This window comes from Sminthopsis crassicaudata, chromosome 3, assembly GCF_048593235.1.
Source record: "Sminthopsis crassicaudata isolate SCR6 chromosome 3, ASM4859323v1, whole genome shotgun sequence".
In the NCBI taxonomy this organism is placed as follows: Eukaryota; Metazoa; Chordata; class Mammalia; order Dasyuromorphia; family Dasyuridae; genus Sminthopsis; species Sminthopsis crassicaudata.
Window position 1 is genome coordinate 410,107,815 of NC_133619.1, and position 144,179 is coordinate 410,251,993.

Consider the following 144,179-nt stretch of genomic DNA (forward strand, 5'->3'; position numbering starts at 1 on the left):
TTCTCTCTATTTCTCTCCAGATCCTTCTCTTTATGCTGTGCCTAGCCCACTCAGCACTTGCTTAGGTGGATCCACAGAAGGGGACAGACACCTGGAGTGAGTGCTGTGTCCTAAGAAAAGATCTAGCAAGAGGACACTCCCCTCACTTTCTCAAGGAAACACCTGTAAGATACAACCTCCTGAGGCCAAGCTCCTTTTTACCTCCTGGGTCCACCGTACCAGCTGACCTGACATACATGGCAATTTTCAGAAGGAAAGTCCCTAACACATCCCCCTTTCTGTTTAGCGGGGACCACTCATAAAACCAGCTTTGATATTAAAAATAGCTTGCTTAATAAAATTACAAGATGTAAAATAACTGGCATAATAAAATTATAAAATATATTAAAATATATCTACATATAAAACATAGGCTTAAAGTAGGAAAAGTAACAATACAAAGATACAATAAAGGGGATGAGAAGGGAAGTATGTTCGATCAGGTGTTGGTACTAAAGCTATAGAAAAATTTCCCCAAGTTTTCTATAAGTGGCCACCTCAAGCAGTCAGACCCAGATTCATCTATAGCAAAGGGATGAAGGACTCATCTTCTGGAAGCTGACAAGGAGTGTATAGCTGGCCCTACCCAAAAGGGTCTGGACTGAGGAGGGGAGATGGGTGAGTTGTAGGCAGCTGCAGCAGCATCTGGTATTGCATGTCAAGATCAGGTCTAAGGTGATTTCACATTGACCAAGTGGTTGGTATTTCATGATTCCGAATCTGGAATAATCAACTTTCCTTGTTTTTCTTTCTGAAATCCAGTGGCCTTTCCCATCAGGACCTTCAAGAGATAAATAACCTGGTCCTCTCCAAAGTACTAAGGATGGACCTTGCCAATGTCCTTCCTTGTCCTTTCAAAGGACTTTTTGTGTGTGCTCTGGTGCTCGAAGCCCTGTTTTCATAGGATCTAGTTTTCTATCCTGTAACACTTTATCCATATGCACCCATATCCATCCATATCCTGGCTCTCTAACTTATATACTACAACTGTATTACCAGGCATGATCATGGACAAACTTATACCTTGACCTATTATGCATTCCTTCCTTCTCATCTCTCAACCAGGTTGTTGAACCTTGCCTTGCAGGGCCTAGCAAGCCTCACTTGTAACCTCTCCCTCAGAGATTACTGACTGCCAGCATGCCTAATCCCAGGCCTTCAGAGGTCTCTAGCCACTGCCTCATTAAGTAGTGGTTCTTGTTCAACAGAGCACCAGGACACAGGAGCTTATGAGCCAAAATTCTCATATCTTTTTATCATCTCCTCAAGGCTTAAGTCCTTATCTAAGGAGGACTTGGCTTTCTGGTAATGAATGTTAGCATGTTCTCTAGTTAATTTCCAGATAAGAAGACCAGCTACTTATCTTTTAACTACTAACCTCTCAACACAAAATCAAGGAAAGGTTATACTGCTGGAGGCTAGGAGAGCCAGAAGCATCTTAGCATATAGAGATTCAAACCTGTAAATGTTAAATGCTTCTTTCAATTCCTTAAATTTTTTCCACTCTAATGGAGCACACGTTCTTTCCTGGAGGCTATCAAATATGCCAAATTCTTGCTTCTTGGTCCCCTTCATTTGCTGCCTTCTATAACTTACATGCTAATTCTGTCTGTAAATCTATCTACTTCCTGCTTCTTTCCCTACTGCCTCTTTCTGTGACATCACATCTACTTTTGCCTTGCTTTATCAGTCTTGGGGTCTCATATCCCTTTCCATGATTGGACTAGACTAATATGAGCTCAGAATGTTCTGCCACAAATTGGACACAGATAGTCCCTATGAACATTTGGGGTACATTCGTTAACTGTGCATCTTGCATTTCTTCTGATTAATTCAATTATGCTTTGCTCATAGAGCACAGCACCTTTTCTGAGGAGAGCACATCATGCTGGGCAGTTCTGTGCCAGTGTCTCACACATCATACAATCAATTCTAAAGTTCTTAAGTAAAACTTTGAGAGTATCCTTGCATTCATTTATTACTACCTTGTGAGTGTTTGCCCAACAGAGTTGTGCTGACTGCAGTAACATTTGAATGCTGGTCGGTTTATCTTGAGAAAGGACTTCACTGTCTGGTAACTTATTTTTCCAGGTGATCTTTAGAATCTTCTTAAGACAATTTAAATGGAAACAATTAAGTTTCCTGACATGGTGATGCTAGACTATCCAGTTTTCTCAGGCATACTGCAATGAGGTAAGCAGCATGACTCTGGTGTAGACCTTCATTTTGGAAGTCAATCTAATACCACTTTTACCCAACACTTTCCTTCAGAGCCTCCCAAACATTGAACTAGTACTGGCAATGTGTATATAAACCTCAATATCAGTATGTACATCTTTGGAAAGTACACTGCCACTTTAAGTGAACTTATTCACGGCATTCAAAACTTCTCCATTTACTCTAACCAATGATTCCAGCAATGGATGGTGTGGTACTGACTGACTGATGGAATACCTGTGTTTTCTTAGTATTAATTGTTAGGCTAAAATTAGCACAAGCAGCAAAGAATCACTTGATAATTTGTTGCATCTCAGCTTCAGAGACTGCATAGAGTGCATAGTTATCTGCAAAAACAAAAAAACAAACAACCCCCCCAAAAAAAAACCCCATAAATAACAACAACAATTCCTTCCACTTTAGTTTTGTCTTATAACCATTTCAAGTTGAAGACTTTATCAACAATGTGGTACCTAACTTTCTTGCCATGCTTGTCCTCATTGAAGACATTTGACATCACGGCTGGAAACATAGTAATAAAAAGTTTTGGAGAAAATATACAGTTTTGTTTTACTCTACTGGTGACTGGGAAAGCTTATGAACATTGTTGGTTGTGCAAAGCCAAGGAAAGCACACCGTCCTGAAACTGACATAGAACAGGTAAGTCAATTACTCTTAAGATCATTAAGCTGTAAAGATCTGGCAAAAACTTGAATTACTACAAATTGAGCTCTGGCAATTTATTATGTTGGCTGTCACTCAAGGTGATGAAACTAATCAAGAATTAAAAACAATAGATGGGGAGGCATGGGGCTGCAGGCTGGTTCAATTGGATCAGCATGACATAGAAAGGAAGAGGGGGAAAATGACTGGAAGTAAGGAGACAAGATACGCTGGAGCAAATGAGAAATACTAATATGTGGAATGAGATACAGGAAATTAAAATGTAAAAAATTTAGGGTATATGAGACACTCAGTGTCTTGGGTGGGGTAGTCTCTTAGTGTACTATATCTTTTAGGCAGAGAAGCACATTAAGTGACAATAACCCCCTTGGTCAGGGCAGCTTAACTCTGGCCTATGTGCCTTTATATTTTTGGCTCCTTCAGGTAAAATCCTTATGCCATGAAGCTATTTCTCTGCTAAGCTGCTCCTCTTTTAGTTTTTTATATTCTGCAGCTAGACAAATCAATTCCTCTTTTACTCGGAAGCTCATAGGAATGACAAGGTTTTATGCTATTATAGTGGCAAGCAGATCCTTTTAGTCAAAATGCTGCAAAGCTCATCAAGGTAATCTTTTGGGCAAGATAAACAAGCTTAGTCAAATCTTCTCAATCACTTTTTAGTAGCCTCTTGTTATAAAATAACAAAACAGAATTCATCTTAAACTTCTTCAGGATTGCTCTCTAGATAGTACTGACAGGCCCACTTCATACAACAGAATTCTTCATTATATGATCAACACTAAACCAATCAAATCTATTCTCTCAAAGAAGTTGATGCAACAGTATATTTCTTAGAGTTTTAATCTATTATCAAGCTGGAGATGATGTTGCAGAACAATAGTTTAAACCTGCAGTAGTTTAATCAGCAGGCTTCTAATATTTTCTTTATTCAATCTGCCACAATTCTTCTCCTCCAAATATCAAGTTCTCAGCATGGCAACCTGCCTGTCAATTAAATTTCCTACTGGATCTTTGAATTCTTCTTTTTGTTGTCTTAACTCCTTTCCTACCATCTTATTAACTGCTTCTAATGACTCAAATTAGAGACTCCTGGTAGTCAGTCACATATTTATTTCCCTTATGAAGTAAAACTCATGGAATTCAACTTTCTGCTAGTTAAGAAATAAAGTCTCATTTAACCTTTCTACAATCTTCATTTATTTGATTTAAAACATTGTGAGTTCTAAACTTCTGAATTATTTTTAAAAGTCACATGCAAATGAGCTAAAGGACCACAATTTCCTCAGGTTCAGTCATTACTCTCAAGTAAATATTAGCAGTTCACTAATTTGAGGGACAATTTTTATCTGATCTTCTTAATGGACTGTTTCTTTTTCATATTTTAGTGAAGAAACTGCTTATTCAAAGGTGGGTTTTATCAATGTTTCATGCACAAAATTTCTTCTTCTCCCACTTCTAGCAACCAGAATACCCACATATGAACTTTACAATAATGTCTGATAATGAGTTACTCATCAAGGTAATTCTTTGGGTGAGATAGACAAACCCAGTCAACTCTGCACTCAACACATTTCTGTTTTGTTCAATCACTTCTAAGCAGCTTCTTGCTATCAAAAACCAGAATTCATCTTAAACCTCTTCAGACCTGATCTCTAGGTAGTACTGACAGGCCCACTTCACTCATGTATTTATTTGGAGAGTATTTATTTGATGTACACATGAAACATATTTCTCTATTTTAAACACCACCAAAATAATAATGTCATCAACAATTGGTATAAATTGAGGCATCTTTCAAGGAGATAGTTTAAACCTTTCATGATTATGGCATGTTTGAAACTCATCATTTATCCTAAAAAAAATACTTTTAATCATAGGATCTTAGCTTCAAAGCTAAGAAAGCCTTATAGGCTATGCATCCCTTATCTTCATGTTATAAATGAAGAAACTCAGGTTCAAAAAAGTTAAGTGACTAGCCCAGTGTGGTAAGAGACAAAGGCAATGTTTGAATAAAGATACTTATCCTTCAGGTCCATGGATTCAGTGTGTAGAAGAAATTCAGTTTATACAGCTCTACTTCAAAGTTTTAAACAACTCCTTCAAATCACAAAATCTTTCTTAAATAATAATATATCATGTGAACTCTCAAAATATAAAATTCTTGATTACAAGAATAAAAAATAGAGACTGAAGGATTTTAGTATGAATCTATACCAATGGACAAAGAAGATACTTATAAACACCCTGTTCTCCCTTAGGCAAGGTGCATGGAACAAAACAAACAGTCAAGGAGAAAGCTGTCAGTGAATATGTTAACAGACTTTCTGGCTTCCTGAAATCAAAGTTATATAGAAAGAGAACATTAAAGACATTAATACTTATGCAATGTTAGTCTTCACATACACTCTTGGAATATAAAATTCACCATGATAGAAATGGAAAGTAAACTATCATAAATAACAAAACATAGGGTCCATCATTCTAAGGCAGCTGTTGAAAGATTAACATTAAGTCTCCTCAAAAAGGAGGACAAAGATAGACGTCTCATAGGATATTTTAGGCCAAAATCCTATTGTAATACTTTCAGAGTGAACAGACATCATTTTACTAGAATTGGTAAAAGAGGGCAAGACCATGCCATTGGATTTGATGACTTTTTTATGCTTGAGTTGGAACTACAACTTATGGATTAGCTGAAATCCAAGAGTGGAATCAAAAGGCTCTCTGGAGATGACAACCCTATAAAGTCAGCTAATAATATGTTGACCAAATGGAAAAGTCACTTAGACCAGTTGAAATAGAAGAAGTTATGAGGGCAATTTAGGACCACATTATTGCCACCAGAATTTATGGAAGCATTATACCTCAGGAACTCAGACTTAGTGAGTGATCAATGCAAGTTATGAACCAAATCACATACATAAGTACAAACTGAAAAGATTTAGTATCTATTGATTACTTCAGAAGACATAATCTGATGTTTAGAATTACACATGCAAAGCTCTTTGTCTTTCGTGAAGTGATAGACAATTTACCATAGTACAAATACAAACCTCAGTGAATTCTGGAAAAAATTTAGTAAAACACTATCATAGAAATAGCATTTTGTCAGAAAGAAATACCCGCAATTACCAATCATGTTATGAATCCATACAAATGTAACATTTTAGATAGATTCACCTATCTCTACTACTAATAAACATCAAGATGCTTGGGGGGGAAAAGCTTTTGAAATATTGGGATCCAGCAGACTAAATAAAAAACATGTGGATACGTTCATCCTTATTTTCTTCTCTGCTACAAGAGTTATACTGAGCATGCTTTTAGTGATAACTTTCTATGTTAATGCATTTATTCAACTATGAAAATTTACCTGCCCAATCCCAAGATTATTTCTATTTAAACTATGTCAAACAAGATGAGAACAATGAGAAGGGTAATGATAAATTGCTATTTATGTAATATTTTAAAAAGCATTCGCTTCAACAATATCCCTATGAGATAGATGGTACAATTGATCATATCTCCCTTTCCTGGCAAGACAGAAAAAATAAGAGTTTAAATGACTTGCCCAAGTCACATGACTTAGTGGAGCATAGTTTCCTGACAATTTCTTTGTGACATATTTCCTCTTGAAATTGATTTATTTCTTGATTCACTGGGGACAACTGCCAAAGATTCTGCATCTTATTTTTTTTTAATTTTTTTAAATTTTAACTATTGCAGAATTATGGCATGATTTTTGTTTCTAGAAGTCATTCCTTTCTATGATGTGTTTTGAAATTCCTCAGTCATTTAGATCCTGAAAGCCTCACTTCAGCCCTAAAATTCACATATTGGCAATATTCTCTGCCTCATTAGCTTCTCTCTCTAGTTGAATGACTCCCTCTGAAACTTTGATTTAAGGAGGATACCCAGAATAACTTATTTTCATTTCTCTACAGGCTGTATACCAGACTTTCTCTTCCATACTCCTGGGCTTGTATTTTTGCCTCCTTTATCCCTTTTCAGTTTCTTTGAATAAAGTACAATCTACCTGAAGCTTTTTACCCCCAATGATTTCAATTGTGTCTGAGTGTATTTTCCTGGCAAATGTACTGGTTTGCCATTTCCTTCTTCAGCTCATTTTACAAGTGAGGAGCTGAGTGACCTGTCTAGAGCCAAACAGCTAGTGTCTGGAGTCAGATTTGAACTCATGTCTTCCTGCTTCCCGGCCCACCACTCTATCCATTGAACCATCTAACTACCCTATTTGAATCTAGGGACTATCTTTGTTTCTTACTTGTTTTTGTATTCCCAGTGCCTCACACAGGCCCTGGAACATAGTAATCATTTAATATATACTGTTGACTGACTAGATAAAATAATTTTCTTGTGTAGAAATGTATCTCTTAGATCTAAGAATAAAAAAAAAATCACTGCATATTATTTGATTGTTTGCTTTTGTCCCAATATAGGGCAGAATACTTATACATAATCACTATAATAACATTTTCTAAAGTGGAGAATCCTAAGTACCTTGAGATCAGTGACTATTGTATATCCTTATCCTCTTCCTTTCATCTTATTCTTCTTTCTCTTTTTCCTTTTTCCTTTGAATATAGCAGCATGTTCAGGGAACATGATGGACATTCAATAGGTGAAATTGTAGGGGTAAGAATGGTAGAACCATAGATTAGGCCTCAGCTCAAATCCTTACTGTCTTGGACCTTGAGCAAGTCACAACTTTTGTAAGTTTCAGTTTTCTCATATAAAAATGGGAGGATAATGAAATTTGTAGGGCTTAGATAAGAGTTTTATTGGGAGGATCAAATAAAATCATGCTATCTGAGTTCAGACCTTGAAAACAAGAATGAGTCATTCATGCTTATTAATCTTTGTACTTGGCCTATTTATGGGCATGCAAATTCATCATGAAATATAATCAATTAAAATGGGAAGGGATGTTGGAGCTCATTTAGTTTAATCCCCTCCTTTTCCAGATGAGGAAACTGAGGCCTAATATGATAATTGATTTGACCAGCTTCCCAAAAAAACAGAAACAGGCTTTGAATCTTTATAAACTAAATATAAATTAATCTGCCTTCCACTATACAATACTTCCAGAGGTTGTCTAGCCCAACATTTTAATTTTTCAGATGAGGAAACCCAGGTCATGAAATATTAAGTGACTTACCTAGGATTGTGTTGGTTAAAGTAGTGGAACCAGGATTTAAGCCCAGGTTCACTGACTCCAAATCCAGGATTCTTTGTACTATGCTATACTTTAAACTGAGTTGATCCTTCAACCAGAAAAGCAGAAAAGAGGATGAGAAGGTACTGAAAAAAGATTATCACTTATTTTCCTGGAACCAGTACTAGTGCCTTCTATTTAAAAAATCCTATAATGATGATTCAAATATATCTTGCAACATTCAAATTACAAGTTTGTGTTATGGATTGGAAGATTTATCATATTTATCATCTCATATTATCATCCTGACATTTCAATGGAAGCCTAAACTTCCCCAGGGCATGCAAGTAAAGGATCCTATATAATGTCCACAGGAATCAGTCATGCCATAGGAAGAGGGCAAATGTCATCAAGCCAATTTTACTGAAAAGACAAGTGATTTTTAAAAGACCTAGATTTTGTCTGAAAGATTTACGTTTCCCAAAGTATTCATACTTATGCCAGTATACCCAGTCTCAGACAAAGGATAAATACCAGTGTTAGAAATTCCAGGTGAAACAATGTATCTTTTGCTTTTGTGAAGAAAGAGAAAAATAAGGTCCATAATTCATTTTTGGGGGAATCTGTACATTTATGGAAATGAGAATTACACATTCAGGTAAAGAACAAACCTTATTATAGTGACAGGATTGCCATATGAAACACATTTTACATAGCAACAGAGTATATATTATTTTTTGACATGAGATATAAACTTGTAACCTCACGCATAAACACAGATTTCAGGGTTTGAAAAACTTCACTTTGATCGACTATATTATTTTTTCAGAAATGTATAAAATAGCTTTGAGGATTTTTTTGGAGGGGGGGAATATAGAGGGGTAATACAACCAAGAAGGAAATGAAATCCTTCTCATGTCAATGAAATGAACACAGTAAATGTCAGATAAAAATGGAGAAAAAAAGGAATGAATATGTATTTGATTGTGGAGGAGAAGAAATCCTGTACCATTTTCTTCTGACATTTCTTCTCCACTGACAAGCATTTTAAATCAATGGAGGTAATTCTTTCTTGGTCTGTTCCTGAAGATTTATATCTCATTGCTGCAAGTCACTTTTAAAAATCTATAGATGTATATGTATCAATATTTGTGCAAATACATTTTCTAAATCTGCTTCATGGTTTATTTATTAAAAATTGATTTGCAATGCAACCATTTAAAAATTGCCATGTATTCATTTATTGACTTGCTTTATTCATCAATTTCATGTAATCAATTATTGTATTAAAGAAGTTACTTTAAAAAATACTGTACATTAAATATTTAATAGAAGGTAGGTGATTAATGCATTTTCAAAGCATGTCAATAATGTCATTTTCAATAACTGCATTTAGAAAATAAAATACAATAAGGTAATCATAATGGATGACATTTGACATAGAATATTTGGCTTGTAATAAATAGTCATAAAATAACCCATATCTTATGCAACATTTTAATGCTGGTCCAATTATTCTAGACAATTCAGTGTAGTGTGGCACAGTGGTTTCAAATTCAAATAGCAATGGGCACCATTAATCCTTATAAAGAACCCTATAGTAACATATTGACTTATTTTTAAATGTGATATCCATGCTTTATCCATGATATATATGTATTTTTCTTATTTTCCAATTACAATTTATTCTAGGTTAAAAAAGCACGCAGGAATGTTGTGGGCTGCATGCTACCAACAAAGTACTTTGGACATCTAATTTAGCTGACAGAGTGCTTTGAATTATAGACAAGAAGACCAAGGTTTTAATTAGCTTTGTGATCTCAAACAAGCCACTCAAAAAAAACTGTTTCAATATCAGGCAACTCCCTAAGATAAGAAGTAAAAGTTGATTTTTGAGTGTGTTGGTAGAATGTATATACATAAAGCTCTGGCAAAGAGGACAGAGTACTGAACTTTAGATCCTACCTCTGACATTTAATAATTGTGGGTCCTCTATTTTTCAGTTTCCTCATCTGTAAAATGAAAAAGTTGGGTAAAATAACATAAAAGATCCCCTTTATCCCAAATCTATGATGATGGTGATGATATAGTACTTAATGTTTGTGAAATGCTTAAAAATATCTCATTTAAGGTTTATTACTCTGGGAAAGAGGTACAATTTTCATTGACCTTAGATTGATGAGGAAAGTGAGGTAAGAAGAAGTTAAATGACATAAATTGCCCATAATAATGCATCTAGTAGGTATCTGAAGTTGTATTTTAATTCAGATCTTCCTGATTTCAAAGCTATTGAGATACTTAGGTGACTGAGATGTTATGATCCCGTAACAAGGAATTTCCACAGTGATAAAAATTTCAATTTTTTAATATGATGCTTTCTTTACTTTTTAAAAATTTAATTTAATTTGTTTCTTTTAAATAAATATTTCTTTATAAATAGTGTTGGGACAGATCAGAACAAAAGGAGAAAAGCATTGGGAGAGGAAAAATAAACATAATAAAGAGGTGATCATAGCATGTGTTGATTTACATTCAATCATCATAGTTCTTTTTCTGGGTGCAAGTGGTTATTTCTATTCAAAGTTTATTGGTATTACCTTGAATCACTGAACCACTGAGAAGAAACAAATCTTTCACAATTGATCATTGCATATTCTTGCTGTTACTGTGTACAATGTGTTCCTGGTTTTGCTTGTTTTGCTCAGCATCAGTTCATGTAAATCTTACCTTGTATTTCTAAAATCAGTTTGTTCATTATTTTTTATAGAATAATAGCATTCCATTGTATTCATATACCATAACTTATTCAGTCATTCCTCAATTGATGGGCATCTACTCATTTTCCAGTTCTTTAGTTTTGGTTAGATTGTGAGATTTGCTACCTTTCTGTGTTTTGGCTCTTGCTGGTTTAGGTATCAGTGTCATATTTATGTCATAGAAAGAATTTGGCAATTTTCCTTCTTTACCTATTTTTCCAAATAGTTTACATAGTATTGGAATTAATTTTTCTTTAAATGTTTGGTAGGATTCACTTGAATCCATTTGGCCCTGGAGATGTTTTCTTTGGGCATTCATTAATGACTTATTCAATTTTCTTTTCTAAAATGGGACTATTTAAATATTTTATTTCCTCTTCTGTTAACCAGGGCAATTTATATTTTTGTAAATATTCATCCATTTTGGTTAGATTGTCAGACTTGCTGCCATAGAGCTGAGCAATTATTGCTTTAATGTCTTTTTCATTAGTGGTATGTTTATACTTTTCATTTTTGATGCTAGTAATTTGATTTTTTTTCTTTCCTTTTTCTAATCAAATTATTCAGTTGTTTATTTATTTTGTTGTTTTTATTCATAAAACTAATTCTTAGTTTTATTAATTAATTCTATAGTTTTATTAGGCTCAGTTTTATTAATCTCACTCTTTCAGTTTCAAAATTTCTAATTTGCTATTTAATTGGGTTTTTAATTTGGTCTTCTTCTAACTTTTTAAATTGCATGCCCAATTAATTGATCTCTTTCCTCTATTTTATTCATGTAACTATTTAGAGAGATGAAATTTTACCTAAGAACTGTGTTGGCTGCTTCCCATTGGTTTTAATATGTTATCTCATTGTCATTCATTTAGATGAGATTATGAAAGTTTCTGTGTTTTGCTATTTGATCCATTCATTCTTTAGAATTAGATTATTTAATTTCCAATTGGTTTTTAGTCTATATTTCAGCAGTCCTTCACTAAATATAATTTTTTTGTGGTGGTCTGAAAAGGAAGCATTTACTATTTTGGCCTTTCTACATTTGATTTAGAAATTTTTATGCCTTAATACATGGTCACTTTTTGTGTAGATGTCATTTATTGCCAAGAAAAAGGTGTATTCCTTTCTATCTTTGTTCACTTTCCAGCAGAGATCTATCATATCTAGGTATTCTAGGATTATATTAACCTCCCTAGTTTCTTTCTTGTTTACTTTTTTGATTAGATTTGCTTGATTCTTAGAGAGGAAGGTTGAGGTTCCCCACTAGTATAGCTTTGACATCTATTTCTTCCTGTAACTGGCTTAATATTTTCTCTAAGAATTTGGATGCTCTACCACTTGGCGCATGTACATTTAGTATAGAAACTACTTTATTGTTTATAATACCCTTTAATAAGCTTTATTTTCCTTTCATATCTTTTAATTAGATCTATTTTTACTTTTGTTTTTTGCTTCACCTGAAGCATAATAAATTCTGCTTCAGTCTTTTACCTTTACTCTGTATGTATCTCTCTGTTTCAAATGGGCCTCTTGTAAACAACATATTGTAGGATTCTGTTTTTTAATCCATTGTGCTATTTGTTTTCCATTTTATGAGTGTTCATCCCATTCACATTTACAGTTATGATTACCATTTCTGCATTTCCTTCCATCCTGTTTTCTGTATATACTTTTGTTCTCTCTTTTCACCCTGTCCTTCCTTAGTAATGTGTTGTTTTCAACCCTACCCTACCTCCCACAGACCCTATCTTCTATCATTCTTCCCCCTTCTCTTACCTCTTTCTTCTACTATTTCTGCTCTCCGTTTTATCTAGCCCTTCCCTTTTCTTTTTCTTTTCTTCTCCTACTTCTTTATAGAGTCAGATAAATTTCTAAATTCAAAATGATTTAGTTATTCCCCTTTTAAGTCAAAACAAATGAGGTTAACTTTCAGACAATGCTCATCACCCTTCTTTCTTTCCTTCTATTGCAATAAGTCTTTTGTGCCTCTTCATGTGATCTAATTTGTTTCATTCTATTTCCCCTTTCCTCTTCTCTCAGTACAGTTTTTTTCCTTACCCCTTAATGTTTTTTTTCTTTGATATCATCATGTTAGAGCCCATTAACAACCACACCCTCATCTCATTGCCCCCCTCTCACTGCCCCAATAACAGATACAGTTACAGATGTCATTTTCCCATCTAGGGATATGTACAGGTTAACCTTTAAATAATGTTTTTACCCTGTTTACCTTTATATGCTTCTCTTGAGGCATTTGTTTAAAGACAAAATTTTCTGTTTAGTTCTGGTTTTTCATTAGAAGTGATTGGAGGTCTATTACTTCATTAAAAGTCAATCTCTTCCCCTGAAAGGTGATAGTCAGTCTTGCTGGGTAGCTAATTCTTTATTGTAACCCTAGGTCCTTTGCCTTTAAGAATATGGTATTCCAGGCCCTACAATTCTTTATTGTAGATGCTACCAGATTTTGGGTAATCCTGACTGTTGCTCCTTAAACCTTGAATTGCTTTTGTCTGACAGTTTGTAGTAAATTTTTCTTGAGATTATAATTCTGCAGTTTTACAACAATGTTCCTTGGGAATTCCTTTATGAGATCTCTTTCTGGAGGTGATTGATGGATTCTTTCAATCATTATTTCCTCCTCTGTTTCTAGTATATGAGGGCAGTTTTCTTTAATGATTTCTTGAACAGTGCTATCCAGGCTCTATTTGGGGAGTGGGGGAGAGGGTCATCTGTTTTCCAGGTTGGTTGTTTTTTCCAATGAGATATTTTTTCTTCCATTTTTTCATTCTTTTTAGTTTGTTTGATTGATTCTCTCATAGAATCATTAGCTTCCATTTGTCCCATTCTAGTTTTTAATGTGTGATTTTCTCTTTGTATCTATTTTTTCATTTGATTAATTCTGCTTTTCAAGGTGGTGTTTTCTTCAGTGGATTTTTTTTTTTTGTATTTGGCCTATTGTATTTTTAATGAATTGATTTCTTCAGTGGATTTTTTATTTTTATTTTTATTTTTTGCATTTGGCCAATTTTTTTAAGGAATTGAAATTGTGGTAGTTAGTAACCGAGCTATTTTCCAAGATTTCTGTGGTGCTGGAGAATTAAAAAAAATCTATAAAAATAATGTGTGGATGCTATTATCAAGATCTGATAATTTTGGACAAAATTCAGCTGCTTCTGTTAGCAAGAATTCACCATTACTGTTTTTAATTCTTGTTACTAAATCTGGAAACTTCACAGTCTGCTTTATTAAGGAAACAATAACTCAGTCATCCTCAATGTTATCTTCAAACTTAATCACACCAACAATATGAGCACAAATGGTATCTTTACAAGGTTAGTATCTGAGATTAACAACCTGGTTTCACCCGATAAAGAAAACTAATAGAGGAGCATATTTATTGCAATATTTCTTCCTTCTCCTGCCCCCCACTTAATATTATTTTATTTTTTCCAATTACATGTAAAGATAGTTTTCAACATTTACTTTGATAAGATTTTCATTTTTATTTTTTTCTTCCTACCCTTCCCTCTCCTCAAGACAACCAATCTATCTGATACAGGTTTACATGTACAATTATATTAAACATATTTCTGTATGAATCATATCGTGAAAGACAAATCAAAAAAAAAAAAAAAAGGTAACACTATGAGAAAGAAAAAACAAACAAAAAATCCCATGAAAATAGTTGCTACAAAGCTCTGGAAGCCTTTTGTATTTTTTTTTTCTGATGGGGGGGGTTAATGGTTCTTCTGTTTTTAAAAAAGATTTTATTCCACTGCATTTTCCACAACTTCCAGTTTTCCTGTATTTTTGTTTTTGGAAAACCGTCTCAGGCAGTCTTAGATAGATGAGCTATCCAGGAACTGCTTTGGACGTTCTAGAAAGATATGATACCCCCCTCCCCACTGCCACTCTTTTCTAATGCCTGCTGTCACTTCTGAAGCTAGCAGGATAAGTGGCAAGAGAATAAACCTTCACTTTAAAGAAACAGCAATGTTTCCTATTTGTGACTTGTATGTACATTAATGTTCAGTTCAGCATCCAACTAAAAGACTTCCCCCTCCTCCCACCCAGTAACTATATGGGAAACACTCAAAGAATAATGTCTATACTCTGAATTAGGGTTAAGAACTCTTTTCATGAAAATCAGAACCAGTTTCTATAAATGGGCTCAGAAATCTTCATATGTTTCTGCAGCAGGCACAAGCAATTGTCCATGTTTCAGTGAATTTTTCTTCTCAGTGCCTTCTTTCAACTGGTCAGGTTTTCTGATATGCATATATCTGCCCAATATAGGGCATTTGATAGTTATTGTGGTTTTTTTAATTTCTCCATGCCTTTTTTTGTGAAACACCAAATGTAATTTTTATTCTAGACCTCATTCTTATCCATAAGAGAGTAAAGAGTTTATGAAATGGAAATGATGGGAATAAGTAATCACCATTCATTCCATTCACCATTCACCAAAGGCTAGGTATAGTCTTACTGATTTCAAACACATTTTGTTAGAGAGATTTTAAAAATAATTGTAGAAAGAATAAGTAATGTCCATTGGCTAAATATTTTGTAGGGAAAGTTGGTACAAGAAGATTGGAAAACATGCATATCAGTGTGGTCAAGTGAAAAGTTGAAATATAGGCATCTTCTCTGAAATTTACTATCTGTATAACTTTGGTAACTTTGGACAACTCTGATGGCGAGGGCTCTCTCCATCCAGGGAGAGGACTAGGAAGACTGAATATACATCATAACAAAGTATTTTCACCTGCCCCAGATAAACCATCTTTACTTTCCTTCAAAGAATTTCAAGACCAGATAAGCACTGTATGAATAAAAAAGCAACTGAATCTTTGAAACATATTCCTGCCATTTATTAATAACTGGAATGTCCTGTTCAACCCTCAAAACTCTTTCTCTCAGCCATAGCATAAAAACTAATAGTAAGAAGAAAAATTTACTGTTGAGAAAGCTTTTTGGATAATAGCATGAAAATGAGCACAAGTTTCTCATTTTATTTATAGGCTGATTGAAACTCATAGAAAGAAATGAATGTTCTGCTTCCTAACTAAATAGAAGCTACTAATAAAAATGATGATAAAAAAGTACAATGAAAAACCTGTATTTGATTTGCGTACTTTCCAATATATAGCCTAATTCACTATAGCCCAGAAAAGATACAAAGGCCACAAATAATGTTGTTAGAGAAAATCATTTGATTAACAGTCAAAAAAATGAGTATAAAAATGAGTGTAAAGCAAGGACATGTTCACATGCCAATTACTGTTTTCTAATCCTGGATATCGTTAGTGGGAAGAAATGATGAAAATCCTATTCTTAGATCTAATGATACCTTAGCAACTTGTTTTTCTATTATCACTGTGGAAAATACCTTTCTTCTAATAGCTGAATTCTGAATTGTATTCTTAGTTGTCTTGATTTGAAAGGAATAAATCCATCTGTTATTTATTTTATGCTTGTTTTTGTTCCTCATGTTTTATTTATGTTACTTTTTCATGTTGTTCTTTGAGGTACATTTCTTACCCTAAATTTTAGAATCATACATCCAAAGCCATAAGAGACTTCATAGGATATGTATAGTTAAAGCAGTTTATTTCACAGATGAGGAAACTAAGGTCCAGGCAAGCTGAGACTTGTCTGAATTCATATAGTATTACTCTATTTTCAGAGTCCATATTCTTTTCAATTAGCAAGTTATGTCTTTTGATTTATCCTTAAATTAAATAATTCCAGGTTGATCACATCTAACATAATTTATATTGCATCATTAATTTTAGTTCTTTCTCATTTTGCACAATTATAATTTAAGATTTTATTTGAAATGGCATACAACTTCATTTTGGGGGGACTTATACTTGAGAAAATGACAATATGTCTTAATGTTAGTATTACAGAACATCAGAATGAAATCCAAAGTCTAAATTCCAAGAAAGGGAAAAAAAGGGATGAAATATCTGGTTTTGAGTCCTTACTCTGCTATTTATCACCTAGTTAATATGAAGGAAATTACTTATTTGTTTCTCATTAATATTTTGTGTAAAATGAAGGGATTTGACTATCAAGCAAAGTAGAGAATATTAAAGTTATAAAGGACATCAGATACCATGTGTTTTATATAATACATGAAGAATTCTGTCTACAAGGAATCCAACAAGGCATCATCCATCCAGTTTTTGATGTCCTTCATTGATTCAGTACTACCTATTTGTCATTTGGCTAGATTCATTCAGTTAGCTTTTTTTTTTTTTTTTTTTTTTTTGACTAGGTGAAAGAGGAGATCCTTTGCCTTATTTGCTACCTAGTCTTAATCACTGAATGGAGGCTACAGTCAAACTGAGTCCTGCTGAAGACCTTAGCTTAAAAAGGCTGAGGTCTCCCACTGTATCCAGTAACATCTCCAGTCATCCTGATCTAGATCTAGCCACTGGAGCCAGATGGCTCTGCAAGTTTGGAAAATGAAGCAGATGATCTTGCATAGTCTTGCATAGTTCTTCTTCATGATTTAAATCCAATTCACTTGCATCTTATGGTATCACCTCCCTGACATCATAGTCCTCTTCTAGAATGAAGGACAAATAAGAACAACTAACTCCTGAGGAAAAAAAAAAGATTATATTTTAAATAGTTATAATTTTTAGAACACTTCTCACATTAAAGTGAAATATGCTATAATTTTCACCTTGTGTATGTATGAACTCTTGGGACCCAGTTGAAAAATTCATATCTGTCTGCAACTTGACAGCCATTCAAATATATGGTCTCTCTAACTCTTTCAGCATCTAGTAAAATCTTGACTTATTTACTTCACTATTTATTGATGAGTTTAATTGATTTCCCACTCTAAACATTTCTAGTTCCTTTATTATATTCCCTCCACTCATCTTTTTCCATCTAGTTAACAGCTTGACAGAGATAGACCTGGAGGGATTTTTTTTTAGAGATAGAGGCTTAGATGAATTTACAAAAATAGAAGAGTGCTAGACAAGACTAAGGAACCAATACTATTACATTTTGATCTGAATACTGGTCTCTAAGCTATAGTACATGTAACTTCACAAAGTGTGAGAAGCTTATAAAGGGGACATGGAAAGCAGTTGGTAAATAAACATATTACTTTATTGAATCAATATGATAATAATTAGGATTTCTATAGTGATATAAACTTTACAAAATACTTTACAAGTTAGCTTATTTGAAATTGAACTGTAACTGAATCAAAATTAGTCTTTTATTTTTCATATGGTGAAAAATTATTTATTCCATATTTGATGATTATTATGATAACAATAAGCAACATTTATAGACTAACTACTATGTGCCAGGAACTATGCTAAACACTTTACAAATATTTATTGAAATCCAAAGTATCCGGGGAGGGGGGGGAAGTTTTGGAACCTCTTATTCCCAAAGGAGTTTGGAATTCTGAGTGGAAATAAAGTGGTATGTTTACCATTTTAGATAGAAATATTTAAATATTCCTCTTAAAATACATATTTAAATATTAAATCAGTTAATTAAAAACAACTACCACCACCACAACAGTATTAAACACTTAATGTTTACCAGGATGTATGCTAAGCTATGGGATCATAAAGAAAAACAAAAATGGTCTGTTTTCGAAGGGCTCATATTTTTTTTAATGGGAGAGATCACTTGTAAATAAATAGGTATATCTAAGACATGTATAAATTAAATGGTAGAATAATCTCAGGGAAGAAAACATTAATAGTTGGGGAAGCATGGACTAGAAGAGGTCTCTTGCAAAAAATGAAATTTGAACTAAATCTTTAAGGAATTAATTGAAGCTAAGAGGTCGAGGTGACAAGGTAGAGCATTCCAGCCATAAGAAATAGGAAAATAACTGAGAGTCAGGAGTGGTGTGTCCCATGAGTACAGAGAGTAGGTCAATGTAGTTAGAGCATAGAGTCTGTGAGGAGGAGTAATTGTAAAAAGAATTGAAATGTGGGAAGAAACCAAGTTGTAAAAAGTTTTAACTATAAAAAGATTTTTACTATTGATCAGAGAAATGAAAATTAAGACAACTCTGAGATACCATGACACTCCTCTCAGATTGGCTAAGATGAGAAGAAAAGATAATGAAAAATGTTGGAAGGGATATGGGAAAAGTAGGACACTAATACATTGTTGTTGGAGTTGTGAACTAATCCAACCATTCTGGATAGCAATTTGAAACTGTACTCGAAGGACTATCAAACTGTGAAAACCTTTTAATCCAGCAGTGGCTCTACTGGTTCTGTATCCCAAAGAGATCATAAAAAAGGGAAAAGGACCCACCTATGCAAAAATGTTTGTGGCAGCCCTCTTTGTAGTGGCAAGTAACTGGAAACTGACTGGATGCCCATCAGTTGGGGAATAGCTGAATAAGTTATGGTGTATGAATGTTTTGGGATATTATTGTTCTATAAGAAACAATCAGCAGGATGACTTCAGAGAGGCCTGGTGAGACTTACATGAACTGATGCTAAGTGAAATTAGAAGAATTAGAAGAATTCATTTTACATAGCAATAGCAATACTATGTGATAATCAGTTCTGATGGATGTGGCTCTTTTCAACAATAAGGTGATTCAGGCCAATTCCAAAATACTTGTGATGGACAAAGCCAACTGGATCCAGAAAGAGGATTTCTTGTGGGGACTGAATATAGATCACAACATAGTATGTTCACATTTTTTGTTGTTGTTTGCTTGGTTTTTGTTTTCTTTCTCATTGTTTTCCCTTTTTGATCTCATTTTTCTTACGCAACATTATAAATGGGGACATCTGTCTAGAAGAATTGCACATGTTTAACATATATTGGATTATTTGCTATCTAGGGAAGATGGGCAGGGAAAGAAGGGAGAAAAATTTGGAACACAAGATTTTGCAAAAGTGAATGTTGAAAACTATTTTTATATATATTTTGAAAATAAAAAAGGTATTTACATTTTTAATAAATATAATTAAAATAAAACATAAATATATAAATAGTAGAGGATTTCTTATTTCAACCAAGAATAGCAAGCTACTGGATTTTAATGTGTATAAGGTTGATCTTTAGGAAAATCAGTTTGTCATCCGAGCACAGAATAATTTGGAGTGAGGGAATAATTGAGATGAGAGATAATTAATGGACTATTTCAGTAGTTCAGATGAAAAGTGATGATGGTCTGAACTACTTTTGTGGTTCTGTGAGTAATGAGAAAGAGAAGTGCACAAGATCTATCATAAATGTAGAAAGGGCCAGATTTGATAACAGATTGGAAATGTTGTGTGAATGAAAGTAAGAAGACAAAAATGACACAGTTTGCAGACCTGAGTTACTGCCAGATTGGTAGGGCCCTGGACATTATCAGGGGAATTTAGAAGAGGAGACGTTAACCTTTCATTCTGTACTTTAATCAGGAATTTTGTCTGGGCTAAAGTATATTATTCTAGCACCTGTTTCTGAAATCAAATTCATGTACTGAGATTCACAATGCTGTCAGGGTAGTGCCAAGAATGAATTTACCTGTGTACAGTTGAGTCCAAGACAGTAGAAATGTCCTTCAATCTCCTTAATATTACATATTATTGATATGTCTCTTAAATATTCACAAACATAATTTCACACTTTTATTTTCTTCATAACCTTGCCACAAAAGCTAACATTTAATCTTTAATATCTTAAAATTACACTAAAATTTTGGAATTTCCTATTTTGCTATTTAATAATATAACATTCCTTTTGCGCCACCCCTTTCCACTGTAAGCTTCCTAGTCAATCTCTTATAGCTGAAATGGGGCAGATGTTAGCTATATTCAATCCCTGGACCTCAGCCGACTCAACCCCAGCCCCAGAAGTAACCTCAGCTCCACCCCCATTCAGGAGTGGTACTATAGAGAGTATAATCAAGATAATTGAGGAGCAGAGTTTACTTGTAACCTGGGTACAGATTGCTAAACTCTTGGCTGCATTAAGATGCACATCCCCTTGGTTCTTAGAGGAAGAAAAGATAGATGTAGATAAATGGAAGCTAGTGGGATATAAAATGAAAGAATTTCAAGCAAAAAATGGGCCTCGTTCAATTTCTGCAGAAGTATTTTATATCTACAACATAGTTCAATTAGCCTTAAACTATCAAGCAAGTTGTAGGAGAAGGAAAAGTTTTAAAAATGAACAGAGGAGGAAGTGTGAGGAAAAAAGGAAAGATCAAGATCTTGCCCTAGAGCAAGAAGATTTAAATGAGGAATTATGGTATGATTCTCTTGAAGAAGCTTCAACTCTGCCTAGAGAACAGATTATTGACAGGCCCACATCAAGCCCACCTTCAGAGGTGGAGGAAGAAGGAGGGGAAGAGGCAGAAACACAAACAGAACTGCCTGTGAAGCAGCCTAAGCCTATGACAAGATTAGAAAAAGCATTGGTTAAAGCTAAGAGAGAAGGACAGGATATAAGTGATTTTATACATGCATATCCTGTGATTGAAAATATTCACTCTGTAGGTAAAAAAAGGAGAAGGTATGCACCTTTAGATTTGAATAAAATTAAGGATTTGAAAAAAGGTTGTACCCTTTATGGGGCTACATCAGCTTATGTCAAAATGTTACTAGATGGTTTGTCTTATGAAGTCCTAACACCAAATGATTGGAAATCCATAGCAAGGACATGTCTGGAACCTGGAGAAAATTTATTATGGCTTGCAGAATTTCATGAATTATGTAAAATTCAAGTCAGATGCAATTTGGAAATAGGAGTTAACACACAATTCACTTTTGAGCACTTAGCTGGTGAAGGTCAGTATGGAGAGAATTCGGAACAGATTAATTATACCATGACAATATATGAACAAATTGCTAAGGCTGCAATAAAAGCTTGGGGTGTCCTCCCTGGACAGAAAGATCGGGGAGAGGCTTTCACTAAAATACAGCAAGGTCCCAATGAACCTTTTGCAGATTTTGTGGGACGTTTGCAAACTGCTGTCAAAAGAACTATTGGAGAAAATGCAGCTACAGAAATAATGACCAAACATCTGGCTAAGGAAAATGCCAATGAGATTTGCAAAAGAATTATATGGGGATTAGACAAAGATGCTACTTTAGAGGAGATCATAAGACGCTGTGCTACAGTGGGAACAAATGCTTTTTACACCCGGACAATGATGAAAGTGGAAAGACAGGGCCCCTCCTGGCAAGGGCCTTCTAGAGAAACTCGGCGATGTTTTCAATGTGGAAAAATTGGGCATCTAAGAGCTCAGTGTAGATATGGAGATACAGTGAAAAGACAGGGTGAGAGAAGACCTAAAACCCCATGTCCAAAATGCAACAGAGGACTCTATTGGGCATCAGAGTGTAGAATAATTCAGGGAAATGGGATGAGGGGCCCAGGTCCAGGGCCCCAGGCAAAAAAGACTTGGGGCATGGTGGCAGCTGATGTTACACCCAAAGAACCTTTAGAAGGCCAGGACTCTGATTTAATCAACCAGCAGAAAAGCAATCACATGGCAGAAAGGGATTACCTGATAAGTGAGCCAAAAGGCAATCAGATTGCAAAAATGGATTACACTTGGGGAGAATACAGGCCTTTTAAATCAACAGGGCTGTGTCCAGTGCAAACAATTCCAATGTAATTGCCAGATGATGAGAAGAGATTTAGAAAGTGGTAAATAGAAGGTAATTAGATAGGTTGGCTGCCTGGGAGAGAGGGTTTGCTTGTATTTCTTCAGCAGGAGAAGGAATCAGATGGGTGCCAACGAGTCGTATTCGCCTTGTCCATCAGAGAGAGACAGAAAAAGAGAAAGACCTCAAAATAAAGGAGAAGATCTAAGAAACATCTGACACTGAAAGAGCATGGATAATAAGAAGACTGTTAAAGAACTTTAAAACCATCAGGAATCATTGGACTTCCTCACACAAGATGAGACTAATGGACAATGGACTTATGGACATTTATAAATTTTCAATTTATGATTATTTGATTATGTTATATACTTCTAGCATGTGTTATGTCACTATGTTACTATGTGCTTATGCAATTTATGTAATTATGTGTAATACTTCCCATATTGATGGATTTATGTTTCAAGGTCATGACTGTCCTATGTTCTAAATCAAAAGAAAGGGGGAGATGTTAGGATTATTAGGTGAGAATTCAGGTTGTCTGGACAGTGACAAGGTGAGAATTCAGGTTGTCTGGACAATTACAAGGTGAGAACTCAGGATGACTTGATAGAAGGAGCAAGCTCATTGGCTGAAGTGGTTCTTCCCAGAAGCCCTTGCATTATCCCACGCCCATTCTCTGGGAGGATAAAAGAGACAGCATTGGGCCCAGAGAGCAGATTGGCCTGGAGAAGGATAAGAGCTGGAGGAGATTCAAGAAGAAGACTCTGCATTGCATCAGGCTTGACGGGGCTCTCTGCAGGAAGGGAAGTCACTTCTCTGGACAAGAGTTAACAGCAACTGCCTGGAGACAACGGTTCATTACAGGAAGAAGAATCTGTCGGAGACATTTGAGTAGAAGACACAGCAGATCTCTTCCCAGAGAGTGATCCGGCAGCTTCTAGATTCAACAGCACGCTACATATGTCCTCAAATACTCATATGTTGAATGACAAAACTCATGGCAAATACATGGATAATTTTAGTTTTGAAATTATAATAATATTTTGTTATAACAGTTATGAAAAATTAAAATAATTTTATTTTGCTGGTTGAATTGTGAGTTTAATAGTGAGAAATTCATAGTTTAAAAATTAAGGCACAGATAGGAAGAGAAGTTTAATATTTCTAATAAGGAAATAACTCTCATAAGATGACTTCAAAATGTAAATAAAAAGAATACTAAGAAGAAAATGAACTCAAAGTAATTATAACAAGTAATATAACAAATTATTATAATAAATGTTTGTTCTGGATGATAAAGAAATTGTTAAACTTATACTCTTGTTTTTTATTGAGAGGCAAAGGAATATAGGACTTACTGTTAGATCCATTATCCAACAGCATTGTTGTGTCAGTTGCTTTTCAATTTAATGAGCAATTATTAAAGATATACTATATATTTGACATTGTTTTAGGCTTCATTTGTGGGACCTTGTAAAGGAGGCAATGAACTGGGGGAACATGACTATGATATAAAACTAATTGGAATAAATAAATCATCTAGTTTTTAATGTAAAAAGGTTAACAATTTTTAAAAAAATCTCCAAATTTCTTATAGAACCTAAGTAAGAAGTCAAATTGTTGTTTTTTCTCACTTGTTATTGTTCTGATAATGTGGAATGTAATGAAGTACATTAAAATTAATTTCTCTTGTAAAATGATCTTTCTATGATTTACACACTTAGGGCTTAAAGGAAAATGACTTTTGCTACAGTTGAGCTGAATCTAGAAGCAATCCCCATACTATTCTCGGCAGGCTGTTGATGAGAGTTTTCATTGGAACTGGCATTCACATAGGGAACCCAGCTGTTGGTTATAGGTAGATCATTTTAAAGTAGTTTTGAAATCTAAGGGATAATTGAAAGTTCCTGTAATTCAGGCTAAGATAATTTTCTGACTACTTTATCCAAGAAAATTATATATCTCTTTGATCCAGAATTATCAAATGTGATTCAATTTTTATTTGTGATGAATTTTGTCAAGATATTTAGGGAATGAATGGACATTCTGAATTTGTTTATTGAAATTATTATTCAATATATAGAAAAATGAAAAAGGAAGATTCTGATATTTTAGTAGATATTCCATTTACAGAGTTAATGGAATCTCATTTCCATTTTTTTTTTTTTTTTTTTTGAGCACTGTTGCATTTTAAACATTAGTGTTTCTGGGGAAATCCCTTTCTTTACAAAAATTTAAAAAATACAATGGACTTTCTTTACTTGATAAACAACTGAGTACACTCTTTAACAAATTTTCCAAGTAATGATTCCTTCCTTCTGTTGCTTGAAGAGTTTCCATGGATGAGAAATTTGTTACTCCTGAAGCAGCCTATTCCATGTTAGGATAGACCCAATTGTTAGACAATGAAGAAGGCATGCATTCAGACAGGCAAATAAGCAGACTGGGTAGGCAGGCATCCAGACCAGTTTTAAGTACCATGACAAGTACTATTAGGAAAATGTTTCTTGTGTTAAATCTAAATTTCACTCTTTGTAACTTCCATCAATTGTTTCCAAATCTGTCCTTGAAAAACTATCCTAATAATAACAAACCTTTTTCCATGTGATAGTCTTTTAAGTACCTGAAGACAACTATCATCTATCCCCTAAGTTTTCTCTATGTCAAACATTTTTAGTTCTTTTAACTATAATAATGAAAATTTCCCACCATCATTGCTACCCTTTTCTGTAGAACGTCTAGCTTATCTATATCTTTCCTAAAACCATGGCACCCAGAACTGAGCACATTATTTTAGGTGTTGTATGATTGACAAGGAAAGAGTACAGTGAAGTTATAGTTCTTTCTTATCCTGTCTTCCTTTCTACCATTTCATGAATAGCTCAACTCTATAGTATTATATTCTATTGCACTGGATTTAATTAGACATGGAATGAGATTTATCTCACATCCCTGCTCTTTAATTTACTAGCTGTGTGATTTTGAATGTCATATAAGATTTTTACATCTTGGTCTCCTCCCTTGAAAAATGAGAAAAGCAATAAGCTACCTACATGTTAAATGGCTTTACCATTACAAAGTGTTTACAATAATCAATAATCAATGAACAATTATATATCACATATACAATTTACAATAATCAATGATGGAAATACCATCAGGCCCATTTTTAGATGAGGAAGTTGAGGTTTGGAAAGGTTAAATAATTTTCTCCTTATCATATAATAATATCAGTCAAAATCTCTGATTAGATTATTTTAAAGCATTATATAGACAATATTAAGTAATAAATATTGAACCATTAATAAAGATTAAACTTGTCATAGGAAGCCTGCTGTTTTGCTACATCTAACAATTATGTAGGCTTCCCCTAAATAATTTAAATGAGTAGAAATATCAATTCTACCATTTTTTTTTGAATGGGCTTGAATTTTCTAGTCTATAAATGGATCTGTCAAAGAAGATAAGGGAAAGCACATACTCTGACTTCATCCCAATCCTACAATAATGTGAAGATTTCATTAAGTTCCCATGCTGCCATCCAATGTACTCCTGGTGAGCTCACATAGGATCTTCACAGTGCTCTGCAGCACAGAGACAGAATTTCTGGTGTCAGCAATGACAGAATGCCAGTCCAGCTGGGAAACCCTGTGGGTAATTTCATTTTCATTTGCCGGTGAAGCAGAAAAACCAAGATGTTGTATGTCAGGGTCCAATGAGGAATATTTCTTGGCAGCTTGAGTTTTAGCCACTGGTGAAGGGAGACTGTCTGAAGCTAGGCTGTCAAGGTACACACTAACATGGGTTCCACTACTCAAAGAGAAATCCTCATTTGCTTATTCTCAGAAATATAAAAGGGTTTAAACTTGAGCCAAAAACCCAGGGAATTCTAGTTCCTATGAAACCTGATGCAGTGATGGATAATCAAGGAATCTATTGATGGCCTGATAGATGGCCCTAGAATCAAAAAAGTAGAATGCTGAATTAATGACGTTTTCTATGAACATTTGTATATTATTAGGGCTTTATAATAAGGGGTAAAAAGGAATCAGAAAAACCAAAAGGCAAAAAACTGACAAAGAAGTAAAGTAGAGATTTTCATTTGAAAAGAAACAGCTAATGGTAACATGGCTAATCCAGTATCAGAATCTCCAAGATCAATCTCCTTTTAGTTTCCTGGGAATAATACAAATATTTCAACTCTGAAAGTTTTCTGTGACTGTTCTCCATGCCTGGAATGCTTTTCTTCTTCATCTCTTTCTGCTGACTTCACTTACTCCTTTAAATCTCAACTGAAATTTCATTTTTTATAGGAAGTCTTTCCCATCACCACTTCCCTTAACTCTGATGCCCTTCCTTTATTAATTACTTTCTATTTATCTTTCTTCCTACATATTTGTTTACATCTTGCCTTTTCTATTAGATTATAAGATTCTCCATAGCATAGCACAGTGCCTGAAATGTAATAAAGACTTATTGATTGATTGAAAGACTAATAAGCATGGGTAAGAACTGTTACAGTGTACAACTACATCCATATCCACACAACACAATGTACATATGAGCACACATACATATACATGTGTATTTTATGCACACAATTGTATATACATATATAAGCATTCATGAATGCATGTGTCTGCATAGATAACACTTGTGAAAACTATATGTATATACATATATATGTATATATATACACACACACACACACACACACATACACATATACATGTAGTTATATACAAGAGCATGTATACAGTCCATAAAATTCAGATAATGGGTGTGCTTGTGTCTCCCATGTCTCTCGATTCCAAAGTTCTTCAGAGAGACCTTCAGAATGTCCTTATATTTTGATTTCTGATCATCATATGAGCACTTCCCTTATATGAGTTCTTGGTAAAATTGTCTTTTAGGCGACTATACATTTGACATTCAAACAACATGGGCTGAGCATTGGAAATGCACTCATATTATAATCTCTATAATTCAGATATATCTTATGAAGAAAGCACCTCGTATTGCCCCCAAATGGTTCCTTTCTCTCTCTCTCTCTCCATTGGAACAGCATGATCTTCATTGCATCCAGAGATTCCTATTTTAGAATTACCGCTAAACATGGGTCTCAGAAATGCATCACAAATGGGTTGGACATAAAAACTGGGTGCAAGAGATGGGTAAAAGCCAGTCTTAAATAACAAGATAAATTCTGAATAAAGCTCAGAATGTAAAGTCAGCTTTATCCCATCTCCATAATGGATACTCTGAATGAGTTTGCTGATCTAGCAAATGAATCTGTTTGAGCAGAGTCAACAGTCCTTAAATCATATGTAAGGTCAATCTGAAGCACTGTGTCAATGATATTCATCTACATCTCTTGGCCCATCTGTTTTAGCAGCTAAATTAAGCAGTCATGTTTCCAAAAGTCCCCCAGCACACTGCATTAGATCCTATTTAACTTATACTTAAATATAATAATTTCATGTTCAAATGAAACATTGACCTTCCTTTGTAAGTTTTCCAGATTATATTCCATTGCACAATATCAGTAATTTGATGTCTTTTTATATTTATTATGTGTAAAAAATAATCTTCTCCTAAAGCTTCTTAAGTAATTCATTATAAAATGTAGGTCTTTTCTTGAAAAAAAAAAGGTTCCCATGGATAGTTTTTGTTTGTGTTTAAAAATAAATTCACTTCTTTTTATTAACAAAACTGTTCTTATTTAAGTTCTCATATTTTAGGAATTAAAAGAATTGAGGAAATGTTAAAATAGACACATAGCCTATGCCTCATTTAATCTTCATTCCACTGTTTTTCAAAAACCTGCTTAGGTTTGGACATACATCACTATTCCATTCCTGCCATGATATTAATATAGTTTTAATCACAGGAGCATACATTTAGAACGAGAAGGAACCTTACAGATTACTTAGCATGACACTTCTCAAATATTTTGCTCTTATGAGTACCTTTTGTTAAAAATATTGATGATCTCCTCTCAGGGTCTTTGTTTATTGGGTTATATATACCAATATTTAACATATTAGAAATTAAACATCTTAGCTTCATTGTTGGAGTTTTATTCATACTGAATAAGACCCCAACATTATTATTATAATAGTTTTGACATGATAGACCCCTTGAAAGTATTTCAGGCCTCTCTAGAGTTCTCTGGACAATACTTTGTGCACCACTGATTTAATTTATCCACATTTATTTTATAAAGAAATAAGAGGTTGAATGATTTGCTTAAGTTACATAAATAGCAGTTAGCAGAAGAGAGTTTTAAACTTATTTCAGATCTACTATGTTTATGACTGTATAAGACCACCTCTATACACTTATGTGTAACAATTCAAAATTATTTCTAAATATTTTACATTAAAATCAAACTTGTTAACTTTGTATAGATTTGTGTGGGAACAAATTATTCTACCCAAAGAAACTGAAACAGTACTTTTAGTAATTTTGAAGGACCAATCTAAGGATCACTGAATTTATTTTAATTTCTACTTCTGTTGAAAGTTATGACTTTGGACTTCCGGCCAAGATGGCGGCGTGGAGGCAGACAGCTGCTTGAGCTCCTCCTTTTCTCTCAGAACTTACTTCATGACAAGCCTCTGACTTAATGCTTGACCCAGAAAGAAATCCACAAAATATCACCAAGAGAAGACATCCTTGAAAGTCGCCAGAAAAGGTCTGTGTTTGCTCGGGGGAGGGTCAATCAGAGTGGGTGCAGACTGAGGGCAGGCAGCCAGAGCAAGACAGGCAGCTCACACAGCTCAGACCAGAGGGGGAGGGGTGTGATCTCTGCCTTTTCTGTGAAAGGGCTTTTTCCCCAGTGTGGATGCTCCGTCTTGGCAGCAAGCCAGGAGCAGTGAAGAGGGTGTAAACACCAGAGGTGAAGATTAAAACCCCAGAAAGCCAGCATCTCTCAGAGCCCGGCCACCCCCAACCCCAACCTGGACTGACTCGGTGCGTTCTCGGAGCCTCAGAGCGCAGACTCAGTACAGTCATTGCTGTTCTGTTAGTGGCTCTCTGCTGCCCTACCCCCAGTCTGTAGAGGAAGCCCATTAACACCATCCAGCCCCATCCCCTGCAAAACAGACCAATTGTTTCTCTTGTCAGTTTGTTTTCTTTGATTTCTACTCTGACAAAATGAACAAAAAATTCAAAAGGGCTCTAACCATTGACAGCTTCTGTGTGGAGAGAGAGCAGACTTCAAATGCTGAAGAGACTAGGAACAGAATGTCCCCAGATGTATCCCCTGGGAGGGATATAAGCTGCTCCTCAATACAAAAGAACCTCATAGAGGAAATCAAAAAGGCTCTCACAAGAGAGCTGGAAGAGAAATGGGAAAAGGAAAGGGAAGCTTGGCAAGAGAGCCTGGAGAAGTCGTCCCATGCATTCAAAGACAGAGTGGATAAAGAAATCAAATCATTGAGAAACAAGATTAGTGAGCTGGAAAAGGTAAACAACTCCAAGGAAAACAGGATTAGTGAGCTGGAAAAAGAAATCAGCTCTCTAAAAAATAAAATGGATAAAATGGAAAAAAATTCCATAGAAGATAAAAACTCAATTGGACAATTACAAAGAGATATTAAAAAAGTGAGTGAAGAAAATACATCATTGAAAATTAGACTCTAACAAGTAGAAATGAATGACTCGAGGAGAAACCAAGAGGTAGTCAAGCAAAACCAGAGAAATGAAACAATTGAAAAGAATGTCAAGTACCTTACCAGAAAGACAACAGACCTGGAAAACAGATCCAGGAGAGACAATCTGAGAATAATCGGACTCCCTGAAAAATGGGAGGAAAAAAAGAGCTTGGACACCATTTTTGAGGAAATTATCAAAGAGAAATGCCCAGACATTTTGGAAACAGAGGGTAAAATAGACATTGAAAAAATTCATCGATCACCTACTGAAAGGGACCCTAAAATCAAAACGCCAAGAAATATAGTGGCCAAGTTCAAGAACCATCAGACAAAGGAAAAGATATTGGAAGCTGCTAGAAAAAAACAATTCAGATATGGAGGATCCACAATAAGGATAACCCAGGATCTAGCAGCGTCCACATTAAAAGAACGCAGGGCCTGGAACATGATATTCCGAAAGGCTAAGGAACTTGGTATGCAGCCAAGAATAACTTACCCAGCAAGAATGAGCATCGTTTTCCAGGGAAGAAGATGGACATTTAACGAAATAAATGAATTCCATCTATTTTTGATGAAAAAACCAGACCTACATAAAAGGTTTGATCTTCAAATACAGAACTCAAGAGATTTCTAAAAAGGTAAAAAGAAATCTTGAGAACTATACTTCTGTCAAAAAAATATGTAAAGAACATATGTACAATTTGTCTTAGAAACTAGAGGTGGAAAGGAGATTATATCATAAAAAAGTGTAAAGTGGTGGTACTACATCTCATGGAGAGGCAAAGGTAACCTATTATATCTGACAGAAAGAAAGGAGGGAGAGGAACATAGTGTGTATCAATAGACATATTCAATTTATGGTGAAACTTCTTCCACTTCATTGAAAAGTGAGAGGGAAGGAGTAAGCTAAGGGGAAGGGAATACAGAAATTGTGAGGAAAAGGGGTAAATTTTTTTTTTTCCTTTTAAGATCTGTTAATTCCTAGGGTGCACATCACTTGAAAAATAGATAAACAAATTATAATATATGAATGCAAAAGAATATTATTGTGACAATTTATATAATAAAAACTATGATTTATATGGTGCTTTAAAGTATGTTAAATAATTTATATATTATATGGGTCTTCATAATCCTTCTGTGGGGTAAATGCTGTTATCCTCATTTTACAGACTAGGAAACAGATTTTTTTTTTCAGTTCACATAAATCCACTAAATGCCATCATCTTCAGATTGAAACAATTTTGAAATTCATTCCTCCACAATGTCTCTTCCACTCCAGGTCCTGGGATCCCTATCATCATCTAATTAGAGAGAACAGAAGGTGAGCACTGGAGAGCTCCCCAAAGATACTCCATTTAAGGAAGAGGCCTAGTAGAGCCACTTCATCATCTCTTACCCTAATGCAGGTTGTCATCATGCCCCCAAAATGGATATTTCCTCCTTCCTGCACCTCACTCCCATCTAAAAATATATTTTCTTCTCCCATTAGATTTTAATTTCCTTGAGGGCAATCGTCTTTTTCCTTTCTTGGTATCTCCAGTGCTTAATACCTAGCAAGCATGAATAATAAATGTTTATGTATTGATTAAATAAAATTAATAACTTTGTTTTGAATTAAAAACTTGCATAAAGTTTCAAAATGTGGAAGTAGAAAGTTATTAGAACCCTATTAGATTCTCACTGAGATTAGCAAAAATGACAATAGAGAGTAATGAATTACAACCTAAGAACTACAATGCTGGGCATAATATAAATAAGTATGAATTCTAGATTATCTTTGAATAGTTATTTTATATTTATGTAGAAAGGAGTTAAAGAGGATATGAAAAGGTACTTAGGAAATGATGTTTACAGGCCATTCAGGGTGAAGACAGACACAAAAATAGAATTGCAGAAGAGGATTTCACACCTATCCTCTATCCCTGCAACCCTCAGTTCCTCTTCCTCCTCTACACAACCCTTATACATGGGTGTTGGCCAGGATTCTTTCTCTTCTTTCTGGGAGAACTCATAGCTCCAATAATTATCTCTATATGGATGACATCCAAGCTCCCCAGAGCTTGCTACTGGATTTCTCCACAATGCTGAGCACATCAAACTCTAAATGGAAATCATTTTTCTAATCAAAATCATCCTATCTAATAACTTCCATTTTTCCTAATATAAGGATCACCATTTCTATCAAGCATCTTTTGACTTCTCTCTTCCTCACCCACATTACTAATGAATTCTCTTGTCCCATCACTTCTGTCTCCATAATATTTCTCATATCTGGCCTCTCCTCTCCACTCTTGTAGAAACTACCCTAGTCTAGTTCTCAGAATAAGCTCCCTCAGCTTTCATCCTCTTAAATGAAATCTCTTTGCTTCCTCCTATATAATGCCTATATTCCTCTAAATATGGTCCAAGCCCTATCTTCTGCATGAAGTCTTTACCGATTCCCCCTACTACTAATACTCTGTATTTAACTTCATTGTATATACTGGTGTTTATTCAGCTTCTGTGTATGATATATGTGTGTATGTGTGTGGGTATGTATACACACACACACACACACACACACACACACATATATACACACACACACTCTCACACACATGTGCATGTGTTTTTATTTTGTTCAGTCATTTCAGTTGTGAACATTTCTTCATGACTTCATTAGGGGTTTTTCTTGGCAAAGATACTTGAGTGGTTTGCCATTTCTTTCTCCAGCTCATTTTACAGAGGAGGAAACTAAGGTAAATAGGGTTAAGTGAGTTGCTCAGGCTCACACAGCTAGTGTCTGAGGCTAGATTTGAACCCAGGTTTTCCAGATTCCAGGCCCACCACTCTATTCTACATCTTACACACACACTTATGTATGTATATGTGTATGTGTATATATATACATTTGCATATATTTCTCTTTCTCAGAATATAATTTATTTGCAAGTAGGGATTTTTTAAAAAAATTTTTATCTCCAGTGCACAAGAGTGCCTGGTACAAAGTACCAGTACTAAGCAGATACTTAATAAAAATACTTTTTGATTGGATACTACCATTGTGCCCTGAAATGAGAATGTAAGGAATTCTATTGTTGCCTGAATGGGAAGAAGACTGCTCAGTTTCTACAGACCTAAAATAGCGAAATATTGAAGTTTGCATCAGACTTTATAATCATGCTGACTGCCTTTGATTTTGCCACATATATTTCCTATCTAAATCTCCATCCTCTGAAAGATGATAAAAGACAAGTGCTACCCCCAACCAAAAATTAAACTCGAAATACAAAAATTAAAAGGAGAAATCAATAAAATTGAAAGTAAAAAAACTATTGAATTAATAAATAAAACCAAGAGTTGGTTTTATGAAAAAGCCAATAAAATAGATAAACCTTTGGTAAATTTGATCAAAAAAAAGAAAGAGGAAAATCAAATTGATAGTCTTACAAATGAAAAGGGTGATCTTTCCACCAATGAAGAGGAAATTAGAGAAATAATAAGGAGTTACTTTGCCCAACTTTATGCCAATAAATTTGATAACTTAAGTGAAATGGATGACTTTCTCCAAAAATATAGGCTCCCTAGATTAACAGAGGAGGAGATAAATTGCTTAAATAGTCCCATTTCAGAAAAAGAAATAGAACAAGCTATTAATCAACTCCCCAGGAAAAAATCCCCAGGGCCAGATGGATTCACATGTGAATTCTACCAAACATTTAAAGAACAATTAGCCCCAATGTTATATAAATTATTTGAAAAAATAGGGGATGAAGGAGTCCTACCAAACTCCTTTTATGACACAGACATGGTACTGATACCTAAACCTGGTAGATCGAAAACTGAGAAAGAAAATTATAGACCAATCTCCTTAATGAATATTGATGCTAAAATCTTAAATAAGATATTAGCAAAAAGACTTCAGAAAATCATCTCCAAGATAATACACTATGATCAAGTAGGATTTATTCCAGGAATGCAGGGCTGGTTTAATATTAGGAAAACTATTAATATAATTGACCATATTAATAATCAAATTAATAAGAACCATATGATCATCTCAATAGATGCAGAAAAAGCATTTGACAAAATCCAACATCCATTCCTACTAAAAACTCTTGAGAGTATAGGAATAAATGGATTATTCCTTAGAATAATCAGGAGTATATATTTAAGACCGTCAGTAAGCATAATATGCAATAGCAATAAACTGCAACCTTTCCCAGTAAGATCAGGAGTGAAACAAGGTTGCCCACTATCACCATTACTATTCAATATAGTACTAGAAACGCTAGCCTCGGCAATAAGAGCCGAGAAAGAGATTCAAGGAATTAGAGTAGGAAATGAGGAAATTAAACTATCACTTTTTGCAGATGACATGATGGTATACTTAGAGAACCCCAAAGACTCTGCTAAAAAGCTACTAGAAATAATTCAAAATTTCAGCAAAGTGGCAGGATACAAAATAAATCCACATAAATCCTCGGCATTTTTATATATCACTAACAAAATGCAACAGCAAGAGATACAAAGAGAAATTCCATTCCAAACAAATGTTGAGAGTATAAAATATTTGGGAATCCATCTACCAAAGAAAAGTCAGGAATTATATGAGAAAAATTACAAAACACTTGCCACAAAAATAAAATCAGATTTAAATAATTGGAAAGACATTCAGTGCTCTTGGATAGGCCGAGCGAATATAATAAAGATGACAATACTCCCCAAACTAATCTATTTATTTAGTGCTATACCAATCAGACTCACAAGAAACTATTTTAATGACCTAGAAAAAATAACAACAAAATTCATATGGAAGAATAAAAGGTCAAGAATTGCAAGGGAACTAATGAAAAAAAACTCAGAGGAAGGTGGTCTAAGTGTACCTGATCTAAAGCTATATTATATAGCAGCAGTCACCAAAACCATTTGGTATTGGCTAAGAAATAGGCTGGTAGATCAGTGGAACAGATTAGATACAAAGGACAAAAAAGGGTACATCTATAGCAATCTAATCTTTGACAAACCCAAAGATTCCAACATTAGGGATAAAAATTCATTATTCGGAAAAAACTGTTGGGAAAACTGGAAATTAGTATGGCAGAAATTAGATATGGATCCACACTTAACACCATATACCAAGATAAGATCAAAATGGGTCCATGATTTAGGCATAAAGAGGGAGATAATAAATAGATTAGAGGAACAGAGGATAATCTACCTCTCAGACTTGTGGAGGAGGAAGGAATTTATGACCAGAGGAGAACTAGAGATCATTATTGATCACAAAATAGAAGATTTTGATTACATCAAACTAAAAAGTTTCTGTACAAATAATACTAATGCAAACAAGATTAGAAGGGAAGTAACAAATTGGGAAAATATTTTTAAAAACAAAGGTTCTGACAAAGGTCTCATTTCCAAAATATATAGAGAACTGACCATAATTTACAGGAAACACACCTGAAACAGGGTGAGACATTCAAACTAAAAGTAAAAGGGTGTAGCAGAATCTATTATGCTTCAGGCAAAACCAAAAAAGCAGGGGTAGCCATCCTCATCTCAGATCAAGCAAAAACAAAAATTGATCTAATTAAAAGAGATAAGGAAGGGCATTATATCCTGCTAAAGGGAAGCATCAATAGTGAAGCAGTATCAATATTAAACAGTATGCACCAAGTGGTGCAGCATCTAAATTCTTAAAAGAGAAATTAAGAGAGCTGCAAGAGGAAATAGATAGCAAAATTATAATAGCGGGAGATCTCAACCTTGCACTCTCAGAATTAGATAAATCAAACCACAAAATAAATAAGAAAGAAGTCAAAGAGGTAAATAGAATACTAGAAAAGTTTGATATGATAGATCTTTGGCGAAAGCTAAATGGAGACAGAAAGGAATATACTTTCTTCTCAGCAGTTCATGGAACCTATACAAAAATTGATCATATACTAGGGCATAAAAACCTCAAAATCAAATGCAGTAAGGCAGAAATAGTAAATGCATCCTTTTCAGACCATAATGCAATCAAAATAACATTTAATAAAAAGCCAGTGGAAAATAGACCAAAAAATAATTGGAAACTAAATAATCTTATACTAAAGAATGTTTGGGTAAAACAGCAAATCATAGACATAATTAATAACTTCACCCAAGAAAATGACAATAATGAGACATCATACCAAAATGTGTGGGATACAGCCAAAGCAGTAATAAGGGGAAGTTTTATATCTCTACAGGCCTACTTGCATAAAATAGAGAAAGAGAGGGCCAACGAATTGGGCTTACAACTAAAATTGCTAGAAAAGGAACAAATTAAAACCCCCCAGACAAACACAAAACTTGAAATTCAAAAAATAAAAGGTGAGATTAATAAAATTGAAAGTAAAAAAAACTATTGAATTAATTAATAAAACTAAGAGTTGGTTTTATGAAAAAACCAACAAAATAGACAAACCCTTAGTAAACCTGATTAAAAAAAGGAAAGAGAAAAAGCAAATTGATAGTCTTGAAAATGAAAAGGGTGAACTCACCACTAATGAAGAGGAAATTAGAACAATAGTTAGGAGCTACTTTGCTCAACTTTATGCCAATAAATTCGATAACTTAAATGAAATGGAAGAATACCTTCAAAAATATAGCTTGCCCAGATTAACAGAGGAAGAAGTAAGTAGTCTAAATAGTCCCATCTCAGAAAAAGAAATAGACCAAGCTATTAACCAACTTCCTAAGAAAAAGTCCCCAGGACCAGATAGATTTACAGGTGAATTCTACCAAACATTTAAAGAACAACTAACTCCAATGCTATGTAAACTATTTGAAAAAATAGGGATTGAAGGAGTCCTACCAAATTCCTTCTATGACACAGACATGGTACTGATACCTAAACCAGGTAGATCGAAAACTGAGAAAGAAAACTATAGACCAATTTCCTTAATGAATATTGATGCTAAAATCTTAAATAAGATATTAACAAATAGACTTCAGAAAATCATCCCCAGGATAATACACTATGACCAAGTGGGATTTATACCAGGAATGCAGGGCTGGTTTAATATTAGGAAAACTATTAGTATAATTGACCATATTAATAATCAAATTAATAAAAACCATATGATCATCTCAATAGATGCAGAAAAGGCATTTGATAAAATCCAACATCCATTCCTACTAAAAACGCTTGAGAGTATAGGAATAAATGGACTATTCCTTAAAATAATAAGGAGCATATATTTAAAACCTTCAGTAAACATCATATGTAATGGTGATAATCTAGAACCTTTCCCTGTAAGATCAGGAGTGAAACAAGGTTGCCCACTATCACCATTACTATTCAATATAGTACTAGAAACTCTAGCCTTGGCAATAAGAGCCGAGAAAGAGATCCAAGGAATTAGAGTAGGAAATGAAGAAATCAAATTGTCACTTTTCGCAGATGACATGATGGTATACTTAGAGAACCCCAAAGACTCTGCTAAAAAGCTATTAGAAATAATTCAGAATTTTAGCAAAGTCGCAGGATACAAAATAAATCCACATAAATCCTCAGGATTTTTATACATTACCAACACAATCCAACAGCAAGAGATACAAAGAGAAATTCCATTCAAAATAACAGTCGATAGTATAAAATATTTGGGAATATATCTACCAAAAGAGAGTCAGGGATTATATGAGCAAAATTACAAAACACTTGCCACAAAAATAAAGTCAGATTTAAATAACTGGAAAGACATTCAGTGTTCTTGGATAGGCCGAGCAAATATAATAAAGATGACAATACTCCCCAAACTAATCTATTTATTTAGTGCTATACCAATCAGACTCCCAAGAAACTATTTTAATGACCTAGAAAAAATAACAACAAAATTCATATGGAAGAATAAAAGGTCGAGAATTGCAAGGAAACTAATGAAAAAAAAGTCAGAGGAAGGTGGTCTAAGTGTACCTGATTTAAAGCTATATTATTAAGCAACAGTCACCAAAACCATTTGGTATTGGCTAAGAAATAGACTAGTTGATCAGTGGCATAGGTTAGGTTCACAGGGCAAGATAGTGAATAAAAATAGCAATCTAATCTTTGACAAACCCAAAGATCCCAAATTTTGGGATAAGAATTCATTATTTGACAAAAACTGCTGGGAAAACTGGAAATTAGTATGGCAGAAACTAGGCATGGACTCACATTTAACACCACATACTAAAATTAGATCAAAATGGGTCCAAGATTTAGGCATAAAGAACGAAATCATAAATAAATTGGAGGAACATGGGATGGTTTACCTCTCAGACTTGTGGAGGAGGAAGGAGTTTGTGTCCAAGGGAGAACTAGAGACCATTATTGATCACAAAATAGAAAATTTTGATTACACTAAATTAAAAAGTTTCTGCACAAACAAAACTAATGCAAACAAGATTAGAAGGGAAGTAACAAATTGGGAAAACATTTTTACAGTTAAAGGTTCTGATAAAGGCCTCATCTCCAAAATATACAGAGAATTGACTTTAATTTATAAGAAATCAAGCCATTCTCCAATTGATAAATGGTCAAAGGATATGAACAGACAATTTTCAGATGATGAAATTAAAACTATTTCCACTCATATGAAAGAGTGTTCCAAATCACTATTGATCAGAGAAATGCAAATTAAGGCAACTCTGAGGTATCATTACACACCTGTCAGATTGGCTAAGATGGCAGGAACAAATAACGATGAATGTTGGAGGGGCTGTGGGAAAACTGGGACACTGATGCATTGTTGGTGGAGTTGTGAAAGAATCCAACCATTCTGGAGAGCAATCTGGAATTATGCCCAAAAAGTTATCAAAATGTGCATACCCTTTGACCCAGCCATACTACTACTGGGCTTATACCCCAAGGAACTACTAAAGAAGGGAAAGGGACCTGTATGTGCCAAAATGTTTGTGGCAGCCCTTTTCATAGTGGCTAGAAGCTGGAAGATGAATGGATGTCCATCAATTGGAGAATGGTTGGGTAAACTATGGTATATGAATGTTATGGAATATTATTGCTCTGTAAGAAATGACCAGCAGGAGGAATACAGAGAGGCTTGGAGAGACTTACATCAACTGATGCTGAGTGAAACGAGCAGAACCAGAAGATCATTATACACTTCAACAATGATACTATATGAGGATGTATGCTGATGGAAGTGGATTTCTTCAACATAGAGAAGAGCTAATCCAATTCCAATTGATTAATGATGTACAGAACCAGCTACATCCAGAAAAGGAACACTGGGAAATGAATGTAAACTGTTATTTTTACCTTCTGAATCCAATTCTTCCTGTGCAACAAAAAATTCGGTTCTACACACATATATTGTATCTAGAATATACTGTAATATATTTAACATATATAAGACTGCTTGCCATCTGGGGGAGGCGGTTGGGGGAGGAAGGGAAAAAATCTGAATAGAAGTAAGTTCAAGGGATAATGTTATAAAAAATTACCCATGCATATGTACTGTCAAAAAAATGTTATAATTATAAAATAAAATAAAATAAAATAAAAAAAAAAGAAAGTTATGACTTTGGATAAGCTGAGAGGGAAAATGAACATCTAAGTTTAATTTAAGTGTGTTATCAAAGAATAGGGTTTCATATGATAGTATTGTTATTGTTGTTAAACTGTCATGTCTTATTTTTCATAACTTCTGTTGGAGTTTTCTCGTGATAAAAATCTATATTTCACATGATTTATTATTATGTTTTTAAATTTGAGCTTCTTAGATTTCCTCAAGTAATCAAAAAAGTTCATACTAGCAAGAGTGGTATTAGCTTTGCCTTTTTCTTGTTCACTTGTGTTCATGTTGTTATGGCTGTCAATTCAAACTTTCTTTTTATCCATTTGGCAAGTTTGTTTAATTAAGATTGGATGGTATAAATTGTAAATTGACCTTTTAAGATACATGAGAATATATCAAAAATGAATGAATGTGTAGGGGTGTTATTATCAAAGAGGCAGCTAACTGGCATAATAGATAGAGTACTAGTTCTGAAGTCAGGAGGAGCTGAATTCAAATTTAACTCAGATACTGACTATGTGACCCTGAGTCATTAAACCTTCTTTGCCTCAGTTTTCTTATTTCTAAAATGAGCTGGAGTAGAAAATAAAAAGCCATTTCAGTATCCTTCACAAGAAAACTCCAAAATCAATTTTTTCCAAAATCAAAATCAAAATTAATCTCTACTCTTAGAGAGTGCACATTTTAATTGGTGATATCTCACTTATCAATCAGTCAAGAAAGCAATCCACGTCTATTGTAAGTAAATTGTAAGCCATTCTGTAGAAATAACTGGGAATATAGAGACAAAATGAAAGATTTCTTGACATTGTTGAGGATACAATCCAGAGAGGAAAACATAAAGGATATATGTAGTTTTATGGAAAGTAAATTCAAAATAGTTTTCTGAGAGCAGTTACTAAGTAGTAATTGAGGTTGGAGTGTGCATTTACCATGAAAGAAGGTAAGGATAATAAGAGGTAGATGTGAAGAGTGAATGCATCTTATGCATGAGATATAACTTCAATCATTCATGTGGTTTATCCTGTCCTGCCTTGTTATTTAGTACTTTATATGAATATAATTTATTCCTAAATAAATTTCAAATTCTTTGAAGATACAGACAATGTTTTATTTCTGTAATAGTAGTAATAGTAATGATAAATATTTACATAAAACTTTCTATGTGCCAGACAAATATTTCAATTGGTCTTCACAGCAATCCTAGGAGGTGACTGCTTTTTTAAAATCTACATTCTATAGGTGAAGAAACTGAAACAGTCATTGTCAGTGACTTGCCCAGGGATAAGGTCTGAAGTCAAATTTGAACTCAGGTCTTCTTGATTCCATATCCTGCTCTATAAATTTTACCACTTCACTGGATATATCCTGATTATACACTGGCTGTATCCTTTATATGCCCTGCTTATTTTCAGCAATTGAATGGTGGACATTTTAGGATGGGTGACAGATGTGTTTACTTACCACAGAATTACAAAACTATAGTGTAATAAGTGATCTTTGGAAAACTGGCAAAGAGTTCTATATCAGCATCAGAGGAACACACCTCCAGAATAGCCCCATGACTTACAGATCTCTGGGGATAGAAAACATGCTATATCTCAATGGAGATCATGATGTCTGTGGAGGGCTTTCATATTTATGTGTGTATATATATTTTATATATATATATATATTTTTTTTTTTGCCTAGGCTACTATATATATATATATATGTATTTCCAGAGTCCATCTCTTTTCATAGCCTTACTTTCTGAAACTGAAAAATCTTTTGACATTTCACTTAAAATATCCTATTGATGGTGTGTTATGTCGAGGCTTTTCCTGTCTGACCCACTCATTCATTTATTAAGAATAATGAATGAGAAACATGAGTATTATTTTTGAAGAGAAAAAACATTTGACTTGAACCATATAGTTTTCTTATGAGTAGGATTTATATTTAGTCAAATCTATCTGAAATAAAATAACAATCTATAGTTTCTTCATACTTAATATAGCATGGATATTATGTGTAAAAATAGATTCTTGCAGACTAAGTACAAATTATGAGTTGCAAAATTGTGTAATAAAAATATTCTTCATTTGCATGTGCTAATTAATTACTACTTTATACCATCAACATTTGAGACTGGTGGCCTTATTAGCTAAAATGAATTTGCTTATAATCTGAAACTAAACACTGAACAAATTTAATGAAGGTCACAAATTTTTCTTTATGTTATTGAGGTTAATTATAAAATTAATTAGATCCATTTGTAACTTTGATAAGAATAATGTACACTCTTTTTGGCTTGACATATAATTTGGATTTGGAACTAAGGGTTTATTCGATAGTGTGGATGATATATTATAAACTGTTTCATAAGATGTCTTTTCTAAAAATATTTCTAAGATTATAAAGCCTTAAAAACATAATTGCATTTAACCTGCATGTAATTCTTTAATATCTATGTAGATTTTATCAGCATGTTCCTTTTTATTTTTACCTTGTTAAAATTAGATTTGTAGAAAATGTTATAGATTATATAGAAACAAAATAAAACCTGGAGAAACTGTTCCCTTTCATGCACATTTAATAGATTTATTGCATTCTATTAGTTATAGTTTTTCTATAGTTTTTTATGAATTGCTTCTGGAGGATAACTGATTTTTATCAATTATTAATTTTATGTTCTAACTTTATATAAAATATATTTTTGATTAAAATATTAAATCTGCTTTTAAAAGTAGTTCTGCTAAACCATCCATACTTTTGTAGTCAAATGCAGCATTTTTGAATTTTTGATGCTGCAAGCAAATTTTTATGGCTTTCATTTTTGCAAAATCTGTTTTTTTCTTCCCATGGACAAGAATATTTTAAAGAGAAAGTCATTAGTAAAAGATACTTTTAGTAATTTTTCTTCAATCTAAAGCACTATCATCAGAAACCTGAAGTTCTCATTTCTAAAAACAGATAATTGGACTAGATGACTTCTGACCTCACTTCACATACTAAAGCTATGATCTTATGATCATCCTGTATTACTATGAGAAATAGTATTTGAAAATAAGAGAAATTGAAAGAGAAAATTGAAACTTCTTGTAAACAGGAAAAAAAATATGTTCTTCGACTGTTTTTCTTTTAAGCTGACTTCTGGTCACTAAGAAATAGATTGACTCATTAAGCCCAGCAGAGCAAATAATAATTATACTGCAAATCCAGAGATACCAGGGCAATATAAAAAGTCATTTGAGAGCTACTATTTGAGAAGGTGAAAAAAAAGCCTCAAATTAATGTGGTAGTTATGCCTCTACTTTTTGAATAATAGCTATTATCAAATACTATTTATAGCCATTCACTAACACATAACATAAATTCTGAGGTATCTAGCTTCATGAAATAACTCTTTCAACCTTTAGATGAATAAACTTGTTTTATATTTTTCCATTGTCCCTTTCTTAATTCAAAAAAGAAATGTCTCTTATTTAACTCAGTGGTTTCCAAACGTTTTTATGGTGAAATCATGCTAAATTCATATTTAGTGCCACAGTCTATGTAGAATATTTACCCATGAAAACAATATAAAATAGTGATAACTATCTTATGCAAATTTTGTGTATATTACACATATATGTGTGAAACAAAAACTTGTAAATATATTTCTGTGTGTATGTAATAGCCTATTTTACTTGTGTATATAATATATTGACATGTACATATACTACATTTATGTTGTGTATGTGTATATCATACTTACATCTAAAATGTGGGAGTCTAGGAAGGAAGGGATTTTGGGGGGATGTACTTAGTGATACCTAGAATATATAGGGTAGTAGCATTAATGCCTTTTATTATTATTTATTTTTTTTTCCTGAGGCTGGGGTTAAGTGACTTGCTCAGGGTCACACAGTTAGGAGGTGTTAAGTGTCTGAGACCAGATTTGAACTCGGATCCTCCTGAATTCAAGGCTGGTGCTCTATCCACTGCACCACCTAGCTGCCCCCATTAATGCCTTTTAAAATATATATTTCAATTAGTTCCTTATATATACTCCACTTCTCCAATAAGAGAACAAAACCAAAATTTAAGCCAAACCAACTAGCATAACAAACATGGCTCCCAGAATACACAGAATTCAAAATCCTTCTCAGTTTTGACCCCTAAACTCCTTTTTCCCTTTATATCTCAAGGCAAGAAGGAGGTGAAGTTCATTATTTGTCCTCTGAAACAATGCTGAATAGATATTAAGTAAATATAATTACAACCCAAAGTTATCTCTGAAATGAGGAGGAAAGTAACAAAAATAAATTTGAAGTAGTTGTGTTTGTATATTTTCCTAAATTTCTTTTGCTTCAGGCTAGTTAGTAATTTATCTCTGTGTTTTCAGAATAGTTATTAGGGGATCTAGCTGCATGACTCTCATAACCATCAGTGTAAGCTATCTTGCATGGCTTTGACAATATAGTGGTTTAAAGGGAATTTTGAAAATTGCCTTGGGCTCTTTTGATACTTCATTTGCCAGAATATAAACTGGAGAGAAGAGTGGGTGGAATGGATTGGAGAGAGGAATTTAAAGGCCTATTGCTAGCTATGGGGAAAATCTACTTAGAAGTATTAAGAGTCTCAAGAATAGATACTTGGGATATTTGTTTAGTCTAAATTCTGCAGAATATGAGAAAGAAGAAAATTATGTTATATGAGAAAGCTACTTTACTTTAAATAAGACTTTTTGTCTGTTTTTGTGCAGTATATACAATTTTAAGAGCTTATCGCATTTCTTTGTTACTTTTCCCTGTTCTACCTTCACTATTAAGGATGAAGGAATCTCAAAGGGATTTAAATGCATTGAACATTTTATTAAATTGCATTGGATGATAATGAAATCTTTAGGCTGCCTGGCATTCTGATAATATCTATCAGTTCTGCCTGTCTTTTTAGCCCTTCTTTCAGTATTGTAGCTTTTTGCTTCATAGCCTATAATTTTACTTGCATTTATTTATATATCTTCATAAAGAGTGAATTAAATCCTCATGGATCCTGTGTTATTATGAAATTTGGACTGAAAGTAAAGTGGTTTGGATTCTAATTTTGGTTCTTCTCCTAACAATCTATGTAAGACTTTGTACCATTTCTGCATTTGATTTCTTAATTTGTAAAATGAACTGGGCTATAAAAGAGGATAATCCTCTAACAAATACTTGCTTCCATGGCCATGACCAAGGTCAATTTACTAAAACTATAAGTGCTGCAGGGAACTCTTTGTAATAGCATTGCAGATAAGTTACTGTCCTATATTGGCAGAGGGACTTCTCACACCAGAAGTTCCTCACATTGATGCATTGATCTAGAATTATTCTTCGTTATTAAAAACAAGCCAAAAAAACCTCTTCAGGATCTGATATTTTATTTTTTCTTAATTTCTGAGTTCACTAAACTAATTAGAATATTAAAATAGCAACACAATTTTCTATTCTTATTGAGTACCCTCTAATTGGTGCAAATCATTCCAATTTCTAAGTAGATCATTACTGCGAAGATGAAATATCCTTGGATATTAGGGGAGGATAGATAATTAATTCTATTTCTTAGTTTTATCTTTCTCTTTCTTTCTCTCTCTCTCTCTCTCTCTCTCTCTCTCTCTCTCTCTCTCTCTCTCTCTCTCTCTCTCTCTCCCTCTCCCTCTCCCTCTCTCTCTCTTTCTCTCTCCTTTTGTTTCTGTTGCTATTGGACATATGGATAAGCTGCACCATTCTCACACTAATTCTATCCAAATCACATATAGATTTGTGTTAATGGATTGTCCCCTGCTTTGTATTATAAGAATTCCTAAGAAGTCAGACAATCTAAAGTTTATTAATTATTTTGAAGAATTTTTATCTGTGGATGTTAGTAAATAAGAGAGTTGACTATGAAAAAAATTTTCCCCCCTTCTTTTATACAGCATGCAGTTTAGTGTTTTATTTCTATGCTGTCTATTGTAGAGATGTCAAGAAAAATATCCAGTTTTAAATCAAAACTGAAAACTTACTTGTTTTCCTATCACTTGCATTTGAAAGGTGGCATTAGAAAATACATAAACTAGTTCAAGTGATCTATTTTTCTGGTAAAGCAGCTTGCTGCACCCCAGGCCATACAGATTTGCCAACAGCTGTAAGGCATAATAATTGGTAGAAATTAAATATCTTCCAAATAAAGATTCCCCTTTCCTCCCAAAAGAGACCCATTAGTTAATTCACTTGCTTTTTCACTTCATGTTCTTGGGTTATCTTGACCCTTTGGAATCAGAGATATATCAATATGTTTTATTATATATTCTTATATATTCATTTTCACTATAATAACTTTTATTTCTCAAATAAATGCTTTGCATTCACCTCTTGCTCTTTCTTTTCCTCAAAATCAGTCATCACTAAAGCATTTTTTTTCCTTTTCAAACATTTTTCTTTGGGTCATAAAATATTTAGCTAGCACATTACACATCAGTAGCCAAACTATCATGCATTCTTCTCTGTTCTTCCTAAAATGCTTAGCAGCTATCAAGGTTCTGCTCTGTTTCTGTGTTCTATGGGAAGCCTTTCCTGACCTCTCAATTTTGTTCTCTTGTTCTCAAGTAATATTCCATTTAACAGATTCCAAGCATTTGAAGTACAGGAGACCATGGGCTAGGGGATAGAGAAAAAAAGAGAAGCACTATAGTCCCTACCTTTGAGAACATTATACTGGATTGAAGGAGAAAGGGACTGCAATTATACAGAGAAATGAATAAAGCAATACAGGATGTCCCAAAAGTTTTAGTCAACTTAAGGACCAAGTCTTTTGGGACACCATGTAGATGTAGAAGCATGATATATACATCTGTATATGTATATGAACACACAAATAGTATATGTACATGTGTATACATGAATACTACATAGACTTCCATGCACTTGAAATATATATATATATATATATATATATATATATATTTTTTTTTTTTTTTTGCTGAGGCAATTAGGATTAAGTGACTTGCCCAGGGTCACACAGCTAGTGTTCTATCCACTGCACCACTTAGCTGCCTCCATATGTAAAAATTTTTACACAAATTTACATATAAGTAGGTCTTAGACTATATTAAAAATAGAATTGTGTTTCTACATATATATCTATATAAATATACATATTAAAGTAAATATCTTATTTAAATTCACACATGTATATGGATCAATATATATGTCTATATTTCCAACCATATTTCTTTCTGACTGTTTCTTGATACACTCACACTTAAGCATATATAACAGTAATTTCAAAATAGTCTTTCATGAGTAAACATATCTATCTTAAGGTTTAAACAAAACATTCCACATAAAGTCATACTTGATTTAATCCTTGAAAAGAAATAGGTATTTCAGAAGGTTTAACTGAACAGAAAGAACATTTCAGGTACTTGGTACCAAGACATGGAGGTAGGAAGCAGGATGCTCCATGGAGCATCATAAATAGGCCAATTTGGCTGTAACATAATGTGTGAAATTATGTTAGAGTTGTTGATTCTTTGAATACCAGCAAGAGGAACTTATATTTATACTTGAAGCAAGAAGGAACATCTGAAACTTCTTACATAGCTGGATATCACTTAGTTAATTATGCAGAGAATGGATTAGAGAAGGAAGAGTCTCGTGAAAAGGAAAGCAAATGAGGAAATTAATTTAATAGTCTAGGTAGATGGGGAAGAGAACTAAAATCAAGGTAAAACCAGTATGAGTAAAAAGTAGGATAATCGTTGTGTAGACATAGAATCAATAAGGCTTGGCAACTGCCTGGATATGGCAATATGGGGAAAAAGGAAGAAAGGATTTAAAGATTCTTTAATTACTTAGCTAATTTAAATTTTTTCCTCCAGTTATACAAAAACAATTTTTACAAATTATTTTTCAAACTTTGGTTCCAGATTCTCTTCCTTTTCCCCTCCTCACCTCCATTGAGAGCACATATTTGAAGCTACGCAAAATATTTCCATAAAAGTTGTCACAAAACTGAACCAGCTACACTCAGCAAAAGAACTCTTGGAGATGACTATGAACCACTACATAGAATTTCCAATTCCTCTCTTTTTGTCCGCCTGCATTTTGGATTTCCTTCACAGGCTAATTGTACACTATTTCAAAGTCCAATTCTTTTGGTACAGTAAAACAACTGTTTGGACATGTATACATATATCGTATTTAATTTATACTTTAACATATTTAACATGTATTGTTCAACCTGACATCTTGGGGGGGAGGAGGGGAAAAATTAGAACAAAAGGTTTGGTAATTGTCAATGTTGTAAAATTACCCATGCATATATCTGGTAAATAAAAACTATTAAAAAAAAAAGATAAAGTTCTTTAGTAAAATTTTCTGTACAGCTTATTACTAGGCCTAAAAAAAACCTTACCTGAGGTTATCAAAAATGATCCATGGATTGGATGATCTTCTGATACATGAATTCATATATTCACAAGTATAACTGGATACACACACATACACATATATATATATATATACACATATATACATATATATATATATATACACATATATATATGTATATATATATATATATATTAATAAAATGGTATTCCTAGGGGAAAAAAAAAGTTGTTACAAATTTTCCCTCCCCCCAAAAAAAACCCCAAGAAAAAATAAAGTTTAAAAAAAAAAAAAGGTATGCTTCAATTTGTATTCAGAGATAGTCAGTCCTTTTTTTTGGGGGGGTACAGATACCATTTTTCATATAAGACCTTCAGAATGATCTTGGATCATTGAATTGCTGAGCATATCAAAAACATTCACAACTGATCATTCCACAACATTGCTAATATTTTGTACACAGCACATTTCAATTTACTCGAGTTCATTAAGAACTTCCCAGATTTTCTGAGTACATCCTACTCATTATTTATTATAGAATAATATCATACCAAGATAAACACATATCATAACTTATTCAGCATTTCTCATTTGATGGGCATCCCCTCAATTTTTAATTCTTTGCCCTGAGTTATTATAAATATTTTTTCATATATAGATCATTTCCTTTTTTTTTTCTTATTTTTTGAAAAAATTATTTATTGGCCTAAATATAAAATAAGGAAAAACAGAATAGAAAAAAGAAAGGCAGAAAAGTAAAATAAAAAAAAAATTAAAAAAAAAAAAACAAAGCAAAGCAAAATATTGTGATATACCTAATAGAACATCAGGGAGGATTCAAAATATAGAACAATAAATTTCCATTTCAAGTAAGTATATGTAATAATAGAATAAATTATATTCATGAATGTCCATCTTTTCTTTGCTTCCCTGTAGATTGGATTCTTTATCTGTTCGTTATTAATCTTGGGTGGGATAGTGCCTCTAGCTTCTCTTCATCTCTTCCCTCTGACCTGGAACCCCAAGCCAAAAGCTCCCCTCTCTTGCAAGTGCCTGCAGTCAGCAGTGTCCCTAGCCTTGGGTAGCCTATATATATGTAAATAATTCCTTGTTTCCCAGGGCCAAGTCTCAGCAGCACAGCTGGGCCTGGGTTCCTAGTCAGCAGAGATTAGTCAGTCTCCTTGAGCTTTCCCGGAGGTGTAAGTTTCTGTGGTTCCTGTGGAAGATTGGGCCAAACCCAGGTAAACCCCAAGTGTCCCCACTTGGTGTTTCTGTGAAGCTAGCCAGGAGGTGTTTGCACTTCACATTTAATCCCATTCCTGTCCTTTCTTTAGTCTTCTCTGGTTATCTCTGGAGGACTTCTGTTCTGCTCCAAGTCTTTGTTTTTTTTACCAATCTATGTTGACTCTGGAAGCAAATTTGTTCTGTTTGTGGGAGAAATCTGGAGAGTTGAAAATTTTCTGACCTACTCCATTATATTCCCATAATCTTCCCCTTCCTTTATTATTATTTTTTTTAAATCTCTTTTGGGTTACCTGCCTAGTTAGTGGTATTATTAGGTCAAAGGGCAAACATCATAGTTTGGCCATAGTTCCAAATTCCTCTGTGAAATGATTGAAAAAGTTCACAGTTCCACTAACAATGAATTAATTTCTCATTTTCCCCACATTCCTTCCAACATTTGTCATTTTTCTTTTCTGGCCCATTCGCCAACTAATAGAAAGGAGGAGGTACTTTGAGTTCAGAGGCTGATTTTTATTTTTAAATTATTTTTGATTTTTATATTCCTAGAATCTAGCAAAATTCCTTGTATGTAATACATACTTAAATATTTGTTGAATTGACAAGTGGAAGGTTACCACATAAAATTACTAAATTCCTATATTCTTCTTCCTCAGGAGATTCAATGTAAGTAATAATAGCCAACTCTAGTGCTTTAAAAGCATTAGAGTCCAAAGTATTACCTTAATGGATGATAAATACATAGATAGATGAGATACATAGATTTATTTTCCTCACAATGAACCTATGAGAGAAATGTGCTTATTTAACATAAGAGAACATAAGACCCATTTAACATAAGAGAAAACTGAGAATGACAGAGATTAAGTGACTTGTCAAAATTGCATGTCTAGAAAGTGTCTGTCATATATGAGTTGACTAATATTTTCTTTGATGCATTAGAAGATGGTAGCCTGAATTTCTTCATTTGCAGAATTAGAGAGTATGATAGATTATCTCAAGATATCTATAGCTCTAATATTATAAGAGTATAAAAATGTTCTTTTTTAAACCAGCATCTGTGACCCTCAAGTAGCACAAGAAGTGGTCGCAAAGTCTGCATTTGATTTTTGCTGAGTTCAAAAACAAAATGTGTTTTTTCTTGATGTACTTTTGAAACAATATTCTGTTATGAAAGGAAAATATTATTTTATATGAAAAGCCCATCTATGATAATTTGTATCTTTCTTTAAAATAGAGGCAGTCACAATTTAATATTATTTTACAAACACCATTTCTAACAGACATTAAAATATTCTTCCCCATACCCTCTTTTCCTTGACATATACCCATCTCTGTGACTTCACACAAGTACCTAAGGCACTGGAAGGTAATATCTTTTCTGATCCTATCATTTCACTTTTCAAACAAACAAACAAACAAACAAACAAAACCCTTTAGAATAAAATATATCCTAGTGAGCCTGATATATGAGATTCTCCAACATCTGGCTTGGGTGTTATCAATTTGAACTCAGAAGGAATGGGACAAAGACCTGTAAAATACAATAATTGTATGTTATTCCACCATTACCACTACATGAGGTATGGCCAGAATACACTTAGTTTGTCTCATTGGAGTTTCCATAGTGGTAAGGGTTCTACTTAGGACTTCCGATGTAAGCATATCTAAGACAATATAAAAGAATCCAGAGTGTATTATCAAGGATGCTTCTGTTGCTGAACCTCTGACATATTTTTTTTTGTTTGTTTGTTTGTCAAGACTCCAAGTAAGTTAAACAGTTCCTACTATATATAATTTTCCCAGAGACAATTTTAAGATAGGGGAATGCAGGCAAAGCCCCTAGAAAACTTACTCAGAATTAACAGATCCCTATAAATCTCCCATTAAAAAAAATTCTTAAGGGTATTTCTTCTCTTCCTTAGTCAAATCAAAGGCCAGTTTTGGAACACAAACCGGTTCTTATTGATTTTATTATTATTATTATTTTTACATTCTCAAAGTGGGAGATAAGAGCCTGTCTTTCTTTGGACAATAACTAGTATCTGTTTGTTTCCACTGATAACTTCTCTTTTTTCCTAGACTGTCAACAAGAATATAACATTGCTGTTAAAAAAAAAAAGAAAAGAAAAAAGAAAAAAAAAAGAAAATTACCTCATACACATTCGTTCATTCTAATCAATATGTAGGATGAATCAAATTCTAAAATGTTACTCTACTCAAACCCTTGATCATAAAGCCAAATTAGAGTGGAGTGAAAAAGCAATTTAATAAATTTCTAAGACTCTTGTGAATTCTTTAATGATGAGCATGACATTTCACAGACACTGATGCTTCCTAGTCCTTTATCTATCATACTTAGATTAGTTTCCAGAGAGAATGAATAAAAATGTTTCATGTAAAGATAAAATAAGACTTTTAAAACTAAAAAAGATTACTTTTGCCTAAGCATGTCCTAGAAACTCTACTTATATTAGGAAAATACATGAAATTATATAAGTCAAAAATATCAACAATTTTAGACTGGAGGATGAGATGAATACCTAAATCCAAATGGAGGAAAATTAAAATTCATTTTATTAGAAATCAAATTTAATTTTTATATATTTATCTGTAAGATGTCAATGAAACACCTTTTAATCGCATTTGGCATTGTATGAGGCAACAGGATACATGTATAAAAAGTGATATATTTTGAGAAAAAAAGGAACTTATATTCCAATAAGGGAGGCTAATACACATATAAGCACATACAGTATCAATATAAAGGGAATAAATGCAATCATATATAAAATAATTAGATTCAAGGTAATTTGAAATGGACAGTCCTAGCAATTGGGCCTATTAGAAAAGGCTTCATTCATAAAATAGTACTAGAGCTTCATCTTAAAGGAGGTGAAGGACCTTGAAGCATGAAGGAAGGAATGTGCAAAATCTGGAGATGAGAAATGGAGTGTTAAGGGTAAAGAATAGAGACAATGCATTTGTCAGTGTAGATAATTTTAGTATAGGGAATGAGATAAAATGAGATTGGAAAGATGTGAAGGGCTTTATAGCTAAAGAGGAGTTTATATTTTATCTAAGATATAATAATAATAGAAGTTGAAGTAGGATCACTTTCTTTCATTGTCTTTTCTCTGCAGTATTTATCATAATAACTTGTGCTCACTAATGTCTTCATAAATGTTAGTGACATGACTCTAGTATACTGTATTCATACAAAATAATAAATATGATTTAATTGGTATTTTCTGACCCTAAATTTCATGCTTCTTTAGTTCAAATTGTATTTATTTCAAAATTAACACATATTCTTTTTTCATTCAAGTCCATTTGAGATTTATGACTGGCAATTTGATTCATTTTAGCAAAATTGTTGGTTTTGTCTGTTAGGGAGAAGGTAGGGCTAATATAGTCAGTTTATTGCTAGTTAAATGATGATTGAGATACATGTGAGACAAAGACTATCTAAAGTAAAAATCCTCCCAATAATTTAATTTTGTGGAAGGAAGATTGGCTGAAAATGGATAGATAGATAATTTTCCAGTTGGAATGATAAATGAAAACAACAAGTTGTATGCAGAAAGTGGTGAGGAAGCATAGTGGTGAAAGGATGTACTTCCTTAAATGGTCAGGATGAAAAATGTTCAGGTGCTGAAAAGAGGTAATAAAAATATAACAAAAATGAGAATCATTCTGTGGAAGAACATGTGAGTTGAAAAGGGGAACAATGGCATGTGAAAAGTAACTTAAAAAGAAAAGCCAAAAGTAGTCAACAAAAGGAATAAATTGATTTATAGGGCAACATTTATAACGGGACTAATTGTGGCTGTCTTGTTTATCTGGTAGTTGATGACTGAAGTATCTCAATAAAATAAAATAATTTCTTTCTGGGGCCAAGAACTTAATTTCTCAAAACTTCTGGTGATAGGACACTGATTAGGTAATACCAATCTAATAATGTGATATTAAGGGAGAAACCTCTTAATGTAAACTCAGAGAGTTGGAATATTTTTCTTCCAAGGCCACTGATGGGAGAAATAGGTATTGCTTAGAGACCTTATTATCAGTAGCAACTTCCACTAATTTGCATAATCAATAGTAATAAAATTCTGAGGCACTAAGATCTATAATTTTCCAAGAGATCTATAATACCATCCTCATAAGTTAAAGGGCAAATAGTATAATGTTGCTTAAAAATGATTATTTTAAGTATTTAAAGTTATTAAGAACTAATATTTCCTTAAGAATTATGATATGATTGGTTATCCATCATAGTCAATACAAGGCTACATTTGTCCTTGGTATCCTACAATTCCTTTCAATTTCTTTCTTGTTCTTATTGACACCTTTCTGTTGTCTAATGATCAGTATGTCATTCTGTTTAATAGCAAATACTTATATAGTACCTACCATATGCTAGGCAATGTGTTAAACCTTATGTAAATATTTCATTTGATCTTCATTGTGACTCTGGAAGGTATTTGTTATCATTATCCAATTTTACAGATGAGGAAAGTTAGGCAAGTAGAGGTTAATGACTTGTTGACTTGTCCAGATTTATATAGGTACTAAATATGTGATGCTGCCTTTGAATTCATATTTCTTCTCTCTCTGTCTCTGTCTCTCTCTGTCTCTCTGTCTCTCTCTCTGTCTCTGTCTGTTACTCTCTGTCTTTCTCTCTGCCTCTGTCTCTATGTCTCTCTGTTATTCTCTGTCTCTGTCTTTGTCTCTCTATGTTTCTCTGTCTTTCTGTCTTTCTGTCTCTTTCTGTCTCTCCTCGTTATAACTAGATGTCAACTCATTCCTGAAATGAATTTAATGCATTAGTCTTCAGGGATGTGCTGCAGAGACTTAGACACAGTTCTCCCCCTGATTCTACTACTTATTAGAAATGTAATTTTGGGAGTCACTTAACCTCTCTGATCGTTAATTTCCTCATCTGTAAGATGATCCCCAAAGTCTTTTCCATCTTTAATGTTATATGATTTTATTTTCATTTTAATAGGAATTTTTGTGAAGAAGAAATAGAAGAAATCAGTGGAGATTTACTGGATTTTAGACAACATAAATGAGTAGGGGAAATAAGAAATACTTTAAATAATAGATCCTAGATATAGTTATGTATTAATATGTCCAAATCATCTCAACATTGAAAAGAGCATGTCTATTTAAACTAATGATATTAACTTCAAATATGGAAATGTAGTATGTTAATTAAATATAATTTTCTATGTGTGATGTTCCTTAAAGTAGTATGTCATTAAATATTCTTAACTAAAATTTGCTCATATAACATTATGTTCCGGAATACAATTTTCTCTCTTTTTTCTTTCTTACCTTTCTCTATCCTTTTTTCTATATATGGATCTATTAAGTTCCTAAAGGAGAAGGCGACAGCAGAGTATGAGATTAAACAGATGTCATGAAAGCAATAGACATGAAATTGGACAGGCTTTGGGAGATAGTGAAATATAGAAGGGCAGGTGTGATGTGGTCCATAAAGTCACAAAGAATCAGACAATGACAGTTGCTAGGTATATATCAAAATGGAAAGGAAGAAAGGAAACTGGCCTTCTTGCCCTTAGGATCCTACATTTTCCTGTGTGGTGCAAATTATATTTAGTAAATTTAAAATATATATGCTAATAAGCAAACACAATTGTATAATATTATACCAAATAATTTAGAGAGATAAAGAATCCTAACAATTTAGGGGTAGAATCCAGAGAATTAAGTGGAAAAGGTAGCATTTGATCTGTACTTTTAAAGATGTTAGGAATTCTAATCAACAGAATAAATGGAATGTATTCCATTGTTGGGGAAACATCTGTGCAAAGGCACAAAAACAAAATTGGTAATTTTATGTTGGGGAAGAGCTACCAGGGTAAATTTACTAAAGAATATACAAAAGGAAATTATATTAAATAAACCTTTCCATTGATGTAGAATCAATAATATTAAGCAAGTAATAATATGAAGCAATTAAAGGAGATGGAAAAGGTAAGAGTAATAACATTTTTAATGGAGGACTAACAGGAACTTTCAACAGAAATAAATAAGAAGAAATTTTGGACAGATTTCTATTTTGGACAGATAATATTTGAGATGCCTAAGGAAGAGTCAGACAGAATTATCCATTAGGCAGTTGGTAATATGAGATTAGAATTAAGAAGAGATTAAGTTTATGTATTTTAAAATGGAAATACTATATAAAGAGATCATAATTGATAGGATGGGAACTGCTGAGTTTCCCTAGGAAGAAAATGTAGAGAATAAGGAGGGCCCAGGAGAAAGGCTTGGTGAAATATTCATGCTTAGTGAGTTGGAGGGGGCATGGAATTTCTAGCAAAGAAACCTGAAAGTTACTATTCATACAAGTGGAAGAACTAAGAGAAATTTATATACTGGAAATCAGAGGAGAAGACAGGGCTTAAAAAGAAGAAGATGGCAAAAACCCCCCCCACCAATAATATCACTACTATGGCCACCACCACTAGCACCAGCACCACCACCATCACCAAGAAAAATGCCAAGAACAACAATGGTCAAACATAATGAGAATTGAAGAAAGAGAAAATGATTACATCACTGGTAATTGTGTAGGTAGGAAATTTAGTACAGTAGTCAGACTCAAAAAGTCAGATTTCAAATAATGAAGATAATGGGATGTGGGTATAGATAGCACCTTCTAGGGATTCATTTATGAAAGTCAGAAGAGATATCTTAAAAGTCATAAAAGATATCTTAAGGATGACAGAGATGCCAACATATTTGTAGACAATGTGGAAGGAGCCAATAGATAAAATAATTTTGAAGAAAAAGACACTGAGGAGAAAAGGTCCTGAAGGAGATGAGAGATGATATGATATAGATTATGAATATAAGGGGTTGACCTTCACAAGAAGAATGTTCTCTTCCTGATCAGGAATAAAAGGAAAGAATAAGAGTGCAGGAAACAGTACAGATGGAATTTGAGAGAACTGAGGCCAAGAGGAATTTTATAATGGATAGATTCTATTTTTTTCTTTTAAAGGTTTGTTTTTATTTTGCCTTGATGTATTTTTTATCTCCTAAATTTTCATGGTATTAGGGAAAATAAAGAAACAAACGTCTAAAAACATGCATAGTTAGACAAAACAAATTCCTATTTTTACTACATATCTATATCTGGTCATTCAGTATCTTGTATTCAATGCCTCTCTATTAGCAGATAGATAGCAAGTTATGTCATTGATACTCTGGATTTATAGATGGTCACTGTATTGGTCAGTGTTCTGTTTCAAAGTTGTTTTTCTTCACATCTTATACAATATAGTAGAGAAAATTGTTTGATTCTTCCCTTTCTACTTACTCTGTATTAGTTTATCAGATCTTTTGAGATTTCTCTGAAAATATCTTTTTGAATATTTCCATTACATTAATTTACCATTTTGGTCCCTCTTTCCTTATCTGACATATATTTAAGTTGTAGTTATTTGATACTACAAAAAGAACTGCTATAAACATTTTTGTACATAAAAGTTCTTGCTCATTTTCTTTTATCTTATTGATGTACAGATCTAATAGTGATAAGACTGGGAAGAAACGATTGACTTTTGGAGCATAGTTACAAATCCCAATTCAAATCCCCATTTATAGCATCTTCATATGCTTTCTTTCCCCATAGGTCCTACAATATTTGCTGTAGGACAAATCTGAAAAGCATAAGGCAAAATTTTGCATACCTCTAATTATTATTGATTTGGTGCATTTAAAATGTGGCTGTTGATATATTGGGTTCCTTTATTTGAAAATTCCCTTTTCAAATATTTTGTCTATTAATTAGGGATTGGCTCATTCTTATCAATTCTTATCACTTCCTTAAATATCTTGGAAATGAAACTTTTGTTAAAAGACATGTTAAAATATTTTTTTCAGTTTGTTTATGTGTTTATTTTTTATCCATGAAGGAGGAGGTGAGAATTTCTGCTCAAAAAAAAAAAAAAAAAAAAAAAGAGCTAATCTAGAAAGTTTAAAGAGAGAGGAATAACCATTGTATGATATGTGATAGAGACAAAGAAGAATAAAAGGATTTCCATTTATCATAAAACACCCAATTAAAAGTTAAAAATTTAGATAGTGAACACAAATGAACTAATTGTGAGTCTTGATCTAGTGATGCTCAGCATCACATGAGAAGTACTGAAGTAAGTCAGTAACTAGGTTTCAGATTGAACAACAAATCATGATTGATAGAAATTATAAGCAAGGATTTCACGGGTAGATGATGGGATACTATTAAATGTATCATCCATAGGGTTAAGATTTTGAAGAGAAGGCAGTGAAACAAGATTGGGGTTGTTTCCTGGAAGAAAATAGATAAGGTGATGCATAAGGGGTCAGAGGGAGGACAAAAATTAGGCACAGGAGGATTGAAATAGCAGAGAAATTTGTGATTGGAGAAGTTCAGAATTTTAAATAATGGAAATGTTATCTATTATGGGCGACAATCAGGTCAAGAACATTACTGTTCTGTACCTGGTTTGAAGTGAAAATATAGGTAATAGGAGTTTAGAAACTTGAAGAACTTGTTTTCAGGGCGTCTATACAATGATATGTATTTACATAATGAAATAATGACTTTCATTTTTAAAATATTGAATTTGAGATGCTGACAAAACATCAAAATTGAGATGTCATGCAGATATGGTGTTATAGAATTTCTTTGTGCCTTCATTTTCCACTTATGTTTTTATTCTGGTCAAAATAATAATTGAGATGACAATTTTTTTAAGGAAATTGGACTGTACAAATGCTTTTCAAGCTGACATTTTTAAAAGTTGACTTAATTCTTCTGAATTACTAAGCAGTAAATAAACCTATACAGAACTAGATGACATCATAAAACAGTTCGGAAAGCTACTGACAATAGTGGATATGGATAATTCTATAAAATTGTTATGAATTGAAAATAGGATTAAAATTAAAGGGGATCAAATAATATTAGTGCTTTAAGCTCTTGCCTGTCAGAACCATGTACAAAAGGAAAGCATAGATTACTCCCTTAGAATGAACAAAGGGAAGGGAGGGAAATAGTCTCTGTTTCTTCTGGGGAAAAGACTTTTGCAGCTAATTAGCTGTGTTTACTAAGATCAGCCAAAGGGTGGATTTCAAAAAAAAACTGTGAGAAACAATTTCCAGGAGCTAGAAAAAGTGATTTCTAATATTACAGAAATAATTGTTTCTGTTCTCAGCCAACTAGTATGAAGTTTTGAGTGCCTTCAAACTTTTGTAGCATACCACAATTTTAATGTCAGTTTAATGAGCCAATAACTATTTTGGAAAGAAAAAGAAGGATTAGTTCAGTTATTATGGAATGTGTGTTATTAGTTAATTATGATGAGGCAATTATTGAAGAATGATCTGGGTAAAGAAGAATACATCCTTTATTTGATATTTGAAAAAGTGGACCTCTATTTTCAGATATTCAGAAAAGAATCCATTTGAAGGAAAACATATCTACTTAGATGCTTTAATTAACATGGAGCTAAATTCTTAATAAAAGAATCAGTGCACATGAAATGAAACTTTTGCACTAGGATTGAAAAAGGGAGAGTTAGGTGATATGGGAAGGAAATGAATTCTTGACTGAAATCTTCAAGTCATCGGAAAAGTGGTGAGTATATAGTCATCAGTGAGGCATTTTATTAAAGACTATTTACAACTGCCTGGTCTAGATCAGAGTAGAATGTGCTGCAGATAAGTTTTCCCTTGGTGGAAAATGGATAAGCAATTAGACTTAACAGCACAAGACAATTCTCTCTCTCTCTCTCTCTCTCTCTCTCTCTCTCTCTCTCTCTCTCTCTCTCTCTCTCTCTCTCTCTCTCTCTCTCTGCCTTTCTTTAGCTCTTTTAAACTAAATAGAGAGGTGAGGATCATACTGCTTGTGGCCACAGCGAAGTGGTAAAAGCCAAAACAATGTTACAAGTAGAGAGTGATAAAAAGGTTGTGAATTAGCAAATGTAGCAGTCACAATTAGTTATGTAACAGAGGGGTTTATGAGATTGGAAATCATCTGTGGTGGGTAGGTTTCATTTTCTGCCCTGCTACAATCTATTCTTGCCTCCCCTGGGATCCCCTTCTATTTTTTTTTTTTTTGTTCTGTCAATTTAAACTGTCATCTTTTGTAAGAACATATTAAGAATAAATTGATTTCCCTATTTTTCCACTCACCATTCCTGTGACTTTCCAGATCAAAACATCTTTCCTTAGCTATTACTACCCTAACTCTGTTGTCACCTTGTATTAAAATATAATTCACCAAGTCCAGGGAATATCCCAATTTTATTTTTATATTCTTTGTGATTAGGGCTTGATATATAATGGTTTTTTCATTCATTTAAAGTTTATTTGAAATGTCTACATTATTTCATTTATATTTAAAGTATATTATCTGAATTAGATATACGCCCTTTTAAATTAGTCCATCAGAATATTTATATTGGACAGGCCCTGTCAGATGGATAATGAACTAGCCTTAGAATTGAGGAGGAATAGATGTATCAGACTAAATTATATTAGTGGAACTGTACAAGATTTTTACTGATCCGAAGCTATTCTTTGTCACAAAAACCTATTTGTAAAAAAGCAGCATTCTACTGATGATGCTCTTTGTCTGTTAATCATAGAACTCTTTTAACCATAGTCTCAGAAGAATTCCAAGTTTTTTGTAAACTAAATGGTAATTAAAAAGAACCATGATGGATGAATGTAGGGTACATTAACATTGATCAGATGTATGAGAATTTTTAACAAAAGACATAATTAAGGATACTTTTGCCCCCCAAAAGAGGAAAGGAAGTGGAACAGTCAAATGAAGAGTGAAATATAATTAATTAACTACCCTGTAATTGTAAATCTCTCTCTCTTTTTCTCTCTGTCTCCCTGTCTCAGTTTCTGTCTTTTTTCCTCTGTTTTTCTCCCTTTTGTTCTTCTCTCTCCTTCTCTTTCACCCCTCTTCTTCTTGCTCTTCATCTTCCTCCTCCTTATCTTTTTCTTCTTCCCTTTCCTTCTCTTCTTCCTTCTCTTCCTTCTCCTTCATTTCTCTCTCTCTTTCTCTCTCTCTCTCTCTCTCTCTCTCTCTCTCTCTCTCTCTCTCTCTCTCTCTCTCTCTCTCTCTCTGTGTGTGTGTGTGTGTGTCTCCTCTCTTCCCTTCTATCTATAAATAACTAAAACTTATAAGAAGGTCTCAACATGGTACATAGAAACTTTAGATTCATGGGCAAAATGCAGAAAGACCAAATAAAATGATAAATGAAAAAGTCCCTTGGATTCACTAATTAATAAGATATGGAGGAGTTATCTACTACACTACTACATTTATTGAAGAAACATTCTGGCCAAAGAATTAAATGATGGATTCATTAAACTATTGAAGTGTGTTATAGTGGAATGCAGAAATATATGATGGACACTTCCAAATCAAGAATCAGTTTGCAATCTTAGCTTTGGTACTTTATTTCACTGCCACATAATTTTCAGCACTGGTATGGTGAAGAAAGTAAGCAATAATTCATAATATGACGTCAAAGATGAATTTTTTGCTAATCTGATGCTACTAACCTTTAAAATCTTGTGCATTATTATGACCTTGAAAGACATAAACACAATAATTTCCATATACAAAAGACAAAAAAAATAATACATATGAAATAATTATTTTTGTGGTTTTTAAAGATATATAAAATGAACTCAATGTAGTAATTATATATTGTCATACTTCTCTGAGACTCATTCTGAATTTACTTTAGCTCTTTACTTTACATCTTTATCTTTGTTTTGCTAATGATCTTTTCCTCTCTTCTCCTTTTTTCTTCCCATCAATATTACTATGACCTGTTCTCCTATGGTGGCAAGGGATTGGAAATTGAATGGATGCTTATCATTTAAGGAATGGCTAAATAAGTAAACTTTAAGGATATACTGATTCTCACTCTCACAATCTAGCTTCAACTCCACCTACATCTGAGCAAGCTGTTGATCCTCCCCCATTAACTTCACCTTTTGGGTGGAGGGAGGAGGAGGAGTGGAAGGGACAGTGATATCACCAGCACCTCCCCCCTACACCACCACAGTAATCACCTCCTCCTATGACTCAATTGCAAAAGGTACTACTTAAAGCCAAAGAGGAAAGTCAAAATACAGCTGAGAATAGAAATGTATCCTGTGATTGAAAAGCTTAACTTTTCAGGTCAAGAAAGGAGAAGATACACCATTTTTAATCTAGAAATCACCAAAGATCAGAAAAAGGTTTGCACTTTTTTATGGGACTACATCATCTTATGTTAAGCTTTATTACAGAATTTGGCTTATGAAATTTTAACCCCTAGTGACTGGAACTCCTCTAGCAAGGACATGCTTAGAACCTGGACAAAAATTGTTGTGGCTTTTTAAATATAGTGAGCTCTGTAGGATACAAGCCCAATGAAACAGACAAACTGGAGTTAATGCACCAATCACCTATGACCAACTAACAGGTGTAGGTTCTTATGCAGACACTTCAGCACAGATTAATTACTCCATCGTGGCATATGAGCAAATTGCTTCTGCTGCTATCAAAGCATGGGGTTGTATCCAAGGTAAATAGGACAGAGGAGAAGCTTTTACAAAAATAGCACAAGGTCCAAATGAACCATTTGCTAATTTTGTGGGATATCTGCAGATAGCAGTCATATGAATTATTGGTGAAAATGCACCAATAGAAATTACGATAAGGCAACTTGCTAAAGAAAATGCTAATGAGGTTTGTAAAAGAATTATACTAGGACTACACAATGATGTTCCTTTAGAGGAGATCATAAGATGTTGTGCCAGTGTGGGCACAATTACCTTTATAGGCAGGCTATGATGCAGACTTCCTAAGATCTGAACATGGGAAGCAGGGTCCCCTTTGGCAAGGGACTTCTAGAGAGACTCATCAACACTTTCAATGTGGCAAAGTAGGGCATCTGAAAGCTCAATGTTGGCATAGAGACAGAGTGAGAAAACAGGGTGGAAGAACAAGACCCCAAACCCCATGTCCAAAATGCAACAGAAGCTTCCATTGGGCATCAGAATGTAGACTGATTCAGGGAAACAGAATGAGGGGCCCGGCCTCAGGACCGAAAACAAAAAATACTTGGGGCATGATGGCAGCAGCTGATGCTATACTCAGAGAGCCTTTACAAGTTCAGTACTCAGACATGACCAATCAGCCAGGAAGCAATGGGAGAAAGGGATTAAAATTGGGAAGAATAGATTTTTATGCAGCTGGGACTACTGAGATATCCCTTGGAGAGGTCAAGGCACAGTAGACTTGACCATTTCACCTCCTGAGAGTGCTTACGAAACAGTGTCCATCCTTACACTGATGTGGGAAACTGGGGAATGTGTAGATAATATCTCAATCACTAATACAAGTACACAATGTGTGACTTATCAATCAGGAGAAGCAATAGCATCAAGTTTACTGAGATAGATTCCTAATAGGCAATCTGGTGATAGTTGCCCAGATTCTGACTCTAAGCAACAGAATCCAGGAATATTCAAGACTGTAGCAGTTACAGCTGACCAACCTATGGCATACCATTAGAAGGGTTGGTAGACACAGGTGCAGATCATACAGTCATTAGAGGTGCCATCTGACCCAGTCATTGGCCAAAGATTAAGGGAGACCTCTATGTCCAGTATAGGAGGATCAATAGCAGCTGAAGTCAGTGCTACTCTTTTGAGATGGACCTTTGAAGGTAAAACAGGAGTTTTTACTCCTTTTATAGCTGAAAAAATTCCCATCAATCTATGGGGAAGAGATATTTTACAACAATTAGGATTATAAATGAGTACTTTGATTTTTTAGACAGGGCTACTGTTGAAGGCCAGCCAACACTCTTACCTATTCCTATTCAATGGAAAACTGATACACCTATGTGGGTAGAACTGTGGCCCTTAGCTAGCGATAAAAGTCAGGCCTTATTAGATATAATACAGGAGCAACTTGACCAAGGACACTTACAACCTGCTCTAAGTACTTGGAATTCCCTTGTATTTTTTGTAAGAAAGAAATCTGGAAAATGAAGGATTTTGACTGATTTAAGAAAAGAAAATGAACAGATGGAAATTATGGGAACTCTTCAACCTCAACTTCTATCTCCTACTCAATAGCTTCTTTGGGCTATAGACATTAAGGATTGGTTCTATTCCATCCCTCTAGATAAGGAGGATATGAAAATATTTGCCTTCTCAGTGCCCAGCATTAACTTAGCTGAGCCTTATAAAAGATATGAAACAACAGTTTTGCCACAGAGAATGAAAAATATATTTTGCTGCTGCTCTTACTCCAGTTAAGAAAAGCATTACCAAAAGTTATGTTGTCACATTACATGGATGATATATTGGGATGTGTACCTGAGGAGCAAAGGTTAGAAGCATGTTTACAAATGACCATAGAAACACTAAGGAACTACAAATTGTATACAGCTCCAGAAAAAAATTCAAAGACATGCTTGCTCTCTTTCATTATTTAGGATATGAAGTATACTCTAAGGTGATTACAGTACAAAAATTTTCATTAAGAACAGAGAAGCTAAATACCTTAAATGACTTTCAGAAATTGATAGGAGATATCTAATGGATGCATCCAGTGGTAGGCTTGATTACCTATAAATTACAACCATTATTTGAGATTTTAAGGAGAGACACTACTTTAAACTCACTATGCCAGCTTACAAAAGAAGCTCAAGAGGCTCTGAGAGAAGTTGAACTGGCTTTTTCCAAAATGGTTAAAAGAGTCACTCAGAAACGCTTGGAAATATCAGTTTTTGCTACAAAAGAGGCACCCATATCAGCTTTTCATCAAAGAGACAGTGTGATAGAGTGGGTTAACCTCTCAGCACAACCAGAACAAAGCCTCACTCCTTATCCAGTGCTTGTGTCTAGAATTTTATTAAAGGCCATTAAGTGAGCAGAGCAATTATCTGTGATAAGACCTGACAAGATATACACCTTTTATACCAATGCACAAATTAATGTATGCTGTGAAACCATCTCAGAGTGGCAAGTTTTATTGGCCATGGCTCCAAATTTTACACACGGGTCTCCATTAAATATAACCTGACTATTACATAATTGGCAATGGATTCTTGAAGAAAAGGTTTTTCTAAAGTTCTTCTTAAAGGACCAACAATCTTTACAGATGCATCCAAACATAACATTTGTGCTGTATACTCTCTGTGACTTAACGATAGAGTAGTCAAAACTCCTTTTCAGTCCACTCAGGAGAATGCATTGTATGCAATCTTTCTAGCTCTTACTTATTAATCAGGAGATATTAATATAATATTTATTGGCCTATTCAGTAGGTGTGGTACAAAGAACTGCCACAGCCTAAATAAAATGTGTAGCCTCTAATATATATCAGCTCTTTAAGGAACTTCAAGAGCTAGTGAGAAAGCATCCAGGTAAGATTTATATCTTGCATGTTTACTCTCATAGTGGACTCCAAGGTCCTATTTTTGAAAGTAATTCAAAGACAGGTAGCCTTCTAACCATGTTGGCCAATACTCCTTTATTTTAAGAAGCCCAAGAATCTCATTCTAAATATCATCAGGCTGCTCCAGCTTTATGTTTACAATTTGGAATAACAAAGAGGAAGCTAGGAGCATAGTAAAAGCTTGTACAACTTGCCTTCCTTTCTCTCTCCTACACTCCTTCCAGGGAAAAACTCTCATGTTTTGAGACCCATTGAAATTTGGCAAATGGATGTGACCCATTATAAATATTTTAGTCATCTGTCTTTATCTATGTTGTAGTAAACACTTTTTCAGGATTTACTTTTGCAATACCAGCAGCAAAAGAGATAGTCCCAGTGGTCACTGAATTCCTTATACAAGCATTTGCAATTATGGGTGTACCACAAGCAGTAAAAACAGATAATTGACCTGCATATACTCTAAACATTTTGCATGCTTTTGTGCACAATATCAGATTTTACACACCACTGGTATATCTTCCAATCTTCAAGGACAGGCAATAGTAGAGAGGAGAAACAGAAACATTAAGACACTCCTCCAAAAACAAAAGAAAGGGGAAGCCTAGAGAACTAGGTAACCCTAGAGAACTTCTAAATTTAGCTCTCTATACAATTAACTTCTTGATTTTTGATAAAGATGCACTGGCTCTGGCAGACAAGTTTTATAACCCATCAGAACGGCAATGTAAACTGTGAGCAACTCCACTATCTTTAGTTAATCGCCAGATGATGTGGAGAGATCCAGAAAATGGTGAATGGAATGAAGGTAGTCTAGCTGTACCAGATCTAAAATTATATTATAAAGAAGCAGTTACCAAAATCATTTGGTATTGTCTAAGAAATAGACTAGTTGATCAGTGGAATATGTTAGGTTCAAAGGACAAAATAGTGAACAACTTTAAAAATCTAATGACAAACCAAAAGACCCCATCTTTTGGGATAAGAACTCAATGTTTGACAAAAATTGCTGGTAAAATTGGAAATTAGTATGGTAGAAACTAGGCATTGACCCACACTTAACACTGTACACCAAGATAAGGTCAAAATGGGTTCATGACGTAGGCATAAAGAATGAGGTTATAAGTAAATTAGAACATAGGATAGTTTACCTCTCAGACCTGTGGAAGAGGAAGGAATTTATGACTAAAGAAGAACAAGAGATCATTATTGATCACAAAAGAAAAAAATTTGATTAAATCAAATTAAAAAAATTTTGTCCAAACAAAACTTATGCAGACAAGATTAGAAGGGAAGCAATAAATTGGGAAAACATTTTACTGTCAAGAGTTCTGATAAAAGCCTCAAAATATATAGACAAAAGTATTTATTTCCTAGTTTTGTACTTCATTTTTAATCTTGTTTCTGTTGGTTTTGTTTGTGCACAACCTTTTTAAGTTAATATATATAATCAAAGTTTTCTATTTTGCCTTTCATAATGTTCTCTAGTTCTTTTTTAAACAACTGGTCATTAAGATGTGTATTAGCTTATTTAATTTAATTTAGCAAACTATTTAAAGTAATATTTTATATTGGAACCTGACACACAATCTCCTTTTCTGTTGGTTCATTCAATTTTAGGTTGATTTTCATTGTCATTCTTTTTTTCTCCTCCTCAGTAGTTTCTTTATTGCTGTCTTCATTATTAAGGCCTTCTTTTTATCTTATCACTATTTTCTGCATCAAGTTTACTTGTTTCTGAATTAGCAGGAGCATTTTCACCATCTTCAAATGTTTGGGGATAGTACTTCATTAAAAGGTGGTATGTAAAAGGTTAATGGAGTAATTTTTTGAGTTTTCCACATTGGATAAAGGGGTTTTAAAATTTCTTCTTCCTCTCCCTCTTCCTCGTCTCCATTTTTTCCAAGAATTTGCCTTTAGGTGAATGAATTCTCCTGTTCCCAACACCACCTTTCTCTATTACTTTCTTTTTTTTATTATTATTATAGCTTTTTATTTACAAGATATATGCATAGGTAATTTTTCAGCATTGACAATTGCAAAACCTTTTGTCCCAATGTTTCCCCTCCTTCCCCCAACCCCTTCCCCCAGATGGCAGATTGACCAACACATGATAAATATGTTAAAGTATAAGTTAAATACAATATATGTATACATGTACATACAGTTATTTTGCTGTACAAAAATAATCAGATTTTGAAATAGTGTACAATTAGCCTGTGAAGGGAATCAAAAATGCAGGTAGATAAAAATAGAGGGGTTGGGAATTCTGTGTAGTGGTTCATAGTCATCTCCCAGAGTTCTTTTGCTGGGTGTAGCTGGTTCAGTTCATTACTGCTCTATTGGAGATTTAGTTTATCTCATTGTTGGAAAGGACCATCTCCATCAGAATTGGTCATCATATAATATTGTTGTTGAAATATATAATGATCTTCTGGTCCTGCTCATTTCACTCAGTTCATATAAGTTTCTACAGGCCTTTCTGAAATCATCCTGTTGGTCATTTCTTACAGAACAATAATATTCCATAACATTCATATACCACAATTTATTTAGCCATTCTCCAATTGATGGGCATCTGTTAGAGTCAGCGACAGCTTTCAAGGGCAGAATATAAGAGGCACTTGAAGGCTTATTCTGCCTGAGCCTGATAACAAGGCATTGAAGGTATTAAGTAAACCTCATTAAGGAGGAAAAGCTGCCTTGCTCTTGCTGATCATGCACTCTCAGTCATGTGACCTGGGGATTAAAAAAGTGAATTACAGAAGGTGGGAGGAGGGAACTCGAAAGGAACTCCTGTGGAACTCCAGAAGGGAACTCTAGAGGGAAAGCTAGAGGGAACGTTGGGGAACACTATGTAAAGAGTTAGAATAAAGACCTGTTGCTGCATACTTGAGTGACTGGGGTGTTCTGTGGGGGAACCTCTAAAGAGGTAGCTCTCTGATTGAGATAATCAGAGCCATTGACATCCAAAGACCTGGGGAAGGTAAGACACTAGTTGACTGAGGTAAGCAGCTGGGAGTTAACGGGCATCCACTCAGTTTCCAGTTTCTGGCCACTACAAAGAGGGCTGCCACAAACATTCTTGCACATTCAGTTCCCTTTCCATTTTTAAAAAAACTCTTTGGGATATAAGACCAGTACTAACACTGCTGAATCAAAGGGTATGCACAGTTTGATAACTTTTTGAGCATAATTCCAAATTGTTCTCCAGAATGGAGGGATATATTCACTATTCCATCAGCAATGTGTCAGTGTCCCAGTTTTCTCACATCCCCCCCCAACATTCTGCATTAACTTTACCTGTCATTCTAGCCAATCTGACTGGTGTGTAGTGGTATCTCAGAATTCTCTTAATTTGCATTTCTCTCATTATTAATGACTTGGAGCATCTTTTCATATGGCTAGAAATAGTTTCAATTTCTTCATCTGACAATTGTCTGTTCATATCCTTTTATCTATGTATCATCCTTTATGGCCAAATCATATATGTATTTTGACTTTATTTTGGTATGGAGGGGGAAATGTAGGTCTATGCTAAGTTTCTGACATATTTCCTAGTATCCTCAGCAATATTTTCCAAATAGTGAGTTCTTATTCCAGAAGCTGGAGTTTGGGGGTTTCTGAGATAGTAAATTACTCTAAGCTTTGATTATTGTATTGTGTGTATCTAATCTTATCTACTGATCCATCACTTTATTTCTTAGCCAGTACCAAATTTTTTTTGATGATTGCTGCTTTATAATATTTTTTTTAGTTTTGGTACTGCTAAGCCACCATCCTTTCTAATTTTTCATTAATTACCTTGGTATTCTTGACTTTTTGTTCTTCCAGAAGAATTTTGTTAATTTTTTTTTTCTATTTCTATAAAATAATATTTTGTAACTTGGTAAATTGCCAATCATATGGTAATTTTGGTAATTTGGTCTACCAAAAGTAGACCAATTTAGGCAGAATTGTCATTTTTACTATATTAGCTTGATCAATTGATTTTTCTAGTTGTTTAGACCTGACTTTTTTGTGTAAGAAGTGTTTTGAAATTGTCTTCATATAGTTTTTGGGTTTTTCTTGGCAGGAAAACCCCAAGTATTTATTTTGTTTGTGGTTATTTTAAATGGAATTTCTCTTTCTGCAGGGCTTTGTCAAGAATATATAGAAATTCTGAGGACTTGTGTGGGTTTATTTTATATCCTGCAACTTTGCTAAAGTTGTTTATTGTTTCCAGTAGGTTTTTCGATGATTTCTAGGGTCTTCTAAGTATATCATCTGCAGAGAGTGAGAGTTGTATTTCCTCATTGACTATTCTAATTACTTTAATTTCTCTTTTTTTTCTAATTGCTAAAGCCAGCATTTCTAGTATAATGTTGAATAATAGTGGTGATAATGGTCATCCTTGTTTTACTTCCGATGTTATTGGGAATGTATCCAGCTTCTCTGCATTACAAATAATGCTTGCTGTAGGTTTTAGATAGATCTGTTTAATATATTAATGAAAACTTCCTTTATCCATTTGATCTCTTCTCTTTTCAGGGTGAATGGGTGCTGTGTTTTGTCAAAAGCTTTTTCTGCATTTTTTGAGATTTTCATATGATTTCTGTTGGTTTTGTTACTGATATGGTTGATTATGGTAATTGTTTTCCTGCCATTTAACTAGCTCTGTATTCCTAGTATAAATCCCAGTTGGTTATAGTGTGTTATCCTACTGAAAAGTTGCTGTACATTTTTGTATCAATATTCCTTAGGGAGATTGACATGTGATTTTCCTTCTTTGATTTGGCTTTTCCTAGTTTAGTAAGTACTATATTTGTGTCACAGAAGGAATGTTTACCTATTTTGCCAAATACTTTGCATAGTATTGAAATTAATTGTTCTTTAAATGTTTGGTAGCCTTCACTTGTGAACTGATTTGGTTCTGGATATTTTTTCTTAAGGAGTTCATTAATGATTTGTTCAATTTCTTTTTCTAAAATGGGACTATTTAAGGAATTTATTTCCTCTTCTGGTAATATGGATGATTTATATTTTTATAAATATTCATCCATTTCAGTTCGATTATGAGACTTGCAACCATACAGTAGGGCAAAATAATTCCTAGTTCTTGTTTTAATTTCTTTTTTATTAGTGGTAAGTTCACCCTTTTCATTTTTGATGCTGGTGATTTGGTTTTTTTATTTCTTTTTTTAATTTTTTTTTTCTAATCAAAATAACCAAAAGTTTAGCTAATTTTTTTTTTCATAAAATCAACTCTTAGTTTTATTTATTAGTTCAACAGTTTTCTTAGTCAATATTTTTATTTATCTGTTTTCTTTGAGTTTCGGAATTTCTAATTTGGTATTAATTGAGGTTTTAAATTTGTTCTTTTTCTAGCTTTTTTAGTTGTGTGCCCAATTTATTGATCTCTTTTTTCTCCATTTTATTTATGTAGCTATTTAGAGATATAAAATTTCCCTTAAGAATTGCTTTGACTGCATCCCATGGATTTTTTTATCTTATCTAATTATTGTCCTTCTCTTGGATGAAATAATGGATTGTTTCTGTGATTTGTTTTTTGACCCACTCAATTTTTAGAGTTTGATTATTTAATTTCCAATTTGATTTTAGTCTATTTTTCCCTGCCCCTTTATTGAATATAAGTTTTATTACATTGTGGTGTCTAAAGGAAATATTTATTATTTCTATCATTCTGCATCATGAATTTTTTTTGTGAATATGTTATGTATTGCTGAGGAAAAAAAAAATGCATTCCTTTTTGTCTCTATTCTATTTTTCCAGAAGTCTATTATAATTAGATTTCCTATGATCCTATTAAACTCTTTAGTTTATTTCTTATTTATTTTGTGTTTAGATTTGTCTCATTCTGAGAAGGGAAGGTTGAGTCTCCCACTAGTATAATTTTACTATTTATTTCTTTCAGTAAGTAATTTAAAATCTTCTCTAGGAATTTGTCTCTTCTACCATTTGGTGCATACACATTTAGTATCCTTGCTAATTCATTTTTATGATACCCTTTATCAAGATTTCAAGATATACTTTTCTTTCTTATCTCTTTTAATAAGTTCTATTTTCACTTTTTCTTTATCTGAAGTCAGAATTGTTATCTCTACTTTTTTTTAAACTTCAGCTGAAGCATAATAAATTTTGTTCCATTCATTTACATTTACTCTGTACATGTCTATATGTCAAATTTGTTTCTTGTAAAAAACATATTTTAGGATTTTGTTTTTTAATCCACTCTGCTATTCCTTTCTGTTTTGTGAGAGAGTTCATATTTTTCACATTCATATTATGATTATCAAGTCTTTATTTCCCTCCATCCTATTTTCTCCACTGAGTATACATTTTTCTCTCTATCCTGTACTCACTAATGTGTTTTTTTTTTAATTCACCTCACCTACTATCTTATCTCCTATCACCTTCCCCCTTCTTTTAGTAGTGTTTTTTTTAACCCACTCCACCCACTATCTTATCTTCTATCAATCCTTCCCCCATTTTCTTACTTTTTTTTCTCAGTGTTTCTGTTCTCCCTTCTATATTGTCCCTCCTTTTTCTTTTCCTCTTTCTTCCCCTACTTAATAGGGTTAGATAAATTTCTATACCTAATTGAATGATTAAGTTATTCCCTCTTAGAGCCAAAATTGATGAGATCAAATTTCAGACAGTGCTCCTCCTCTCCTTTCTTTCCCTCAGTTGAAATATGTATTTTGCACCTCTTCATGTGAACTAACTTTCCCACTATTCCTCTCCTTTACTCTTTTTTTCCAGTACAGACTTTGATTCACCCCTTAATGGCTTTTTCTTTGATGTCATCATATCATAATACATGTGATGCTGCCCTCTGTCTGCCCCAGTGACAAATATGGTTCTCAAGAGTTACAGATATAATTTTCCCATGTAGGCAGGCATATAGTTAAAAGTCTAAATCGTACACACACACACACACACACACACACACACACACACATATATATGTATATATATATATTTTTTTCCCCTGTTTACCTTTCCAGCTTCTTTTGAGTCCTATGATTGTAGATTAAAATTTTTGTTTAGTTCTGTTTTTTTTTTTTTTTTTCCCACTACAAATGATTGAAATTCTCTTATTTCATTGAAGCTCCATCTCCTACCCTGAAAGATGATTCTGAATCTTTCTGGGTAGTTAATTCTTGGTTGTAACCCTAGGTCCTATTGCCTCTTAGAATATGGTATTCCAGGGCATCCAATCCTTTATTGTAGATGCTGCCAGATTCTGGGAACTCCTGACTGTTGCTCCTTGATATTGGAGTTATTTTTGTCTTGCAACTTACCACAGTGCAACAGGAGATTGAGTTCCCCAGGAAGTATTCTCTGTGGATATTAGGACTGTCCTGTCGGTGGGATCTTGACCATATTGAGATAGCTTCGTAATGGGTGATGGCTCTCTCGCTGGTTGGCTGTGTGTGTGACCTCACAGGCCCTTTATAAGCCCACTGCTGATAGCAGTTTCTCTCTTTAACCTGGCTCTCTAGTTTGGGTGGCCAAGCCGAGATGGATAGCAGAAAGAGGTAAGGATTTTGGTAGTGAATACGTGGGTCTTCTGACCTGGTGTTCACTTGGGAACCAACAAATCAGGGCATCAGTCAGGGCATTATGTGAGTAAGTATAATAAAGGCTTTTAGGATTATTAAACTATAAATTCAAGAGATCGTGGCCAGAGATCTTTGAAGGCCTCAGAGGAGGCAAGCCGGGTAGAGTTGACACTGCAAAGATCAGTGGTCAAAGGTACTCTGTTGGGCCTAGGACAGACTGGTAATTGTAAGTGCCAGGAGGGCATGTTACAAATGGTGCCTGAACGTGGATGCATCAGGAATTATCAGATTTTGAAAATATTTAATATTCAGAATTAAGATTCTGAAAGATCCAGTAGAAACACTGGTTAGGAGGGAAGGCAGAGAGGCAATATGGACCCAGGTAACCCCGGGATCAGGCTCAAGGATACAACTGAACATAATGCTTACATAAATAGGTTAAAGAGCCAGATGGAAGATCTTTTAACAGAGATCACCACTGAAGAACAGCAGGAAGCTTGTATTCAAGCTCTGAGAAGGCTATCCCCACACCCACTAAATATAGTTAGGAGAGGGAGCAACCTAGAGCTAATGTGTTTATATGACAGTATAGAGTATAAAATGCAACAACTAGAAGTTGAGTTGAAAATAGAACGACAAACAATTAAAAAAGAGTTGCTAGAATTGCAGGTTAAACTACAGATTGAGATAGAGGAGGAAGAAAAAGCTAGGTTACTACACAAACCAGTGCCTGAAGCTAAGGAGGGAAGTAAAGGAACCACATGGACTTCAGTTGGAGAAATTATTCTTAGCGTTTTGTTGGTTTACCTTGTGCATTATTGTTTTAAGGAATTTATTGATTACTCTTCCATTGAGAAGAGGTTTAGTTCTTTTTATGTGCAAAGCTCAGGTTGGATTCTAAATCAGCCTTTGGGGAATTTTCCAGTTCCTCTTCCCTCAGTCCCACCTTCATGGGCCAACGGAGAAGAAGGAGGAGGAAAAGGAAGGTCAATAATATCATCAGCACTGCCCATTAATCCATTTAAAACTGCCCAAGGCAAAAAGGAATTGTGGTGTATTTAGTATAATCAGAAAAATTTTAAAAATACAGTTCAGTTAATTTCTAAGAAACCTTACAGGGATAAGACCTTGCAGTTAGAGAAAGTGGAGTTTTATACTTGTAAAACTGCTAGGATAGTCTTTGGAGAGTTGGAACTCCTCTTTTCTTACCTGGTGGATTTTCTAATTCCACAGGTGGGCTTGATTTCCTAACCCCCTACAAGTACTTATAAAACAGTGTTTATGTTTAGAATGGTTTGGAAAATTGCTGTTTTAATCACTAGAATAAATAGACAGTGTGTGATCTTTGACCCAGGAGGAAAAGTAATATCAGATGTATTGATTCACCCTCCTGAAGTACAATTCGGTATCAGAAACTCAAACTTTGATTTTAGGCAAAATAATTCAGGGATATAGCCAAGTGTTCTTTTTTCATTAACTGTATGAGTGGCAGACCACTGAAAAGGTATCAGCTCTTTTAAGAACTTTGAGAGCGAGTGAGAAAGCACTCAGATAAATATACCCTACATGACCATTTTCAGAGTGGACCTTCAAATCATTTACAATCAGGCTGCTAGAATCTTATATTTGCAAATTGTGATAACTAAAGAGGAAGCTAAGAGCATGGCAGAAGGCTACACAGCTTATCTTTCTTTCACTTGCCTATACTCCCTATAGGACAAAACCCTTATGGTTTGAAATTTAATGTTTTAAGACCAATGGGCATTATGGCTTCATTCCAATCTGGAGAAGCAGCTAGACATATAATCAACCATTTTTCCATTGTAGAAATTTCACATGCATTTAAGACAGTTTATGGATTGGCTTACAAATATTTTGCCTTTAGGTGTTTTTGCATTGAATTTGACTTTGCCCATTCCATTGGCATTTCTTATAATCCTATTAGTAAAGTCATTACTGCACCGACTATATCCCCAAGATTTTCTCTTCTAAACAAGAGAAGGGAATTTTGGGATATGCACAAGATGTGGCAATATATATATATATATATATATATATATATATATATATATATATATATATGTGATTGCTTGCAATTTTTAAATTTTGATTTTACATTTTTAAACACTTTTGATTTTACAACTTTAAAGTATTTTGATTTTACATTACTAAGTTATTTTGATTTTATATTTTTAAGTTATTTCAGTTTTACACTTTTAATTATTTTGGTTTATATTTTTAAATTCTTTGCATTTTACCTTAGCATATGCACTTTGGGCATACACAGATAGTGCAGCTAAGTGATTGACTGACTAACTTTGTCTGACTTTTGTTCATCTTTTGACAACAACTTTGTTTCCACTGTGATGTGGAAAGGCTGGATGGCATTTGGAAAGGCCCAAGTTGGCCCCGGGTACATTCTTTCCTAGGTGCAGATCCAGCAGCAGAGTTCATCCCACCAGAGACATTTGTAACCTGGATCCAAGAGAAGGACCAGACAACAGCCCAGAGGCACCTGCCAGATATCAGCAGCCCTCCAGACGCTAATGGCAGCAATGTCCCTCCTGACCGTGACACCAGAGACAGCAGACACAGTTCCAGTGTTGCAGCTGAAATGGACTGTTTTGGGTGATATGCAATATAAAGACTGTAAATGACAATGGGCCTGCTTGCTTCTCCCGTGGCTACTTGCCATATGGTGGCCTGGGGAGAGGCTTTGCCCTCTACTTTCTATTGAAGGACTATGCTTTTAAATCAGTGGGTGAAAAAACCAACACCCCCACCTGCCATTGTTATTGAGACAATGTTATGAACATGACTTTGCTTATGTGCACCTGTGAAACTAGAATTGCTCTAGGATTGTTTTTTTTTTTTTTTTTTAATTTTTTTTATTATATATATATATTTTTTTATAATATTATCCCTTGTATTCATTTTTCCAAATTACCCCCCCTCCCTCTATTCCCTCCCCCCGATGACAGGCAATTCCATACATTTTACATGTGTTACAATATAGTCTAGGTACAATACATGTGTGTGAATATCATTTTCTTGTTGCACAATAAACACTAGAATCCGAAGGTACATGCAACCTGGGCAGACAGATATTTGCTCTAGGATTGTAAAAAGTGTAATAGAGAATTGTGATAAGCTAGAATTGTTGTAGGATTGTGAAAAGTGCAATAGAGAATTGTGACAACCTACCTCACTGATATTTGTTAACTAGAAGTGTGATGATGTTTTACCTTGTTGACCTCCCACCTCTGTGTTGACATCCTACCTCATTGGCATCCAACCTCTTTGGCTTATTATCTCCTTGAGTATGACTTTAATGAATGGGTTGAACACTTGGCCACTGTTGAGCCTGGTTCTCATTGTCATACTTCTGTTTACTGATCTGCTGCTTTGTAGCTCCTTGGGCATAACACTGTCATCTCATGGATCAAGTGAACTATAGCTGGTGCTAAAAGTTTAGCTTAATGAGATGTGTGGTTCCTGCAAAACAAGAGAAGGAAATTGTAAGGGCCCTTTAAATGGGTGACACAGTGCAATAGGAGATTGAGTGTCCCAGAAATATTCTCTATGGATATAGTACTGCCCTGTGGGTGCGATCTTGGCCATATTGAGATAGCTTCATAATGGGTGACGGCTCTCGCTGGTTGGCTGTGTGTGTGACCTCACAGGCCCTTTATAAGCCCACTGCAGACAGCAGTCGCTCTCTTTAACCTGGCTCCCTAGCCTGGGTGGCCAAGCCGATATGGATAGCCGAAAGAGTAAGGATTTTGGTAGTGAACACGTGGGTCTTCAGACCAGGTGTTTACTAGGGAGCCCACAAGTCAGGGCATCAAGTCAGGGTATTATGTGAGTAGGTATAATAAAGTCTTTTAAGATTAAACGTGGCTGTTCTTGAGAGCGCTACTAGTTATTAAACTACAGATTCAAGAAATCATGGCTAGAGACCTTTGAAGGCCTCAGAGGAAGCGAGCCAGGTAGAATTGACACTCCAAAGGTCAGTGCTCAAAGGTACTCTGTTGGGCCTAGGATAGACTAGTAATTGTAACTGCCAGGAGGGCATGTTACAATGCACAGCTTAAATAAATAGTATTTTGAATGTAGTGTTTTAATTTTTTAAAATTCCAATAGTCACAAAATTTATTATCTATTTGAGAAATGACATGTTTGTCTGGAGTCCTGAAAGTAGATGGGAATGATCTGGGGCATTTTAAAACTCAATAATATTAGGTCTATATCTCAGCAGGCTATCTAGCACAGATGGTTTTCATGGTAATCTTCATTTTCTTTAGGAGTCTAATTATAACCACGTTGATCTGGGGCCACTGAAGTCACTGGCTACTAGCAGGAAATTTGTATCTGATTATATGTCAGGCTGGCACAATGGTATTAGTAGTCACAATGGTTCAATATAATGAAAAGTGTTGAATATATCATATGAGCGTTAGAATATAAACTCTTTGAGGGAAAGGACCTTTGTTTTGTTTTTGAACCTCAAGCACCCGGCACAATATTTTGCAAATTAATATTCACTTAATAAATATTTACTGAACAAATTAATAGGTCCTGACACCTTCTGACATAATGGAAAAATTAAGTTTTATTATTACAAAAGTGGCATCTTAAAAATACACAATATATGAATTTGGTTATGCTAAAAACAAATATTTTTCATAATCTGATTTTATAGAGTAAAATTATCATTTACTGTAATTGCCTTTTAAGATAAGTTTTAATTTTATCCCTTACTATCAGAATCACAAAAGCAGTGAATTTGTATTTTATTTTCAGCTTTAAAACATATCATTCCAGGTTTGACATTTTTTCTTATACTGAATTTTGCAATGTTTATTACAGATTAGTAATGATATTATCTTTTATTTTTCATCTTGAAGGTTATAAAAAAGGCATTGATTTTTCTGAAAGAAAAATAAAAGATCATCAACTCATGGTGTAATAGGTTTAAACCTGCAAGGTACCTTAGAAGTCATCTAGTCTGATCCTCTCTTTTGAAAGGTGAGAAAACTGAGGTCTCTAGAAAGTGGTCAGTACTTTTTGATCACACATGGAATAAGTTGAAGAGCTGGTATTAGAAGTCAGATCTTTCGGTTCTGATTCTTACATTCTTTTGTATTACTGTCATGGTTAAACTGGATATATTTGCTGTATTAGAAATAGAAGTCATAAGAAGAATAGTTTTGAATGGTTATCTGTGTTTAGCATTTCCTCCTAATTGTGTTTCCATGTTTGAGTGGACATTAACAACCTTGATATTCAAAGGGTGTTGTAGTGAGTAAGATATTTATAAGTCAGATTAATCTTTGATTGAGCAGAACAATGACCTTTGAGTTTGCAGACAACATCTGGAGGAAACAGCTGGATAACTGATCAAGTGTTTCTTCAAGAGAAAGTGTAATATGGTGTTCCTGTGGTCCTGTTTAGAGATTTTCAATTCTCACATCATGTGGCACACAGTGGTGCTATTAATTAGAAGCTAGTGGAAACTGAAGTCAATTCCTGTGTCAAGCACAATATTATTACATAGAGGAGATTAGAAAGTCATGTAACTTTTCCAAATTGAAACATGTAATTTAATAGCCAGGATAATAGACTCCCTAGTATAAAGTCAATATTTTCCAATTTCTAGACATGTATTACCTTGTTTTTTTTTTTTTGTTTTTTGTTTTTTTTTTTGCTTAAATGTGCAACACTAATGAGTTTTTCTTTTAAACATTAAAAAATAATAGCATTGTGCTATTGTTCTTGTTCAGTTCTTATTCAGTTCTAAAATCCTTCACTCCTAGCTTAAGTTCAGTTTACCTCTTTAAGTTTATTTTTATTAAGGCCTCATTTTCCTTCCTTTTTTAAATTTTAAGGTATATTCTTATATGAAAACAATTGGGCACTATCATATTAATTTTTATATATTATATTTCTTTCCAATAATACTGTAAATTTTTCAGAGGTATAAGCCATATCTTAAACTCTTGTATATCATATAATATCTAGTATAGTAGAGAAAACATGATAGGTATTCAGTAATTTTTTGTGGTTATTTACTTTCAAATCTTTAAAAAATTAGATCAAAATATCTGGGTTAGGAATTTCTTGAGAGAAGGTTACTAATGTGAAGGTTAAACTATAGCTTAACTACATTCTGTAATATGACTATAGAATTTGGGACCTGGAGAAGCGTTTCATGTGATCAATATATTTTACTTAAATTTTAAAAGATCTGGAATTTCACTAACTTGGAAAGTTTTTTTTTTTCTTTTTCTTTATGTCAGAACTCCTGCTAACACAGTTCCTATGTGGCTTTCCATAATTAAATAAGTGGGATAGCATTTGAACCCAGATCTTCCAGATTCTGAGGCCTGTGCTCTTATTATTTATGTCACCTAGCTGTACACACTGGAAGTTCTAAGTGAATGTTCATTTGAATTGAATTGAGTTGCACAAATTGATACTGAATTCCTATGAAATCTTTGTATATGTTGTTAGATCATATTATTAACTATGCAACATTCACTAATGCTAAAATTTCTTAGCTGGAAAAGTGCAAAAAATATGGTAAGGCATAATAAAGTTCCCCTCAGAAAAGGATGCTAAGTCACATAAAGTCCTTCAGAGACACTCATGATGCTCAGTTCAGTTTAGATACCAATAAGGCAAGGGATTGTAAGCTTTATATGAAATATTTTGACATCTTTTGACAATAGTTGACATCCAAGTGTTAACTTTCTAATTTTATTTACTCTATCATTCATTCATTCAGCAAGATTTTATTTAATAACTGCCATGAGTAGAGAATAAGGACTTAAATATTTGAATTAATGCTTTTAATATCCTGGATATATGGAAAGCTTTTGAAAAAAATTATATACATACTTTATGTGTGTATATGCATATGTGATGTGTAGATACATAAACACAATATATTTGTGTATATACATAATAGACACTCATATGTATATTTAATGGTTTTACAAGAAACCATTAAAATTACAATAAATTATCATTGATAATTATCATTGATAGACTTGTTTTAACATAGAAGCTACAGTAATATCTCCTCTTTTCAAATGTGTAAGATCTTTTTTTAAATTAATATTAAAGATTTTTATTTTCTTTTTTTCCTCAAATTCCTCTTTTTTATTATAGCTTTTTATTTACAAGACATATGTATGAGTAATTTTTCAGCACTGACCCTTGCAAAACCTTCTGTTTCAACTTTTCCCCTCCTTCCCCCACCCCCTCCTCTATATGGCAGGTAGATCAATACATGTTAAATATGTTGAAGTATATGCTTATATGCTAAATGCAATACATATATATACATATTTATACAGTTATCTTGCTGCACAAGAAAAATCGGATTTAAAAATAAGGTAAAAATAACCTGAGAAGAAAAACAATAATGTAAGCAGACAAAGACAGAAGGAATGAAAATGCTATGTTGTGGCCCATACTCATTTCCCAGAGTTCTATTGCTGGGTGTAGAACCAGAAGAATGAATGGTTCTATTCATTATTGAATAATTATAACTGATTTGGTTCATCTCATTGTTGAAGAGAGCCATATCTATGAGAATTGATCATCATATAGTCTTGTTATTACCGTGTATAATGATCTCCTGGTTCTGATCATTTCATTCAGCATCAGTTCATGTAAGTCTCTCCAGGCCTTTCTGAAATCATACTGTTATTCATTTCTTACAGAACAATAATATTCCATAATATTCATATACCACAATTTATTTATTCATTATCCAATTGATGAGCATCCATTCAATTTCTATTTAAATATTTTTATTTTCAAAACATATGCATATATAGTTTTCAACATTCACCCCTGTAAAACCTTGTGTTCCCAATATTTTCCCTCCTTTCTCCCCACAACCTCCAGATGGCAAGAAATCCGATATATGTCAAACATGTACAATTCCTCTATATGTATTTTCATAATTATCAGTTTGCACAAGAAAAAAAAAACATATCAAAAAGGAAAAAAAAATTAGAAAGAAAATAAAATGTAAGCACGCAACACAAAAAGAGTGAAAATGCTGTGTTGTGATCCACATTTAGTCCCCACAGTCCTTTCTTTGGATGGAGATGGCTCTCTTCATCACCATTGGTACTGGCCAGAAAAATCTCATTGTTAAAAAGAGTCATATGATGAGAATTGATCCCATTGACGTGTACAATGATCTACTGGTTCTAGTTACTTCACTTGCCAGCAATTCATGTAAGTCACTCTCGGCCTCTCTGAAATCATCCTGTCAATGATTTTTTATATAATAATAATATTCTCTAACTTTTATAGGCCATAATTTATTCAAACATTCTTCAACTGAGGCTTCCATTCAGTTTCCAGTTCCTTGACACTATAAAAAGGGCTGCCACAAACATTTTTGCACATGTGGGTCCCATTCTCTTCTTTAAGATCTCTTTGGCAATTAAGCCCAGCAGAAACACTACTGAATCAAAGAGTATGCACAGTTTGATACTACTTTTGACATTGTTCCAAATTGCTCTTCAGAATAGTTGCATCAGTTCATAACTCCACCAACAATATATTAGAGTCCCAATTTTTCCACATTTCCTCCAAAATTTATCATTGTGTTTTCCTGTCATCTTAGCCAGTCTGAGAGGTGTGTAGTAGTAACTCAGAGTTGTCTTAATTTGCATTTCTCTTATAAATAGTGCCAAATTTATAAAATCTTGGGAAAAATATATCCAGTATAATTTTTTAAATGTAGGAATTAATAATCTAAAGGAGGTAATGAACTAGACATCCTAAATGCATAACTAGGCATATGCTAAATATTATGCAATTAAGTCATTATAAAAGCATGAATACTATTTTTGGGACTTTAGAGAAGAGATAAATCATTTCTAGCTTAGGACCATGTAATTCTTAAAAGTGAACAATTTGTTAAAACTTGATTTAAAGTTATATGCAACTTTCCCCCTTATTTCCTGATCAAAAGAAATACTTTTTCGAAAAGAGGAATTGCCATTTAAAGTTCTGAATTTAAATTCTAAGACTGTGATAATACAGTTTAACACAATGAAAAATAGTTGAAATTTCACATTTATAATAAAAGAAATTGGAATTAAGCTCATTCACTCCCATTCAGGAGATAGGTTTGGATTCTGGACATAGATGCTATTCCAGCATATGAATTTTTGCTTTGTGAATTCTTTGTGACTTTCAGTATCATCAATCATGTTCCATTGTAATCTGCACTGCATAGAAGACTATTTTATGATGAGCATTATCGTTGTAGTATAGTAAAGAGCATTGTTAATGAAGCATAGAAAAAGAATAAATTCAGCTAATGGGTATATGTGTCAAGTTTCAATTAGGATATGTTGAAACCTAAAAAGAAGAGATGAGCATACAAATTTAAACCTTTGACCTTCAGTGTAAAGAACAAAGCTTGAGAGGAAAATGAACTTTTTTGAATGAAGAATCTAAGTTCATTGCACTAATAGCTATGATCGAAATCAGTGCTATGACTTATAGTGATTCACATTTCTTGATACTGCTTCACAGTTTTAAAAATGTGAACCTGAAGGAATTTTCTTGTTTAAAAATATTAAGTTATGTGACATAGTGGTTAGAGGGATGCTCTTTCAGGAGGAAGGACTATATTCCTATCTATTTTTCACAAAAACTGGGTGAATGATCCTAGATAAGTCATTAACATTTTGATGTCCCAGGCAATTTTCTAAGGCTATAGACAACTACCTTACTTTCCTAGAGATTCCTCACCCAGAAGTTCTCTTTTTCAATGAATTCTCAGACCCAGACCCTGTCCCTCTCCCTATCAAATATAACAAATGGAAAAGAGCATTAGAATATTGCCATTCAAGGATAGTAAATATATATATATATATATATATATATATATACATATATACATATACATATACATCCTCCTATTTACCACAGATTTTTCATCTGTTAAATGAGCTGGAGAAGGAAATGTCTATTATGTTTTGCCAAGAAAACCACAAATGTAGTCACAAGGAGTCAGACATTACTGAAACAACTGTATAAACATAGAACCAACAACATGTTCAAGACATTCTGATAGACTCTGAGGGTACAAAGACAAAAATGAAAAATAATTCATATACTCAATGGGCTGATGTTCTACTGCAGAATGCAACATCTAAACAGATAACTAAATTCAAGATAATTTAAGAGGGGAAAAAACACAAAATAAGCCGACAAAAGAAAGTAAGTAAACTAACAAGGAGGGAGATCAGAGAAAACTTCTAGGAGAAGGTGACATAAAAGATGAGGCCTGAATTAAACTGATTCCAAGTGGTAAAGGTAAAAGAATATATTTCAGTTACTGGAGGTGCACAGCCTATAGGTAGTTCAGAATAAACGAATAAGCATTTTTTCATATTTGAAAGGAAGTAATGGGGAATGTTCAGAAGGACAGCCTGAGTATGACCAATGTGGGTAATTCTCAAATAGTGTTCTATGGAAGAATTCAACAGTCAAAGTTGACTGAAGGGGGTGGAGGCAAAAAAGTTGTCCAGGGAATGATAAGTTTAAACTATCCATTTATTCCTATATGTATTGTGCAGAGACCTAATTCATTTCTTTAACTTTGCTACTATCTCTCTGTCTCTATTTCTCTTTCTCTCTGAGAGATCCTAAAATGAAGACTTCAGGGAGCATTGTAGCCAAATTCCAGAGATATCAGGATGGGATGAGAGAGTGGGGAATGTGGACAGCCAAAAAGAAACAATTAAATCACAAGGAAACATTATGAATTACACAGGACTTAGCAACATTTGCATTATAGGATTGGAGGTCTTGGAGTGTGATATTCTGGAAGGCAAGGGAACTTGGATTGCAAACAAGAATCAACTGCCTAGCAAATTTGAGCATAATTTTTCAGAAAAAAAATGGACATTCAATGATATAGGGTATTAGAGGCAAATAGAACATTTCATTTTTATATGCAAGACTCAGGAGAAGCATGAAGTAGTAAATAAGACAGAAAATGATGGGAACAGCTAGATAGCACAGTGGATAGAGCACTGCTCCTGAAGCCAGGAGAACCTGAGTTCAAATCCGGTTTCAGACACTTTATACTTTCTAGCTGCATGATCCTAGACAAGTCACTTAACCCCAATTGTCTCAGCAAGAAAATAAAAAAGAAATAAAGAAATAAAAAGAAAAGAATGGAAATGATATCAATGGCAAAATGCTATTCAATATGGTGAAATTGTTTAAATTCTAGCATGGGAAAGTGATACTTCTAACTCTTAAGAACAAGTTAAAAGGAGTTATACTTAGAGAATGTGAGTATAAGATGACATTATTGCGATTGAAAAAAAAATTAAGGGATGATAAAAAGAGAATTTTACTGGGAAAAGAGGAAAGAAGAAATCTGACTAGAGTAAATTATATCACATGAAGAAGCATGAAAGACCATTCACAGTAGAAGGAAGGAAGGCAGAAAGTGAGCTTTGTTTGGAAATTACTTTTGCCAGTTTTGGATCAAAGAGATCAAAGATCACATACACATTCATTTGGGTATGAAAATCTATCTTGCCCTATAGGAAAGTAGGAGGGGAAAGAGGACTGAAAAAAAGACAGGGGCTGATAAAAGAGAGGACAAATGTAAGAGGGACAAAGGAAAAAGAGAGGGAGAGGACTAAGGGTGACTAGATGGAGACAGGCTGATTTAATCAGAAGCAAAATACTGATGAGTATAGATAGGGTAAGCAGGGAAAGCAAAATATTTTTTTCAAAAAGTAAGGGAATGTGAGGTGGAGTGAAAATGCTGAAGAAGACCCACATTTTTTTCCCATCTCTTCCCACTATCCTCAGACTAATTAGCAAATCCAGCCTCTGAATTACTTCTGGACTAGCAGAACCCACAAATATTGGAAGTGTTACAAATTACCAGCAGAAGATAATTTCGAAAATCTCCAGAAAAGGTCTGTTTCAGTTGGGGATGGAGGAAGGTGGGCCAAGTGCAAACAGGTGAATCATAGACACTGAGCACAGACTGTACTAGGGTGGGAGAATCTAGGGGAAGGAATCTACAGCAGTGTAGGCTGCTCTGCCCTGGCTGCAAGCCAGTGGATCAGCAGAGAAGTTATAAAATATCTAACACAAACACAAAAGATAAATACTGAACCCTTAAAACACCAGAATTTTACTTAACCTGGTCACCCCCGCCCAGCACTAGAAGTCAGTCAGCACTGATTCAGTGCTGCTGCTGCTTGTAGAGGAAGCTTGGACAATCTCCCTAGACATTATCTTACTGGAAATTATCAAAGAGAACTGTCCTGATGTTTTAGAATCAGAAGTTAAAATAGCCATTGAAAGAATTCACCAATCATCTCCTGAAAGAGACCCCAAAATGAAAACTCTAAGAAATATTGTGGCTATCAGATCAAGGAAAAAATATTACAAGCAACCAGAAAGAAACATTTGAAATACTGGGTAGACACAATAAGAATTACCAAAAAACTAGCAGCTACTACCTTAAAGTATGGAAGGACCTGGAATCTGATCATCTAAAAGGCAAAGGAACTTGGAATTCAGCCAAGAATAATCTACTCCTTCTAAACCAAGCTTTTTCCTTCAAGGAAGAAGATGGACATTAAGTGAAACAAGTGCATTTAATTTATTTCTAATGAAAGAACCAGAGCTGAGCAAAAGCTTTGACCTCTAAAAACAGAACACAAAAGAAGCATAAATAGGTAAAAAGAAAAAAATGCAATTATAATTTGCTTTTATTATGATTATATGAAAAATAAATTAGAGGTGGAAAGGGGATCATACTGGAAAAAGAGGAAAAAGGAGGTAAGTAAGGGAAAGTACATCTCACAAAGAGGCAAAGAAAACATTATAGTTGAGGGAAAGAAGAGAGGGAGATGAACATTGTGTTCATCTTAGACTCATCAGATTGGGCTCTAAGAGAGGCTATCAAACATTTGGTATCACAGAGAAACTTGTCTCATTGGGAAATGGGAGGGAAAGAGGGAAAAGAAAGAGAGAGACTAATAGAAAGGAAAACAGAAGTATTAGGGAAAAGTGTAAAAAAAGGTGGAGGGACTCTAAAGGGGGAGGACTATTTGAGGGAGGTGCTCATCAAAGACAAAATACTGGGGAGAAAGGAAGGGGGAAAGGAATGAGAAAAGCAAAACTTAGGATACATAAGATGGCAGGAAATATAAAATTAGTTCTTTTAACTGTGAAAATGAATGGGATGAACTTCCCATAAAATGGAAGCAGATAGCAGACTGGATTAAAAGCCCAAATCCTACAATATATTGTTTACAAGAAACACATTTAAAGCACAATGATCCATACAGAATCTATTATACTTCAGGTGAAGTTAAAAAGCAAGAGCAGTCATCCTGATCTCAGATCAAGCAAAAGCAAAAACTGATGTAATTAAAAGAGATAAGGAAGGAAACTATATCTTGCTAAAGGGAATCATTGATAATGAAGAAAAATCAATATTAAACATATGTACATCAAGTGGTATAGCATCTAAATTCCAAAGGGAGAAGTTAAGAGAGTTGCAAGAAAAGATAGATAGCAAAACTATAATAGAGGGAGATCTCAACTTTGCTCTCTCAGAACTAGATAAATCAAACCACAAAATACATAAGAAAGAAGTTAAGGAGGTATATAGAATGCTAGAAAAGTTAGGAGTGATAATTAGGAGAAAATTGAATGGAGACAGAAAGGAGTACACTTTTTTCTTGGGAGTTCATGGAACCTATAAAAAATTGACCATATATAAGGGCATAAAAACCTCAAAATCAAATGCAGAAAGATAGATATAGTAAATTTTTTCAGATTATGATGTAATGAAAATTATATTCAATAAAAGGCTGGGGGAAAATAGACCAAAAATCAATTAGAAACTAAATAATCTAATCCTAAAGAATGAATGGATAAAACAGCAAATCATAGACACAATCAATATCAAGCAAGCGATTGATGGTAATGAAGAATTTATGGGATGCAGCCAAAATGATAAGGGGAAATTTTATATCTCTAGATGCTTACTTGAATAAAATAGAGAAAGAGAAGTGTTAGGTTCTTACTAAGTGCTAATGAGATAATGAGATATTAGGTTTTTACTAAGTGCTAAGTCGGTACTTGACAATTCTCTAGTTCTGGCCTTTCCTGGGGAAGAGCTTGCATGCTTAGGAGGAGCAAGCTCATTGGTTGAAGTAATTCTTCCTAGAAGCCCTTGCATTATCCCATGCCCATTCTCTGGGAGGATAAAGAGGGCAGCACTCCAGAGATAGTCAGTCTCTGCTCTAGACAGACTTGAGGCAGCTCTCTGCAGGAAGGGAAGTCGACTCTCTCTACAGGAAGAAGAATCTGTCCAAGAGATGTGAGATGACACAGGCCGCCTCTCACCCAGAGCACAGCACATGTTCGTGGGGCGCCTGGTGCCAAATGATTCGTAGACGACCTGCTTAGGTTAGTTTTACCCTACTGATGAGGGGTTGTTGCCATAGTAATCCTGCTCAGTATGAGAGGAACCGCAGGTTCAGACATTTGGTGTATGTGCTTGGCTGAGGAGCCAATGCAGTGAAGCTACCATCTGTGGGATTATGACTGAACGCCTCTAAGTCAGAATCCCCCTTAAGCATGACAATAGTTGTCACCATAGTAATACTGCTCAGTACGAGAGGAACCGCAGGTTCAAACAGTAGTTGTAGTACAAAGATTTGCCACAGCCCAAATAAAATTTGCAGCCTCTAATATTTATCAGCTCTTTAAGGAACTTCAAGAGCAAGTGAGAAAACATCCAGGCAAGATTTATATCTTGCATGTCCACTCACATAGTGGACTTCCCGGTCCTATTTTTGATGGAAATTCAAAGGCAGATAGCCTTTTAACCATGTTAGCCAGTAGTCCTTTATTTCAGGAAGCACAAGAATCTCATTCTAAATAGCATCAGGCTGCTTGAGCTTTACATTTACAATTTGGAATCACAAGAGAGGAAGCTAGGAGCATAGTAAAAAGCTGTACAGCTTGTCTTCCTTTCCACACTCCTACACTCCCTGCAGGGAAGAATCCTCGTGGTTTGAGACCCAATGAAATCTGGAAAATGTATGTGACCCACTATAAATCTTTTGGTCATCTGTCTTTCATCCACGTGGTAGTAGATACCTTTTCAGGATTCATTTTTGCAGTTCCAACAGCAAAAGAGACAGCCCGAGTAGTCATTGAATTCCTTATCCAAGCATTTGCAATTATGGGTGTGCCACAAGAAATAAAAACAGATAATGGACCTGCATATAGTTCTAAACATTTTGCGCACTTCTGTGCACAGTATAAGATATTACACATTACTGGAATACCTTTTAATCCGCAAGGTCAGGAAATAATAGAAAGAAGAAACAGAGACATTAAGACACTCCTCCAAAAACAAAAGAAAGGGGGAGCCACAGGTAGCCCTAGGGAACTTCTAAATTTAGTCCTCTATACCATTAATTTTCTAATTTTTGACAAAGATGCATTGGCTCCGGCAGACAGGCTTTATAACCCACCAGAAGGGCAGTGTCCAATGTGAGCAGCTCCATTGTCCTTAGATAATCGCCAGGCGATGTGGAGAGACCCAGAAAGTGGTGAATGGAAGGGACCAGATAGCTTAACTGCCTGGGGGAGAGGGTTTGCTTGTATTTCTTCAGATGGAAAAGGAATCAGATGGGTGCCAACGAGTATACACCTTGTCCATTGGAGAGAGACAGAAAAAGAGAAAGACCTCAAAATAAAGGAGAAAATCTAAGAAACATCTGACACTGAAAGAGCATGGCTAATAAGACGACTGTTAAAGAACTTTAAAAACCAGCAGGAATCATTGGACTTCCTAACACAAGATGAGACTAATGGACAATGGACTTATGGACATTTATAAATTCTCAATTTATAATTATTTGATCATGTTATTTGTTACATACTTCTAGCATGTATTATGATACTATGTTACTATGTGTTTATGTAATCTATGTAATTATGTGTAATGCCTCCCATATTGATGGATTTATGTTTCAAGGTCACGACCTTGACCTTGTTCTAAATCAAAAGAATGGGGGAGATGTTAGGTTCTTGCTAAGTGCTAATGAGATAATGAGATATTAAGTTTTTACTAAGTGCTAAATTGGTATTTGACAATTCTCTAGTTTTGGCCTTTCCTGGGGAAGAGCTTGCATGCTTAGGAGGAGCAAGCTCATTGGTTGAAGTAATTCTTCCCAGAAGCCCTTGCATTATCCCACACCCATTCTCTGGGAGGATAAAGAGGGCAGCACTTCAGAGATAGTCAGTCTCTGCTCTAGACAGACTTGAGGCAGCTCTCTGCAGGAAGGGAAGTCCGCTCTCTCTACAGGAAGAAGAATCTGTCTGAGAGATTTGAGTTGACACAGCAGTTCTCCTTCCAGAGAGCAATTGGCAGCTTCTGGAGACAACAGCACGTTATAGAGAAGATAAATGAATTGGGCTTCAACTAAAAAAGCTTAAAAAACAAACCAAAACATAAACAAATAAAACAAATACCAAACTTGAAATTCTAAAAATAAAAGGAGAGATTAATAAAATTAAAAATAAAACACTATTGAATTAATAAATAAAACTAAGAAAAAAAACCCAACAAAATCGATAAACCTAATGAATATAGAGACAAAGTATTAAATAAAATATCAGCAAAAAGATTTAAAAAGTCATTCCCAGGATAATATATCATGACCAAATAGGATTTATACCAGGAATGCAGTGCTGATTCAATATTATGAAAACTATTAGCCTAATTTAATAGATTATCTCAATAAATGCATTAAAAATTGATAAAATCCAACACCTATTCCTATTAAAAACACTAGAGAGTATAGGAATAAATGGACTTTTCCTTAAAATAATCAGTAGCATCTATTTAAAACCATCTGCAAGCATCATATATAATGGGGGTAAACTAGCACCATTCCCAAAAAGATCAAGAGTGAAGCATAACTACAAAACAGTTTCCACACAAAATGTCAGATCTCAACAATTAAAAAAAATATCAAATGCTTTTGGGTAGATTGAACGAATATAATAAAAATGACAATATAATAAAAATTGCCAAAATTAATCTATTTATTTAATGTTATACCAAACTCCCAAGAAATTATTTTACAAACCTAGAAAAAATAATAACAGGAAATATATACATATATATAAACAAATATAACAAATAACAAAGAAGAACAAAAAGTCAGGAATTTCAAGGGAATTAATGAAAAAAGTATAAATGAAGGTGGATTAGCTGTGCCAGATCTAAAACTATATTATAAAGCTACTGTCATCAAAACCATTTGTTACTGGCTAAGAAAGAGAGTAGCTGATCAGTGGAATAGGTTAGGTTCACAGTACAAAATACTCAATTACTATAGTAATGTATTGTTCAACAAACCCAAAGACCCCAGCTTTTGGGATAAGAATTTATTATTTGGCAAAAACTGCTGGTAAAATTGGAAAATAGTATGACAGAAAGCAGGCATTTACTCACACCTAACACCATATGCCAAAATAAGATCCAAATGGGTTCCTGCTCTAAACATAAAGAATAATGTCATAAACAAATTAAAAGAACTTAGGATAGTTTTCCTCTCAGTTTTGTGAAGGAGCAAAATATTTTTGGCCAAAGAAGTACTGGAAATCATTACAGATTATGGAATGGATAATTTTGGTTATATTAAGTTAAAACATTTTTGTACAAAATAAACTAATGCAGACAAGATTAGAAGGGAAACAATGAAATGGGAAATTTTATTTTTTTATAGTCAAGGTTTTTGATAAAGGTCTCATTTATAAAATATATAGAATATTGACCCATATCTATAAGAATTCAAGCCATTCTCCAACTGATAAATGGTCAAAGGATATAAACAGACAGTTTTTAGATGAAGAAATTCAAACCATCTCCAGTGTTCTAAAAAGGTGATCTTAATCATTATTGATTAGAGAAATACAAATTAAGCCAACTCTGAGATACCACTACCACACTTTTCAAATTGGCTAAGATGACAGGAAAAGATAATGATAAATGTTGCAAGAGATGTGAGAAAAATGGGATATTAATACATTGTTGGTGGAATTGAGAACGGATCCAACCATCCTGGAGACAATGTGGAACTATGCCCAAAGAATTATGAAACTGTGCATACCCTTTGATCCAGCAGAGTTTCTACTGGGCTTATATCCCAAAGAGATCTTAAAGAAGGAAAAGGGACCCATATGTGCAAAAATGTTTGTAGCAGCTCTTTTTGTAGTGGCAAGAAGCTGGAAACTGAGTGGATGCCTATCAATTGGGGAATGGTTGAATAAGTTATGGTATATGAATTCTATGGAATATTATTGTTCCATAAGAAATGATCAGCAGGATGATTTCAGAGATGCCTGGAGTGACTTGCATTAAATGACACTATGTGAAATGAGCAGAACCAGGAAATCATTGTACACAGCAATAGTAATATTATACAATTATCAATTTTGACGGAGGTGGATACTTCAAAAATGAGATGATCGAGACCAGTTCCAATGGTCTTTTAATCAAAAGAGCCATCTACACCCAGAGAGAGGACTGTGGGAATTGAGTGTGGTTCAGAACATAGCATTTTCACTCTTTTTGTTATTTGTTTTTATTTTATTTTTTCATCATTTTGTTTCTGGTTTGATTTTATTTTTCTTGTACAGCAAGATAATTGTGTAAATATGTATGCATATATTGTATTTAACATATATTTATACCATGTTTAACATGTATTGGACTACTTGCCATCTAGATCATGGAGATGAATATAAGGTTTTGCAAGGGCTAATCTTGCAGAAGTATCTATGTAAATATTTTGAAAAACAGTTAATTAAAAAATTTAAGAAAGCAAAAACTAAAATAAAATTTTAAAAAAGGAAGGGAATGTGATGGAGGGAAATACACAGTAATTATAACTATGATTATGAATGGAATGAACTCTCCATTAAAATAAAAGTGAATAGCAGGGTGGGTTAAACCTCAAAATCTTACAACATGTTGTTTATAAGAAATACATTTGAAGTTGAGAGACAACACAGAAGAAAGGTAAAATCCTGGAACAGAATATATTTTTGTTTCAGTTTTAAATAAAACAAAATAAAATAAAAAATCTGGGGGAGTGATCCTGAACTCAGACAAAGAAAAAGTAAAAATGCATCTAATTGAGACACAAATAAGGAAACTAAATTTTGCCAAAAGGCATCAAAGACAATGAAGTAATATAAATAGTAAACAGATGTGTGTTAAGTGGTATAGCATTTAGATACTTAGAGGGTAAATTAGGTGAGTTACAGAAAGATATATATAATAATAAATATATATAATGTCAACCTCCACCTCTCAGACCAGTTAAATCTAACCAAAAAATAAACAAGAAAGGACTAAAGGAGGATAATAGAATTTTAGAAAAGTTAGAGATGATAGACTCCTGAAAAAAAAAAAAACATTGAATGCAAATAGAAAATAATATATTTTTCTCTCATTAGTGTACACAAAAATTTATAAGGCATTAAGCAATGAAACTCTCACAATTAAATGTAAAAGACCAAAAATATTATATGCAACTTTTTTCAGATTATGACACAATAAAAATTACATGTAATAAAGGGCCATGGAAACATAGATAAAAAAGTAATGAAAAGCTGAATAATCCTAAAGTATAAGAGAGTCAAAAACAAATCATAGAAACAATAATTTTTATCAAAGTGATTAAAATAATGAGACCACACACCAATATTTATGGGATAAAGCCAAAATAATATTTAGAAGAAATTTTATATCTCTGAATGCTTTTAAGAATAAGCTAGAAAAAGAACAGGTCAGTGAACTAAGCATGCAACTAATAAAAGCTGGAAAAACACAAATAACCCCCAATAAATACCAAATTAGAAATCTGAAAATTAAAGGCAAGATTAATAAAATCAAAAGTAAGAAAACTATTGAATTTATAAATAAAAGTAAGAGCTGTTTCTATGAAAAAAAATCAATAAAATAAATAAACCTTATTTTAAATTTGTTTCGTAAAAAAGAAAAAATACCAAATCATCAATGTCAAAATTGGAAAGGATGAATTTACCACCAATGAAAAAAAAATTAAAGCAATAACTAGGAACTATTTTGCTCAACTATATGCAAATAAATGAAATAGATGGATATTTACAAAATTATAAATTTCCCAGATTAAAAAAATATTTAATTAATCCCATGTAATAAAAAAGAAATTGAACAAGCCATTAATGAACTCCCTAAAAATATCTCCAGGGCTAGATAGTTTTATGCTTGAATTACACCAAACATTTAAAGAACACAATTTCAATATTATAAAAACTACTTAGGAAAAGAGATGAAGGATTTTTACTAAATTCCTTGTATGACACAATTATGTTGCTGATACCTAAACCAGGAAGAGACAAAACAGAGAAAGTTATGAATCAATTTCTCTATTGAATATTGTTGAAAAGTTTAAAATAATATATTAGAAAAGAGATTATAGCAACATATCAGAAGGATAATACACTATGACCAGGTGGGATTTACACCAGGATTGCAGAGCTGGTTCCAAATTTGTGAAACTATTAGTATCAATGACCATGCCAATAACAAATCCAATAAAAATCATATGAGTATTTCAATAGATGCAGAAAAAGCTTTTGATCAAATAAAGTATGAATTATTTTTTCAAAAAAAAGGCAACCAAGAGAGTATAGGAATAAATTGTTCTTTTCTTAAAATGATAAGTAGTTTCTATCTATAACCATCAGTAAACATTATATGTAATGAAGAGAAGCTAGCATCAATCCCAATAAGCTCAGGGGTGAAATGAATATGCCCATTGTTATTCAGTATGTTACTGCAAATATTAATGTTAGAAATAAAAGAATAAAAAGAAATTGAAGGAATTAAAATAGGCAATGAGGAAACAAAATTATCACTCTTTGCAGATAATATAATGGTATCATTAGATAATCATTCTATTGTTCAACAAAAAATAATGACCAGGCACATTTTAGAAAAAACCTGGAAATGCTTCATGAACTGATTCAGAATGACATGAGTAGAACCAGGAGAATATTGTACACAGTAACAGCAATAGTGTGTGATGTCCATTGATAATTGAATTACCTCTTCTCAGCAGCAGAGTGGTCCAAGACAATTCCAAAAGACTTATGATCACAAATACCATCTACATCCAAAGAAATAACTATAGTGTTTATAAAGAAAACTGTAGTCAATGCAGATGAAAGCATTATATTTTCATTTAACGTTTTTTTAGTGGTTTTTCTCTTTTGTTCTGTTTCTTTTTTCACAACATGCTTAATGTGGAAAATTGTTTACATGATTGCACATTACTTACATTAGATTACTTATTTTCTTGAATATGGGGACTAGAAAGAAGGCAGGGATGAAGAAAACAAAAATTGAAAGCTAAAGTCTTAGAAAAAAATCAATGTTGGAAATTAAATGTATATCGAAAAAATACTGGGGAAGCTAGTGGATAGAGCACCAGCCCTGAAGTCAGGAGGACCTGAGTTCAAATTAGCCTCAGACACTCAATAACTTCCTAGCTGTGTGACCCTGGGCAAGTAAATAAGTCACTTAACCCCAATTACCTCAGCAATAAAAAAAATGCTATTAACCATAAAAATGAATGTCTTTTTATATATCCTAAGTTTGCATACATTTCTCAGTCACTATACTATTTTATCGTATATTATTATTTTGTCTTAAGTAAAATCTGTCTAAGAGCTTAGGAAGAAAAAAAAAAGATACTGTACTTTAAAAAATGGTTTGGGCAAACAGTCACTTGTTTTGACTAAAGTAATTTCTGGCAGGGCCTTTATAACTTAACCTTGTTTCCCCCAGTATTCTTGCCTTTTACACACTATACCATACCATACTCTTTGATTCACTGACACTAGCCTCTTTGCTGTTTCTTGAAAATGACACATTTCTGATCCCATGCATTTCTCTGGCTTTTCCATGTGTCTTGAATGCTCTTCTCATCTCCATCTTTTGGCTTTGCTAGCTTCCTTTAAGTTCAAGACAAAATGATATCATCAATAGAAAGCTTTCTCCCTCTTAATTTTATAAAAAATGCAATTTTAATAGCATAATAGTATTGTATTACATTCATGTGTAATAGGTTTTTGTTAAATCATTCCCCAAATGATAGTTTTGTACACATAATTTGCATGTGAAAACTTCTCTTTGTTAATTAGCTTTTATTTACCCTTTATCTAACTTGTATGAAGTTGTTTGCATATTGTTTCCACCATTAAGATTGCAAGTTCCTCAAAAACAATGACTTTTTCTTCTCTATGTATCCCTATCTCTTAGCTCATTGCATGACATATACAGGCATACTTCATTTTATTATACTGCATTTATTTTATTTCACAGATATTGAGTTTTTTAGTGTCAGTATTTATTTGTTTGTTTGTTTAGTTATTTTATAAATGGAAGATTTGAAACAGTCCTGCATTGAGCAAATCAATCAATGCCATTTTTTTCAACAGCTTGTACTTACATTATTATGTCTCTGTGTTAATTTTGGTAATTTTCACAATATTTCAGGATCATACAGAATCATAAAATATGTCAAGTTTATTTGTACATAATTGAAGATGAAAATGTTGCTACTTAAAGAAAAATATGACCACTTGTAATGTTTTAAATTAATTAAAATGCTTTTATACAAACAGATTTTAAATACATTTTTGGCCATTTTTAAAATATTTTCGTTTGTATCATAACTCATGTTTACAGTTTTTTCATATCTGTAACATGGAAAATTACTTAAAACTAAATATTTGCCTTAAGCTTCTTCAGCTGTTTAGACATTGACATGAAACATTTTAAAATTCCTTTTTTCTTGAAAAAAAATATTCAATGCCTTTTTTCACTAAATAAAGATGTAATACAGAAAATTAAAAAAATAATTAAAATGTCCCCTTTATTCCTGTATATATAGTTTTCTCTTCCCTACTCAGAGAACTATCTCATAATAAAAGAGAAAATAGTCCAGCAAATTCAAACAATACATTAAGTAAGTATAACATATGCAAATGTTTTGCCCTGATGATCTCCTAAGTCCTCCAATATGGGGAAGAACTATGCTTCCTTATATTTTCTTTGAGAATAAATATAGCCATTTTAATTATATAACTTTCATTTTAATTTTTAAAATAATTCCTCTTGTTCTTTATATTTACATTGTTTTAATTATTGTGTATGTTGTTTTCCTGGTTTGTTTAATTCTCTTTGCATCAGTTCATATCCTCTAAGTTTTAAAATATTGTTGATTCTTTTTAGTGGTCTCAAACTCCAACAACATCTGAATGCTTAGCACTCCATTTTAATGGCAACTCTTGAAAAACTTGAGAATTTTTATTTATTTGTAGATACCTTTGCTACATCATGTGTTGCCCAAAATACAACATGGGGGAATACTCTCACCTTTCTTGTCCCATTCTTCTTATGGGCACATTTTATTTGCTAGATAACAATATGTCTTTCTTACCAATTTTAAAATTCCATCTTGTTCTTCTTGAACATAATTCTTTAGGTCTACAAATAGAAAGTCAACTTCATTATATCAAAAATAGAGAATGGATATGAAATTTAGGAATTGAGAATGATATAGTACATTATGTTAATTGAGGTCAACAAAGTCAAATGAAATTAAGATTAAACTATTATACTTGGGATTTTCAAGTGCTTTAAAAGAAATTCCTAGAAATGAAACATGAGAAAAATTCTGATAAGTGGAAATCTTGACTGACACATTAAAACAAAGTGCCTTTATGTAGTGAAATATAGATAACTAACAACAATTTGAATGAAAATAGTTTGAGTATCATATAGCAAATGAGTTCTTGTGAAATTATTTGTATTTGTATATTATACATAATAGTAGCTTATATTTAAATACAATTTTCAGTTGACAGCATAGATGAAGAAAAGTATTTTAGATATGTAAAAAGTAGGGCTGAGAGGTTTGGTGACTTGCCCAGAGGCCAAAGAATTAACTAGAACTCAGATAATCCTCTAACTCCAAATTCAGGCATCTTTCTGAAACATCATTGTTATATTTAGTCCTGTGACTAGAGTGAAAAGAATTGTACTGTGCAATATAAATGTATGTTCACATATGTATACACACATATATTTAGAGAGAGACAGAAAGAACATGCAACTTGGAAGATAATTGGAAAAGAGGAGCTCAGAGAATAAAAATTTTTGCATGTGAAAACTTATAAATTTGATTTTTTAAATGGGCCATTGGATTAAAGAAAATTCTTATTAAAATAATTTCAATATCTTAGATTAAAATTTAGAAAATTAGAGGTAAATGAAGCTTCATATATAATTGCTGGAACTCTGTCTTCCCAGAAATCAGGCGGAGTCAGGATCACTAAACGTCTTTATTCTTGATTTTTACTGTCAAGGTCAGGGGGTTAGGTCTAGCAATCTCACACACACCTTTCTCTCTCAAACGCCAGGAGAGACTGACTCAGAGTCAGTGTCTCAATTTCCTCTTCCTCCTCCTACTCCTCTCACACATGTCACTTCCCCCTCTTTGTCCCACCAATCAAGTCAGCACAGAACAGCTGGGGAGCGTCAATCTTCAAACAAGTTAATAGGGAACTGTCCAATTGGCAATTAGTCTCATGTGCTTCATTATCCAAGTGCATTGCTCAGTTCTAGCCCTTTACATATAATTACTTTAAATTGTTCACTTTATAGATTGAAAACTGAGGTCTAGAGAGAATAAAAGATTGTATTGTTTTGTAAGCTTGTTCATGTCAAACAATATCTTAATTTTTATCTGGCATAGCTATCAGCTACTATAAGGTGTTCCATGTAGTAGACATATAGTAAGCACTTAACAACACTTGTCCAAGTGATGTAGCTATAACAAGTGGTAATTGAGCCATAACCAGAACCATATGGTAGCTCTTAGTTAATTTTCTTTTGCTTGAATTTATTTTATTTTATTTTTGTTTTAGGAGGAATTTTGGTGAAAATCCATTGAAAGAAAAAGAAAACTCTCTTAATAAATGTGCATCATCAGGTAATAAATAAAAGGTTGTATTGTTTTTTAAGCTTGTTGATGTCAAACAATATCTTAATTTTCATCTGGCATAGCTATCAGCTACTATAAGGTGTTCCATGTAGTAGACATATAGTAAGCACTTAACAACACTTGTCCAAGTGATGTAGCTATAACAAGTGGTAATTGAGCCATAACCAGAAGCCATATAGTAGCTCTTAGTTAATTTTCTTTTGCTTGAATTTATTTTATTTTATTGTTGTTTTAGGAGGAATTTTGGTGAAAATCCATTGAAAGAAAAAGAAAACTGTCTTAATAAATGTGCATCATCAGGTAAAACTAATTCTCATATAAATCTCAGGTTGTAACCTGAGTCCATCATCAGGTAGTAGATAGTATGTTTTATCATGGATCCTCTAGAATTGTATTCAGAAGTTTCAAATCATTTAAAGTTGTTTGTCTTTCCAGTGTTGTGATTATACAAATTGGTCACCTGCCTCTGCTCACTTCACGTTGCATCAGTTTCTTTGAAATTACCCGTTAGTTATTTTTTATAACATAGTAGTATTCTATTACATTGTTAAACCAATGATACAGTTTTGTATACATAAACCCTTTTCCTCTTTCTTGTATTTTCTTGGGATTTCAACATATTAGCAGTATCTTTTGGTCAAAGGGTATTCATAGGTTAGTAACTATTTTTGCTCATAGTTCTTTAATAGTTCTACCCAAAGTATATTCATAAAGAAATTTTCTCATTGTCACTCCAACATTTGTTTTTATCTTTCATTTTTTGGTCAAGATTGACAATAAAATGAAAAAGTTTCTGCACAAACAAAACTAATGCAAACAAGATTAGAAGGGAAGTAACAAATTGGGAAAACATTTTTACAGTTAAAGGTTCTGATAAAGGCCTCATCTCCAAAATATACAGAGATTTGACTTTAAGTTATAAGAAATCAAGCCATTCTCCAATTGATAAATGGTCAAAGGATATGAACAGACAATTCTCAGATGATGAAATTGAAATTATATCCACTCATATGAAAGTGTTCCAAATCACTACTGATCAGAGAAATGCAAATTAAGACAACTCTGAGGTACCACTACACACCTGTCAGATTGGCTAAGATGACAGGAACAAGTAACGATGAATGTTGGAGGGGCTGTGGGAAAACTGGGACACTGATGCATTGTTGGTGGAGTTGTGAAAGAATCCAACCATTCTGGAGAGCAATCTGGAATTATGCCCAAAAAGTTATCAAACTGTGCATACCCTTTGACCCAGCCATACTACTACTGGGCTTATACCCCAAGGAACTACTAAAGAAGGGAAAGGGACCTGTATGTGCCAAAATGTTTGTGCCATCCCTTTTCATAGTGGCTAGAAGCTGGAAGATGAATGGATGTCCATCAATTGGAGAATGGTTGGGTAAACTATGGTATATGAATGTTATGGAATATTATTGTTCTATAAGAAATGACCAACAGGAGAAATACAGAGAGGCTTGGAGAGACTTACATCAACTGATGCTGAGTGAAACGAGCAGAACCAGAAGATCATTATACACTTCAACAATGATACTGTACGAGAATGTATGCTGATGGAAGTGGATTTCTTCAATATAGAGAAGAGCTAATCCAATTCCAATAGATTAATGATGGACAGAACCAGCTACATCCAGAAAAGGAACACTGGGAAATGAATGTAAACTGTTATTTTTACCTTCTGAATCCGATTCTTCCTGTGCAACAAAAAATTTGGTTCTACACACATATATTGTATCTAGAATATACTGTAATATATTTAACATATATAAGACTGCTTGCCATCTGGGGGAGGCGGTTGGGGGAGGAAGGGAAAAATCTGAATAGAAGTAAGTGCAAGGGATAATGTTGTAAAAAATTACCCATGCATATGTACTGTCAAAAAATGTTATAATTATAAAATTAAAAAAAAAAGATTGACAATAAAATGGATGAGATATAGAACTTTACAGTTGCTTTCATTTTAATTTTTTTCCTCATGATTTGGAACATTTCTTCATATTACTAATAATAGCTGGGATTCCATACTTTAAAATCTGCCTGTTCATATCCTTTGACCTTTTAAAAATTAGAAATTAACTTTTATTCATTATAAATTTATTTTAATTTTATCTCTATCATCTATATCTGTAGAAAATGAAATTTTTATGAAAGAAAATATCTGCAAATATTTCTCTGCAACTTTCCCTTGCAGTTTTTTCTGCATTAGGTTTTGTTTGTTCAAAAATATAAAGTTTTGTATGACAAATTTGCTTCTCCTCTCCTGCACTTTCTCTTTTCCTCCTCTAGAGCCTAGAGCCAAATAATACATTCTTGCCTTTTCCTTATTTCCTCTTAACCATCTCCATCATTAGTTTGTTTCACTTATGATTCCCTTAACCTCTCCTTTTTATTCTTCTTCCTCTTATTTCTCTATTAATTGGAATGATTTTACACCCATATAACTATGTATTATCTTGTTATATATTGTCTGCTTCTTCTTCAGAATATATGATAATGTCCCTTTATCATTTTCTCTCCTTTCCTCTAGTTTATTTCCTTTCCCCTTACTTTCCTTACTTTTTTGTAAAATCATCAGCATATCAAAATTACTCCTAGACTCTTTCTTATTTGACTCTCTCTATGATTTCTGTTTCTTCTGATGACATTATGGTTCAAAAAATGTTTACTTCTACATATTAAAATGTAAAGACAACATTCGTCTTTAGTCCTTTATGATTCCTCATTGATATTAACTTCTTAACATATCTCTTGATTCCTGTATTTTCATTTGAAAGATTCTAATTAACCCAGACCTTTTTATCTATTTTATTAAAAAAAAAACATTTTCTTACTTATAGGATGATATTTAGTTTTCTAGGTAAATTACTTTTTATTATAAGGTTATTTATTATATCTTTTGTCTTTTTTAAAAGTTACCATTAAACTCTCTTCCTTTGTAGTTGAGTCTTGTGATAACCTGATTGTGGTTTCTTGTTATTGAATAATTTGTGAATGTTTGTAGTAAGTCCCCATTTCAAATGAGAAGCTTTGGAGTTTGGACATAATGTTTGTGGAGATATTTATTTTGAAATGACCAGTGAGTTTAACTTTTCACCTCCCTCTCGGGTTCTAAAATATTTCAGCAGTTTCATGATTTCTTGAAACATAATACCTAGAACTACATTGGGTTATAGCTTTCAAATTGTCTAATGGTCCTTAACTTATCTCTTCAGTATCTATTTTCAGGTCCATTGTTTTTGATTTGATATACTTTATATTGGCTTTTGTTTTTGTTTTTGTTTTTTTCATTCTTTTGTTTTAATTCTTCTTATCTTAGGTCACCATTTATATTTGTTCATTCTAATTTTCAATAAGTCTGTTTGAATGAGGTTTTAGTCCTAATTCAAAGATATTCAATTTTTTCCAAGTCTTCCCTCACTATCATTTCTTTCTTTTCTGTTCTTTCACCTTCTATGCTCATTTAATTACTGCAAATGTAAGTCTCTTTTAACTCTTTTAAAATGCTTGTTTCATTTTTTTCTAAAAAATTCTAGTTGAAGTGTAGCTAGGTGGTGCAATGGATAGAGCACTACCTCTGAAGTCAGGAGGACCTGGGTTCAAATCTGATCTCAGATACTTAATACTTCCTAGCTGTGTGACCCTGGGCAAGTCACTTAACTCCAATTGTCTCAGCAAAAACAAGGAAATAAATAAAATAAAAATTCTTGTTGAATTCTGTTCTGTGATTGATTTTGAAGTATTATTTGTAAAGTTTTGCTGTCATTCTTTTCTTTTGCAATTATGTTTTTGGTATCACAGTTATTATAATATGATTTTTTTGTTTATTTATTTGGCTTTCCTATTTATTTAGGTTTTACTTCTCAGATTCAGAATATGTGTTAGGCTTAGTCTTAAAAACTTCTAGAGCCAATTTCTGGGTTTACTTTGGTCCTGGATTTAGTTTAATGTCATCCTCCTGCATCATTGTTTGACTATTGAATGCTATTTTGTTCAATAACCTCAAAAGTGGTTTGGTTTGGTGAGCTATAAGTTTTCATTGACTCTGAAACCTTTTGAACAAGAGCAATATTTGATTTTTTTTTTCTTCTTCAGATCTTCAGATATGAGTTTTGCCAGCTCTTTAACTGGCTTTCTGGTCACGCCAACATCACTGTAAATAAAAATCTTAACTGTGTTAAGATTCTCAGTTATTGTTACTGTAGTTAGAGTTTCAGTAGAATGCTTTTAATTCAGCCAGTGTCCCCAGCACTGAAAGTTGTGCAGGTTCATAGTGAAAGAGATTATCATCCTGCAAGCTTCTAAATGAACTAGAGGCAAGAGTTCAGGCCATGCCCCTTTCCAGGGATCAAAACCACAGGACTGTTACTCATTTTTAATCATGCTCCCTGCAAAATATAGCACCTAATATGCACAGATGCTCCTTGTCCTGGTTGTTGGTCCTCTCTTCAATCTCTTGCCATTTGGTACCCATTCTCATTCTTTTCACAGTTTAAAATTTCTCTATACTGGAGCTATCTAGTTGCTAACTAACTAGTTCTTCTTGGCCTAGCACAAACTGATGCATTTTCTTTATTGGAAGGTTTCATGCAGTTAACTGTTGGCTAAATCCTGTCTCCAGCATAAAAAGACTTTTGTTTGTTTTCCTATGCCAAACAGGACTAGAGAAAGGACAGATTGCTGCTTTTCCTCAGGGTTCTTCATTAGAAATTACTAGTATGTTTTCTAGGTCTTCAGAGAGTAGTGAGTAGGAAACTGAATTGCTCCCTCTTATTCTACCATCTTGGTCTGTCTTCCTAAAACCTTTGTTTTTTTATTCACATTTCCATAATTTAATGAATTTTTATTTTTATAAAAAACTTTTTTATGATATTTAATTTAATACTTCCATTACTTCCTTTGTAGCATGCTAATTCAATAATGCATTCTGGCAGAAAACAAATAAAAATGAGCATGCATTCAAGCTGTAAATACAAAACATACATAAAATAGAATTGGCTGTTTACTTCTCATTCTTTAACAAATATTATTTATTTTAAGGACCTATTCTAATACCAGAAGCAAGAGACAAGGTATAGTTATTTTGAAATGACAATTCATTAAATAATTCAAGTTGTATTATTTTACTTGAAAATAAGACATGGGCAACATAATCCTTACATATTTTAATTAGGAAATGTAGCATTCATTTATCAGAATGGATAAGCTAATCAATATTAAGCTTTCTAATATTCTTACTCCAATCACTCTAGTTAATAACTACTCATTCTCACATCCAATCCTTTTATAATCTCATTCAGGTTCCCTTAGGATTTGTAGTAATTATGTATAATTCCCATATTATTTTCATTGGTTATTTATGAGAGTATGGATTTCTTTTGATTGAATATGGCATTTGTGTTAGGATTTTATTTTTAGTTATTTTTGTAATTAATATCTTCTAGCCAGGAGCTTTTGCCTTCTATTTCTTGTATAAATTTCCACAATTCTTGGTGGCATATACTACTATTTCCTCAAATAGCTTATTTTAATAATAGCTAATATTTATATGGATACTTTGCATTATCCCTTTTGTTTCTGACAACATCCTTTTGATGCAAATGTCCAATACTAATATATTATTACTCAAATAGTAATACATTATTATTATTTTCCAGATGGGAAGAATATCTAAGGAAGGATTTCAACTTAAGTTTTTCTCATTCCAAATACAGACTTCTATCCCTTTCAGGTCTAAATCCCTTTGGATCTAGAGATCAATTAAAGTTATTTTCAAACACTAGAAAAGCTAAATTTACATCTTGAAATAGAATTTAATGATATAGATATAATGCTATTAATAAATGTCATATCATATATTAGATCAATATTTGCCAAACTATAGCCCACAGGTCAAATCTAGATCACCCTCTATTTTTATATAACTCTTTTGTCAATAATTTTTTAACTTTTAAGTAAATTTTTATTCTGTTTAAAATATAAAATTCACCCACACCAGTTGCTGTTCAAAAATAGTTGAGATCCATATTTGACTACTCAATCTTAGTTTTCCAGCCCTTTTCTCTGTAGAAAAAAGTCTGTGTTTAGGTACATTAAAAATTATCAGTATTTTCCAATGTATTTAACAAAAATTCATCATGTGGTTAGTTACTATGTGACAGTTGAAGTGAATCTAGGAAAAAAATAATAATCAGGTTTAGAGAGCCCTTCTGTATAGATGCATCAAAGAAAGTTTCATGGAAAAGGAGATAACATTTGAATTGTGTCTTTAAGGATGAATCTGGGTAAGGCATGTCAGCTAAAATATAAATTATAGAGGTTGGTTGTGTTTGTGAGGTTTGTTAATGAAAAGACTGAGTAGCATGGCAGCAGAAAAATAGATCTGACTTCAACTACATGAGGAAAAAGCTCAGGATGTAAAGGTAGGAAAGCTTCAAAAATTGAGATCTTAGGGCAGGGAGAGAAGAAGCAGTGAGGTTTCTGAAGATTAGTAAAGGTTTCTGAGAGAAATGTTACTGCAGTGAGGTTTAGTACAAATCATGATTTGTGGCACCAGGTACACAGTAGAAACAAATTATTCACTGGTGGAGTTCATGTGGCAATGAATTAAAAAAATGGGAAGCAGTATACTTAGTATATATTTTGAAGATCTGTGCTGGCTTTAACTTTCTGGTTCTTAAAGTGTCTCATCTAGACTGAATACTTTAACAACCATAGGCAACACTGTGACTGAGAAAGAATGAAGCAATTATTAAGCCCTTACTATGTGCAAAGCAAAGAACAAATTCAGAGGATAGCAAGTTTGGAAAAAACAACTTTGAACTTATTTGTTCATTCTTAGATGCCATTTAAAGGTCACATAACAAATTAAGATTCAGGAAGTAAAGCAGTTTTAAAGGTATATTAATTGGCATAAAAGGCAATACTATATTCCATTATTCAGATGATTATGCTTATTAATGCAATATCATTTGATGTGTATGATAAGAGATTCTAGCAGATGTCCTTTTGATGTAAGATATAAAGCAGCACATACCTCATTAAATGTCTCATCAAAAGCATAAAAATGCAACCATTAATCTATATTTTATAAATACCCTATTATAGAACTTAGAAAAAAATTCCATAGTACACAAATGAAAGAGAAGGAAGTGATATTTTTAAAAAATCACATATGGTTTAATCCTTTCTTTTTTGAAATCTGTCACACATCTATGGTTCATTTGCACTAAGAATTTTTTTTTTCTTTAAGAACCTGAATTCCACAGAACTTAAATGATAATATATCAGTGAGTCCAATAGAAAGGATGACCATTTAACAGAACCAAAATCTTGAATGACCTTTTTGTTAGAAATGCTATGGAAGTGATTCCTTGAATAAAGAGAGAAATTAAGACTAGATCACTTCTAAAGACAAACATAATAATCCTTGCTTCTAAGGAGCTTAAAATTTACTCAAATACATAATGTATAGGAAAATGATTTGCTAAATTTAAAGTACTATGCAAATATCAACTATTATTACATAGATGATGCCTTAACCTGTTGTTACTTTGATTTATGAAAGTCTTTCTACCATTGCAGGCTAATACCTGGTTTATAATTTAAAGTATTATCTCCCCCATTAGAATGTAACTTACTGAAGGAGAGGATTTCCTTTTGTCTTTCTTTGTATCCCTAACGTTTAGTATAATACTTGGCATACAGTAGGATTTAATAAATACTTCTTAACTAATTGATAATGAGTTTCCTGGGGTACCAAAAGGCTATATAATTTGTCTATGATGACAGACTTAATGAGTCAGAGCTGTGACATGACTCCAAACCTTCAAGCCTCTATTTATCAAGTAAACTTGTCTCTTTTTGTAATTGTTCTTCTCATCATATACTCATATGGGTAATTATGGAGGACTAACACCTTTGATGTGAAGACTTGCCAAGTTTTGGGGATTTTTCATCCACTTTTGGTATTCACCTGTTCTTCAACCTTCACTTGTGGGTCTGAGAAGCTTTAGCATACATGGCAGCCACAGCTTGATAAAACTCTCAGCAGATAGACTTAACCAGGGTTGAAAGTAAGAGACAGGCCTCAAACCCTTTAGAGAGATAGGAAGACCTTTCCCCTAAGCACATGAAGATGTCCCGTAATGGAAAGTGTGAGCGAAAAGAAATTTGTTCCAATGGCCATAAAGATCCCTGAAATAGACGAAGTGCGCATTTATCAGATATCAAAGATACTAAAGTCATCCACTGCATCCCTGTCCACTGCCAATTGTCTTGCCTCTTGTTTTAACATTGGACTTCAGTGATTCTGGAAGAAAGAGTAAAGCTGATGTTTTGTGCATCTGAAATAGTTTTTGTGCAACTACTTCATTTAAAACCAATTTACACTCAGGACTATTCTTAACAATAGTATACATATTGACAGCCCTTTTTGTAGTGGCTAAAAACTGGAAATTGAATGGCTGCCCATCAATTGGAGAATGGCTGAATAAATTGTGGTATATGAGTGTTATGGATTATTGTTGTTCTGTAAGAAATGACCAGCAAGAAGATTTCAGAAAGGCCTGATGGACATGACTCTCTTCAATAATGAGATGAAGCAAATCAGTTTCATTTGTTCAATAATGAATAGAACCAGCTACACCTAGTGAAAGAACTCTGGGAAATGAGTGTGAACCACTACATAACATTTCAAATCCCTTTGTTTTTAACTGCTTGCACTTTGTATTTCCTTCTCAGGTTAACTTTACCATATTTCAAGTCCGATTCTTCTTGTGCAACAAAATAACTATAGGGATATATATGTATACATATATTATATTTAATATATATTTTAACATATTTAACATGTATTAGTCTACCTGACATCTGGGGGAGGGGATGGGTTGAAGGAGGGGAAAAGTTGAAAGAAAAGTTTTTGCAAGCAAAATGTTGAAAAATTGCCATGCATATATCTTGTAAATAAAAAGCTATAATAAAAAATAGTATACATAATATAAAAGTAGTAGTATTTAGAGTACCCTCTACAGAAAGAAGGTTTGAAAATTATTCAGAATATTGCTCCTTTTACATTTATCTTTTCAGACTAGAAGATGTTCTTAAATCTAGGTCAACAAGATACTTATAGTTAAGCATATACTTAGTAATTAGTATGATGATGTAATGGTTGCTCATGCTCAGTGTATTGTAGTGATGTAATCATACTGAGTTATTTAAAGGAGTCTCAGATGCATAGACTCTCTCAGACACAAACAAAAGAGAAGACTCCAGACTCCAGATTCCAGACTCCATCTTTGACCAGCCATGTCGTAGCTCTTCTTCTTCTTTCTAAGAGCCCATTAAGATCAAGGACTCGGACTGATCCTAAGATCCTCCAGAGAGCTAGTCCAGACATCTTCCATTTATTAGTCTGGAATTACATTTTTCATATTTATCTTCCTGTGTCCATTTTTACATCAAAGTCATTAAAGCCAAACTATATGGAATGTATGTGTTAACATAGTTTGGAGAGTCTTCTCAAATTCTTCAAACAATTTATGTGTCTTTATCCTCCAAAACAAAGACTGGCAAATCACTTGTACATATATATTTAATTGGTTATCCATGTTTTATATTCATTATGAGATCTGTAAGATAAGATAAAGCACAGTCAGAGAGGTGACACACTGGATAAAGTGCTTGAGCCTAGAGTCAGGAAAACTGAAATTTAAGTCATGCCACTAATTTACTATCTGTGGGACCCCAGGCAAGTCATTTGGTCTGTTTCCTCAAGTGTAAAATAAGAAAAATAATAGTTCCCACCATTGTTGTTATGAGGATTGAATGAAAAAATTAGAAAAAAAGCACTTATCACAGTGTTAGGCACATAGTAGAAAATAAATGCTTATTTTCTTTATTCCTTCAAGAGTTTTTTTTCTGAAATCCAATGTTAAATCATTCAGGTTTTTTTTTTTTTTTCTTTTTTCTTTTTTGTGTAAGCTGAATGAGCTCTGCCAAAGTTCTCTTTGTGGAGAATCCCTGAGCAGTACATCAACTGAGATGCAATTTCTTTATCTTTCTAAATTTTTTTTTTAACTGTGGAATCTCTGTAGGTTTGTGTTTTAGTTCCTTGAGTTTATGGTTATCACACTGTTGTTGTTCTTTGTCCTTTTTTTCTTGAAGAGAACCACAACATCAGGGAGGTGATGTCATGACACACAAGTGAGTTGTATTTAAGTGAGGGAGGGCAAAGTCACCAGCCTCATTTTCTCCTCCAGAGTCATCTGGATCTAATGGAAAGATATAGATCAGGATGACTAGAGCTGGCCCTGGGAGCAATGAAAGACCTTCTAAAGACTTTTACATTAAAAGCACTAAGAATTAAAATTTATCTTTGTAGTTTGTCTTAAGGAAAAAAAAACTTCTTAGCATACTCTGTTTCTACTTATGCAACTTTAAGAATATCACTGTACAAATAGCAGAAGGCTAGAGTATACTCTGAGTACTGAACTGAAATATTCTATTTCATTCACTTGTGGGCTTCTTATTTCTCTCCTTGTCAATCCATTATCCAAATGGATATTTACACAATCTTACCAAAGCACTATTATGACCATGACATCCCCATTCTCTAGAAACAATAGTCACTACTGATTGTTTCTGAAATAATATATAAATCTTTAGCCTAAGAACTTAAATCACAGCATAGTCTGGTATCAGACCATCTTTTCCAGTTTTATTTTATTATTTGTGGTTTAGAATTATTTATATTGAAGCTAAACTGGCCTCCTTGTTATTCCCCAAACGTATTATTCCATCATCCACTTAAATTTCTTTGCACAGATTACCTTCTAGGCTTTGGATCCTCTCATTTCTGTCTCTGTGAATCCCCATCTTAATTCAAAATTGTGAACATTTATCATGAGCTTTGGGAAGACTGTCATGAAAACTCTAGATGTTTGTTATCTCTCCTTCCTCAAATTATCATGCACATACATATATGTGTACAGATACATATATATACATATATATATATATACACATAAATACATACATATCCATAAAAATGCATATAAATTCATTCTACTTAGGGTGTAGCATCCTGAAGGAAAGAGTGTTCCATTCTTTACATTTGCATTTCTAGGAGTTAGAGCAGAGACTGTCATATGAAACCTTTGTAAATGTTTATTGACTGAATGAATATACATACATATACTCAAAAGTTCTTTTGCCTTGATCATAGTTTCTGAACTTTGATTTTACAGAAGTTGGTTGCAATTATCCCTAGTCTTGCAGGTTTTTTTTTTCCAGACTTTTTTGGAAAATAATTAAAAGACCAAATATGTTGCATGATTCTAAATCCAGTTTGATATTTTTTTTGCAGCAAACATAGTAATAAATTATTCAATCAAAAGAATGTTGACCTTCAAAGTAGACCTCTTGAGAAGGTTTTGTACTTATTGGCATAATGTAGCCTTTATCCAAAAGACATTTCAGAAATCCTCCTTTGGAATTTCAATAATGTGGAAATTAACTAGTAAAAAGTAAAATAATTAAATTTACTTTGATACAATAAATTTTACAGTGTTTCACATACATACACACATTTACATTCATACATATATGCACATATATACACATATATAAATAATGTATGGGTATGTATATGTAAATGTGTGTATGTGTATACATGTGTCTGTGTAAATATATATGTGTATCTGTCTAGTTTTTAGGGAAGAAAGCTACCCTTTTTGTCTTGCTCTCTTCTAGCAAATAACCTAATAAATTTTGTTCCAAAATTATTTAATACTTTGGCATTTGTTCTTCTAAACAACATGCTAGAAGTGAGATTTTTTAAAGTTAAACCTAAAGACTCTTACATTGCAGACTCTATATGATTTTAAGATTTAGCATAAGTAGACTTGAACTATGCAAGATCAAATTGGACTGATGGGTTCTAGTCAGCCACTGTGCAGAATCCTATTTTGTTCAGAAAATTAAAGGGCTGTATTAAGTCTTAGCCTAGGGAGAGACTTTGGGCAATATTAGTATTAGCTCATACAGTACATATAGGCTAACAAATAATCTTGAGTCAATCATTCAGGGACTTGATAAGCAATTGCTAAAAACTTAAAAAAAAAAAAAAGTTAAACTAGGTTGGTGGTTCTTTTTAAAACTTTTTTTTTTTTTTTTAACATTTTTATTTGAGGTTTTGAGTACCAAATTGTATCCTTCACTTCCTGGTCACCCCGCCTCCTTTTCCTTCCTGTCTGAAAAGGCAAACAATAAGATATAGGCTCTACATGTGCAATTATGTAAAACATTTCCATTTTTGTAATTTTGTAAACAAAACAAAACAAAACAAAACCCTGGAACAAAAGAAAAAAAATGAAAGAAAGGAAGTGAATATGGCATTGTTCGGGCTGTATTCAAACAATTTGAATTCCTCCTCTGGAGGAGGATAGTATGTTTCATCATTAGTGTTTTCATGATTGTCTTCACTGAGCAATTTTGTAATTATTGTTTTACTGTTCTCATGTTTCTGTTCACTTCGCTATATATTGGTTCATGTAAGTCTTTCCAGGTTTTTCTGAAATCATCCTGCACGTCATTTCTTATAAAATTATCATATTCTATTATAATCATAAAGCACAATTTGTTTGGCCATTCCCTAGCTGATGACACTCCCTTCAATTTCCATTTTTTAGCCACCACATAAAGAGAGGCTATAAATATTTTGGACAAATAGCTCCCTTTTATGATATCTTTGGGATATAAATCTAGGAGAGATATAGGGTAGGCAGAATTTTATAGCACTTTTGGTATAATTCCAAAATGTTCTCCAGAATTTTTCAATCAGTTCATAACTTCAATAACAGTGCATTAGTGTCCCAATTTTCCCATATCCTTTGCAGTATCCAATTATTTTCATTTTTTGTCATATCAACCAATCTAATAGCTGTGAGGGGGTACCTCACAGTTGTTTTAATTTGTATTTCTTTAATTAGTGTAATTTAGAGGATTTTCTTATATGACTTTAGATAGCTTTAGTTTCTTCATCTGAAAAGTCTTCACATTTTTAACTATTTATCAATTGAAGAGTGACTTGTAGTTTTATAAATATGAATGTTTTCTAAATATTTGAGAAATGAGAGCTTTATCAGAAATAACTTGCAAAAAATCTTACCCATTTTCTTCTTTCATTATCATTTTAGCTGCATCACTTTTTATGCAAAAACTTTTAATTTGATCAAAATTATCTATTTTACATTTTGTAATTTAATCAATATCCTCTTTGGTCTTAAATTCTTCCTTTATCTATAAATCTGACAGGCAAATTATTCCTTGGTCTCTTAATTTGCTTATGGTATCATCCTTTAGGATCATATACCCATTTTGACCTTATGTTGGTATAGGATATACAATATTGGTCTATATCAAGTTTCTACCATACTGTTTTGTAGTTTCCCAGAAGTTTTTATCATATAATTTTTTGTTTATAAAGTTTGGATCTTTGGGTTTATCATACAATAGATCATATTATATAACTTATATAATCATAATTGAGCTCCTTGACTCTTTCTTTGGTAAAATTAACTTGTCCCTTAATCATAATTGAGCTCCTTGACTCTTTCTTTGGTAAAATTAACTTGTCCCTTGATTTTGTGTTGGGGTGTGAGAAGCTCTAAGTTACCTAGGTTGGGGAAATTCCATGGCCTACAACATATGATACCTGTATTACAAAACAAATCCAAAAAGTTTCCATCAACAAGAAATAAAATAAAAAGTCTGTTTCTGGCACATAGATTTTGTTTTCTTAATACAATTTATATTTTTCTTTCAGTTTAGCTTTGCTTCTTTCCACTTCCCCATGCTCGATTGAAAAAGCAACAACAATAGCAGCAGCAACAGCAATCTATTATAAACATATTTGGTGAAATAAAACAAATTACTGTGCAGGAATATCCAAACATTTACTTTAAAAAAATCTGAATCTTCACACTAACAATATCACTTTTCTATCTGAAGGTGAAGGTAGAGTCCTCTGTAATTGAATTGGTAATTGTTTTGATGAGAGTTTCCAAGTTTCCCAAGATTTTTGTTTTAATTTTTTATTTTTGCTCTTGTCTCATAAATTGTTCTGGTTTTGATCACTTAATTTTTTTTTGTTCACTTTCACTTTTTTCACTTTTGTGTTTCTGTTTAACTCTTTGTAACCTCATTTGGGCTTTCCTTGACAAAGGTAGTGAAGTGGTTTGCATCTCCTTTTCCAAATTATTTTACAGATGAGAAAATTGGGACAGAGTTAAGTGACGTTTCCAGAATCACACATTTAGTATGTGTGTGCAGCAATATTTGAACTCAGATTTTTGTGACTCCAGAGCTAGAACTCTATCCACGATACCACCTACCTGTCTTAGTGCCTTTCTTTCAGTTCTTATAAGTCTTCTGAGGTTTCTTTAAAATCACACTTTTCATTTTATATAAAACAATGATACTATATCACATTCATATTACATGACTTTTTCAGCCATCCCCCAGTAGATGAAGATCCTTTCAGCTTATATATATTTTAGTACCTCCCACAAGAGGTAATATAGTATTGAACTTTTTCTCACTTTAGATTATACAGTGAGTGGTATTGCTATACCAAAAAGAAAGCACAAATCCCCACAAGAGGTAATATAGTATTAAATTTTTGATCACTTTGGATTATACATTTAGTGATATTGCTATATCAAAAAGAAAGCACAATTTCACAACTTTTTGAGCATAGTTCCAAATTGATATCCAGAATGGCGAGATCAGTTCACAGGTTTTCACAATAATACCTTTTTGTAAATATTTTTCAGCAGCCTCTGTCTTTTTTCCTTTTAAAAAAATCAACTTTGCTAATCTGATAAATGTGAGGCTGAATTTCAGAATTGTTTTAGTTTATATTACTTAAGTAATTGCTGGCATACAACACATTTTCATATAACTACTAAGGAATTAAACTTCTTCATTTGAAAATACTTAATTCAAACTATAAAAAAACGTTGAACTAATTAATAAAGTAGAGAGTTGGTTTTATGAAAAAAAAAGCAATAAAATAGATAAACCTTTGGTTAATCTGACTTGAAAAAGGAAAGAAAAAACCAAATTACTAGCATCAAAAATGAAAAGGGTGAATTTATCACCAATGAAAAAGAAATTAAAGCAATAATTAGGAGCTATTTTGCCCAACAGTATGCCAGCAAGTCTGACAATGTAATTGAAAAGGATGAACATTTACAAAAATATCAATTTCCCAGATTAACAGAAGAGGAAATAAATTGCTTAAATAGTCCCATTTTAGTAAAAGTAATTGAACAAGCCATCAATGAACTCCCTAAGAGAAAAATCACCAGAACCAGATGGATTCACAAGTGAATTATAACAAATACTTAACGAAATTAATTCCAATATGATGAAATCTATTTAGAAAAATAGATAAAGAGGGAGTCCTGTCAAACTTCTTCTATAACACAGATATCGTATTGATATTCAAAATATAGCCAAAACAAAGGGGAAAAAAAACTCAAATCAATTGCCCTAATGAATATTGATGCAAAAAATTTAAATTAAAGAAATTACAACAATTTTTCAGCAGGATAATACACTCTGATGAAGTGGGATTTATTCCAGGAATGCAGGACTGGTTCAATATCAGAAAAAACTATTGTCATAATTAACTATATCAATAACAAAACCAACAGAAATCCTATGATAATCTCAATAGATGCATAAAATGCTTTTTTTTTTTTTTGACAAAATACAGCACCCATCCTATTAAAAACATGAGAAAGCATAGGGATAAAGCGAGTTTTCCTTAAAGTAATAAGCAATACCAATCTAAAATCTAGAGCAAGCATTATTTGTAATGGAGAGAAGCTGGACACATTCCCAATGAGATCAGGGGTGAAATAAGGATGCCCATTATCAACACTATAATTCAACATTGTACTAGAAGCTGGCTTTAGCAATAAGAAGTGAAAAGAAATTAAGGAATTTGAAGGAACAATGAGAAAATAAAGCTATCTTTCTTTGTAGATGATGATATACTTAGAAAATCCTAGAAAATCATCCTAAAACCCACTGGAAATAATTCACAGCTTTAGCAAAGTTTCAGGTTATAAAATAAAACCACACAAATCATCAGCATTTCTAAATATTACTGGCAAAGCCTATTTGCAAGAGATTGAAGGAAAAACCACAATTGTTTTAAATAGATTATTATTAAATGGATAAAATACAATTATTTTAAATTCTCACACAAATAAAGTCAGATCTAAACAAGTGGAAAAATATCAATTGCTCAGTGGCTGGCTAAGCTAATATAATAAAAATCACAATTCTGCTAAAATGGTCTACTTGTTCAGCTCCATACCAATCAAACTGCAAAAAAAGTATTTTATAGGATTAGAAAAATAATACTAAAATTATTCTGGAAGAACAAAGATTAAGAATATCAAGAGAATAAATGGAAAAAAATACAAAGGAGGGTGGCTTAGTAGTACCAGACCAAAAACTATATTATAAGGCAGTAATCATCAAAATCATTTTGTACTGACTGAGAAATAGAGTGGTGGATCAATGGAATAGGTTAGATACACATGACATAATAATCAATGACTCTCATAATCTAGTACTTGATAAACTCCCAAACTCTAAACTCTGGTATAAGAACTCACTATTTGACAAAAATTGCTGGGAAAAGTGGAAAATAATATGTCAGAAATTCAGTATTGACCTATATCTCACACCCCATACCAAAATAAGGTCAAAATGGGAACATGATTTGGGCATAAAAGGTGACACTATAAACAAATTAGGAGAGCAATGGATAGTTTACCTATCAAATCTTTGGAGAAAGGAAGAATTTATGACCAAAGAAGTAGAATACATGAAATATAAAATGGACAGTTTTGATTACATTAAATTAAAAAGGTTTTACATAAAACAAACAGCAATAAGATTAAAAGGAAAACTGGCAAAAAAAATTACCCAATATTTCTGATAAAGATCTCATTGCTATAATATATAAAGAAATATGTAAAATGTATAAGAATGCAAATCATTCGCCAATTGTTAAAGACTGAAAGGAAATGAACAGACAATTTTCAGCTGAAGAAATTTAAGCCATTTATAGTCACGTGAAACATTCTCTAACTCACTATTGATTAGATAAATATAACTAAAAACAACTCTGAGGTACCACCTCTCTCAGATTGGCTAAGGTGGCAGAAAAAGATAATGATAAATGTTCAAGGCAATATGGGAAAACTATAACACTAATGCATTGTTGGTGAAACTGTGAAATGATCCATTTATTGTGGAGAACAATTTGAAGCTATGTTCAAAGGGTTATCAAACTGTGCATATCCTTTGACCCAACAGTCCCACTACTAGGTCTATATTCCAAGGAAATCTTAAAGGAGGAAAAAGGACTCACATATGCAAAAATGTTTGTAGTAGCACTTTTTGTGGAAGCAAAGAATTGGAAAAATGAATAAATGCCCTTTAGGGATTGGCTAAATAACTTGTGATATGTGAAAGTAATAGAATATTATTGTTCAATAAAAAATGACAAACAAGCTCATTTTTAGAAAGGCTTCAAAAAAGATTTACCTGAAGGTGCTGAGCAAAACAAGCGGAACTAGCAATACTTTGTACACTAACAATAAGAATGTGCAGTGATTAACTATCAAAGACTTGGTTCTTCTCATTGTTTTAGTGATCCAAGGTAATCCCAATAAAGTATGGATAAAACATGACATCTGCACTTAAAAAAAGAACTATGGAAACTGAATGTAAATGAACATTATATGTTCACTTTTTTTTTTCTGTTATTTTTCCCTCTCCCATAGTTTTATATATGAAATGAGAATGAAAAGAAAATAAAAATACTTCATTCAAAAACAGAAAATAGTTTATTCATATTATTTGATTAGGTGTCACTTTTAAATGACTGGTTCTTATAAATTTGGATCAATTTAATAGATTTAATTTAATTAATATATTTATTCATGCATCTCTGTGTATACCCATTTGAACCTTATATTTGTAGGAGATGTTGATCTATATCTAGTTTTAGTCTTACTGCTTTCCAGTTTTTCCTTCAATCTTTGTTGAATAATTATGTCTTGACACAATAACTGAGATCTTTTAGTTTTATCAAACACTGCTTGTTTGCTTCTGATATTGTATATTTTATCTGTTCCACTGATCAACCTCTCTATTTCTTAACCATTATCAAATTGTTTAGATTATTATGATTTTGTAGTGCAGTTTGAGATTTGGTACTCCTCTGCCTCTTTCTTTCCCATTTCTTCCATTAATGTTTTTAATATTGTTAACATATTGTTCTTCCAGATGAATTTTTTAATTAAATTTTCTAATTTTATAAAACCATCATTTGCTAATTTGGTATGGTAGGAATAAATAAATTTATGTAATATTGTCATTTTATAATCTCTTGAATCTACCCATGAACAATTAATAATTCTCCAAATAAAGCTTTTATCACACTAAAATAGCTACAACCTCAAAGTAATTATACAACTAGTCTTCATACCTCTTGAGTTTAGTCTGATCTGCCCAATCATGCCTATATGACTTCTGTACTACGAGAAGAAAGCAGAAAACTTATCGGCTTCTAAGCTTCCTATCTCCCGACATCATGAGAACTGGGAATGATGGGTCACTTTACTTTCTAGGGGATGAGGTAAAAATTACTTGAGGTTGTTGATTCTGATCCATCACTATAATGTAATAATTGAATTATTTGCCATGATATAGTCATGTTCAATTGAAAGAGGCAGGAAAGTATTTTAGAATTTCTTACTGCTCCAGAGCTAAAGGGTCTCCATGGAGATAGAGCAATGTTAGGTCAAAGGAAAGATAAAAAAGAGAAAAACCTTCATCAGATGAGTAAAAGTGAACAGAGGCTCTTTTTTTACTCTTTGGCAAATCACCACTTCTCTCTGTTTCTCTGTGTCTCTCCTTCTCCATATCCTTCCCCTTTTCTCCTTCCCTCATTTCCTCATTTCCTCCCCCCCCCTCTCTCTTTTCTTCTGTCTCTCTTGTCTCCATCTATCTTTCTGTCTCCATCACTCTGTTTTTCTCTCTCCCTCTCTTTTTGTCTATTTCTGTCACTCTGTTACTCTGTCTCTCTGTCAACACACAACACACACACACACACACACACACACACACACATACACATACACACACACACATCCAAACCATGCCTTAACTTTTTCACCATTACTAAGCATTCCTGATGCTTATTCTAGTATACTGCATATCATTTTGATATTCAGACCATGCATTTAAAGAGTTCATTCTGAGCACTAAATCTTCATTTCCTATGTATTTTTAATGGGATATTTTCCAGTAAAGATGACACTGCATATACCAACAATTTAGAAATTAAAGAGCTATATTCAAATCAATGTGCCCTCTATGTACAACTCTCATTCAGTAGTTATAAGAGGGAGAAAAGACTGCTGCATGTCTTTAGGGTAAAAGTGACAACTGTGGAGACAAAATTTGCAAGAATTGCTGTATTCAGGGATACAGAATTTATTATGTTCTATGTTTAATTATTTTTGATTTTAAATTTGTATTTATTTAGTTTGAATCCTTGTTAGCATTATTTGCTCATCATTTTCAGTGGTATTAACTGATCAATTCAATGATCACATGTCAAATGTCTCATGTTTTAGGAGTCAAGAAAAGTATATAAATAGTTGACTGAACAGAACATACTCTCTTTCCTATGGATAATCTCAAAATATTACATTTATATCATGGTTTATGATTTGTATTTGGTGAACTTTTTGATTTGTGAGTCCATGAATTGATTAAGTCCCTTACTTGCCTCATTTGGAGATGGTAAGATATTTCTACTTCCATTATTTAATACTAGGCTGAATCCTTACTATGAAGGACGTAAACAGAAGGCTAGCACTTTGTAAATTGGAGGGAGAAGATGAGGATATGAGTCCAAATAGAAGGAAATCATATTACCACATTAAGGAAACCACAAGAGAAACAGAATAGTCAAACATTGGCTAACTGAAAAATTCTTCTATGAATTACATAATAACTGGCTGTTAAGAATTTTTAGGTAATGAATTATTTGTTGACTAATTTGACTCAAATAACAGGTGTTAATATCTCAGAAAAGCATGATGAAATAGTTGCATGAACAAAGATTTGGAAACAAGTAAAATATATAAATATTTTCATAAGCAAATAATAAATGACACATTTGTTACAGCAAAGATTTTATTATGGAGTAGTTATAGACAAGATTGAGGATATGTGACATAAATAACTGTTATCTTACTAAGAGCAAATAGCTTTTTAGCAATTGAGCTATGGTAAAAAATTGTCAAGTGAGATTCTAAAATGGAAACCACAATCTTAAGGACTAGTGGTAACAAAACAAAGATAGAGTACATTCAAGAATATAGGACATTTACTGGACTCAGATAATGAGGGATATGATTGTTCATTCTTATTTGCTATTCATATTATTAATCTTGAAATATAGATAATAATTCAGGGAGGAGAATTTGAGGTGGAATTGACATAAGACTATTGAATAAGATGAGCAAACACAGGGAAGTAAGCAATAAAGAACATGAGCACAAGAGGTTCCTTTTCCATTCTGGCTGGAGTGTAAAGAATATGGGGATTTATTGATTTTCATAGGGGAATTATATAATTAGATCTTAGGCAAAATAAGAATATTAACAGCATTCTAAAGAATAAAGGATCAATGGATATCAGAGGTCAGAAGACAAATTTGTAAGTGTTTCCAACACTCTAAACATGTAATAATAGAATTGACTTAAATTGTAAAGTTTAGAAGGCAGAGTATGTGATGGGGAAAATAGAGAGTTTATTTTTGAACATGTTAAGTTCATATTGAACATGTTAAAGTTCTGTAACTTTACAGATGTAATAAGGATATGGAGATAGTAGTATTCAAGGAGATATATGAAATATAGAAGTATAAGAAAAAAGGATAAATGCTGAAAATATAGATTTAGAAGAAGATAAGGTAAAATGGATGTTGTAGCTATGAGCAAAAATGAAATTGCTAAGAGGAGTATAGTTAAAAAAAGAAGATAGTCAAGTACAATGTCAAGGGGACACTAACATTAAAGAATTAGGAAGAGAAGGCACAGAAAATGAGAAGGGGAAAAAAGAGAGGATTGAAGAAAAACAAAATAATTCTGATCTCAGAATTTAATGCAGAATTTGTTAAGAAGATAAAAAGGCAATATGTGTCAGATGCTAATGAGAGGTTAGTAAAGGTAAGGAATAGGAAAATATAGATTAAGATAAAACATAGTATAATAGAAATAATATTGGGGCTAGCATAAAAGGAAGCAATACTACAAAGTTGTAATTGTCAAAAATAATTTGGAAATGAATAAGAAAATGGAACAGATTGGATATACAATGTACACAATACACTATAATTTCCAGAGATGGAATCAGGGAAGCCAGGAACCTGTTCAAGCTCTCCCAGTTTCCCTTGAGAACCACATAAAACCACATCAAACCAACCTTCTGAACAGAGCTTGACAAAATAAAACCACTCCAGCTCAAGATAGGAAAAAGTTCAAGAAAGAGCAGTCTCACTAGGTGAAAAAGGGTATTCAGCACAGCTCAAATGGAATGTGGGGAAGTCAGTGAAAAAAATCTAAATCACAGCAGATCAGCAGCAACTGAGACGTTTTGTAGTGGCTAGAAACAGGAAACTGAATGGATGCCCATCAATTGAAGAACGGCTGAATAAAATGTGGTATACGAATGTTATGGAATATTATTGCTCTATAAGAAATGATTAGAAGGGTGATTTCAATAAGCATAACTCAGGATCTAGCTGCTTCCACATGAAAGAAAGGAAGGGCCTGGAATATGATATTCTGAAAGGCAAAATAACTTGGAATGCAGCCAAGAATAAACTACCCAGCTAAGCTGAACATTTTCTTCCAGGGAAGAAGATGGACATTTAATGAAACAAGTGAATTCCATTTGTTTCTAATGAAAAAAAAACTAGAGGTAAAGAAAAAAATTTGACCTCTAAATATAGGACTCAAGAGAAGCAGAAAAAGGTAAAAAGAATTCTTGAGATCTGTTATGGACATACATAAAGAGTGCATATATAATTTTATTTTACTGATATAATATAAAAATGGGAAATACAAATGGAAAGGAAATAGTATCAGAAAAAAGGAAAAGGGGGGATAAAAAGAGGGAAACTACATCCCATGGAGAGGCAAAGGAAAGCTATCATATCTGAGAGAATTTAGAGAGGGGGAGGAACACTGTTTGAATCTTATTCTCATCTGATTTGGTTCAAAGAAAAAATGCTTGACTTATTTGGTTTACAAAGAAACTTCTCTCAACTCATTTAAAAAGGGGAGAGGAAAAGGGAAAAGGAAAAGAGTAATAAGGCAAAGGTATAAGAAGGGGAAAAGATTCAAAGGGGGCAGGAGGTACTATAAAAAGGAAGAACTGTGTGAGGTGTGTTACCCATAAGTTTAATACTGGGGAGGAGCGTAACAGGGGTAAGAAAAAAAAAAGCTTAATCTGGGGATAATAAGATGGTAGGAAATACAGAATTAGTAATTTTAACTGTAAATGTGAATGGGATGAATTCTCACATAAAGCAGAGGCAGATAGCAGACTGGATCAAAAGCCAGAATCCTAAAATATGTTGTTTACAAGAAACACATTTAAATCAGGGTGATACATACAGAGTAAAGGTAAAAGGATGGACCAGAATTGATTATGCTTCAGGTGAAGTAAAAAAAAAAAAGTGGGGGTAGCCATCCTTATTTCAGATCAAGCAAAAGCAAAAATTGATCTAATTAAAAGAAATAAGGAAGGAAACTATATCTTGCTAAAGGGTAGCATAGACAATGAAGCAATATCAATATTAACATATATGCACCAACTAGATAGTATCAAACTTCCTAAAGGAGAAGTTAAGAGAATTGCAAGAAGAAATAGACAGCAAAACTATAAATATTAGTGATCTCAATCTTGCACTTTCAGAATTAGATAAATCAAACCACAAAACAAATAAGAAAGAGGTTAAAGAGGTAAACAGAATATTAGAAAAGTTAGGTGTGAGAGCTCTTTGGAGAATATTGAATGGGTTCAGAAAGAAGTACACTTTCTTCTCAGCAGTTCATGGAACCTATACAAAACCTGACCATATATTAGGACTTAAAGACCTAAAAATTAAAGGCAGTAAGGTAAAAATAATAAATGCATTATTTTCAGATCATGATGCAATAAAAAATCCATTCAACAAAAAGCTAGGGGTAAGTAGACCAAAAATAATTGGAAACTCAATAATCTCATCCTAAAGAATGATTGGGTGAAACAGCAAATCAAAGACAAAATTAATAATTTCACCCAAGAAAATTACAACAATGAGACATCATACCAAAATTTATAGTATGCAGCCAAAGAGGTAATAAGGTGGAATTTTATATCTTTAGAGGATCACTTGAATAAAATGCAGTAAGAGAAGATCAATGAATTGGGCTTGCAACTTAAAAAGCTAGAAAAAGACCAAATTAAAACCCCCTAATCAAATACTAAACTTGAAATTTTAAAATTAAAAGGAGAAATTAATAAAATTAAAAATTTAAAAAAAAAAACATTAAATTAAATTAACCTTTAATTAATTATTTATTAACTATTAAATTAATTTTGTGAAAAAAAAACAATAAAATAGATAAATCTTTGTAAATCTGATTAGAAAAAGGAAAAAAGGAAAAACAAATTGTTAGTCTTAAAAATGAAAAGGGAGAAGAGTGAATGAAGAGGAAATTAGAACAATAATTATGAGTTACTTTGTGCAACTTTATGCCAATAAATTCAATAACTTAAATGAAAGGTAAGAATATCTTCAAAAATATAGCTTGGTCAGATTAATAGAGGAAGAAATAAATAGTCTAAATAGTCCCATTTCAGAAAAAGAAATAGAACAAGCTATTAACCAACTCCCTAAGAAAAATATCCCCAGGACCAGATGAATTTACATGTGAATTCTACCAAACATTTAAAGAACAATTAACTCCAATGCAATATATACTATTTGAAAAAAACAGGGAATGATGGACTCCTACCAAATTCCTTTTATGACACAGACATGGTACTGATACCTAAACAAGGTAGGTTGAAAACAGAGAAAGAAAATTATAGACCAATCTCCCTAATGAATATTGATGCTAAAATCTTAAATAAAATATTAGCAGAAAGACTACAGAAAATCATCCCCAGGATAAAATCATAAGCAAGTAGGATTTACACCAGGAATGCAGGGCTGGTTCAATATTAGGAAAATTATTAGCAAATAGACCATATCAACAACCAAATAAACAAAAACCATATGATCATCTCAATAGATGCAGAAAAAGCATTTGATAAAATCCCACATCCATTCCTATTAAAAACACTTGAGAGTTTAGGAATAAATTGACTTTTCTTTAAAATAATCAGTAACATATATTTAAAACCATCAGTAAACATTATATGTAATGGGGATAAACTGGAACGATTCCCAATAATATCAGATGTGAAACAACATTGCCCACTCTCACCATTATTATTCAATATTGTATTAGAAATGCTAGTTTTGTCAATAAGAGTTAAGAAAGGGATTAAAGGAATTAGAGTAGGTAATGAGGATACCAAATTATCACTCTTTGCTGATGATATGATGGTATACTTAGAGAACCTCAAAGATTCTACCAAAAAGCTATTATAAATAATCCACCTCTAGAATTGCAGGATACAAAATAAACCCACATAAGTCATCAGCATTCTTATATATCACTAACAAAATCCAACAGTTAGATTTGCAAAGAGAAATTCCATTTAAAGTAACTGCAGATAATATAAAATATTTGGGAATCTATCTGCAAAGGTAAAATCAGGAACTATATGAGCAAAACTACAAAACATTTTCCACACAAATGAAGTCAGATCTAAACAGCTGGAAAAATATTAAATGTTCTTGGATAGGGTGAGCAAATATATTAAAAAAATGACAATACTACCTAAACCAATCCACGTATTTAGTGCTGTACCAATCAGACTCCGAAAAAACTATTGTAATGACCAAGAAATAATAACAACAAAATTCATCTGGAAGAACAAAAGGTCAAGACTTTAAAGGGAACTAATAAAAACAAAAATCAAATAAAGGTGGCCTAGCTGTACTAGATCTAAAATTATATTATAAAGCAGTGGTTACCAAAACCATGTGGTATTGGCTAAGAAATAGACTAGTTGATCAGTGGAATAGGTTAGGTTCAAAGGACAAAATAGTCAATAACTTTAATAATCTAGTGTTTGACAAACCCAAAGACCCCAGCTTTTGGGATAAGAATTCACTGTTTGACAAAAACATCTGGGAAAATTGGAAATTAGTATGGCAGAAACTAGGCATTAACATACACCAAGATAAGGTCAAAATGGGTTCATGATCTAGGCATAAAGAATGAGATTATAAATAAATTAGAAGAACATAGGATAGTTTACCTCTTAGACCTGTGGAAGAGGAAGGAATTTGTGACCAAAGAAGAACTAGAGATCATTATTGATCACCAAATAGAAAATTTTGATTATATCAAATTAAAAAAAATTATACAAACAAAATTAATGCAGACAAGATTAGAAGGGAAGCAATAAATTTGGAAAACATTTTTCTAGTCAAAGGTTTTCATAAAAGCCTCCTTTCCAAAATATATAGAGAATTTAATCTAATTCATAAGAAATCAAGCCATTCTCCAAATGATAAATAGTCAAAGGATATGAACAGACAATTCTCAGATGAAGAAATTGAAATTATTTTTAGCCATATGAAAAGATGCTCCAAATCATTATTAATCAGAGAAATGCAAATTAAGACAACTCTGAGATACCACTACACATCTCTCAGATTGGATGTCTCAGGATGACAGGAAAAGATAATAATGAATATTGGAGAGGATGTGGGAAAACTGGGACACTGATGCCTTGTTGGTGGAATTGTGAATACATCCAGCCATTCTGGAGAGCTATTTGCAATTATGCTAAAAAAATTATCAAACTGTACATATCCTTTGATCCACCAGTGTTACTACTAGGTTTATAATCCCAAAGAGAGCTTAAAGAAGGGAAAGAGACCTATATGTGCAAGAATGTTTGTGGCAGCCCTCTTTGAAGTGGCCAGAAACTAGAAACTAAGTGGATGCCCATCAATTGTAGAATGGCTGAATAAATTGTAGTATATGAATGTTTTGGAATATTATAGTTCTTTATGAAATGATCATCAGGTTATACTGTAATACATGTAAAATTATGAGATTGCCTGTCATCTAGGGGAGGGAGTAGAGGGAGGGAGGGGAAAATCTGGAAAAATGAAAACAAGGGGATAATGTTATAAAAAATTATTCATGCATATATACTGTCAAAATGTATAATTATAAAATTAATAATAAAAAAAAGAAATGATCATCAGACTGATTTCAGCAAGGCCTGGAGAGACTTACATGAATTGATGCTGAGTGAAATGAGCAGGACCAGGAGATTATTATATACTTCAACAACAACAATACTGTATGATGATCAATTCTTATGGACATGGCTCTCTTCATGTCATGAGATGAACCAAATCAGTTCCATGTTCTATAATGAATAGAACCAGCTACACTTAGTGTAAGAACTCTGGGAAATGAGTGTGAATCACTACATAGCATTCCCAATCCCTCTATTTTTGTCTGCCTGCATTTTTTATTTCTTTCACAGGTTAATTGTACATTATTTCAAAGTCTAATTCTTCTTGTGCAGCAAAATGAATGTATGGATATGTATACATATATGGTATTTAACATATACTTTAACATATTTAACATGTATTGATCTACCTGCCATCAGGGGGAGAGACTGGGGGGAAGGAGGGGAAAAAATTGAAACAGAAGGTTTTGCAATTGTCAGTGCTGAAAAATTACCCATGCATATATCTTGTAAATAAAAAGCTATAATAAAAATTTAAAAAAGAAAAATTACCCATAAAAGGTATAATTACAATAATAAAATTCCTTCCTCCTCCACAGATCTGAGGGGTAGATTATTCTTTTTCATTCTAATTTGCATACAGTATCACTTTTTATGTCTAATCATGAAACTATTTCACATTTACCTCAGTATATAGATTATTGGATATTGGTCAATGCTGAATTTCAGCCATAGTATTTTCAAATCTTCCCAGAAATTTTTGTCAAATACTGAGTTCTTATCCCAGATGTTGGCGTCTTTGGGTTTATCAAACATTAGATTACTATCATCATTGACTATTGTGTCTTGTGAACCTAACCTATTCAACTCATCAACTACTTTAATTCTTAGCTAGAACCAAATGGTTTTGATGAATCTGCTTTATAACATAATTTTAGTTTTGAAACATCTAAGCCACCTTTATTTGCATTTTTTCATTAATTCCCCTGAAATTCTTGACCTCTTGTTCTTCCAGAGCAATTTTTTTTAGCAGTTTGATTGCTATATCATTGAATAAGATTAATTTAGGTAGAGTTGTCATATTTTTTATTAGCTCAGGTTAATATTAAAAACTTGATATTCTTTCACTTGATTAGATCTATCTTTATTTGTGTTAAAAGTGTTTTGTAATTGTGTTGATATGGTTCCTGAATTTGGCCTGCCTGGTGAACTCCCAAATGTTTCATATTATCTAGAATAAATGGAATTTCTCTGTTTCTCTTCATATTGGATTTTGTTGGTAACATAGAAGTGGATTTATTTTGTATCCTGCAACTTTACTAAAGTTGTGCAATGTTTCTAGTAGTTTTTGTTGTTGTTGTTGTTGTTGTTGTTGTTGATTCTTTAGGTTTTTAAAGTATATCATCATAAAATCTGCAGAGAGTGATAAGTTAGTTTCCTCATTACCTATTCCAATTCCATATGATTTCTATTAGTTTAGTTATTGATATAGTCAATTATGCTTAATAGTTTTTCTAATATTGAAACAGCCCTGCATTCCTGGTGTAAATACTACTTGGTCATAGTGTATTATCCTAGGGATGACTTTCTGTAATCTCATTGATAACATCTTATTTAAAATTTTTGCATCAATATTTATTAGGGAAATTGGTCTGTAATTTCATTTCTTTGTTTTGACTCTACCTGTTTAGGTATCAATACCATATCTGTGTTATAAAAGGAATTTGGTAGGATTCCTTCTTTTCCTATTTTTCCAAAATAGTTTTTAATAATTACTCTAATTTCTTCTTCTTTGGTGGAACATTTACCCTTTTCATTTTTGATACCAATGAGTTGATTTTTTTTGTTTGTTTTATTCTAATCAAATTGACTAAAGATTTATCTATTTTAATAGTTTTTTCATAAAACTCTTAATTTTGCTTATTAGTTCAATTGTTTTCTTACTTTCCATTTTATTAATCTCCCTTTTTATTTTCAGAATTTCAAATTTGGTGTTTGAGGATATTTAATTTGCTTTTTCTAGCTTTTTTTAGTTGCATAGCCAACTGATTGATTTTCTCTTTCTCTATTTTTTGCAAGTAAGCTTCTTGAGATATAAATTTCCCTCTAAGAAATGTTTTGATTGCATCCCAGGAATTTTGTGTATGTTGTCTCATTAGTGTCATTGTTTTGAATGAAATTATCACTTGAGTCTATGATTTCTTGTTTCATCCACTCATTCTTTAGGATTAGATTATTTAGTTTCCAATTAATTTTTGGTCTACTTATCCCTGGCCCTTTATTACGTGTAATTTTTATAATATCATGGTCTGAACAAGAAGCTTTTAAAATTTTTGCCTTTCTGAATTTGATTTTGAGGTTTTTATGCCCTAATACATGGTTGATTATTTTTTAATACCCTCAAGAAAAATAGGATATTCCTTTCTGCACCATTCAATCTTTTCCAAAAGTGTCATACCGATTTTTCTAAAATTAGTTTTACCTCCTTAACCTCATTCTTATTGTTTTTTATGATACAATTTATCTAGTTCTGAGAGAGCAAGGATGAGATCCTCTACTAGTATAATTCCTCTGTATATTTCTTATTTCAGCTCTCAACTTCTCCTCTAGGAATTTGTATGTTATACTACTTGGTGCACATATATTTAGTATTGATATTATCTCTGCTACCTTTTTGCAGGATGTTTTCTTTCTTTATCTCATTTAATTAGATCTGTTTTTTTACTTTTGCTTGATCTGAGAGAAGGATCACTACTTCTCCTTTTTTTTTTTTAACTTCAGGTGAAGCATAATAGATCCTGCTTCAGCCTTTTCCCTTTACTCTGTATGTATCACTGCTTTAAATGTGTTTCTTGCAAACAACATTTTATAGGATTCTGACTTTCAATCCAGTTTGCTTTTTGCTTCTATTTAATGGAAGAATCCATTCCTTTCACATTCACAATTAAAATTACTAACTCTGTATATCTTGTCATCTTATTTTCCCCAATTTATACTTTTGATTTTCTTTTCTCCTTTCCCTCCTTTGCAGTGTTTTGTTTTTGACCATCTGCTCTCTCAAACAGCCTTTTACAGCCCCTTCCCATTTTTATGCCTTTCCTCTTCTACTTCCATTCTGCCTTCTATTAGTTTTCCCCTTTTTCTTCCTACTTCTCTATAGAGCAAGATAATTTTCCCTATGAAATTAATATGTTTGATACCCTCTCTTTGAGCCAAATCTAATGAGATTAATATTCACACAATACTTGCTCATCTCTCTTCTTTTCCTCCATTGTAATAAGTATTTATTTTTACCTCTTTATGTAATAGAAGTTACCCCATTTTGCCCTCTCCCTTTCCTCTTCTTCTAGCACAATACCTTTTCATGTCCAGTTTCTTTTTTGTTTATATTATTATAATAAAGTGAAATTATACTTACACTCTCTAAGTATAATCTCATCAAAGACAGAGTTCTCAAGAGTTAACCATATGTCTTTTAAAGAAAAAGTTTTTTCTTTCCTTTTTTTAATGTTTTTCTTGTGTTCTGTATTTGAAGAACAAATTTTCTGGTTAGCTTTGTTTTTTGCATCAAAAAAAAAAATGAAATTCACCTATTTCATTGAATGTCCATCTTTCCCCCTGAAAGATAATGCTCAATTTTTGCTGGATAATTGATACTTGGCTACAGTCCAAGCTTTGAAATATCATGTATCAAGCCCTCCAATCCTTTAAAGTGGAAACTGATAGATCCTTGGCAATCCTGATTATGACTCTTCTATATTTGAATTGTTTCTTTTTGACTGCTTGCAGTATTTTCTACTTAATTTGATAATTCTGAAATTTAGCTACATTATTCCTTGGATTTTTTTATTTGGGAGTCTCTTTTAGGAGAGGATTAGTGAATTCTTTCAATGGTTATTTTACCCTTGGTTGCTGTCATCAGGGCAGTTTTCTTTGCTGATTTTTAAAATTTTTAATTAAAGATTTTTATTTTCAAAATATATGCATGGGTAATTGTCAACATTCACCCTTGGAAAATCTTGTGTTCCAAAACTTTTTTCCTTTTTTTCCCCACCACCTTCCTCTAGATGACAGGTAATCCAATATATGTTAAATATGTGTAGTTCTCTCTATATATTTCCTCAAATATCATGCTACATAAGAAAAATATAATGAAAAAAGAAAAAAATTAAAAAGAAAACAAAATGCCAGAAAAAAAACAAAAAGAGTGAAAATATTATGTTGAGATACACACTCATCTCCCACAGTCTTCTCTCTGGGTGAAGATAACTATCTTCAACACAAGATCTTTTTAACTGGCCTGAATCATCTCATTGTTAAAGAGCCATGTCCATCCTTGATGATTTCTTGAAAGATATTTTTTAGGGTGTTTTTCATCATAAATTTTAAGATAGTCCAATAATTCCTAGATGGTCTCTCCAGGATGTATGTTGTGTTTTCCAGGTCAGTTTTTTTTTTTTTTTTTTTCTTCTATATATTTTTTTTTTTATTATTTTTATTTATTTATTTTTTTATTGAGGCAATTGGAGTTAAGTGACTTGTCTTTGAACTCAGGTTTTCCTGATAGCCATCTGGCTGCCGCTGTTTTTATTATTTTTGGTTTTGTTTTACTAATTCTTGATGTCTCATTGAGTCACTCCCATTTGTTCAAATCTAATTTTACTGAATTGTTTTATTCAGTTAGGTTTTTTATTTCTCTTTGCATTTGGCTGATTAAACTTTTAAATGAGTTTCTTTGTTCAATGGATTTTTTTCCCTTTTCACAAATTCTGTTTTTCAGGGAGTTGTTTTCTTAATCCATTTCATCAAATATATTTTGTAAGAAGTTATATTGTTTTTCCATTTTGCTCAATCTATCTTAAGATGTTTTCTTCAGATAATTTATGCTTCTTTTTCCAAACTCTCCCACATGGTTCTCATTTTATTTCTCTATTTTTATTCTCTTTTAAGATCCTTTATAAATTCTTTCAAGAGGGCCTTGTGAGATAGAGACCACTTATCACTCTTTGAGGCTTCATCTAGATATATTTTTGTCTTTAGTGTCTTCAGGGTTTGTTGTGTTCCTCCCTGTTTCCATAAAAGTTATCTATGGTAAGAACTCTTTTTGCTTTTTTGCTCATTTTTAAAGGTTGAAGTCTGCTCTTACAGCAAAGGAGAGATTGTCATAAACTTTCTCTAAAGGCTTCATGCTGTGCTGGGTGTGATGCTGCTGCTTCTTTCATATGTTGGGTGGGTGTGGCCAAGTCTCACATTATGCTCAGGTCCAGGGGCTCAATGTTTGCCTTCTGTAGGAGTGTTGGAAGTTTCACATCTAGTCTGCTGATCTACTGGCTTCTGAAAGAGGACAGAGTAATCAAGACTGATATATATATTTGGCTAAGAATCTCCCAGTAATTTTCCCTAGTGTGTGTGGAAGGCTTTCCACCCTGATCTGAAGGAAGACAGGAAGAGTTCAGAGAAAGACCTCTCTACTCTCTGCCATCTTAGCTCCACCTCCTGGATATATTTTGCAAATAAAAGTATATTTTTTAAAAGACATGATTAACTATGAAAGATTTGGTTCTTCTTCTTGTTCAGTAATCCAGGACAACCCCAATAGAATTTAGATAGAAAATGTCATCTGCATCCAGAAAAATAAATATGTACATTTATTGTAAGTCAACCCAAGCTATGTAAACTTCTTTTTTTTTTCTGTTTTTCCCCCTCATGTATTTTTCCTTTTGTTTTTATTTTTCTCTCCCAACTTTATCCATAAAACATAAAATTAATTAATTTAAAATACACAGAAGCAAATGAGAACAATAATCTAGTTTTTCATAAGTATAAGGATACTAGCTATGGGGACAAGCTGTTGGGAACAGTGGAAAATATTCTGTCTGAAAGTAGATATAGATAGCATCTCATACTGTACAAGATGATTCCTAAATAGATACATGTTTTATTCATAAAAGATGATTACATAATAATCAAATTACATGATCATGAATGAAATATAACTGTTCCATATACCAATAAAGGAAGAAAGAATTTTGATTTTTACTTAAATTAAAATTATTACACTAAAGAAACCAATGCAGCTAAAATTAGAAGAGAAGCAGAAAATTGAGAATTTTTTTTTTTTTTTGCAGTTAAATTTTTCTGAGTATAAGAATGTAAGAATAAGAATCTCACCCTGGGGGGCAGCTAAGTGGCACAGTGGATAGAGCACCAGTCTTGAATTCAGGAGGACCCCAGTTCAAATCTGGTCTCAGACACTTAACAATTCCTAGCTGTGTGACCCTGAGCAAGTCACTTAACCCCAGTCTCAGACAAAAAAAAAAAAAAAAAAAAAAAAAGTCTCGCCCCAAGTAATCAATGGTCAAAAGATATGAATAGACAGGTTTTTAAAATAAAGAAATCCAAAGCATCAAAATCCATATGAAAAAAGTACGTCAAACCCACTTAAAATTAAAATCACTTGAACAGTACTACCTCACATCTATCAGATTTGCTAAGTAGGCAAAACAACTCTTGTAGAGGTTGTGGGATAACAGTTATAGTGCACTGTTAGGGGGAATGTGAATTGTTCCACACATTTTAGAAAACAATTTGAAAGTACTGTTATTATCAAATAAAAAAGCTATTAAAATGTGCATAACTTTTGACCTGGCATTATCACTACCTGGTAATCAGTTCCATAAGGACATGCTTGCATAAGTTCTGATTAATGGATTATGTTCTTGTTTTTCAACAGTGGAATGAAGCAGGGCTATGTACTTACTCCCAAGTATTTTAGCATGATATTTTCAGTAATGTTGTCAAATTCTTTAAACCAGATCAAAAATGACCTCAATTTTAGCTAAGACACTGACAGTAAATTATTTAACATAAAAAGGCCACAAAAACCAATACTATATAGTGAAAAGAGAATTAATGCATAACTTTTTATTTGCAAATGTTTGTATACCAAAAAATACAGCCTGTAAGACTGAAAGACAATTGAATATGGATGTATTCTCTCTCTGCTACTCATGCTAATGTTTGGCCTGACAATACCAAGAGAAAAAATGGTTCTCCATCAGCCAGTACTCTACCATCCATACATGGAATCAGTAGTTCTAGCAAATGGAGATATTTTGAATGCTATGGGCAAGTCCAATTGTCTTACACATAAACTTTCCAGAAATGTACTCATAGTTGGTGAGATTCACACACACACACACACACACACACACACACACACACACACACACACACACTGCTAGACCTAGCAAAGTATTGAAGAGGTTCTAAAGACAAGCATGAGTAAAGAAGAGTTTCCTACTCAACTGAAATTCTGTGGGAATTTAATTTTTTTAATATAAGAAATGATCAGGAAGGGCACAAGAAAGGGGAAGGGACTTAAAAGGAGGGGGAGGGATACTAAAAAGGGAGGGCTGCATAACACAAGTGGGGTCTATAAATTAAATATTGGGGAAGGGGTTCAGGGGGGACAAGGGGAAAAAGCATAATCAGGGGATAGTATGATGGCAGGAAATACAGAATTAGTAATTTTAACTGTAAATGTGAACGGGATGAACTCTCCCATTAAACTGAGGCAGATAGCAGATGGATCACAAGTCAGAACCCTACAATATGCTGTTTATAGGAAACACATTTAAAGCAGGGAGACACATACAGAATAAAGGTAAAAGGCTGGAGCAGAATATATTATGCTTCAGATGAAGTAAAAAAAAAAAAGCAGGGGTAGTCATCCTTATCTCAGATCAAGCAAAAGCATGAATTGATCTAATTAAAAGATATAAGGAAGAAAACTATATCCTGCTAAAAGGTAGCTTAGACAATGAAGCCATATCGATACTAAACATATCTGCACCAAGTGGTATAGCATCTAATTAGCTAAAGGAGAAGTTAAGAGAGTTGCAAGAAGAAATAGACAGCAAAAATATAATAGTGGGATCTCAAATTGCACTCTCAGAATTAGATAAATCAAACCACAAAACAAATGAGAAATTAAAGAGGTAAATAGAACATAGAAAAACTAGGTATGATAGACCTTTGGAGAAAACTGAATGGTGATACAAAGGAGTATACTTTCTTCTCAGCAGTTCATGGAACCTATACAGAAATTGACCATATATTAGGACATAAAAATCTCAAAATTAAATGCAGGAAGGGAGAAATAGTAAATGCTTTCTTCTTAGATCACAATGCAATAAAAACTACATTCAACAAGAAGTTAGGGGTAAGTAGACCAAAAAAGCAATTAGAAACTAAATAGTCTCATCTTAAAGAATGATTGGGTGAAACAGCAAATTATAGACCCAATTAATAATTTCACCCAAGATAATGACAACGATGAGACATCATACCAAAATATGTGAGATGCAGCTAAAGTGGTAATAAGGGGACATTTTATATCTTTAGAGGCTTACTTGAATAAAATAGAGAAAGAGAAGATCAATGAATTGGGCCTGCAACTCAAAAAGCTAGAAAAAGAACAAATTAACCCCCCCCAACCAAATACTAAACTTGAAATTCTAAAATCAATAATATTGAAAGTAAAAAACCAAAACAAAACCAAAATAAAACTATTGAATTAATAAATAAAACTAAGAGTCGGTTTTATGCAAAAGCCAATAAAATAGATAAGCCTTTGGTAAATCTGATCAGAAAAAGGAAAGAGGAAAATTAAATTGTTAGTTTTCAAATGAAGAGGGGGATCTTTCCACCAATGAAGAGGAAATTAGAGAAATAATGAGTTACTTTGTCCAACTTTATGCCAATGAATTTCATAACTTAAGTGAAATGGATGACTACCTCCAAAAATATACGCTTCCTAGATTAACAGAGGAGGAAGCAAATTGCTTAATTAGTCCCATTTCAGAAAAAAAAAATAGAACAAGCTATTAATCAACTCCCCAGGAAAAAATCCCCAGGACCAGATGGATTTACATGTGAATTCTACCAAACATTTAAAGAACAATTAGCCCCAATGTAATATAAATTATTTGAAAAAATAGGGGATGAAGGAGTCCTACCAAACTTCTTTTATGACACAGACATGGTACTGATACCTAAACCAGGTAGGTTGAAAACTGAGAAAGAAAACTATAGACCAATCTCCTTAATGTATATTGATGCTAAAATCTTAAATAAGATATTAGCAAAAAGACTTCAGAAAATCATCCCCAGGATAATATGCTATGATCAAGTAGGATTTATACCAGGAATGCAGGGCTGGTTGAATATTAGGGAAACTATTAGTGTAATTGACCATATTAATAATCAAATTAACAAAAACCATCATCTGATCATCATAGGATCATCTTAATAGATGCAGAAAAAGCATTTGATAAAATACAACATCCATTCCTACTAAAAACACTTGAGAGTATAGGAATAAATGGACTATTCCTTAAAATAGTTAGGACTGTATATTGAAAACTGTCAGTAAGCATGTAATTGGGATAAACCGGAACCTTTTGCAGGAAGATCAGGAGTGAAACAAGGTTGCCCACTATCACCATTACTATTCAATATTGTATTGGAAATGCTAGTCTTGGCAATAAGAGTCGAGAAAGAGATTAAAGGAATAAGAGTAGGTAATGAGGAAATCAAACTGTCACTCTTTGCAGATGATATGATGGTATACTTAGAGAAACCCAGAGATTATTATAAAAAGTTTTTAGAAATTATTCACAACTTTAGCAAAGTTGCTGGATATAAAACAAATCCACATAAATCCTCAGCATTTTTATACATCACCAACAAAATGCAACAGCAAGAGATACAAAGAGAAATTCCATTCAAAACAACTATAGAGAGTATAAAGTATTTGGGAATCCATCTACCAAAGAAAAGTCAGGAATTATATGAGCAAAACTACAAAACACTTGCCACAAAAATAAAGTCATATTTAAATAATTGGAAAGACATCCAGTGCTCTTGGATAGACTGAGCGAATATAATAAAGTTGGCATTACTGCATAAACTAATCTATTTATTTAGTGCTATACAAATCAGACTCCCAAGAAACTATTTTAATGACTTAGAAAAAATAACAACAAAATTCATATGGAAGAACGAAAGGTCGAGAATTGTCAGGGAATTAATAGAAAAAAAAGTGGTGATGAAGGTGGTCTAGCTGTACCTGCTTTAAAGCTATTTTATAAAGCAGCAGTCACCAAAACCATTTGGTATTGGCTAAGAAATAGATCAGTTGATCAGTGGAACAGGTTAGGTACACAGGACAAAACAGGGTAAAACTATAGCAATCTAGTGTTTCACAAACTCAAAGATACCAATCTTTGGGATAAGAATTCATTATTTGAAAAAAAAAACTGTTGAGAAAACTGCAAATTAAATATGGCACAAATTAGATATGGACCCACACTTAACACCATATACCAAGATAAGATCAAGATGGGTACATGATTTAGGCACAAAGAATGAGATCATAACTAGATCAGAGGAAAATAGTATAGTTTACCTCTCAGACTTGTGGAGGAGGAAGGAATTTGTGTACAAAGGAGAACTAGATATCATTATTGATCACAAAATAGAAAATTTTGATTATACCAAATTAAAAAGTTTCTGCACAAACAAAACTAATGCAAACAAGATTAGAAGGGAAGTAACAAATTGGGAAAACATTTTTACAGTTAAAGGTTCTGATAAAGGCCTCATTTCCAATATATATAGAGAACTGACTCTAATTTATAAGAAATCAAACCAATTGATAAATGGTCAAAGGATATGAACAGACAATTTTCAGATGATGAAATTGAAACTATTTCCACTCATCTGAGTGTTCCAAATCACTATTGATCAGAGAAATGCAAATTAAGACAACTCTGAGATATCATTACACACCTGTTAGATTGGCTAAGATGACAGGAACAAATAATGATGAATGTTGGAGGGGATGGGGGAAAACTGGGACACTGAAGCATTGTTGGTGGAGATGTGAAAGAATCCAGAGCAATTTAGAACTATGCCCCCAAATTATCAAACTGTGCATACCCTTTGATTCAGCAGTGCTACTACTGGGCTTATATCCCAAAGCAATACTAAAGAGGGGAAAGGGACGTGTATGTGCCAAAATGTTTGTGGCAGCTCTTTTTGTAGTGTCCAGAAATTGGATAATAAATGGATGCCCATGAATTGGAGAATGGTTGGGTAAATTATGGCATTTTCATGTTTGTCATGTTGTGCAAGAAAAATCAGACCAAAAGGGGAAACATGAGAAAGAAAACAAAGAAAGATTAAAACCCTATGCTTTGATGCACATCCAGTCTCTATAGATCTCTCTTTAGATGTGGATGGCATTTGAGAAGAGCCAAGCTCATCACAGTTGATCATCATATAATTTTCTTATTAATAGTATATAGTGTTCTCCTGATTCTGCTCACTTCACTCAGCATCAGTTCTGGTAATTTTTTCCAGTCTCTTCTGAAATCAGTCAGATTATCATTTCTTATATAACAATAATATTCCTTTATATTTAAATGCATAACTTGTTTAGATATTCTGCAACTGATGGGCATTCACTCAATTTCCAATTACTTGCCACTACAAAATACTATAAATACTTTTGAAATGTGCATCCTTTCCCCTCTCTAATGATTTCTTTAAGATACAGATCCTACCAGATCAAAGGGTATGCATATTTTTACAGCTCTTTGGACACTGTTTAACATTGCTCTCCAGAATGGTTGGATAAATTCACACCTTTACCAACAATGCATTATTGTCCCAGTTTTCCCACACTCTCTCCAATATTTATCATTATCTTTTCCTACCACATAAGCCAATCGGAGAGATATGAAATTGTTGCTCACAATTATCCTAATTTTTATTTCTCTAGTCAGTGATTTAGAGTATTTTTCCTATCACATAAAATGTGTTTTAGTTTCTTCATATGAAAATTGGCTGTTCATATCCTTTGACCATTTATCAACTAAGTAATTGTTATGAGCCAGAACTTGAAACAAGGTGCTAAATCAGTGGAATTGATAGAGACAATGGTTATTTAGTATGGTACTTAACAGTTCTCTAGTTCAGTACATATAGTTAGTACTTATAGTTCTACAAGATTCACAACTTTGATAAGGGTCCATATAAGCTCTGACAAGCTCAGCCAGAATCAGAATTAGGGAAAACCAGATAGGTGGTGGCAGGTATCCTCCTTTGCTTCTCCACTAAAACCAAGATCCGGAAGGCTTTCAGAAAAACTAGCAGAGCCCCAAGTGAATGAGACAAGACTTTGAAGGAGACAATAAAGGATTTGGACTTTTACTCCTGGCTGCACTTATGGCGATTACTGAACTGAAACTAAGGCTCCCTCCAGAGACCTCAAGGAAACCTCAAGAGATAATATTACATTTTAGAGAAGAATATTACAGGTAATGGCTTGTATTCTTGAAAATTTGAGTCAGTTTTCTATAAATTTTAAAAATGAAGTCATTATAAAAAACACTGGCTATAAAAATTATTTCTCAGCTTTCTGCCAAACAAATATTGGGAGAGACTTTTTAGTTTAATTTAATCAAAATTATCTATTTTGCTTTTCATAATATTTACTTTCTCCATAAATCCCTGCCTTCTCCATAGATCTGATAGGTAGACTATACCTTACTCTACTAATTTACTTATAGTATCAATAATATGTTTAAATCATTAACCTATTTTGACCTTATCTTAGAATAGGGTGTTAGATGTTGGTGAATCCCTAGCTTCTATCATACTATTTTCTAGTTTCCTTAATATTTTTGTCAAATACTGAATTCTTAACCCAGAAGTTGGATATTTTGAATTCATTAGAAAGTAGATTAACAAAAACGTCTTGTATACATATCTATACCACTGATCCACTACTCTATTTTTAGCCAGTTCCAAACTGCTGTATAATACAGTTTTAGGTCTGGTATAGCTTGGACATCTTCCTTTGTATTTTTAAAAATTAATTGCCTTGATATTCTTGAACTTTAAAAAAAAGTCCAGATTAATTTTGTAATCAGCCCCCAGGTCTATAAAGTGATTTTTGGCAGTTTGATTGGTACAACACAGAACAAGTAGATTGATTTTGGTAGAATGTCTGTTTTTATTATTTTAGCTTAGCCTACCCAAGCACAATTGACATTTTTCCTATTGTTTGGATATAACTTTATTTATGTGAAAATATTTTGTAATAATGTTCATACAATTCTTGACTTTGTCTTGGCAGGTAGACTCCCACATATTTTATATTGTATAGAGTTATTTTAAATGGGATCTCTCTATGTCTTGTTGCTGTGCTCATAGCAATTTATATGCCAATAACTTATAGATATACTAATGATTTGTGTGAATTTATTTTATATCCTTCAATTTTGCTAACATCATTAATTGTTTCTAGTAGTATATTTTAGTTGATTATATATAAATATTCTACTACATCTTCTGCAAAAAGGATAGTTTTTTTTTCTTCATTACTTACATTAATTACTTGAATTTCTTTTTCTTCTCTTATTGCTAAAGCTAAACAACAAATGATAGTGGTGATGATGGGCAGTCTTGTTTTACCTTTGATCTAACTGGGAATGCTTCTAGCTTATCCCCATTTTATATAAAGCTTGTTGATGATTTTAGATAAATACTACTTATCATTTTAAGGAAAACTCCATTAAATAATAGTGAAATTTTAAGGTATAGGTAGAAGAATTTCCTAACACTTGTGAGGGAACTGTTGAAGTTATATAACATTTATAGGTTACATAGGGGAGAGAGCACCAAGCCTGGAATCAGGGAAATCCAAGTTCAAATTGAACCACAGAGAATTAATGGTTGTGTGACCTGGAGCAAGATACTTAGCACTGTTTACCTCATTTTACCCATCCATAAAATGAGCTGGAAATGGAAATGAAAAACCACTTGAGTATTTTTGCCAGGAAAATCCTAAATAGGTTCACAAAGCACTTGAAATGACTGTATAACAAAAATTTATTTCATTGTCCTGCTGTGTCTGAAATAATCATTCATTTGTAATTGTATAAATTGTTTGTTAGTATGTATAGGATAAGTGTGAGACATAATAGAGGAGAGATAGTAGAAATAGTGGTTGGCTGTAGAGATGTAGAGTCTAGAGACCTGAGTTTGAATCCCATAGAATCATAGTCATTGAGAGTTGGAGACCATTAATAAGCATATATTACATATATTTATTATGGTTTAATGTAATTGTAAGTAGACATTGTGTGAAACATTGAGGATACAGCAACAAAAATGAAACAGTTCTTGTCTTTAAAGGACTTCCATCCTACTGGGGAGGCTACTTCACCACTCACCAATAGACATGCATGCACACACACACACAAATGGGAAACACACAGACACAGAGCTATAGATACATACACAGAGAAATACAGAAAAAAAGAAAGAAGAAGACAGGTTTGGGGGATGGAAAGAGAGAAGGGAGGCAAGGAAAATGGTGAGGAGAAACTGGGAAAGGAAAAAAGAAATGGGGGAGGAGGGGTCATGGAAAGGGGAATAGGACATATGGAGAGGCAGAGAAGGGAGCAAAAGAAAAAAGAGAGAGGAGAAAAGGGGAGAAGGGATCAGGAGTGGTTTCATATAAAAAAAAAAACTAATTCTAAAATCCATTTTAAGATTCTAGAAGAGGGATTGAATTTAGGAATTCAAAATCATGAGTAACAGAGATGGAGTGTCATTAACGTCGAAAGGCTGAATAGTAAAATGCAAGAAGGGGAACAATGTATAACATTGGAAAAGTAAGCTGGGGCCAGATTGTTTTAAATAGCAGAAATATATATAGTCCCAAAAGAAATAGGGAGCCATTGGAATAAGGTTACTGGGCCACAATAATATAGCTAGTGTCAAGGCCATTAAATCAATCTATGACATAAAAAACAAGCCTTTCTCTTAACTACAGGTTTAAAACTAATTACTACACTCATTCCTGTTTCTACTCAAGTTCTCTAATTCTCTGGCAGAAGACCAGATTCCAGATATTTAAACATGTCTCTTTAGCCTGAACATATTAAGGGAAAAGGCAAGGATCCAGGAAAAGAAAGGGATACTATAAGGACAGATAGTTTGAGGTGACGAAGGCATTGGAAATGTGATTTTATATGGATTTGATAAAAAGAAGAGCAAAGCAATTATCTAATTAGCTTAGTTAATCCAGCCAAAATCAGTTTTCCTCAACAGCAGGTTTTATTTTGTTTGTTCTGAATTACCTGGATGCTTGCCTCAAATCCCTGCTGCACAACTTCAGCAGACTCAAGCTGGCTGTTAATTGTGCATTAGTCCTACTAAATTATTACAACTTAAGCACATCAAATGGACTTTGGGGAGATGAGAAGTTGGACTTTTTCTTTGTAGCATAAAGAACTTAAATGAACTTGGTGCGTTGTAAATGATATCAGCATCCATCTTTAGTAAATGCAAAGGAAAACCATGGGCTAATGTAAAATAATGCATTCATTTTTAACACATATGTGCATGGGAAAATAATTAAACTTTCTTTCCTTTGCATAGATTTGGTTGCTACCAACAAATGAATAATAATAACTGACATTTGCTTGTGCTTCACAATTTACAAAAAATATTTACATAAGTTATCTCATTTGACCCTCATGGTCCTTTGAGGTAAAGTAGAGAGAGCAAGTATTATTAGCATTCCACAGGTAAGGAAATCTGACTGAGGCTAAATGATTTGCCTTAACTCATATAGCTAATAAGTTAAATGACAGTTGAAACCACATCTTTTAATTCCAAATTCAGTGCTCTTAAGATTATACCAAAGTCAACACATATACACACATACACACATACATACACACATACACACATAATTTTCCTAAATATACATTTGAAGGAAGTGTTTTTATGTTTTTAAATAGTTTGGAAAATGCATAATAGCAGAAGAATCTAATTTTCCAATGCATTTTTTTTCTGTTCATGAATAGTTAGATTTTATAATTCTTAAGTATAACAAACTCCCAAACTAGTACTTATCTCAGTGGTATCTAAACACACAAATCTCTGGCAACTATTATAATAGCCCATTCTGAAGCCCTTTCTTTGCTCAACCTTTAAATGTTATTCCTATCTATAATAACTATATGCTTGAGAATAAGGATTTAACAGGTTATAGAAATATCCTCTTTTTTTTAATAATGTGAAAGATTATCCCATGATTTATTTTTCATATCTCTAAAATGCCTTTCCTTCCATAATAGTTTATTATATTTTAAAGTTTTAGGACATTAATCTTCAAAGTTGAATTGTATGAAACACATAAATAATTTACAAATTAACCACCTTTTCTTTTTCAAATGATGCATATATATATATATATATATATATATATATATATATATATATATATATATATATATATATTTTTTTTTTTTTTTTGCCAGTGTTGCTGCTGTGGTGTTGTTTTGAGAGCAAGAGAATTTGTAAAAATAATACTCTCTAGGAGTCATTGCATACCTAGGGATCTAGGTCAATTCATCAAGAACAAAATGTGAGAAATAGGACCAAAATGTTATCAAAGTACTATTGAATGTGATGTTGAGCACCTGATTATGAAGGAAGAGTGAGAGAGAAGAGAGCAGCTTGTAATGTTGAACAGTATAATTCTCCCCTAATAGAATAAGATTGGTGACAATTCCTCTGAACCATCCTGATTATACACCACTTGGAGCACTATGCTTTATTCTATGCCTCGTGATTTAGAAACAATATTGATAAGCTGTAAAATTTCCAAAATAGAATAAGTAGGATCATTAAACCCTGTAAGTGGAAAATAGATAAAAGGAACTGGGAGTAATCAGTCTGGAGAAGAAATGTGTTCTGATGGTAACATTGAACATGAGGGTAATGTGTTAGTCTTCAAATATTTGAGGTCTCATAATATATCAGAAGAATAAGAATTAATTTGGCTACATAGAGATAATTGAATCTGTAGGTATTTGCTGGAGTGAGACCAATTTTATTCATATAAATAAAGACTTCCTTTTGCAATTAGAACTCTCAAAAGCAGACTGAATTATTTTGAGGAAGTTACCAGTTTTTCATGACTGGAGGTCTTTAAGTGGGTGCTGGCTGAGCTCTAGAGTAGCATATTAGAGGAGACTTGAACTTCAGCAAGGAATTAAACCAAATACCCTCTCATGATCTTTCTTTAAATAATGAGTGAAACCATGAAAAAGGGGGACAGAAGAGGAAGAATCATATAAATTGCTAAATACTTCTGCGATTGTCAGAACTCAATAACTAAATTATTCTTATTTTTAGATATTTCAAGATTTAAAAAATCTGCTTTGTAATTTGCTCTCAGAAGAAAATCTATCTATGTATGTTTTCAGGTATGTGAGATGAGTTTTGTATTGTATGTGTCTGTGTGTATGAGTGTGTGTGAGAGAGATAGACAGAGATACTGAGAGGCAGCCAGATTCAGACAAAGACAGAAACAGAGAAAATAATATTAAGTGATAAACAATGGTTTATCAAAAGGGCCAAAATCATAGACAGAGTTTCAGTATTTTAGTCCTGCACTTGATTTAACATGTAGTTGAAGTATTTCTCTAGAAATGTATTGTAAAAAGCACCACCACTACTGAGTAAGAATATTCTAGACTTTGCTAAAATTGCTTAACTGGTTGACTTATTACTTGGTTTTTGAAAGAGTGTGTGTGTGTGTGTGTGTGTGTGTTTTCTACCTGGAATTAAAGGATGCAATTCTGTTTCTGACAATTATTATTTATGCGAATTTGATCAAATTCCTTAACCTCTCTCAGTCTCAGTTTCCTTATTTGGAAAATGAGGATTTGACTATATTAGATTAAATTCAAGGTCTCTGAACTTTTGGCCTATTATCACAATATTCTGAAACTTTAATATCCTATTCCTTGCATTATTATTTATCAAATATGAAAAATTCAATAACCCACCCATTTTCTTTAACAAGACAAAATGGAAAAAAAAAAATGATAGTCCAGGACCAGAGCCACAGCTGTAGGAAAGGGAGAGAAACAACAGGGCCACAGACTTCCCATGGCCGGAATTTGGATCAAAAATACCATTTCTTATTCAGAAGAGTGAGAAAGGTATTTGTCATATAACTTACAACCTCCTTCTTGCTTTCTGTATTTGCAATTCTTTGCTGCAGGCTATTTGCCTGAAAATTTCTTCTACCATTCCAGTCCTTGTCACCTCAAATCCTTAAAATTCATCTCTATTCATTCAGAGAGCTCTGTCTTCTCTATCTTTCCTTGTTCTGCCCCTCTCACTGCATCCCTAAAAATAGTATTATGTCAGTAATAATAGTACCATGTTTATAGTCCATTAAGATTTTCAAAACTCTTAACATGTTATCTTATTTAACTCATATTCCAACCCTCTGAGATAAATGTGATTATCTCTATTCAACTGATAAGTCAAGCATGGCTGAATGAGGTCAAGTGATTTTCCCAGTTATATAGTTATGAAATTTCTAGTGTAGATTTTGAATTTAGTTGCTTGTGGTTCCATCATCATCAACAAGCTTCCCTTTGATTAGACTTCTTTTCATACTTCTGTCTTCTTTAATTTTTTTGTAAACCTATTTGCAAGAAGCGACAGCATATATTGTAATTATGTCCAATACTAATTGTCCATTTTTTCATAGCTTCTGACAGGAGGACGAGGTGAATCCCCTTCCTTATAACTACCACTTGCAAATATTACTCTTACCATCTACCATTTAACATTGTTTCCTTCTTTCAGATTCTTTCCATTGATCCACATCACCCCATTCACATCATAGTTGCTATTAACACTCAGGACATTCTTTGCCCTTCCTTAAAGAGTTCAACATCAGACTTAAGTCTTTCTCATTATTCTGATTCTTATTATTATGCTCATAGACTTTAATACATATGTCCATGTCTTTTTAAAACTCGCTGGTGTCTATGTTTATTAATCTCCCTTTTAACTCTCATGAAATACACCTTAATATCTCCTAAATCACATATAGGGATGGTCAAACCTTGATTATCAATATCCATTTCTACTTGACCTCTTATAGCAAAAGTCTGATATTTCATTATGTGAATAAAACCCCATATTCTAATATTTGGCTGTCTACCACACTAAGTCAAAATCCATTTTTAAAAATAAAATCATGACTTCTAGTCACTCTTCTGTTCTCTGATTTCTTAGTCAACAACTTCTGCTCCAGTTTTACTTTCTTCGTTTTGGAATCTTAAGTTTAGTTAAATGGTTAAATTTTATGTCATGCATTTTTAAGAATATTGAAAATACTTATATATAAATATATATATATATTTATATATATATATATATATATATACATATATATAGTACCATAATTTACTTTAGTATCCTTTCCTCTTTTCTCATCTCCCATAAAAAAATCATAATTTTATAATGATCCTTCTCTCTATTTCTCCCCCCCAAATGATAAACTGGAAAAATTAGCATAACTGAGCAATACATTGACAAAGACTGAAAAATATGTTCAATGTACAATACTTATGGACTCCACACTTTTGCAAAGAGGTGGAATCAATTATATCTGCTCTTATCTCTCCTTTCAAGTCATGCTTGTTCTCTGTAATTTCAAAACATTGATTTTTAATTTTTTTTTGCATGTAGCTTTTCCATTTACATTTATGTATCATATATGCACACATTTTTTCTTGGCTATATTTTATTTTGCATCATTTTGTGTAAATTTTCCATGCTCTTTTATATCACATTTCTCACTTCTTACAGCAATAATATTCCTTACATTATTGTATACCAATCTGTTTCCTCTATTTCCCATTATTGGGAGTCTAATTTATTTCCAGTGTTTTCTATTACCAAAAAAAAAAAAAAAGTGTTTGCTATAAATATTTTTGTGTGTGTAAACTTTCTTCTTGTAAATATTTTTTTTTCTTGTGGTTTAAGCCTAGTAATGGAATCTTTGGATTAAAGGACTTGAACATTTTAGTAAATTTATCTGCATAATTCCATATTGCTTTAAAAATTGTACCAATTCATAATTCTAATATTTAAAATATATAGTAAAATATGATATAAAACATTGGTC